We start from the raw sequence: 144,179 nt of genomic DNA on the forward strand, positions 1-144,179 counted from the left end.
CAGCAGTTCTTTAGAAATAACTCCTTTATAACTTATGCCCTGCTGGAGCACAGAAATCTCCCAACTCAGCGAGCAGCTCAGGGAATGGGTGAGCTGCAGATGACTCAGCAGCAATTTCTGGGATTGTTAAACTGGGTCAGAATCAGACACCAGTAGCACCAGGGCCTGAAACAATTTCCCATCTATTACCTGGGCATTGGAGCAACTCTCCATCACAGGGTGGCACAGGGATGTACAGGATGAGAATGTGCTTAATCAACCTATTATCATTTCCTGCACAAAACATGCAGCTTCAAATACCCACAACAGATCAAGGTAAAAGGCTGCTTAGCTGAAATCATCTAAAGTGGTAAATAATTCTTAAATCCACCCTCTTCTACTTCATGGTGCTTTTCTCTCACTTTTATAGGCAAAACTTTTTTCCTTTTACCCTTGGAGGAAACTATTCTCTTGTTCTACTTTGACATGTTGATGTTCCCAATAGGTGTTATTTTCATAAAAATCCTTTGTCTTTGCTTCCTCTTTGGCACCTCTGAATTTCACCATCGAGTTAGAGACCCATACCCAGAGATCCCAGGCTGCTCCTTTTGCAGGATTTACTTCCATTCCTTCTTGATGAGAGGAATGGCAATAATGCTTTACCAGCACTAGTTAATTTGGTAATAGCTCTGAATTTGGGGTTTATCCTGTATTAAGTACTGCTTTCCACTTGTTTGAGTTTTGTTTTAGATCCCTGTATTTGAAATATTTTAATTCTACATTAGTGTCTCAAAATAAGTAAAAAGAGACCTGGACAATCAGCCTACCACTAAAGAGGGAATCTCTTGGACACTCCTGGTAATTCCTACCAGGAACCAAACACACAGAACTAAATGTCTTTAAAGAGTGGAAATTACTCTGAATACATTTTGGGGGCATGTGGGGATTTTCCAGTAGAGCTGTGGCAGGAGTTCCTGTGCTTCTCCCTGTCCATGGGAATGTAGCTGCACAGGGATCTGATACAGAAAGAGATCATAGAAGGGAGATATAAATGATTGCTGCAATATCAATTAATGCAAAAGGGCATTAATTAATCAATGTTTTCCCACCACCAGGCAGCTGCAAGTTTCCTCTGTGGGTTCCCCACTGGGAACTAGGAACTAGGAATTCCCATTAGATTTTTCTTTCCACTGGAATGATAACTAACTCATCTGCTGTTCCTCCCTCACCCCCCTCAGCCCTGGAAACCTTTCCTAATGTGACTCTCAGCAATTCTTTGAGATTTCTGCACAGCTCTGTGGAGAGAGCCCAGAGGGATGTGCAGGCAAACCCTTGAACACACAAGGGTTGGCCCAGCCCAAGGAGTGGATATTTGCATTTCCCATGTAGGAAGAAAACAACATTAGATTAAAATTATAAAAATCAAATATTCCTTGCTGAGTGGGTGCAAGACAAAGCTCAAACAGAGCACTGTGGTGTTAGACAGAAATTCCAGCTAAGAAATGCACACAAACATTATTTCTTCTTTTTCTCTTTCCTTCTTTTTCTCTCTTGGTGTCTCCTTCTGAAAGTGCAATGTGAAATTTGTGTGTGTTTGATGGTTTTTGATCTCCAGCTCCATGACAACATGAAAACTCTCTCTGAACATTTAAATGTTCCACTTTAGGAGCTGGGTCCAAATCTGAATACATCTCTGTGGTTTGGCCCCCTGCTGCTTAAAGTAATTTGCTCTCAGATCAAATTGTGACCCCCAGAAATAGAAATATTTATATTGAAAGAGAACTGAATATTTACAAAGATATTGTTACAAACCAGAAAATTATGATATAAATATTATTACACTGCATAAGACAGATAAAATCTACACAATCCTTTTCTTTAAAGAAACCCAAAATGATTTTGTTTCTGAAGTACACATAAAAAGAATTTCAATAACATTGTATTTTCAGACCTTATTGTTAAAGGATCCAAGGAAAGTTTTCCCTGATTCTAGTATTTTCTTTGTAAAAGTTGCATTTCAGACAAAGAAAGGTTGGATCATTTAAAGTCCCCACAAGGGACTGATACTTTGTGAATGATATTTTGAATAGTTTTGATATCCCAGTTTTTGAGATCCCCGTGTGGCTTTATTTTCTGGACAATTCAGTTATTCTCTCATGCTCTGACCTTATTATGATATTGTTTTTCCCTTCTCTCCCTGTTCTGTGAGAAAGCTCTCTATAAATTTGATATAAATATAGTTCACATACAATATCTATCACTTAGTCAACTTCACAGGACATAAAAATAGCAATTTCTTTTTCTTTACTCCTCAGTTCTTGTTTTGTACAATATTATCCATTTCCTATGAATTCCCCTACCAAACCAAACTGCAGCTCCAAACAAACAAGCCCCTAAATCCATTCTATCCACATCAACTATAGGAAGAATTTTTTGTTTCCTGGGTTGGCTTGTGCTCTTTCATATAATGTATCAATTTAAATGCAGATGGCCACGGAGAAAATGTATTTATCCTGACACTGCTCATGTCCCCAGGACGCTGGGATGGATGTGCCAAGTGGAGCCCTGGGCAGGTTCCTTCTTTGCCAAGGGCCAGGAGCTGAGGGCAGGGACACCTCCCCAGGGCAGGTGCTCAGAGCTCTCTCCAAGCTGCCCTTGAACACAGATATTGGAATAGATAGAGTGGATATTCTGCTTCTCAGGATTCTGCAGCACCTTGGTGTGGTGAGCACCCTGCTGCCAGGCACTGGCTTAGAGCACTGCCATCAGTCTGCACAGTGCATTCCTCTGTGGGAATTTCATTTCTTCCCTGTCTCTCTTTTTGGCAAGAGTCACTCAAACTCCCAAGGTTTTTGCCAGAGCTCCTTGATCTGCACACCTTGCTCAGTCACTCCTTGGGTGTAACTCATCATTGTGACATGATGGACAGATGAATATGCTAAAAACAGAGGGGAGATACACAGAGATCTCTCCAAAAACCCAAAATATGTATTGTCAGTGATCCCAGACAGTGAGCAAAGCTCATAGCTCTGCATTATTCTACAGCTAAGAGGTCAATCAAAGCTTGAAGAATTCCAAGAGAGTCCTGATGAGACAGCTTCTCCATAACCTTGTCCTGCTGATTTTACCTCTAGGACAGAGGATTTAACCTTCACAAAGCCCTGACAATAAGATGCAGCAGGGCTGAATGCAAGTGACACTGTTGGATCTATTGTGAGTGCATTAGTATTTTCAGCAGGTCTCTCCTGTGTGAGGAGGAAGATGACAACAACCCCAAGGCATTAACAGTCTAAATTAGACAGACAATGTGGCTGAAAAATTGAATATCTTACATAAAGCAGGGGAGGTCAAAACTCAGCATGGTGATGATAAGTTATCTTACTTGGCTTGTAGACTTCATGGAAGAAAGAAGTTTATGTATGGGCTGCCTCCTCTAATTCTGAATTCTCAGAGTTTAGGAATGATTGTTTATCTGCTAACAGCCTGCAGGGATTTGGTAAAATGGCTACAGCATAAAACTGAAAAATAATTGAAATAAATAAAGTGCTACCTGGCACCATCCTTGTTTATTCTGTGCATCTGATATTAACATTCAGATGTCTTATGCTCGTAATACATAATAAGAAATGAAAATGTCATAAAATCAATACCTTCTAACAGCAGAGGGAAATGTCACAAATTATCTCATTCTCATTATAGTTTTCAGACAGTAATTTCACAAGCCTCCAAGGGATTAGGAAAGCTGAGCATATTTTGCTCTACCCTCAGATGTCAGTTTTATTGTACATGATCTAGGCAGAGAAGGTTCTCTGCTCCAGAAGTTAGAAATCAATTGTTTTGCCAATGAGCTTCTTTTGCAAGGCTGTTAGCTGCCTTTGTAAGTGTGAAACTACCAAATTCTGTGTCCCTGCTTAAATTACTTTGGCAATACAAAATTACACTCCAGCCCCTGATGTGGTACAGACTCCTGCTGGGTGCACATACAGAACAGAGAGCTGCATTCCTAATAAATAAAGTTTGCACTTTCTAAAGAAATGAGATTTATGAAACCTGCTGTCTATATTTAATTGCTCTCCCATGTTTTACTAGGAGGGTTTTTTAAATGAGGGAATAAAGTCTGGGTAAGAATGAGGCAGGAGGAACTGGTCTGTCAGAATCCCAGTGGTGGCATTTCCAAATCTTGCACGAGGGCAGTGGATGCTCAGGTAGATTAAGGTGCAGCTCAGACCTGTGGTGCCATCTGTGCACATTTCACCAAACTGATTCACTTAATACTGATCCTAATCCTCTAATCCTAATCAATCACTCTGCAGACATGGCAGCCTGCACTCAATAACCAGGCACAGAGCACTGAGAGCTGCAGGACCTGCTGTCACCACCACGGGCAAAGCCAAGGTCCCTGCCCCACCTGGCTGTGCAAACACTTATATATAAAGTATATTTATGTATAGAAACTCCTTGCAGCCCACCAGAAACCAGGTGAGGCCATTCCTGCCACAGCAGCCAGAACCATGAGATTTTTTCACAGAATCCCCCAAGCTGAGAGGGGCCCATTAGGATCAAAGCCCATCCCCTGACCCTGCACATCCCAGGAATCCCCATCCTGGGGCTGAGAGTTCTCCCAAAAATACTCCTGGAACTCTGCCAGGCTTAGTACTCTGAATTTACATCATGCCAAGAAACCTTAGGAAAGACACTGTGCAGGAGTCAAATTGAATTTTGGGAACACTACAAACATCAAGGCATCTTTCACCCAGAAAGTTAAGTCACACAAATTATAAAAACCAAAAAACCCTAAAAACAAATACCACACAAAACCCCACCAGCAACAACAGGACCCAGGCTTTGAGAACAGTTCCAGTTATGGTTGTACATAGAATATAAATTGTCATTGCAGTGGTCTGGCAGAAGATAATACCTTCTGCCTAAACCTGACATATCTTCCATATCATAGCAGTCTTTCACTGTGAAACCTCTCCAGTTTTGACAGAGATTGCAAAGCAGGAAATTCTGCCAACACAAATGTTATTCCAGACCTCCTCATCAAAATATAAACCACAGTGCAACAGCTAAAGGAATATAACTCATACAAATATCAAAAGGCTGTGATTTGTAATGGAATCTCTTTCCCAACAAAACTTCAACCAGAGAATTTAGTACTTATTAGATTGTAGGACTCTGGAAGTTCAGATGGTTATGTGGTGTTTAAAAAAACCAAAACAACAAAAACCACAACAAAACAGTGTCTGGGATCAAAGACTCTCTGCAAGGGAAAGGCTCAATGTGTTACTACAGAGATAATTCACAATTTATCTGAGACCTCTAAATACCTCTGAAGCTCAACACAGCATATCATTCCTTTGAAAAGCCCAGTTTTCAAATAAAGGCTATATTAATAAAATATACATTAGATTATATAGTTCAAAAAAGAAAAAAAAAAGGAAAACAAAAAACCAGAAAAATAACAAAACATTGAAGTGCTTTGGAAACTGGAGCCAAATTCAATACCAAGCCCTTACTGTGCATCATCTATTTGTTATAAAGGCTCAGAACTTTAATTATGGAAAGAGCAGTAAAGGCCAATTAATGAAATAATGTTCAGTGTTTAATATACTCATTTATCAGCAAAGAATATTGTGGAGCCAAATTCTAATCTCAGTCCAACCACTCTGAGACCCTAAAATGAAAATCATCACAGTCAGTATCTTGGACTTCAAATATGAGAATAAGGAATAAACTCTCCCCTGCACTTGAGCTGAGACTTTCCAATCCCCTACCCCCCACGAAAAAAAGAGAAAATATCTTTTTTCCCAGTAACAATGTGAAAAATATATTCATCACCCTTTCTGACATTATACATTTTGAATGCAAGAAACATGTTAGCTGAACAGACAACTACAGTAGAGAGCAGAATGGCTCACAAGATGAATATCAGATGAAAATGACAGCTGTTACAATTAAATTCTGTATTTATGTTTTCCTAGTTGAAAATGACAACTTATTTATAAACAAAACCATCTCACCATCTGAGGGAAAAAACAAAAACAATTTCCTTTTTTTTTTCCTTTAAAATAAATATTGTAGGAAAAACTCTTTTCAATTTTAGATTATTTGTTCTTATTGGCTCCAGAAGATCACCTCTCTTTGTTTTAATTTCCAAGTTTGTGTGTTTGCAGGGATTTATGTGTCACTACACACAACAAAGGTCAAGAGGTGCACTCCAGACCATCCCATGTTTTTTTTCTCTGAAAGATGATTGTGTGTGACTGAAATCAGCCCAGGAGGGACCCAGCTGCTGGGCTGCCCAGGATTTTTGTGTAGGTGCCTCCTCTCGAGCATTTCATCCATCAAACCCTTGCTGGGGAGGGGCACAGGGACATGGATATCTCCTGGATGCAGGTGACTGAAATCCAGACCAGCCCAAAGTTTTGCCCCTGGCTTTAATTTCACACTCTGTTTCTTGCACCTCAATTTCTGCTGCTGGAGAATTCAGCCCTGTTGATGTGATTAGAGGCTTTTGGCACATAACAGAGCTGGCTCACACTGCAAGGACATTTTTATGCCATAAATTCCTTCTGAGTGTGGCAGAGCTACCTCAGGGCAAACGCTGCCTCCATCCTTCAGGACTGTTGGATTTTTTTTTAATATATTTTTTTCTTTAATCTCAGGGTTTGGGTTGCTTAGGGATTTTTTTTTTCCTCTCAGGCACTTGGCAGCACATCATCTCCAGAAATCACACCATTTTCTGACCTTTAGACTCTAAACTAAGTAAAGTTTGAATCTCTTGGTTTTCTCATTCTCTGTATTAGTTTCTTTCCCTTCTTTTGATTGTATTAGAGCTATTAGAGTTTTCCTTTCACACTATAACCCCTGGATTTATCAAATTAAATGCTATTTGGAGGGTTTGGGATTTGAGTTCTGAATCTTGTTGCTGATGCATTCCAGCTGAAAGCTCAGTTATGAATCATTAGGAATCACTTAAGTCTTAATGATGTCAAGCAATTAATGACAAAAAGATACAGCACAACATTCAAATAGATGCACACAGTAATGATAAGGAAAATGTGCTTTCCTCAAAGTAGGAGACTTGATATCCCAAAAGTGACTTTGAATGAGCTTGTCATTGTTTCCACTGATTTTGCTTTTGAATATGACTTCTGCTACACATTAAAATATGTAATTAGTGTTTATTTTCAATGTGACTGGACACCTGTAGAACATGGACAGACTGGCTGTGCAATTATGTCAACACTGTGCATTGACCTTGAATTTTGAGAGAGCCAGCTGCCAGAAAAAGAAATCTTACTTTCATTGACTCATTAAATTAAAATCATTTTTTAGCAAAAATAATCATGGGTGAATTGCCATATGTTCTTGAAACTTGGGAGACTGGGGAGATTTTTAGATAATCAGACTGCGGAGCTGCTCTTTTGAACTAAACTGTTTTCAGCATTTCTATTTCAGCTACATTTACAATCAGTTGAACATAAAGTTCTGGAACAGCAGGCAAAACTAAGTAAAGAAATGACTGATGCCAGGAGTTGCATGCTGGTTCACTAAGGAGATAATAAGTGAGAAGTCTGTGGATAAATAAAATATTAAAATACCGATGTAAATCTGCAAGAAAAACTTAACAGATTGCAGAAATAATTGTGGGGTGTTTTTTTGTTTTTTGTAGACTGATGATGTTTCCCTGGATTAATGAATTAAATGCAAGTTTTAGATCACAGCACTGGGAGAAATGGGGCACCTTTGACCCAAACCAGGATGTTTCTCTGTGCACAAATCCTCCTTTTCCTCCTCTAACCCATCCTCCCTTGAATCTCCTAAAACACATCAACAGACTCATTGGATTTAAGGAATCTGTAACATTATTTGTGCACTTCTAGCAAGTGAGTTCAGATAATGGTGGTGAGACTGAGCCTACAATTTCACCAAATTATAAAAATTTGATGACACTTAGATAACAAAAATGAAAGCTTTCTGCAGGAAAAGACTTTTGAGATAAAGAGAGTTACATCAACAGACAATGAGACTTTCAGGAAGTTCAGCATTTTCTTCTGCCTTTTATTGCCCACAAAGTTATTCTTTCTTTTGCATTAATTTGTATCATGAGCAGCTATATTGTACATCCATCCCTGTTCTGAGTTCTGCATTCAAATCTTGATTTTTGCCTCATCCAAAGACAATTATGATCCATAATTAGCAGTTTTCTGAAATCTTGTCACAATTGCTCTTTTAAAAGAATACAGAAGAGGTGACTTCTTAGATGTCAGATGTGGTGTCACCACTGATGTCTTATGGAAAACCCCAAATCCAGATCCTACATTCATTCCTAATCAGAATAATTTCTGATCACAATCTCTCTCTGAACTTGATTTTCTGGGGACTTTCTGCTCTTATTCCAAGACACTGCCTTGAACATCTCTGGAGGAGCAGCAGCAAGATCTGGTTGTCACTTCCCAAAGAACAATTCTTGCAGAGCTCTTTGTGAGCAGTGCCTCCCTCCCCAGACCCCTCTGTGAGCAGGGAAGGGATTTCTCTTGTTTCACTCAAACCCCCTTGGTCTGAGCTCAGCTTTTGCAGCTCGCTTTGCACACCCATGGCTCCTTTGAAGGGAATCTCTAGACTGCCCATTGATCTCCTGCTTTTTGTTGTGATCACTGAAGTTTTCCTGAGTGCATTGCAAGTCCTATTGCTGGCTGATTCCTGATAAAGCAAAGCTGTGCTGGGAAAAAGAGAATAGGTGATAAAGAAAATATTATGTTCCATTAGACAGTAAGAAGAGATGTCAGCTTCAAAGATGAAACCAGATCATTATGTGAGCTTCTTTTGTTAAATAAATGATATTTAGAAGAACAGAAATGGGAATTAGAATTTTAAAGCAGGCAGTATAAAAATACAGTAATTTATTACAGAAATATATTATACAAAATATATTGTTTATCTCTTTAAATCTATATTATATTGTTTATCTCTTTAAAAACTCAAACTGGGTAAATGGGATATGTTGGGAAAATAAATTGTGCCTTCTAGATTGAAGTCCATGTGCAGATCATTGGCCTGAGCTTCTTTGATCCACCTTCACCCTCAGCCAGCACCTTTTTTTTAAGTCAGAAGTTATCAACTTCAGCTGTATTGCTGTATGGATTTTTAATTTCTTTTTCAAAAGCAAAAATTGCCTACACAGATATTTGCAAAATAGCATACAATTTAAAGCTGACCTATTGACAGCTCCTTCTCTTTCGTTGTGTTGAGAAATTTCTGGCAGAGTGAGTGACTAAGGAAAGCCATGCCTGAGCATAAGGAAGGTCAGCAAATCCACACAAATCTATTTTCCTAATGAAAATTGAGTAAGTCTTACTATGAGTTAATAAAAAAACTATGTGTGTTGAATATGCACATTGCTGTACATGCAAATATACAGGTAAAATATTAAATAATAGCTGAAAACAACACTTGTCACTGAAGTGTTTCATTTAAGAGAAACTTGTATGAGTTTGTTTCTAAAAGGAAATATAAAATTGGAGTTTCAAATCCCAGCAGCATTCAGAACTCCAGGATACTCAGGATAAGCCAGAGCTGTGTCCCTCCTGCACAGGGAAAGGGAAGGTAGGAATTCACTCAGCCACACTGACAAAAAAAAAACAAGATTTTTTCCTGCCGAGCTCTGTATGAGCTGCAAGGATGAGATTGTCCCCAATTAATTTTGTCCTTCGTTCCCTGACAGAAGGTCCCAGGCTCTCATTCCAGCTGATCAGCTGCTTAATGTTCTGCATCAGAACCTGGAGCTGCCATCAGCACCATGGAGGCCTCAAATAGCTTTGGTCAATCAATGTAAAACATGACCAAGTATTAATTACTGCAGTTAGCCTGCCTAAAACGTACAAAACCCCGAGAAAAAATTGTATTTTTCTATTATTCTTGATGTGCTGCTTTAGAGTTTCTCAAAGGCTAATGCAGTGGTTTTAGAATCAGATTGAATTCTTGTACACAACATTTTAAATATCCCACATTTATCTCTTTGGATTCACCTAAATATAAACCTACAGCTGTGTCCTCAATCACTTTAATTTTTTTTAAAGCATCTTGAAAACCAAGTTATAACATACCAGATTTCCTGTTAGAACAAATCCAAACTAAAGCCCAGAACTACAACAAAACCAGAACAAGCCTGTAGACAGATAAGGTTCAGTAGAGCAAAACTTAATCTAAAGAAGTATCTGTTCACCCTGACAGTTTCTTTTCTTCTCTTGCTATGTTTTCTTCTTTTTTTCTATTATTTTAGAAACTCTATCTTCCTCTGTCTTGTCAGAAAAAAACACTCAAAGCTGTATTTCTATGCCTGCATATTCCTGTGTAGTTATATTTGGTACCTCTCCATATGACAGCCTGTGTTTCATCATTATTAAAATGCAATAAGACTTGTAAATGACTTGTTAATTAGTTGTTGCTGAAATTCAGTATAGCATTTGATTGTATTTGAGAGTCACACCTCTCAAACTCATCACCATTCTCCACCAAGTTTGGCAAATGGGAAAATGGGATCACCTCTTCTCACCTTTGCACTAATTATCTTCTGTTTAATACCATCTAATCCCCAGGAAGGTTTTTAATAGCTTCCTATTTTATTTGGAGTCAGGTACAGATAATTAGGAATATAATTGTACCTTGATTTCTTTTCCATGTTGGCCAAAAATTCCAGGGAAAACACATACAAAAATGTTATTTGAAATCAGGCAATTTCTGTTTGGTAATGTTGTCCTGAATAACATTCCCAAATTATTCAGAACTTTGGGATTTGCAGGATATGGGTGAATGTAACTAAAGAATAAGGGGAAAACTGAATGTAAAGTGCTGACAAAATGCAAAAAACTGAAGGGCCAAAGGATTCATTCCCTCTGATGCAGGATATGTAAGGGCAAATTTTGTAAATTTTTCTTGACTTGAGGGAGAGACTGGAAGGTGAAGCAGTTGGAACAATTCTTTGTGCCAGAAAGAATATCACCCTCTTCAGCATGGACAATTCACTCTGCTACCCCTGAATAATACATATTGTGGCTGAAATACAGAAAAATCCACAGTATGCAACAAAAGCAACAGAACTGCATTTGAAACCTTTATCTGCATGTGCCAGGGATTTAACAAATTGAAACAGACCCATTGTTTTTAAAAAGGATTTCTCACTGATTGTGAAAAATTTACAGAAATAGTGATAATTTTTAAAAAAATTGTCCCTTCAAGAAAAAAAAAATCACTAAAATTAAAACTAACAAAGTTAGGCTTATTCTGTCTTATGGTCTTGACTGGGTAGAGATAATCTAGGTTGCAAAAAACCACCAAGCTGAAATCCTTGTTCATCCCAACTCCCTGTGAGGAAAAGAAAGCCATAAAAGAGCTTAAAGCATGTAAAGTGTGACTTTTAGGTATTTTATTGTAATCCTTAAAACCTTGCTCAGCAGCTCTCTAGACATCTGGAGTTCAGAAGTAATTTTCCTGGGAAATTACAGTTTTCCCTCAGCAAATACCTAAAAAACTCTGAGTATGGAACACGCTTGGCTCCTCAGTGTGCGCCAAATCCTTGGCGTGGCTGGTCCCAACTCAGTGAAAGGGGAGTGGTTGCACTCCTGCCACAGATTTTGGGTCTGACTTGGCTAAAAACTGTCCTCCAGCTGAGTCTGAGCTGAATCTCCATGCCCACTCCATCCTGGGAGCAGTCAAACGTGAAGATTTTGAAGGAAAGCGCAAAAAGCTCTCGCTATTCCGCTCTCCCGCGCGCGCCTCCCACTGAGCAGAAAAAACTCTCCTGCAGCCACAGAAAGCAAAAACACTGCTGCCACAAAGGATGTGTGCAGTATCTGGAGAGATGAGAGAGGGTGTTTTTATCTCAGCTGATGAGTGTTCTCAGCTCAGGCTGAACAGAGAAGCAGAACAGGAAGAGGCTGTGCTATGACGCTGTCTAAGATGTTTTGTTCCACACACTTTGGGAATATTGAAGGAATTCAAGAACAGATTCATGGTATCCTGCACATATTTCGGGATATTTGGTTTGCAGACAGGAATTAGAAACCCACAGGATGAGTGAAATGGAGAATTCCCTTAACTGTTGCAACTGTTAAGTCCTTGTAAATTGACAGAAAATTTTATAAGGAGCCATTAGTTTATTAAAAGTTAGTCCACAGTCTAGTAACTAAGAGAAATCACTGGGCAAACTGAGTTTCTATGCTTTTCAGAAGCCAAGAAAATTAAATCACTTCTCATAAACAATTCAGCAAGAACAGAACATTTCCTGTTGCCTCAAGTTACCAGCTGAACAAAACCACAGTCCGACTTCTTTAACACATCTCAATTCTGGTGTTTTCCCTACAGAAAACAACAGATAAGATGCATGTATATTTTTCAGAAGCTGAATCTTGTTATCATTTTTTATAAGGTCACATACTGAACACAGGAAATTGAAAACCCTGTGGAGGAAAATATTTTTGCAGGTGTGCTGATTCTAATGTAGGTTTTGGTTGGTTCTCTTTTTTTTGTTACTTCAAAATTGATTTGATATTCTCTTAATAATTTACTCTTGAAAATATAACCTTTTTCTTTAGAGCTGTTGCTGTTTGAGTCGCTTGATAGCTTAAAAACCACACTCAGATTTGTTTCACTGATCAAATTCAAATAGAGAGAATGTTATCTAACCCTGAGTCCTGTAATGCTTCTGATGAAAAATATCTTCACTGCTAAAACTGGATGAGACTCAGGATTTTAATTTTCTCCAAAGTTCATCAAAAGACATAGAATAGTTTAATCGTTTTTCACTTAGCTTTATTGTTACTTCAGCTTTCTGCAAAATGAGTTTGCTATATATATATATATACATACATATATATGTATATGTATCCTGCAAAACTGTTTTCATTCATTTATAGTCACTGAGAAGACTTGATAAATGTCTTTCACTTACAACCAAGAACTATGCATTTACCCAAATAGCAGTGGCTGTTTGGGTTTTTTTGTTAGTCATATTTCAGCCATATTATTTGAACTACCATTTCTTACCCCTCTCCATAACTCTGTCCAAGGAGTGTGAACAGAAAGGGTATTTATAATGGATGATAAAGTTATGATCAATACTAATGCAAAATTTAGCATCTGATTTAAAACTGTTTTGATAGAATGTAAAAGAAAAAAAAAGGTGAATAATACATGAAGTTCCTCCTCCATGAGTGCTGCTTCACACCCCTGAAGATTTAAAATGTGCTTATTTAAAACATAACCCACAAGTACTGCATAGATTTTAGCCTTAAACAGTTCAGATAAAGTGAGAAACCAGCCAGCCCAAGAAGCAGATTTAAAAGGAATTGGAATCCCACACCAGAAGGAAAATTCTTTATCCTCTTCCATGATAAACCTTTGGTTTTAAATACATAGGATGGGGACAGCAACACTGAGTAGAGAATCCTTCTCTCCTGCAGGTTCTGAAATTATTAATGAGCTGCAGGACTCAGTCTGTTATTGAATTAATTATAATTAATCAAATTTGCCTGACTCCAGTGAAAAGCAGCCAATACAGTTGTTTATCACTTTGATGTGCAGTTTGGGTTTTCTGATCCTTTGGGACATTCAGCTGACGCAATCCTAGTCAAGTAACCATTAGATTGATATTTTTAGGTATTTTTAGGTCTTTTCTCTAGTCACTGAAGAGAAACAAACCTCTCTAGAAGCCAGGTTTTCTCCCTGTATTAGATTACTCATTTGGACCCTCTGGGGTAAGATATCTTCTAGATTTTCATGAGTTCTGCATGAGATATTAAGAAGGAACTTAGACAACAGACTCAGACTAGTGCAAGGGATTTGTATGAGGTGAGAGAATAAACAACAGAGTGTTAGACATATGAAACAAATAGAATTTGTCAAGGTGTTTTAAACAAAACCTTTTCTCATGCTTTAATTCCAAAATAAACTGCATTCAGTATAAATCCCACGGTGTTCATACAATATTAATTGGATAATTACGGGTTTTTTTTACCCTTTTCACAGTCCTTTATGGACATCAATCATTTGAAACACAGGAAGTAAAAATAAAACAAATGGGACAATAAGGGAACTACTCTTGATTTAGGAACTACCTTGGAGAAAGTTCCTCAAACAGTCACAGGCTGTCAGGAAAATACATCCTGTAAGTGGTTTTTTCAGGTTAGACTGAATAAGTCCATTTTATCCTTTCAATATAATGCTATTTCTTCCAATAATGATAGCTGCAGCAATTTTTATCTTCCATCCTGTTATTGAGGAGGATTAAGATATTTCTAATGTCATACAAGTACTCTTTGGGAAGGAGTGATGGTTATTAAAAAAAAGTGCTCTAAAATTAGATGATTCAAAGGTGTCAGGATCCACGTCTAACAGACAAGTTTAGCAGCTAAGGACTGGGGGATGCTGAGCTGCTGCTGGTCCAGACATCTCCTCAAATGGAAGCAATTTTTCTTTGAGGGCAGAAAAAAGAAATAATCATGGAACAAAATACTGCAGAATATTGACCTTCAGCTCTCTGTCAGGTTTGGTTGATTGGATGAATGTAGTCCAGGAAAGGCTTAAAATCTTACACTCCATATTCTTCAACACAGGGAAGACAGTGAAGTGATAATCTCACCATTTTACCAACTTCTGCAGCTGTAATTTGTTGGGTTTGGGGGGATTTTTGTATGGAATTAGTGTGGGCTCATTGTTTTTAATTTGCTTTTTGTTCTTTACAGATTTATTGCATTAAAGTGAAAGCTGGTGCATGTTCCTGAAAGTAGATAACATTACAATGAGCTAAAAACTAAGTTGCTTGGTACTCCAAATGCTAAATAAATGTCATTTGTATGGCTTCAGTGGATGTGGAGCTGTCTGCCAGCACCAGCACTCAGCTTTCATTAATGTAAATCATCCCTTGGAAAGCTGTGAGGAATTCAATTGTCCTCTGCAGGCTGGGAGTGCACCTTGCAGAGGAGCCAAGCCAAGGTTGCTGTCAGAACACACTGAAGGCACATTTGAAGAACATATTTCAGCTCAGGACAGAGGGCAGAGCTGCTGCATGGCTCCAAAGCTGGAGAAGGAAGGCAGGAGCATCCCTGGCATGTCCCTCCCGAGCTGAAAGGAGGAGTGGGACACAGCTGAACCACGGATCCAGGGGCTAGTTTGCTTCTCATAGACTCCATTCTGTTGTAGGAGAGTCCCTGCTGTCTCAAGGGCAGGGCTTGTCACATATTTAACTGCTTTGGACTGTTCTAGAGAAGCACAATTCGAGCTCACTGTCTTGAAAGACTCAGGACTGGACTCTTCACTAATACCAGTTTTAACCTCTTGCACCTGGAGCTTCTCTCTGCTCTCTGTGATTGTCACACACCCCACGATGCACTCACATTTACAATAATAAAGTGTTACCAACTGCCTTGAGAAATAAAGCAACCTCCCCACCGGGTCATGCACAACTTCTAATCACAGAACACACCCAAAGATTCACAGAAATTTCTGTTTCATGGGCACAGAATAATGGAATATCAACAGTCACAGCAGAAATATGTGCATAATGCGCTTTATCTTTTGTGTACAGCAAGGCTCCGTTCATTATCTCCTCACAAACATTTCTGATTATACAGCCTGACTAACACATTTCTCCAGCAATGCTGCAGTAGATTTGCATGCAGAAGTGTGTGTTTCTTGCAGAAAGAGAATCTCAGGCTTTTTCAAATGCAAAAGACTCACTTCAATTCACTAGAAGCAGCTAACTCAGGTTTAATAAACACTTAGACACATGAGCACTAGGTTCAGTTCAAGTTCTCTGTAGCTACAGCTGAAATATTTATAGCTCATATTCAGAATTTTCCCCACATTTATATCTGCTATTTGAAAGATGCTTGCATTTTCAAAGAAAACAGTACTACCTGTGTTGAAGATCTATTCAACACATAAAAGAATAAATTTCCCAAGCTGCTGCTAGAAATATGACTGACAGAAGAACAAGTACATTCTGCAAATCTAAAGAGGCAAATTTTCATAGAAATATTCAGGAAGTAAAATGAGTGACTAGAACTATATATATATATATATGTATTTAATTTTTTTTTACAGAGATAATCTTTGCAAACTTTTCTTAGCTGCAAATGAAATAGCAGAATACCAAGACCAATAGGGTATAGAGGATTAGATATTGTATCATCAGTTCCTTAAAAACAGATTTTTTTTAATGTCACCCAGACAAATTGAAAATACGAATCCATGCTAATACTTATTCACTTGTAAAATTTTAGCTATTATACATTGAGATCTGCAATGCAAACTTGGACTCCCAAAACAGCAGGGATATGATTAAAAAAACCAAAACACAAGATTTACCCTCTCCTATCTTCATTCACCAAAACTTTGCTCTGTAATGACTTTGTGGCAGTATGGAATCAACAAGGGTGGAACTCTAATCACACATAAGCAATTCTGACAGAAATAAGCCTTGCCTTTCTCCAACTTTTTCCACCCATCTTCTCCCCAGCATTTGATTTCTCATGCCCTGTGTTAATCCCAGTTCTTCACTGCCCATTGTTTCCTTTACCTTCCAACCACACAAGTCTCTAAATACCTTCAACTTCTCCCTCCCCACTGTCCCTGCAATTTGATCAAAAAAATTGATCCCATGAGCCAAAAATTCAATCTGATCAGATCCTTTTATTCCTCCTCTACTGAAATCAATCCCTATCACTCCAGAGCCTCTCAATTTCTCTCAGAAATTTTGTCTTTTTTCCAGCAAATTGGCATTTACTACTTGTTTCCTGGTTTTCAAATAACCACATGACATTGGCTAAGAAATAGTATTTGAAATTGTGCTAAATAGGGGGGAACACCTTGTACAAACATGTTTTCTGTAGTTTTTGATTAGTTTGGCTTGAACTATTTTGTCACATTGCATTACTGAGAAATCCTGAAAAATCAAGTATTTTGCTTTATAGGACAGTTGCAGAGATGGGCTTGATGATTTTTTCCCATCTCCATGCATAATGTATAATGAACTGCACTTTATATTAAACTGCATTTTAAAAGAAATTAGCGTTTTTATGGAATTGCAGCTTCTTATTAGCCAAATTCATTTGTTAATCCCCTTTCACTAAGCAGTGTTTGTTAATCAGTGCAAGTGAGCACGGTCCCATTGTGCATTAAACTTCATTTTAAAAAGTGAATGTTTTCAAAACAACATTTGATCTAGTAAGAGGAATCCTCATGAATCTGTTGAAACATTTACTGTTTAATCACAATTCCAAGGTAAAGGGAGTAGGAACTAAAATCTAAAAGGGTGAAAGTAAACATTCATGAAAGAATATTTTCAAAGATGTGAACATCAACTTCTTCAGCCTGGCAGATCTATTACAGGGCTTAGGGCTGTACCCCATAGATTCCCCTGTAAGGAGGAAAGTCCTTTTCAAAGGCTGCCTGTGCTGAGGAACCTTAATTTTCATTTTTCTTCCCCTGCTCTCCTCTGGCAGGAAGAGCTCTGGCTGGAGGACAAGCTGAAGGAGAGCAGGAGGCTCCAGAGAGCTCCCGCTCCCTCCCAGGGCTGCTCTGCTCCACATTGCCTTTGTTCCTTCACTGCTCCAGGGAGGAGCCAGGAGCTGCAGGAGCAGCTGTTCCAGATTCCATCAGACACTTCCCACTGGTACTCAGAGCTTCCCCTCCCAGTTCAGCACTGAGAAGGGCTGGTGGATCTCACAGGAATAGCAGGATTCTCCAGAGGGGCTGATGTATGTAAATATACGTGTTTAACAAACCAAAACTTTCATAGTCTACAGAAAATATAAATAGGAGAATCAGTACCCCAGACTGCTCATGAAGCACGTTATTGAGGATGCATAGCTAAGTAATGTTTGCTCATTCTTCTAACAAAAGTCAAATTGAATTTTTCCATATAAAACTACTTGTAAAACTGACATAATTTCAAAATATCCTTCTACAAACAAATGCTAAGAATTTTTTGAACAGATTTTCTAAACCAATAACTATAAAGAAGTCCAATCCATTTTGAATCCCAATTCCATTTCCCCCCAATTTATCTTTCTTCATCTACTTCGTGGTAAAATTTCTTATGAGAGAAATAATCTGGATCTCTTCTGACAAGGAGCAAACAGCCCAGACACAGAACATGGTATCACATCCCAAAGGGATGGAAAATTTATTCTCTGTGTATTTCTTTCTTTAATTTAATTCTATCAAGAATTGCAATTTCCAAATCATTTATATGAACAGCAAGTTAATAAAAAGACGAGTTAATAAAAAAACCAACATAAAGTAAAATTAATATAAAAAAAATTCTAAAAGTCACTAATCTAAAAGAAGCTGTAGAATTTTGTCTGTATTTAATCTTTTGTATCCTGAGTGTTGCAGCCTCTCCTTGTGAGCAGGGCAGGGCTCAGATATCCTGAAATTCTCCTTCCTCAATTTCCACCCATCCCTCCAGTTTTCACTGTGCCCATTCCAGTTTCAAGGGTGTTCATTCCACAGACACTACTTAGACTTTAATAAACTTCATTGGTTTCTTGTTTTCCTTCCAGCTCTATTCAGAATTCCTCTTGTCACTACTTTCCCCACTAAATTTTATCCACCTGCTGGAATAATTCCACCAACTGCTCTTTCTTGGGGTGTAATGGACCCTGCCTCCCCCCAGCTCTGCTGGAACTAAACTGGAATAATCCCAATGTGTGAGAGCATAAAAGGAAATGAGGGATTGTATCCAGTGTATTCCTGAGTGCCTGGAGGTCCAAACCTCTGGGTTTAGCAGATTTATATCCACAAGAAAAGAAGCTGCCACATTTCCCCACGTCCGTGGCACAGATTGCTTTCTTCTGTGTGAGCACACGCTAGTGCAGCTTCTCCTTTATTTTATAATAACTCATTTGTACTGCTAAGTCTGAAATGGTCAGTACATTCCACATAAATATAAGGGAGATACATAAAATTACTTTTCCCTATCTGCTTCAGCTGGGAATTTCATGCCAATCTGCTGCTGGCCAATATCCTCCCACAGATTGCATTTGTGGTAAAGTGGATCTTATATTTCCACAGATGCAATAAATTGGTTTTGTCCAAGCCATTTTCTATATCTTTAAACTCTCCCTAAACATCCCAACCAACTACATCTGTGTTTTTCCTTTGCAATTTAAAAAATAAAATTTAAAAAAAAAAGATCTGAGTAACAGTTTGAACTAAAAAAAGGACTGAATTTTAATCTAACAGGTGTTTTTATAAACTGTGAAAGAAAACTTAGCAATGTAATTAAATCCAAATTATCCAATTTCATGCCTATTAATACTATGAAGTTGAATTGTTTCTTAATCTACTTTGAAGGGTTGTTTTGATATTCAAATTGCCACTACAGAAAAAATGTGGGTGTTTAGTAAGATATCAAGTGGACTTCTGCTGAGCTACCAGAATTCACAGGCATCTTGTGATTGTGAATGTGGAATACTCAGCATTCTGTGGGAAGCATTTCTCAGCTGATGAGACTTTAATGAAAATAATAAACATTTAGAAAATGCATATAGGAAGAATTTTTTATAAATAAGCTCAGTGATTTAAGGGAAGATGTTTGCACTTATTTGACAACTGAAACTTGCAAGAAAAATAACTGGATAAAATTTGTGATGGACAGAAAGAAGATTTTATGGCCTTTGGCCATATTATATTGAACTTTCTAATAACAAACACATGCAATGAGTGCCCCTGGCAGTCACAGCACCCAAGGTACCCTGGGGTGGGGATGGGTGCAGGAACCCTGCCCTCCTTTTAATCTCTGCTATCCTTAAATTGTTAAATGATTGAATTGCTCACCTTCGAGCATCTTGAAAATTCTGTGCAATAAACAAATTGCTTTGTACCTAAGCACCACCACAGGAAACAATCTGTGAGAACTTTGCACAAGCACTCAACACCTGCACACATTTGTTCTGTGCAGGAAATTCTATATGCCACAAAAACCCAGCCTAGCAATTTTAATTCTTTAAATGTGATTTTTTATTTTTTTTTTTCCTACAGAGGAAGCAAATTTTCCATTGTAAAATGAAAGATGCTGCAAGAGTGAGATCCATCATCTCGGTAAACTCCATCTGGCCAAGATTAACTGCTGAGTTAATTTAAGATTTGCAGCTTGAGACAAGTGCAATACCCTTATCTGCAGGTTATATCTAGTTCTTTTATTAAGGAATTCAGCCAACTCAACCCCTCCTAAAAGGTAAGCCAAAATTTACATTCTCAGCTGGGGTATGTATAAGAAAGCAAACATCCTTGCCTGAATAATTTGACTTTTTGTTCTTCATTTTTCAATCTCAAAGGTTATTCCAATTCTTTTTATCTTCAGAATATCCATCTAGATAGGTAAAATAGAAATGTTTAATTTATTGTGCTGTCATTTCATAACAGTACCAAAGCTGACAGTACTGGAGAAGCACAAGTCTGTAGCAGATGAGCAAGCAGGAAAAATAAAGATTTATTGCCTTAAACAAAGTTAGAGTTACGAGGTTAAAAGCAGAATAATGGAGCATGACAAGAGCCACACAGCCAGGAAAAAGTTACATGGTAAGTTTTCCAAATACTTTGGAAGTGATGCTGTAATTTCCACTGTTCTTTTGTGATGTGTGGGCACAGGGCAGACAGGGAATGCCAGGCCAACTTTTGCTCTGGGGAGATCCCAACACCAACAATTCCATGGAGAGGGAAATCACAGGGTGCTGTGCTGCTCAGGACAGCTCTGATGCCCACACTCTCAGAGGAAAACCAGCTTGCTCCTGACTTCAAACACTCTATCAATATGCTTCTCATTTACACCTGTATTGAAATTAATCACAGCCCTTATTTTTAGAAACCACTTTGCTTTCAAGCCAAAAACCCCATCCTGATAAAAGCCACTCTAGCACGAGTGCTGCCACAGGAGAAACCCATCATGCACAGGAACTGAAATCAAGAGGGACAGAGGGACATACCCTTCTTGTCAGGATGGATCTAATATCTCCATAATTAGTCCATTGCAGTGGCAATTAAGCCACCATCACTGATATTATTTATAGCTTCTGGAGTATTTAACTCCTCCTTGGATTTACAGAGACAGCCCAGCACTGCTGTACATTAAACTAGATTCAGGTTTACCTCTGTATTTCCCTCCTGAATTTTGACTGCAACAGAGTTTAAAATACTGTCCCAGTGATTTTAGGATGCTTTGGAAATCACCCTGAATTAAATGGGAGCTGGACACATTTCCCCAGAGGCACTTAGGGAGCTGTGTAGAACATGTCTGGAGTGGCAGCACGATGCCCAAATGCCTTGTATAACTCAGCTGGAGCATCTTTCACAGCTCCCAACTACATCAAAGCAGTCTGCCAAAATTTACTGGCTGCTGAACATATCCACCCTTAGAAAAGGTGCATATTTTAAATTTCACATCTCTGTGAAGTGGATTGGGAGGGGGGGACCTTCAGCCCTGGGCTGGGATCAGGTGAAGGGTGTGGGAACTGAACCCCTGGTGAACCTCCTGATCCATCCCCAGAGCAGCATCCTCCACATCCCATCTCCCTTCCTCCCACCCCGGGCTTTAATGGCTTTACACGACCTATGTTTCAACAAAAAAAAAGGAGCTTCTGAGAAATAAACAAGTGAAGATTTACAGCACATTGTCTCGAATGAGATAAATTTCATTGAGCTTAGCAGAATTACAGCACTGCAGAGACCAGGGGAATACATTCAAATGTACTGCAGGTTACATTATAAAAGCTGGATTTAAAATTCTTCAGAGATGAAACTGTTCCTACTTAGTGAATAGCAGCTGCTCTAAATTAATCTATATTGATTAAATTTCCTCTTGCTTCACAAAAAAAAAAAAGCTTTTAATTTAGAACATCACTGTAACATCTCAATTGAAACAACTGCAAGATGAAAGCAACCATGTGATGTCAGCAAATATTATCACCTCCCTAAATCTCACTGAAATCAGTCTTGTAGAAACCCAAATGTTCTCTCTCCATCACTTCCCCTGGTGGCTCTGGATGTTCTCTGATCTGTGTCCCCAAAGCCAAGCTGTTTCCAGTTTTGTTATCCCTGTGCTGCACATCCCTCCCAGCCCACTCCTCACCTTTCCCATTTCCCAAGTCCTTCCTCACTTTGCTTTTTGTGGGGCTCAGAACAAGCTCCAGAGGGGCTGTGCCCATCCAGAATGGAATAATATTCAGGGTGCAATCACTGCAGGTGAATGATGGATTTCCTGCACACCTGAGCTGGAAATTTCACCCAGAGCCTGAACCTGAGCTGAATCTGAGCTGCCACAGTCAGACACATCCAGGGGCTGTTTGCATCTCCAGGCTGAGCTGCTGGAAAAAACACCCAGCAGAACAATCCCAAAAGTAGATTTATCTTATTTTTAGAACAACTTGAACAAAAAGTGTGTCAGCACAGAAGTTATTTTGGTCGCAGTCTAAAGGAAAGCTAACAGGTAGTTGCTTATATATTTAAAATAATTTATATTTTTGGTGGCTTGAAAGGTATTTTGTGCTTATGATGTTTGATTTTGAAGGAATGCTCACCTGAGTAAAGCAAAGAGGATTGGCTGCTCAGTTCTTAGGCCTCACAATGGTGTGGGCAGGGTGAGTCCTCATCCTACAAAACTGAGACAATCCTACAAAACTGAGACATTTTCCTCTGAATTATCCTCTTTTTACAGTCACATTCATGCTTTTGTTTAGACATAATATAGCACTTTGGAATTAAAGATGTTGGTTATTCTGTTTTGCATTCAGATGTTCTTAATGTTTTATTTTGCAGGAGTTGATGTATATAATCTAATTGAAATAAATAAACAAGCAGACTTGCCGGATTTTCTTTTTATTGCTTTTTGCTTTTATTTGTTGGTATTTTGTTGTGTACAATTCTGTGTATTTGACATCAAACCCTGCTTGATATCTCTTTGAAGTTTTAATTGTCAGCTTTTTTTCCCCTCCAGTTTTTCTGTACTTCATATAGAGTTCATTTGTCTAAACCAGGAACTCCCACTTACTGAATTTAATATTGTTTCCTAGAAACATAAAATCATGTCCCAGTTACCCCCTTTCAACAATATACAGTGCTATTTTCCTATCATCTGCAATAAAACAGTGAGAGATAACACATAAATAACTATATTAGCACTAAACATGTTCATTAAGTGCCTCATTCTGGAAATGTGTTACAACTGGCCACTTATACTTGGCTGGAAATCAAATAATCCAGGACCAGCAGAAAATAAATAGCTGACTCTGATATGATACTTGGATAAATTATTCCAGGCTCATTTTTGGACTATTTACATGCCTGAGATGAGTGAGGCAAAGTCCTCACTCTGAACTCACCCCCAAGGTCTCATTCCTGGTTGAGTGCAGAGTATTGAAAATATTATGGAAAAGGTACAATTGATGAAGAACTGAATGGGCAAAGTGCCAAGAGCAGCAGTTCCTGACAGATCTGCATTACATAATGCAGGTATCACTTCTCCTGTAGCAGAATTTTCCAGTGCTGACAAAACCTCATTTCTTTCAGTCCTGCACTGTCACTTGGGCTGCTGGAGCAGCAGTGAAAATCACTCCACACCGTGGCAATTTGAAACTCATTTACCTAAGACTTCACAGTTCAGTGCACTGTGCTTTTGTTTCAAACAGAAAGCTTCATAATGATTTTCCAGTTTCAGAGACTTAGAGTAGAATAAGAATGTTTAAAGAGGGGGATAAATTCCAGAGGAACAGGTGAAGAAAAATTATCTAGAGGCTTCAAGTCTCTATAGTTTGCCTATTTCTTACTGTTTGCAGTTACAATACAGTCAATAATGTTCTATATCACTATTTTTAACAGGATTTTTTTTTCCCAATCTACATGTTTTATATTTATGGAGTTCTGTTTTCACTTCTGCCTTTCAGATTATAGTGCTGTAGTTCCTTCTTGGCCTACTTATTAGCCAAATTGAACAATTTATTAATTACTTCTTTGTTCTTTCAGAAAACAATAGTTCCTGTGCTGGGGCAGACCCCAAACTCTGAAGTTGAAGTACCAGATACAGATAATTCTCACATTTTAGCCTTGTGCACTGTGTAGTGCCACCTAACTGATGTTTCCATGGTCTAGATTTATTTATGGCTTTCATGCATTGCATAATTAGCAAGTTGGTGTCTCATTTTTTATTCATTTTACTCTAATTTTAGTACAATTTATTTCATTGGCATCAATGGTGTTACTTGCTCACATATCAATATTAGACTCTCTATTATTAATACAAATATAAATATTGCAAGGATTATTTAATGCAGCCAGGGCTGATTTCAGATATGTGCTTCTCATTTGCATGAGAGAAAAATCACTTTTCAAGTGTTTACAGCATCTCTGTTTTTATTGCTTTAAGGTGAAAAGATTTTGTTGTGTTTGTGAGTTTATTTGTCTCATTAAAATAATCACTTGCTATCAAAGAAAAAAAAACACCTCAAAACTATATTTCTTAATGGGCTGAATTCACATAAACAATTTGTTTCATTAGGCATACCTGTTACCAGATCACTGGAGATATTAAAGCATCTAAATCAATTTCTTAAGCAATTCCACATCATATCCTCTTCCAAACGTCAGTGCTTCACTAAATTGCCAATCTGAGAGCACAAGGCTGAGGGGCAGATTTTAATAACACACAAACACTCCTGCTCTTTGCTCTGTCAGTTTGAGACTCCAAGGCTATGGCATTTTGTTTCTGCCTTTATTTACTGTATCATTTTAGATACATAATCAGGACAGATCTGCTGGTTACGAGGAAAAGCTTTATATTTATGTTTTGTATAGAAATTCTACCCTAAAAATAACAGCATATAAATAGGCTTTTAATCTCTGCTGTGATGTTTGTACACACTTATCTTCCTTTTCTTTCATACCTCTAATTCGTTGCAGTTATCTTACTTTCAGTAAGTAGACAAGTGATAATTATAAGAATTCATAGCCTGATTCTAATCTAACATTTGTCATTTTTACACCAGGTTGCATCATTGACGTTCCCAGCATTAATTCAGGAGACCAAGATCAGGAATTTATTGCTTAATCCACATCACTAGCTCAACTCCACATTAAAAAAAAATATAGACATTTCTTTGAACTAAAGAGATGTGAAATCATCTTCCCTGTGTTAGAATAACATCATTGCTCACTTTGTTGTTCAATATTAGTTAGGCTGAGTATAATTAATGAGCTTTCAGTGTCTTCAGGAGAAAATCCCCTCTGTGATGTGTGTTCCTGAAATGACAGTGCCAGGAAAAGCTGCCCAGCCTGGAGTCAGGGGGCATGGCCTGTTCACAAAGTCTTTGTCCCCAGCACTCCTCTCTGCATGATCATATCCCAACTGATTTTTAGGATCAGCCTCTGGCCTGTGCTAATTCACCAAATCTCACATGAGGTTTTTTTGATGTTTCCTGTTGGTGCAGGTCACCAGAGCAGGCAGTGAGCTCCAGCTGGCTGAACTGGCCTGGCAGGTTGGTTTATCAACGTAGGCATAAACTGTAAACCAAAAAATGCAGGTGCAAAAACTCAGTGGGAGCCATAGAATCATGTCAGAAATAGCCCAAACTAAATTCCAAAATGGAATTCCACTGTTCATTCTAGCCCAGCACTAAGGATGATACAGCTACTTGTATTTTCATAAAATTGAGAAATTCCGTTTTTATTTCTTCTTTCTCACCCCACATTTGTCCCTGTGCAGTTCAATTGTCTTTGGATCTCCTTTGGACTTTTAGTTGCTTTATACAGCAGCATTCAGAAGGGGCCAAGTCACTTTTTCTCACAGGAAACCTTGAGCATAAGACCTATTGAGGATGTTGAAAAATTGCTGGGTTTGCAAGTCCCTTCTCTTTTCCTTTCAATCTTGGCTGTGCAGAAATCCTTCAGGCCTGTGTCACCTCCTCGTGGGAGGCAAAGGGAGATGATGGGCAGGTCACACTGCTCTGCTTCTCAGATCTGTGGCTCTACTTCCAAATTTCAAAATTTCATCCTGGGATTGTGCCTTCCAACTCTGCATTTTTGCTTTGTACTCTTGGACACCGCTTTGTCTTCTGTGTGCAAAATTAAACATCGCGTTAAAAAAAAAATAAATTAAAAAGTAAGATTCCCATTTTCCTCCCAGCAGCACTGATTTAGCATGTCATGAAGGATTATTTTTCCTCACCTTTGCAAGAAGGCTGAATGACCAGAGATGAAGAAAAAGTCATTAATTCTTAAAGGCCAATCACCCTCTGGCAATTCCATCATTTATTGCTCTTCCTTATTTCTCTATTCTCTCTTTGTGTTCCTCTCTTGCTTTTTTAACTCCTTTCCTCTCCATTGTTTGAGTTTAAAAAAACCAACAACAGACCCAACATGCTTATACAAAGCTCTCTGGCTTCTGTAAAATACAAATCTATGGTCTATGCAGACTAAAACCGTAGAAATTGTATTTTGTAACAGAGCCCTTAGAGCACTTACAGGAAATTGAGTTTTGTAGCAGTGCTGCCAGTGCAAAGGCTGCTGCTTTTTAAGCACAGCAGGAAGTGACCAGCCTAAAATCAACACTCCTTGAACATCCTTCATCTGATTTGTGTCCTGTCAGTGCACAGCCCATGGGGAGGGAATTGCTGCTCAGGAAATGTGCTGGGCAAGGGGCAGGGGGCTGCTGCCCTGCCAGGACCTGTCCCTCACTGAGGGGACAAAAGGGGGTGCAGCAGCCAGGACCTGCCAGCCAGCTCTGCTCTGGCCCCCAACAGCCACAGAGGGGCTGGGTGAGCAGCTGGACTCTGCTTTAGGCTCTTGTCCAAATTTAATTCTATTTAATAATTCTCAGATTTCTCTGTGCTAATGAGGCCACTGATTAGTAAAGATCCCATTTATGCTAATCCAGCAGGACATGGTTATTCTTTCCCCACTCTCCTTTCCTATCAGTGCTGCCATTAATTAATTAATTAATCCTGGGATTGCCATCCTCTTGATTTAGATAAACCAGGGAAGTCTTTTAACTTTTTCCTCTTTTCCTCCACAGCAAAGGTTATGGGATCCAAAGCTTGTACTCTCAACATTTTTATCCTAAGCAGAGCTGAAATGCCACAGGGCCAGGCAATGACAACACTTGGCTAAACAACACTAAAGTCAGTTTTTATTAAGCAATCTTAGTGCTGAAAGCAGATACTAAAGGGAATTCAATATTTTCTTTAACAGAATTCCATTTAAGAATTCCACCCCCCAACTGTTAGAGAGTTCTGTTTATCTAAATAAATTGATTTATATTTGTACTTCAAGATCTAATTATTTATTCTCTACATTCAATTTATAAACTTTTTATTGATATTAACATAAAGTTTTAACCACTCACTCCCAACTCATATTTAGGACTGAAAACACTTCCAAAGGACTTTTTATATTGTTACTGCAATATAAAAAGTATTTAGTAGGAAAACATTTAGTGGTTTCAACTCCCCCTGTTGAAACCATTAAACCACTACAGGTTTAAGAATTCAGAATAATAACTACAATATTCCCCTATCCCACATTTCCACAATTAGGAATTCAGCCCATATCAGCTGTCAGAGCACATGCAAATCTATCATAACTGAAAAATACCTCATTTGTTCAACCTGTCAGGTGAACAAGAAGCTTTATGAAATTCTCTAATTGTTATTGTTTAATCTATAAAACTGCTGTGTCAAGGTACTTTTTTTTTCCCCAACAAAAAGAAACACTGAAATATTGATACCTTGGTTACTCCTCAGTGGATTGCTTTTCAGTGAAACCCTTGGTATTTCTTCTGTTATTAATTTCTGAACAGGAGGGGCTATTAATTATACATTCATTTTATACCAGAATATGCATTTAATGCTATTTTTTGGTAAAAAAAGCAAAACCTGGCAGACAAATAACTCATAAGTGACACTAATGAGTGCTGGGAGATGGAGTGGAAAGGCTTTAAATGTGTCCCATTATTTAGCAGGATAATTAAGAGCACAGCTCTACCATGGCATTTTATTACAGAAATAGATAAGATCCCATCTTTTTGCAAGCAGGTGTTGTAATGAAGCAAAGTGAGATCATTTTTATGATGTTCTTCTGGTCCAAAAAAAGATTGCAAATTTATGTTATGCTCCCTAAATTTGCAAAAGTAACCATGCAGATATTTGGAAACAAAGGGAACAGAAAACACAATGTGTGAAACCTCTTCATTGAGGTGACCCCCAGGGAGGAAAAAAACCCCAAAATTTATTCTCCCTAAATCTTATAAAGAAGATTTATAAAAATCTTATAAAGAAAATTTGGTGTCTCACAGATGATGGTTGGTGTAACTCATTTCAAATGGAACTTACTGTACACAAAATTCCACATAAACTGCACATCAGACCAGATTATTTACAGTAAAATCAGGGTTTCTGCTGTTTTGATTCCTTCTCAAGGTGGAATCCTCCATAAATGCCACCACAAAACCTTTCTGACACATCTGAAATAATTTCATGCTTTTTTCATTGGTATTTAATATCAAGTGTTGTAAAATACAAATAACCCCACATTAATATACAAAAGATCTGGCTGTATTTAAAATGTTGTAATTGTAAGATTTTGGGTACTGCTCACTGATTATAAACTTCAAGCATGTATACAGAAATCACAGGATAGAAAAATATAATATTTGATTACTCAGACTACAAGCTGTGCTCCTTTCATCTATCATTGTGGAAAAACATTCCAGTGAAACTGAGAAGCCAAATGCTTTAGAGTTTGGGTCTTTCTATTTTAAGATGAAGATTAAAAGATGTTTCAGGTTAAAATAAATGGATATAGATATGAAAGAATGTAATTTCTGACTTTCAAACATAACATCTTAGAGAAAGTTGTCCAGGTAAAGGAAAGCCTTTGTGTCCAGAAAATTTTCCAATTCTTATTTTTTTAATATTTTTAAAAAATTTTTTAAAAATATTTTTTGTAAATAAGCAGCAGTTTTGTGTAGCATAGAGATGCTAAACATCACCTTTCCCTGGTAGCCACTCTCATCCTTAGAACAGACCAAAGTTTCAAGGTCATCTCAGCAATTAATCAAAAATAAACCTGTCTCAGCCTAGGGACACTAAACAAGGTCCATGAGGTTTATGCCAACAGTTTGGGCTAAAATTAAACAGAAATACAAATGGTGCATCTGATTCCAGCTCTGTGGAGTGAAAGCACTTTGAACCCTGGTGGTAGCAACAATTTTACAAATCCTTTTGAGAAAGCAGAACCTGTACTTGTTACCATTTTATAGGGTTTTGATTTTCCACTTCTGCTGCATCCTCCAGCGTCAGCAACTATTGATGGACAGCCAGGAAGATTGTGTAGGGTCCCAAAATCAGTAATAGCTGTACAAATAACTGGATATCATCAAACCCCAGAAAACTTTCTGAACCTGCCAAGCACAAATCCATAGGTTCCTGGTAGTTTCCTCTTTTCTCTCTTTCCCTTTATGCACAGAGTTTGAGATTCGTTCCACTTGAAATCTGAGGAAGTTAGGTGGTGAGATGAAAAAAGGAGCGAGATACAGAACGAAAGAAGTGTGGAAATTGAAATTTGAAGCATAGCTAATGTCATTTGGCTGATTTTACTGAAAACCTATGGGGGAAAGAGAATTAAAAAAAAAAAAAAAAAAAGAAGAAGAGTAAAGTTCTGCAATATGTAAGAAACTGCTTCTTGAGATGGTCTTGATTTTCTACTCCCCTGCATGGTGAATGCTGTGTAGTTGAAAGAGTTTGAAATTAATCACCTTTATATGGAGATTAAAGAGGAAGTGATGAAGTGTGATAACCTACAACTTTTGCTTCTTTTTATAGTTGGGGAAATCTCTGCTACAAAGGCTGCAGAGATTGGGGGGGTGGAGTTCCAGTGGATTGAACATTTCCCCTTTCATCTCACATTTCAAACAGATATTGTGGCGTCATATTTGCCCACTTCTTCCTCTTACACTCACTGTAAATTATTGCTTCTGATTGTCAGCTCAGCTTTTATTAATGTTCCACAGGAAAACCTACCAGTGGCTTGATAATTTCAGATGTGGAACAAACCTGGCACTGAAAAAGACACAATGATTTTGTTAAGCACGGAAAAGTTTTGGTGTTTTGAAACCACTTTACACTTTATGCCTCTTTACAGACTGAACTTCTCCAAGTCATCTCAGCATGACAGATGCTGGTCTAGGAGATGCTATATAGAAGATTTTAAACTTGTTTCCTTTTTTTTTTTTTTTTTTTGAGCAGAAATTACCTGCAGCCATGCAGAGAATGCAGAGGAGCAGTTATTTATTTCCTGCAGTCCATGAGCCTGTTCTGCCTGAGATGGAAATTGGTAAATAATCAATTGAAGGATGGTAAATAATCTCCCTGCCTGTGTCTCAGCCCATGAGCTCCTGATTTTCCTTTTTCCCCCTGTCCTGCTGGGGAGGAAGACTGGCAGCTGCCCAAGTCAGCCCACCACACCTTCCCTTTCTTGACTGCCCTGGAAAATGTTTCATCCTGATAAATTCATATTCCTTCCAAACCAAAAACTTATTTTTTAATTGATGGATCCCAATAAACTGTTGTTTTCAGCTTTAGTGCTTGCAGATCCTCTGGCCATAAGGAGAAGCTTTTTCTTTTGAAGCTGAGAGAAAACCCAGGAGCACAGCTCTGAATTCTGCTTTGTCACTCATTTCACAAAAAAACAAATATCTGCTATTTAAATCTTATGAAAATCATAAATACATGTGTTCAACACTCCAGATTTAGGGTGAGTTTTGAAGAACTTTGCACCCTTAACTGTTATTATAATATAAATTCAACATGCCATGACATTTGAAAGCTTGAAACTGTAATAACCAAGGAGAAATTTTATTGTTTATTTGCAGTTAATTTCTTGCTTCATACTTTATTGCACACTGCCTTCTCTCTACATCCACGAGCCACAGAGAAAATACCAATTTCTGTCTGTGGGGAATAAAGCAGTCTCAAATTTTACACTTATTAAATTACCACATATCCTATGTGGTCATTCATTCTTAAAGTAATACTTAGCAATAATGACTTTTTATAATAAACACCTAATGATTGCCTGAATTAGAAAATTATCCAAATTATCCAGCCTTGGTAGTACAGTAAATTTGCTGGAAGGCATTAACTATTTAAAGCATCAAAACATAATATAAAACTTTCTGGTGGTTTCTGCAATCCCTATTTTTTTATGAAAACTCCTTGCAGTATACAAGTGGACTAAGTTTTCTAAACTTCCTATAACAAGAGTAATATGGCCCTGAATTAGCCAGGTTTGTGTAAATTACTGAGAATTATGTCCTATATAATTTATTTGCTATCTGGGGAGTTTAACCTTTGTGTTCTTATTCCTAGTTTGAATTCTTCCAGTTCTCCTACGATGAGGTCAAGATATACCAAAGTGGAAGTCAGGATGGGTAGGATCCAAAATCCTGAAATATTAGAAAGCTGTCTATAAATATGCATGTTACAAACAAGGAAAACAAGGATGAAAACAATCTTATATATACATATAGCATACATATAACTATATATTAGCTTTTATAATAGAAGATATATAATATTATATATCATATATATACATACAATATATGGTCACTATTTTTAAGTCAAAACATTACATATTACAGAATATTAAATTACAGAATATTAAATACTACAGAATTACATATTAAACATATTACATATAGAAGCTTGAGGAAATCTGTCAGAACTGACTCCACAGTTACTCAGCATTAAGGCCCAATCCATTATTGGGTTCCTCAGCTTTGCCTCATTTCCAACTTCTTTTTCTCCACACCCTCCTTCCATATCAGTGCCTGACATTATTCCTGATTTATGCACTGAGGAGCCACACTTCATCAGCTCAGATTAATTCCCCAGCTCCTGGGTGCTGTTAGAGGCAGATCCAGGCTCTGTGCACATCCCAGAGGTTGGCATCTGACGTGACAGGGATTAAATCTCTGGGCTTCAGCACACATTTCATCCCATGGGCAGGAGCAGAGCAAGAGCACACACAGAAAACCTCAGGTCCTAAACTCCCAGAAGCAAATCAGAGTTTTCTTTGGTGTGGCCTCATGAGAATTGAAGTTCCTAGTCTGTGTGAATAAAGGGGGTGATTTCTGCTGGTGCCTCTGCAATCTGCAGGGATTCAGAAATGCAGCTCTGAGCTCTGGGGAGCCCCTGGGCTCTCGAGGATTCTCTGCTGCATTAACCAGGTGTGGCAAACCAACCCCTGATATATCACAGCAGTGCAAACCCTTTGTTCACAGCTATCAATAGTGCTCTGCCAGATGGCACAGCTCTGTGAAAATAGATTTTTTTTCTAAGCAGCCCTGATTTCAATATTGAGTAACTCAAGCAACTCAATAAGTTAATGGAAGTTACAGTAAAGACTGATGAAGATGTTAGCATTGTTGGAATCATCACACCTCATGGACATTCCTGCTTTTTAATGACTCTCTAAAAGGTCTGCAAGAACTCTGTCAAGGTTCTGATGAAAACAATATTATAGGAACAATCTATGACTGATACAAATACCTGATTCAGTAACTCTGCAGACTGCTTTAGGAGAGATAAAACATATTTTGATGAATCTCTAAAGATATTTCAGAAATATTCCCCAACTCTTGTAGTGGAAATGTCCTTTCAGCACACAAGAGACAGGGCACTTTGTATATTAAAAAATCCAATATTTATCAGTATTAGAGGACCACATGTGATCAGCTTCTGGTTCAAAATGGAATTCTGAAATTGTGCTCATTTATACCCTTGTTAATTTTTAGTCCTTATTTTGCATTAGTTCTCTCTGTGGTTGGCAGAATCCTTGATGTACAAAAATGGCAAAAAACATGTTCTGTAATACTCTATTTCTGCAATAATTTCTATATTTCAATAATTCTGCAAATTTCAGAGGCCCCTACTTAGGTTGGGGGATATAAATGAGTCCCACCAATGGGTTAAAAAAGAGTTAGTGATGGAACCAGCAGGAATATGTTTGAAACATTGAATTTCCTTCTTTGGCTTCCCTGTCACAAGGGTGACCGTCTGGAAGTGTTTTAGGCAAATTCATATTTTACTACAACACCACCAGAACCTGCTGACAGAGTTCAGTGTTTCTAACAGCTTTGACCTTTGCTCTTGTGTTTAGATTTCAGTACATTAACATCTTTGAGGTTAATGGATTGCCAAAATAAAATGCTAAATTTGGTCTTATTGGGTCTGAGGTTGTTAATTCTGCATTGAACTCCTCCATCTTCACTGGTGTTCGAGAACAGAGCTGCTCTCTACAAATAAACCCCTCATCATTCTAGTCCAATGTGCCAAAAATTATATATTTCACACAGAAATCCCCCATATTTTCTTGAATTCTTTAAAGTTCTAAACTGCCTGATTATTTTTTTTTTCCCCTTCATTTTCCATAGATCTCTGACATCACCTCTTATCTGCAGAATTCCCTCTGGAATAAGAAGTCACCAGTGAAAGTCTGCACCAAATCTCCTCACTGCTGCTTCATTCTGAGTTATTCTCATATATTTGATAATTCCTTTCCCCACTCTGTGCTAAGTTTCTCATTTTCACTCTTTCTCAGGGGGTTCCTTTCCCCTGCTATCTTTAGGAAATCTGTTCAGTACAGCATCCAGATTCTCTGTGATTGCCATAATTATGTGTGCAAAGCTCATTTCCAGTTTCTCCAGGTTTCTGTCACACAGAGACATTTGAGTCTTTTCCAGTGTGCTCAGGATTTCCCCATATTTCCAGCAGTGGGAAGGGATTTGCTTCCAGCTGTTATTTTTCTCTGATTAGTCACTCCACACCCTTAACTCTTGATTAAAGAACAGTTTCACTCTCATCCCTTTCAGTAAAAGCTAAATACAAACAACAAAATAGGAATCTTTGCAATATTTACTAGTGAGACAAAAATCTTTCACTCTCTACTTTAATTTTATGGCCATCATACAGCACCTTAGGAAAAGGGTGTGTATTTAATTACATATTTTAATACATCTTATAGAAACCAGGGCTTGAAAGAAAGCTGAGAGGTGTCAGAAAATCACCACAGTGATGACAAAATGAAACTGCCATAGCTTGGGTGAATTTAGCCACAACCTAAAGGAACTGCAGGACACCTGAAGAAGAAAATATGGCCAAAATTATTTTTAAACACTACATTTTTTTGGTGATTTGAGTAAGACAGAGTGTGTGGAAGATGGAGTTTTATGTGATCTCCTACTGGGAATAGTCCCATGCAAAGCTGCCCAGTGCTTTGTGAAGTGTTTAAATAGGGTGACAGGTTACAGCTAAATTTAAGGGAGAAAATGTCAACTTAAGCTTAAATGCTTTAAATCTCATTACTTACAAGATTTTTGTGTGATACATCCATAGCTGAGATCAATGGAAATTGAAAGTTCCCTCATTACAGAAGAGGAATTGCTCTTGGTACATTATTTTTCATTAAAATCTCCCCAAACTGGAGTGTGTATCCTTGCCAACTGTTTTGCCAGAATATTTATGACACCCCAGTTGAGCTATGGTTATTGTTATTTTTTTGCCCATGACTTGTGTTGAGAATAAAAAACGAGGAGTTTACACTCTCCCATGACTATTTTTCTGGAATTTTGTTCAGTGTTCAGTAATTCCAATTGTATGAAAAAAAAAAAAAGACACTTTGGGGGCGTTCTTAAAATTGCTGATGGCTCACCTGAAGTTTTATAGGAAGGGAGGTGACACATCAGGGCAGGGTAGTGTACCAGAAAGTGGCATTCATAAATTACATTATGTGTGGATTTTTAGCCCATTATGTATGATTATTTACCCCATTCTATGTGGATTTTTACCTCATTGCATGTGGATTTTTACCCCATTATATGTGGATTTTTACCCCATTATAAGTGGATTTTTTACCCCATTATACGTGGATTTTTAACCCCATTGTGTGGATTTTTACCTCATTATGTGTGGATTTTTAACCCCATTATGTGTGATTTTTACTCCATTATGTGTGGATTATTTGCCCCATTCTATGTGGATTTTTACCCATTATATGTGGACTTTTACTCCACTGTGTGTGGATTTTTTACCCCATTCTATGTAGATTTTTACCCCATTATATGTGGATTTTTACCCCATTATATGGATTTTTACCCCATTATGTGTCGATTTTTACCCCATTCTATGTAGACTTTTACCCCATTATGTGTGGATTTTTACCCCATTCTATGTGGATTTTTTTACAGAAATGCTGCAGTCCCCAAGCCTGAAGTGCTGATCTCTTCTCCCATTTCCAACAGGCTGGGAGATGATGACACTGGGTCAGCTTATATTTTATATGTGCTAAAGAAGAGGATTATAAGTGTGCCTGGGGCACTGCATACAGACATTTTTATAAATTAAAAAGTCTGTAAGTATGAAGTGTTTATCAGTTCTTCCTGCTTGACAGCACAATATTCTTTTTGGGATCCGCTAAATGAATTTTCTCACCTTCTCTGTTGCTAAAATAAACTGCTCTTTACACCTACTGCACACTTTCCACTTGCTGGGGTTGTTCCCAGCCTGGATCAGAGCCTTTCCTCACTGTGAGCATCTCACATCCCCTCCTCCCTGGGGTTGCTGTTTCACCACCAGCCCTTGGAGTTTGTAATTCCACCTTGGATTGGCCTTGATTCCAACACAGAGAATTTCCCTGCTTGTGCTGCCATCGCTGCCTGCTGGCTCTGAGCTGCTGCCTCAACACTTGCTGCAAGCTGGAGTAAATTCAGGAGTAAATCAGGAGTAGCACAGACCAGAACCAGCTTTCAGAGCAATATTTACCCCTAAAATGCACCCACACACCTCATGGGAATATTTACCCATAAAATCCTGATCCCTTGGGTTGATCTGTGAGCTCAGATCCCTGCAGTGAACTAGCCCAAAAAAAAACCAAAAACTTTAATAAAATAATGGTAAGTCAGGAAACAGACAATGAAGGAGGCAAAGATATAAGGAAGTGAAAAGTTCTTAAACTAAATTTTGCTGCCAAAGACAACATAAAATGTAACTGGACCCTGAAAGATTTGTGGCTTGGCTCAGATTTTCTGTCAATGCTCTGAAGAGAAACATTTGGGACTGCTTGTTTATAATTTGTTTCCCTTTTTTTCCCCAAAAATTTAATCAAATTGTGCTTATAGTTTCCTTTAAAATCCAAGTTTTTAGTGATAGTCAGCATCTCAAATTCTAGCTGAGGTCTGAAAGATCTCACAGTTGTATATCATGATATGCTTTTTGGTGATTTGAAAATCAACATTATAAACGAAAATTTCAATTTAGTACACCAAATGTTAAAACTGAAACCTTAATATAGAATTTCACTGAGCTTCACACTCTGTTCCTTTCTTGGCACTTGCTACTTAATCCCAAAAGGGATTTCTGGATAAGCATAGGATCAACATTTAAATATCCTGAGTAATTGTGTTTTATTTATCCACAGACACAACTTTGATAATTTGATTTTTAAAAAGACAGAAACTATAAAGCCATTACACAAATATCTTTGGGAAGACCAGAGTGCAACAAAGTGCTTTATTTTTTTCTCATTTTATACAGAAGCATAAGTAACTGAAAATTCAAAATAATTTATTACTCAGTTCTGATTTTTTGGCTCAGTAAAAAAAAAAAAAAAAACAAAAACCAAAAAAACTTAGCATTCCACACATTTTTCTAAAATTTTATAGGAAAAGTATTTAAGAAACTTCCAGAAGACCTAACATATTCATGTAAACATCTTTTAAAATTATTGTTGAAATTATATTTCCATATTTAAATACAGAAAGAGTTATTGGTCAAAATATTATATTGAATTTCAATGGGAAGAGTCTATTTAGAGCAGAAGAACATAAAAGTTTTGAAGCAAATGGTATTTTTCAAACTCTCTCTGTTTCAGTACTCAGCTTATTAAATCTCACATTAAGAGTTCAATTTCAGTAAATCTATTTTTTTTTTTTTTTTATAATTAAAAGCAGTAGCTTTAATGGAAACTAATTTGAATTTCTAAAAATAACTGTTTCCATGAAATGACTATCAATCAATCAATCCCTGGGAGATAAGAGCCCTACTTTGTCCTGATAGCATTGCTGGGTTTGTGGCATCCTCAGCTGACTTTGTTTCCTTAAAGAGCTGCTGGTCAATCCTGGAAAAACCTTTTCAAACCAACACTTTCAGTGTTCTGGCATCTTCCAAAGGCACCATGTTCAAAGAGTGGTTTTGCCTGGTTTTATTCAGGAGCATTTTTACACAAAGCCTTGACACAATGGTCTGCCCAGAGTTATTAACATTACACCAGCATTTCTGCTTTCACAAATAAAATAATCTTTAGAAAATTCTTAAAATGGAATCTTTACAGATAAAGTCTGGATGCAATATTCAAACAAAAACTACTCTGTACCTAGTGTAAAAATTATTTAATTTGTCTTTCCTGTTCCAGATTCCTGTGGAATGGAAGAAAATTGCCCTCATTTTATTTAGATGCTGATTATTAATTTTCACAGAATTAAGTCTCTAAGCCACAGCTGGCCAATGTGAGTTGAGGGCATTGGAAGAGTTCACTGAGTGATGCCCAGAATGATCTGAACCAGGCAGGAAAATCCAGCAGGATGCCCTGGGTACTTGGAATAAGCAAGGACATTGTCCAGGGTTTCCTCTCCACTTACAGCTGCAGGTTTCTTTGGGATATCTGCTGCTGCAAATGGAGCTCATCTCATTGATATTCATACCTGAAAATTTAATGGAAGTTAAAAAAAATAAGGAGGAAAACTTCCTTTCAGAGTTTTTTTTTTTTTGGACCTGGGTATTAATTACCTGCTCGAGGTAAGAGGAATTCACATTACTGCCTTCAATTCACTGCTGAAGTTTCAGGAGAGGAAGAGTCTGACCCTGTCTGGGGCCGAAGGGGTTGACCTCAGTGAGTAATTTGATATTTTACAGCAGGATTTACACAGAGAGATGTCTGAGGCAAATCAAAATGGTGATTTCATACCCAAATGGGCCGAGAAGAGCTGAGGAGAGAGACACAGACTGAGCCATAAAAGGAGGAATTCACTTTATAGAGGGTCCTGAGTTAGGTGAAGGTCTGGCTGATCCATCCCTGTGTCACCAAGGTCACCACTGGCAAAACCAGGGTTCAGCTTCATTCCAAAATAAAGCTGCACAGAGATAACAAAGATTTCCTGCAACTACCTACACCCCTTTTGTGTTAAAAATCTTCTCAAAATCACATTAAGGCCCTTCAAAATCACATCAAGGGTTTCACAATGTAAGATTTTCCCACCAGGTGACATGAGATGGGATTAATTGCACGTCCCAAATATGTCTGTATCAGAGGCAGCTTTGCAAGAAATAACTAAAAATCAAGAAGATTTTAATATGGGGTAGTTTTGCTTCTCAAATTCAACTTCTGGACACGGTCCTTGGTGAATCTAAATAAATTGTTGTTGAATTTCTCAGAAATAAGAACAAAAAGGAGAAAAACCAGACACAGCTTGGGATGGAATGCTGTACATTAATTCTGTAATCCCAACAATTATTAGAGTTTCTTAGCACTGGAATCTGTCTGCTCCATCCTTTTCTAAGTGTGTAGTAACTGTGTCTTACTACAGACTATTATGTTTCAAATGCACAATATTTATTCTAATCAACATCAGCAGCCACACATTATTAAAGTGTTCCAGATTTAAACTGAATTAATTTGCTTAAAGCATCTTTTCCAAACAAAATATGGTTAAAATGAGTATTTGGCTTTGGGCTCTGTGTTTGGAAGGCTGCCAGAGACAGTAAAAAGGATTGCAGAATTTTCCATTTCATTTCCTTACCTCTAAACAGTATTTAAGGCCAGCTTCAAAATCAGGCATGAGATTTTTGAGGGAAACTAATTTACTTTTATTTTTTAATTATGCTAAATCAAGGCCATACCTATTATTTGGGGCTTTCAAATAATCTTTAGGGTCATTAAATAGCTTAATTACAAGAGCAGGTTGCTGAGGACACTCCTGACTAAGAGTGTTTGGAGTCAGGGAAAGGTTGTGGCTTTAGGAAGGGCTCAGGTGGGACAAAGGCCAGCAAAGCTGAGCTGAGAGCAGCTCTGGAGCCTCTCAGAGATGGGTCAGGAGCACAGACCCACACAGAGCATCCCTGAGATCCCAATCCCAGCAGGAATCCCTGGGAAGCCTGGCTGGCTCAGCTCCCTGACACACAAACACAATCTCTGCCTGCTGAGCAATTCCCACCTGACTTGGACCAACCTGGCTCTTGTTACTCAGAAGTCCAATGCTTATTTTTCCTTATATTTCCTTTTTTTTTTCCCTTGTATTTCCTTATATTTCCTTATTTTTCCTTTTATTTCTTTGTATTTCCTTATATTTCCTTATTTTTCCTTATATTATTTCCCTTTTTCCTTATTTTTCCTTTTATTTCTTTGTATTTCCTTATATTTCCTTATGTTTTCTTTTATTTCCTTATATTTCCTTATTTTTCCTTATTTTTCCTTTTTTTTCTTATTGTTCCTTTTATTTCCTTATATTTACTTCTTTTCCTTATATTTCTTTTTATTTCCTTATATTTCCTTATTTTTTCCTTATATTTCCTTTTTTTCCCCCCTATTTATTTTTCCTTATTTTTCCTTATATTTCCTTATTTTCCCCCAGATCCTGGAAAAGTTCAGCACATTCCTCCCCACACTGCACAGCTGCTCTGCAGCTCTTTTGTTTCCTGCACGAGGCTGCTCCAGAGATATCAGTCCAGACAATTCCCACAATCTACTCCCATTAAAAGCCAAATGAGGCCATAAATAATGCATGTAACACTAACTACCCCATGCTTGGATGTGTGTATCTTGTAAGATCTGCTGCTGCATTTCACATACAAATGTATATTAGCCAGTTTCACAGGGCAAATTGGGATGTATTCCTGATGGCATCTCCAAGAGCATTATCAAACTCCAGCTTATTATAACGAGATTCAGCTCGAGAAAAAGGAAAAGAATAAAGGAAAAATCGTGTTCCTGGCAGTTCTATTTATTAGAATAATTTCTGCTCCTATCTCTGGTGACTAAACACCTCACACAGTTACTTTGCATAATGCCAGCAAGATGATATTATTATTATTATTATTATTATTATTATTATTATTATTATTATTATTATTATTATTATTAATAATAATAATAATAATAATAATAACAATAATAATAATAATTCATTAAGTAACATACTTCTGGTTCTATAATAATCAGGTAGTATCAGGTAATAGGTGTTAAATCTGGGTAAATTTTCATATAACAGCAATATTAGCTGTTACTGTCATGTATAGAATAAGCTTTGGTTCATTGTGACTCTGCTCTGAGTAAAGTCAAATTCTTGTTTTAAAGAAAAAAAAGCTTTGGAATAAATTTGTTACCTGATACTGCAGTCAATAGCTGTGAAAGAGAATCCCAAAGTTTCACTTATAAAGCAAGTTTGCTCAAAGAACAGAACAAAAACTTGCATCTTGGTGGTGCTGTGCTAAATTCTTCTCTGTCAGGAGAACTGTCCTCTCACTTTCTCACCCTGTCTTTTCCTAAAGACACAAGCAATGAAAAATGGCAGAGAATCTGAAGGAGGATTTGTCTTCATTTTATGTGCACTGTGGTGGCTTGGACAGATCCTGAAAGTGCCAAATCCCACCAGCCTGCACTTACTGCCTTCTGCTGTTCAGCTCTCCTGAGTGTGTAAAATTCCTGCACAGGGCAGCTCTGCTGGGGGCTTGGCTCTAAACTGGGGCAATAAAGCAAAGGAAATATTAATATAATATAATATAATATAATATAATATAATATAATAAATATAATATAATAAATAAATATAATACAATATAATAATAATATAATATAATATAATATAATATAATATAATATAATATAATATAATATAATATAATATAATATAATATAATATATATATAATATGATATAATATAATATAATATAATATAATATAAATAATGGAATAGAATAGAATATAGTATAATATAATATAATATAATATAATATAATATAATATAATATAATATAATATAATATAATGTAATGTAATGTAATGTATGTAATGTAATGTAATGTAATGTAATGTAATGTAATGTAATGTAATGTAATTAATATAATATAATATAATATAATATAAATAATATAATATAATATAATATAATATAATATAAATGCTGAAGGCATGAGACAGTCTGGCAAGTAAAGAACTCATCACTGGTAAAAAATTTATGTGGTACTTGATGGGTTTTTGTTGGACAAGATCAAGGAAAGGTTTGGATTCTGAGAGTAATTTGTGTGGGGTTTCAGAATGGAGCAGAGAAATGGCAGATTTCCTGATTTTAACACATGAATTAAGGTAAGGTAAAGAGCAAGAGGGAGGTAAGAGTGAATGAGTTCAACATTTCTTTTTGATTTCCAACCCTATTTTGTTTGGGGTCATTTTGTTGTATTGTTTTTTAACATATATTTTGTTTTGTTTGGGGTTCAGGACCCAATAACCCACCCAATGCACTCAGCAAATTGGTCACAGTAAAAATCAGAATAAAGTTCTCTCTCCTGATTTACAGGATACTAAAAAGTAATTTTTTCCTCTGTAATAACACATTATTCACCTGCAGGGAAGATGTCCTCACATAATCAAAGCTATTGACTGATGAGCACCAGTGAATGTGCATTTCTAGGGACAAGATCTCCCTTGCTTTTCCCTGGCCTCTCCTGGTAATAGTAAGAACTCCACGTACTTGAACAAAGCTGAAATGAGGCTATTTCAGGGAGATAATTAGTTGCCCTGTATTACTTTTAGGAGATCATTAGAGACCTTTAATATCCTCCAAAAATGCAATGAATTCTCTCTGAGGAAAACCCACATTGCTCCAAGTACTGTTTGCAGTGGTGGAATATCCATTCCACCCTTTTTTCAGCAATTTAAAGGTGGATGGAGCTTTGCAAACTACAAACTGGGGGAGTTTCCAGACTCCTGTGATAACTTCCACACCATTCACACTCTTCAGATTTAAAAAAATATGAGTTACAACCCAACACCTGAGCACACACTGTAGATATCAGTGAATAATTGCTAATATGTAGTTACACAGTATTATTTATATAGTGCAGAGAACCTTTCAGAGAGTTTTTTGTTATAAGGTAAAAGACTATATAAGAAAAAAAGATAGGTGGAAGAGTTAGTAACTCATTGGATTTTAATTTTTCAGAGTCCAAAATTTCTTGCTAAAAACATCATTCTTCTTGCTTTCAGGGGAAAAAAAAAATCCTTCTTTACTGCTTAAATAAGATAGCCAGAAAAAAAAAAGATGAGAAATGGGAGGGGGGGGAAAAGCTATTAAATGGATACATTCTGCCCTCTATAAAATTTAGAAGGAATAAATTAAATAACCCAGAAAACTATCCAAGGAGAAAGAAGCCAAAGGGAAAATTGTCCTGCAGGGATAGGTGTCACACAGAGTAAGGGCAGACTTAGACAGAGCAGGATCTGTTCACACACACGAGATCACAGCTGTGCTTCCCTGGGCACCTGCTGCTCCCAGAGATTATCCCATGCACAAGAAATTCCAGTTGAGGAACATCAGGCTGGGAAAATTATTATGGAAGAATTTTATTTAATGCATAAACCTAGTTGTATTCACCAAGGAAAGGAATGTGTTTCTGTCCTTTTAAACCAGCAGTAAAAACCCTAAAAGAGGAGTCACTGCAATAAAAATATCATGCAAATCCTCTCCAGCAGGAACCTCTCTCACCTGCCCCATGGCTATTTCAGTGTCTATTAATTCCCATTTATTTTTGAAAGGCAATTACTTCAGCCTTCTGTCTGTTCAAACACGGGATTGGGACATTTGTGAGAAAGAAATAGGTATTGTCAAGAGAAATGTAGCAGAAGGAAATCCTAAATCTGCTGCTGTGCTTTGTTTCCTCCTGTTTCAGTAATGCTGGTGGTGACAGGGAATTGAAACAGAGAGGGAAGTGTGGAGGGAACCTTGGAAAGAGCCAAACCAACCAGGGCTCCTGTCTGACAGACACTTGGCATGGGAAGGTGCTGAGGAATGAAGAGCTTCTCAGAAATATGGTTTTCAGAAAATAAAAGACAAACACTGAGTAGAGCAGTGCCTGAAATTAAAAGTGGAGTCATTATTTTGGAGCTATGCAATAACAGAGCTATGCAATGTAAAAGGGAAAAATAAGATGCAAGTCTAAACACCAAATAGTTTTTTTTCTGCTGTCTGTTCTCTCTCTCCAGTTCATGCTTATACTTTTGGAACAAACAGGCATATTTTTGCATTTATCATTCTTCTTAGAATTACTGAGCCACATGAATCAAAGCAACAAAAACTGATAAAGTGACAAGAATCTGTGAATTTATAACACAAAGCTAACTAATAAGTAACAAGGAGGGGAAAAAAGTCACAAAACTTCTATTTAACCATCTCCTAATGAAAATACCACAAGCTCTCCTTTGGATTCTTCACCACAACAACTTTAGTTGTAAAAGTCAAAGATTTCATGTGTGAAAACACTTCCAAACCCTGCAGAAATGCACTCCCAGCACAGCTTAGTGGACCTGCTCATCCTCTACATTTTAGAAATACTTTAAACTAAACTACATTTCAGCTGTTTAAGCCTAATAAAAATACAGCACTAGTAATTTATTAGCTGTCACTTCCCCATAAGTAATTCTCACAAAAAGTCAAATTTAAGATGTTCTGCAAATGAATCCTTTCCGGTTTGACAGTTGTATTATTTCAAAATTTAAATGACATATTCAGAGACATTCAGTGCTGTACACCCTGCATCCAAGGCACCAGGGCAATGGAAATCAAATGCAGTGATTGAAAAAAACTACAACACAAAATCAAGTTGAGCTGTCAATACTTTTCAATAGAGATTTACATCCAGCCACTTTAAACTCTCATAATTCTTCAAGCACTCTGTTATAAATCATATCAGAATGTATTCCTAGTCAAGTCCCCTTTTCCTATAACATTTGATGTGTCTGTTGGATGAATCTCAGAAATTATTTGCATAAATACTCCACAAATGTGAGACTAAGGGTAGAAGAATGCAGAGTCCACTAAAACTGCCAAATACCCTCCAGGTGGGTCCCCCCCTTAGCCAGGATGTTTTCTCTGGGCAGAATCAGAAACATTTTGTTAGAAAGCATTAGATGAGAATGAACTCTGTCAGCTTTTACCAGACTATAAATGGGTTTGCATCAACTGATTTGGATTCTGGGCTGGTGAACAGGAAAACATTTCCAAAGCCAGTCCACACTGTGGGGTTCACCTGATTTCCCAGGCTGATTTAGGAGGAAGCTCTGCTCAGAGCCTGTGAGGGTTAGGAGAATTTTTTATAATTTTGGGTTAGTTCCTGCAGCCAGAATGCATAGAATGGGCTGGCTTTGTTCTATGATTTTTTAATGAAACCAGGGAGAATCTGCAGAAAGCGAGTGAGAACTGTTTTGTTGTCCAGCAAAACTGTAACTTAGGGGAGAAAAAACCCAAACCTGACCCAAATCACATTTGTTCACTGGGAGCAACAGAGAAGGGTGAGGAATGACACTCCTGGCACCACTCCACATCCACAGCAGATTTGCATCTGTCATGTACCAGGGAAACAGCAAATGAGGATTGTGTATATTTATCTGAGACATCTCTGTGGTACCATAAAGGCACAGCTCGAGAAGGAGCATCTTTTTAAATCATGAGGGAGTTAGTTTATTCTTGTGTAAAGAAGTCTCTCGTCCTGTCCTTACCTCAGCAGTCATTGCAGTAAAAGCATACCCTAAAACATTCCTTGCATCTCTGTAGGTTTCATGAAATAAGAGGATTCTTTAGCACAAGGCAATATATCCTTTGGAAATGAAGTCAGCTTTAGATATGAGATAGTGGGGCCTGATGGGACGAGTTTCATCAGTTCAGAGTCCTATTTATTTCTCCTGAAATATGATGCCACCAGGTACTGCACCTGCTCCTTGCATGTTGATAAACTGTTTAGCATTGCATGTGTAGGCAGGAATATTTACTATTTCTGGTGGTAGGAAAATAGGAGGAGGCAAGCAGCATGTTCAGCTAACAGCAGCTTCTTTGTGAAATCTCAGTATCTTCTAAATGCAGGGCCTTTGTTGTATCAGAATTACATGTTGAGCAGGTGATCTTTCTGGGCTTCAGCTCAAAAAGCTTCTTCAAATAAATTAGTAGGTATTTCTGTTAATATAATTAAGACAAAAGAGATGCAAAGTTATCCCTACTGCAGCCTTGAAATTCTTTTTCCATTCCATTTTGGCAAAATCCCCACTTCCTTCTGGTAGGAGACCAGGCTTGGAGAGTAGAGATAGCTTATTTTGCATGCACATCTGTGGAGGGAGGCAAAGAGTTCTCTGGTTCAGGTGGATAAATTGTCAACTTTCATGTCTGACAGATCATTTAATGCACAGTGAAACAACCACTGTGGCTATTCCTTGCTGCTAAATTTATCAGCAAATGCAGTCTGTGGCAGGGAGGCAGTGAACAAACACACACAGTGTGGGCAGGTGCCCACAGTGCCTTAGAAAGAAATCTGTGTCCTCTTAGATTTAAGGAAACAACTGTATTTACATGATTTACTGTAATTTACCTGATCTTTAGCAAGTTCCATCTTAATAAAGCTCCTATAATAACAGATGCATGTCTATTCTTTTCCATGCTTTAAGAGTCCATTTAGCTGTTGAATGAAGGGAAGAGCACTTAGAGGCGCAGTCGCTGATGACAGACTATTGTTAAAAAGCCATCATATATTCAGATCCATCTGGTGCTATCCTGGGAGCAGCGTGTTACAAACTAATAAAAGTACTGCAGAGGTAGGGAAACCAGCTCAGGCAATATGGAAAAGAAAAAAAAGGCAGTTTGTCTTATATACAGAAGAATTACGTTGGTTTATGTCACGAAAAACACTTTTAAAAACATCATTTTTGTAAAATGATCTTGATTCCAAAAGGCTGCAGTCACATCCAGAGTCATATTAGTAATTGCCTAAATATTCCATAAATAGTGATTACAAGAATATCTGCTAGACAATGCTCAGACATTTAATGAAAGGTGAGAATAAGCCTGAAATATGTTTTCACATTTCTGAAATGTGAGGCAATAATAAAAGTGATATAAATATGGAGTTAGTCATATTATTAGGACAATGAATACATTAAAAATATTCTGTCTGGTAATAACCATTTATTCATCCTATCATCTGTTAAATACTACTTCACTTTTAACACTCCCTCAGCTCCTTCCAGTGCAGCTTTAGGAAGGAATCACAGTGGATTAGAGTCCATTCTGGTTTTGTGGTTTTTTCTGTGCTGCTGGCGGGCAGGAGCACGAATTCTACCTGGATTTGCACAAAGCATTTGCCACCCTCCCTCTTGGCATCCTTGTCCCTAAACTGAGCAGACCCAGAGACCCAGCACGGAGCCCTGGCAGCCAGGAAAGGGTCATGGGGGCCCCAAAAGCAGCAGGGGGAGGGAGGGGAGATTTCTCTCTGCTCTCCTCAGACACCACCTGGAGTCCTGTCCAGCCCTGGGGATGGGGATGGAGCAGGTCTGGGAAGGTCACAAAGGTACTCCAAGGGCTGCAGCATCCCTGCTGGGCTCTGGGAGGGCTGGGGGGGCTCACCTGGGGGAGAGAAAGGGCTGGGGAGATCCTGGAGCTTCTTCCAGAGCCTCAAGGGCTCCAGGAGAGCTGGAGAGGGAATTGGGAGAAGGAGTGACAGGGGACAGCTTTAAACTGCAGGAGGGCAGGGATGGATGGGATACAGGGCAGGAATTGTTCCCTGGGAGAGGGCAGGGATGGATGGGATACAGGGCAGGAATTGTTCCCTGGGAGGGTGGGCAGGGATGGATGGGATATTGGGCAGGAATTGTTCCCTGTGAAGGAGGGCAGGGATGGATGGGATACAGGGCAGGAATTGTTCCCTTGGAGAGAGCAGGGATGGATGGGATACAGGGCAGGAATTGTTCCCTGGGAGAGGGCAGGGATGGATGGGATACAGGGCAGGAATTGTTCCCTTGGAGAGGGCAGGGATGGATGGGATACAGGGCAGGAATTGCTCCCTGGCAGGGTGGGCAGGGATGGATGGGATACAGGGCAGGAATTGCTCCCTGGGAGAAAGAAGGGATGGATGGGATATTGGGCAGGAATTGTTCCCTTGGATGGTGGACAGGGCTGGCACAGGTGCCCAGAGCAGCTGGATGCCCCTGGATCCCTGGAAGTGTCCAAGGCCAGGTTGGACATTGGAATTAGGAGCACTCTGGGATAGTGGAAGGTGTCCCTGCCCATGGCAGGGCTGGGATGGGATGAGCTTTAAGTTCTCTTCCATCCCAAACCATTCTATGGTAATTTTAGCCGCTTTTATAAATCACTTCAAAAATGTTTTTTCCCTAGCTCCAAGTTTTCCCAGCCATAAGCACTTATTCCTCTCAGTGAAGAGAAGCAATCATGGAGAAAACACACAGCAAAATGTGAACCCAGCCGTGTAAAGCTTTGTTTTCCTGGTGCTTGTTTGAATGGTTTATATTTAATTGATGAATCCCAGGGTGTGTGTCTGAATGACTTTCAGCTCCCCAGTGCCTCAATCAGTGCAGTGCAGACACACAAACCACAGGTGGGCTTCCTCACACTGCTCTGCTGATGGAGCTTCCCTCTTCATCCTAAATGACCACCTGAGCTGAATGTGATAGACATTTTTATCTGGGAGCTTATGCAGTGTCTGGCCTTTTCTGAGGCAGGCTGGCAGCCTCCTCCCTATGTATCACACACAAAGAGCAAAAGTTCAAGAGTAATTTTTACTTATTTGATTTCCCTTTTGGTTTTTGTTTGGGTTTCTTTGTTTGATTTTTTGTTGGTTTTTTTTTTTTTTTTAATTTAGTTTTTGTTTTTGTTTGTTGTGGTTTTGTTCGGTTTCACATCTGAGCTCCAAGAAAGAGAAATTCTAAGCATGAAATACCCAATATAAATGTCAAAGGCTACAGATGTTTGCTGCCAAGACATATGGATAATAGAAAAAAAGCAAAATTGCATTAACACATTTTATATATAACTCTTCCTTTTAAATATGGTCTTATTACAAAATACACAAGGGCATTTGTGTTAGATACTGAGACATATGGCTGGTACAAAAATATAAATCCATTAACAGATTTTGTATGCAATTTCACTCTTTTCAAATGATCTCAGAGCTGCAAACGTGCTATCTATCTTTGCTGTATTCCTTTCAGAGCAGTGATCAGAGGGAAAGGAGACTCATTAATACACACATTAACATCAACAGGCAGGGAATGCAATCAGCAGTGTCATGGCTCAGGTGTTTTGTGAGTGCAGCTGTAGGATTCAAATCATATCACACTAATGTAATTGCACTGAAGCTTTCCACTGGATTTTCCCATTATTTGAGTGTTAAACCTGTTTTGTCACAGATCTATGAAGGACAGTAAACTCACCTTCATTATCATCATCAATCATCTTCCCCTCCCCTTTGTTTTTTTTAATCCCTAATCAAGCTGTCATTGCCTATTTGCTGCAGGTTACCTGTTCTGACAGAATAAATTCTTTACAGTCAGAGCTGTACAAAAGGCATCTGACAGAATATTTAACTACTTGGGATTTTCTAGCAGAGCCCCAGGTAATGAGCCAACAGTGACACCCTCCCACCCCGCCAAAAACCCCAAACAAACAAACAAAAAACCCCAAAAAAAACCCAAACCAAAAACCAGGGAAGAAAATACTGCACTCTTATTAATTTACAGAGAGCATTCTAAAAGCCAAATGATGAAAAAGTATCCTTAACTGACTTCAGAGTGAAATCTCACCATTTTATGCCTAGAAAAGCATTGAGTATTTCTGGCTAACAGACTTTGTGCTGGTTTCTATGCTTGCTTTTACTTGCTGTTGGACTAAATGCTATTTAATGCAATCATAAATTAATACAGGGAACCACATTATTTAAGATGACATCTAAGTATGTAGATTCTAGAGTAAAACTTGGAGGAAAAACCTTAGAAAGAGTCACACTTGGGGTCATTGTTATTATATTTATATTGCAATTTAACAAAAAACTTTGAATCATTTCAGGAAAGATCTGTTCTCTGATAAAATTTTTTCCCCCAGTCTGATTTTTCACCTGCAGTCCAAAGTTTCAGATACTCTTGGTGGTAGCCCCAGTTGGAATGGTACTAAACTTGTTCCCAAAACTTTAAAAAAAAAAATCTGAAGTATGATTTGGTGCAGTGTGAAACTCCCATCAAAGTGCCTGAGCACCTTGAAGTTTAAATGACCTCATTTACACACATCTTGTTCTGACAGAATTATAGATTATCATTCCATCCCTTGGGGAGAAAGTAGCTCAAAATTTTGTCACTTGTGTATATCAAATTAGCATAGCAAAGGTTTACTCACACCGTGAAAACAGCCTCCTGTGATTTCAGACCCTTCTGCTGAATGCTAAATTTTTACCTGTAGCCCAATCATTTACCTGGCAATGAACCCACAGTTTAAAAATTCTTGAGGTGCAAGCCATGAGCTGCCTTGAGTGACATGGTATGTAAGAGTTCAACAAATCTAAAAATTCAGAATTCCCTTTAGTGTCAAAGAAAAACCCAGACATCCTCAGAATGACAGAGCTGAGGAAACTCAGAAGTGTTTCATGACTGCTGATCAGAGACCTGGGAGAAACCTGCACTGAGCTGAACCAAACCATGGCTCAGAAGAAATGCAATTTTTGCAGGAATTCAGCAGAAATGAGGATTGTGGAAGGAAGGCCTGTGTGTTTGGGAGCAGGGGTTTTAAGGGGATCAGATGGACCCTGCAGCATCCCAGGCTCCAACCTCCCTCAGCAGGGAAATGCTGAGCAGAACTGACTCTGCCCAGGCTGCAAGAACAACAAATGCCAGCCCACAGGAATGCTGCACAAGGGGAGAAAGATTGGAAGCATTCAAAAATATTTTTGTAGAAACATTGTAAGGATAGGAATAGCACTAACACAAAAAATCCCAAACCTCACCATCACATGGATCCTGGGAGGGTGAACCAAAGCATTAATTCAGGATCTCAGAGGAAGTCTGGAGGAATTTCACGTTCACAGTGTCATTTATCAGCACCTTCTGTGGGGGAGAATCACCAATCTCAGAACAGTTTTCTGTTTCAAGCCCCAGCATCCAAACCATGGAAGGTTCTGGAAGTTCCTTCTGGGCATATCATATTCAAATTATATTAACAGCACAAAAACAAAAGACTAAAATTCCACAACTAGATATGATGGTTTAGATTACTGAAGATGTATGAAAATCATTTCTTCCCTTTTATTTTTCTTACCAATAAATTCATGACCAGTTGGGCCAGAAAGCATCCTTAGAAAGCAAGAAATGCATTGGTTAATTTTCAATTTGAGAGGTTTCTCTCAAACATTTTCCTGTTTTGTTCAGGAAAAGGGGTGTTATCTGTTAATCTGTCAGACACAAGGTTCCAAAAGCTCCTTTAAAATCAGAATTTCTTAAAATTTAATTTAATCTGCACCACCTTTGCCAGCTCAGATCATTTTTCTCTTCTGAAAAGAGAAGGAAAAGGTTGGACTGGCAGTGATAGTGCTGGCTGGGCTTTCAGAAAGGATTAATCTATTTAAAAAATTCAATTTCTAATTTCTTTGAAATTAAAGAGACAAGAGGCAAATGGAAATACCCAGCTGAAGAGAAGCTGTGTGGTCTGTGCTGCTGGAGCTGCTCTCTCATGGCCCTGTGTAATTGCTGCCCACTCAGCACACACAGCCTGGGACCAGCACCTTGAGCAGCAGGAGCTGAAATCACCCAGGGAATGAGAGCATGGAAAATCTGGATGCCCCTGTGGCTGAGGGGAGGGAGTAGGAGAGCACAAGCCTCAGCTCATAATTAACCAATTTCCACTATCTCCTATTATTTCATCATTTTCTTCACTCTCCTTTTCCCCCAGTAACTATTAGCTGAGATATTAAATGAAGAAACATTAAGCTAAATTGACCTTACACTAATTAAAAACAATCTTTTATTAATGCACAGGCTTAGGGGACAAACCCTGTATTTCAATATAAAAGCTATTGGACAAAAATATGCAGAACTGTCATAAAGGTAATTTCAATAGTGACAATAAGGACCATGCAGCACTCTAAATACAGATCAAATTCATGTTTGAGTGAGAAGGGTTTAGTTTAATTCTTTAAAAAGTGGCACATCAATGTGTTGGCTATTTCACAGCAGCAATTTTAAAAACACAAGGGCATGTGAGAATCTGCAGAAATGCTCTTTGCTTGTTTTTAACATTTCCAGTAAGCAATCCTGGAAATGTCTCAGTATTTAATGTGTGTTTTCTGTCACAGAAGAGCTCCTTCCTTTCCCATCTGAACTCACTGACTCATTCCCCTTGGGAGCAGCACCAGGTTCTGGCTCTTTTGGAGAATATTTCCCAATCATTTGGTTAATTTTAATTGTTATTAATCTGCCACTCTCATCCCTCCCCAGCTCTGCCTTTGCCTGTTGTTGTCTCCAGATCTCAAAGAGGAGTTTCTCACTTAGGATGTCTGTTTCTGCTTTATGTTTGTTATTTCAGTCAAGTTATCTCCTAAGGGTGACACAAAACATGATTTTTCCTGTGTTTATGGAATTTTTGAGGAATATGCATTTTCCTTTCATAGGGTGGATGAAGCCCTGCACTCAATCCAGATCCTTTTCTCCTGTTGCTCTCTCAAAAAGGCACTGGGATGTTCCCACAAATGCACCCTTGGAGTTTCTAGTTAAAAGTTGGAATAGAATGGCTCATCTTTCCATCCATGAAATAAGAAAATGTGTTTATTTGGAGGTAAAAAAAAAAAAATCAACTACAACTTAGTTTCCATGAAAACAGTCCCCACAGCTTAGTGCTTTGGCATCAGTGAATGACATTCTTATATGTGAAATTAAAATCAATTCTTATAAAGTGCATGTATTGAATTAAAATGATCTTTCAAAGGAGCTCTCTGCTTCTCTGGCAGGATGTGAAATAAGAATTTGTCTTTGAGCATAAGAGATTCTGAGCTCGACCATCTCATCTGACACTTGCTATGGTGAAGTCAAGTTTAATTTTTTTACTTCTGAGTTATAAAATGATTCATTTTTTTAATGCATTGCTGAGAGCATGATAACAAATGAAAATATATGAAGGAGAAAAGAGAGGTAAAGAAATACAATATAACCCTGAAACAGCAACATGTGAACTGTGGCCCATCAACACCATCACCAATATTTCTCCACAAATGTGGGGTTTGCATCCTTCAGGACAAGTCCTGCGCCACCTTTGCCAGCTCAGAGAGATCATTTTTCTCTTCTGAAGAGAGAAGGAAAAGGTTGGACTGGCAGTGACTGCTGGCCAGGCTTTCAGATAGGATTAATGTATTAAAAATATATATTTTCTTATTAAAAAGTCAAATTCTCTCTCTTTTCTCAATGTTTGGAGCACAAAGACCCTTTAACAATGAACAACATGACAGAGCTCAGACTCCAGGAAGAGCTGCTAGCATAAAATAAAGAGTAAGTAATCATTTTCCTTTAAACAGAAAAGTTTGGTACTGTATTAAACATGAATCAAATATAAAATCTATTCTCAATTACAGATCAAATCCTGGACGAGGTTATTAATATGCATATGGTATTGTTATAGTAATATTTTGGGGTATAAATAATAGAAAAGCAATAATTCAGTGCAGGCTGAAGTGATGAAAGCACTTTCCCAATCCTGTAAAAAGGCACCACAAGTCTCCCACAGGATCTGTGGATTTACAGATTCATGTTCAGACTTCCAGGCTCCCCTGAGGCACAGGAGGTCATTGCAGTCCTGCTGGTGGAGGATGTTCCCAAATCATTCTGCTTTGTTCTGACTGCACTCACTGGGAGCTGCAGCATCCCTGTCCCTTTGTGTAGAGCAGGATTTCAGGACCTGAGCATCTCTGCAGCTCCAGCATCGCTGTCCCTTTGTGCAGAGCAGGATTTCAGGACCTGAGCATCCCTGCAGCTCCAGCATCCCTGTGCCTTTGTGCAGAGCAGGATTTCAGAACCTGAGCATCCCTGCAGCTCCAGCATCCCTGTCCCTTTGTGCAGAGCAGGATTTCAGAACCTGAGCATCCCTGCAGCTCCAGCATCCCTGTCCCTTTGTGCAGAGCAGGATTTCAGAACCTGAGCATCCCTGCAGCTCCAGCATCGCTGTCCCTTTGTGCAGAGCAGGATTTTCAGAACCTGAGCATCTCTGCAGCTCCAGCATCGCTGTCCCTTTGTGCAGAGCAGGATTTCAGGACCTGAGCATCTCTGCAGCTCCAGCATCCCTGTGCCTTTGTGCAGAGCAGGATTTCAGAACCTGAGCATCTCTGCAGCTCCAGCATCACAGCACCGTGGCCTCCAGCCAGGATCTCCTGCACCTCCCCAAAAAGGATTTAGGAGGAAGAGCTGGATTGGCTTCTTCAGAGAAAGAACAAAACCACAGCTGGAGGGTCTCTGCTCTGCCTCCCTCAATATCTTCCCATTTTTATCCTCCCCAACACCGTGGTACCCAAAACTGAGCCCTGAGCTCATCCCTGGCTGCCCTGCCCCTCTCCATCCCCCAAATGAATAATAACAGGATCACCAAGGAGGAGCCTCATTATCTGACAAACTGCAGCACGCTTTAGTGGCCCTACCATGCCAACACGTTTTTACAGGATTTGCAGGAACAGATCTGTGTTTAAAATGAACTGACTTTGATACCGTGTAACCAAGGAAACTGTGTCAAAAATAGATAAAATCATGCTTGATCCAAAACATCTAAAGTTCAGGGGTTTTGTTTTGAATAATCATATTTATACACATGCCTTCAACGCAGGCAATTCAAAATAAAAGCAGTGCAGCAGCGAATGTAAAGAGCTGACACGTTTCTGGTGATCCAGAAGAGAGAGAGCACAGCTCACACCACAAACACATAAATTGTGCTGAGTTTGTGCTGCTCTCTGGCCACTCTGGGAGGTGTAAAAAGCAGGCAACAACTCCACTCAGCTCAGTGCTTGAATTAAGTCACTTTTGGAAATAAAGTTTTCCTTGGGAGGGCTCCAGGGCTCTGCACAGGGACAGGTGAAGCTTCCAGGGATGGAGCCTTACAGGTGTGAAAATCAGATTTGTTTCAATGTTTGCACAACAAGGAATTTCAACTATAACTTTTAAAAGGCTTTTCCTGAATGTTCCAATTCTTTTCACCTCCTCAGGTCACAGCTATGGATCTGATTTTATTTAGCATAAATAAAAAAACGAGTCACACATGTGGGGTCAGTGCCACTGACCACAGAGAAAAATTCCAAAAATCTAGAAAGGAAAATGAAACACTCTTCAGGAGAAAGACACTCAAAAATCTGATTTAACAACAACATCAGTACTTAACAGGCTCAGGATCACCTAATACTTCTCAAGGTAACATTTAAAAACCCCAATCTTAATGAATTTTTACCTTAACATTGACCATCATTGGGTAGCAACCAAACCAAGTAAATAACTAATAGATTAAAATCTTCTTTACAGGAAATAAAAAGGAAGCATGGCTTCTAAGTAATGATTTTGCCTATTCTGGCAAAAACATGTAAAATATGTTTAAGAAGATGTTTTAACACAACATTCTGTATTAAAACCTTCCAGCAGGCTGCCAAAATTAAAAGCTGAGTTATTTTAGAGCCCTTTGTTTAAGGCTCTCAGGGAAAATGAGACAGGGCCACAGTCCAAGGACAGAATTGTCCAAGGTGGGAACAACTTCTCACTTTTCCCTTGGAATTCATGAATTGCTGATCAGGGCAAAGAAGTCTGCAGAGAAGATTCTGACTTATCCCAGACCAATAAACAGCTAAAATAAAAAAAAATCTCATTTTTTTCTGGGGCTCTCCAGCAGCACATGAAGTTGTTTCCAAGAAAAGGAAAAAGTTTTGAGGTTTGGCAGATTTAGAAGCAGGTTTGTTAGCAAAGGTCAATGCAAGTCTAATCACTACTTAATTATTTTAATCTCTTCATTGAAAGTGAAAACAAAGGGAGGATTTTTACCTTCTATAAAATGTTCATTAAAGGCTTATAAATAATTAAATTCAAAGAAGTTGGGTTTATAAACTGTTGCAGATGTGATAATGGAAATGAAAGAATGGAAATTGCTTCTTTTGCTCACTCAAATCCAGTAACAGCATTTGGGTGGTATTTGTACTTTTTTTTTTTTTTTTTTAGTATTTATAACTAATATCATAGCCACAAAAATGTGTGGGTAAAAGTTTTGCTCCATTTCAGTTCCCAGTGTTTAGTTTCTAAATTAATAAAGGCAAACTCTGAAAAAATATTTCAATATTGTGGCTGTCTGAAACTTTAAATATTCTTCTCTGAAGTTCATATACACAAGGTAGATCTTATTCTGTTTTCCTTCTCTCAGAAAATTCTGATAATTTCCTCATCCCTGCTTCTGCACATTATTTGAATTTTTCTAAAAAAATGATTAAGCAACCAGTTTTAAATGCCCATAATTTAATATCCCCATTCTCATATTAGAAAACTGTATAGTGCAGTAACAGCCATGACAAGGACAAATATTTTATAGCTAATTACAAATGCATATTTTCCACAACAGATTAGAAACCAATTTATCCCTGGATATTTACAGGTAATGTTATCCCTCTTATTTCTCAGTGAGCACAGGCTGGAATTCATTAAAGAAAATACAAGATCTGTTCTTAAAATGGAATTAAGGATGGAAGAAATGCATCCAAATTGGTTTTTTTATTCTTTTATTTTAGTCCATCATGTTCTCCTCTTATGATCTATTACTGTAACTTACAGCAAGCCAAGAATAATATTTCATAGGATAGGAATCACACAATATTTTAAATAACATTGCTCTTTTCTCTCACTCAGCTGATGTTCAGACACATTCAGCAGGGCTGGCAGGGCCAAACTCCTTTTCTAAGTGTGGTACCATGGACATACTTATAGTTTTGCCTTTTTGATTTTAAAATGATTAAAAATAAACTGGAGTATGTTAAAAAACCCAAACAATTCTTTTTATTTTCCACACTTAAAAACGCTTCTGCAGCTTCCCATCAAGGCTGCTGTGGGACTGAGATGCAGACTGGGAACTTTTGCCTCTGAGTTGCCTGTGCTGCTGAATTTCAAGTGTTTGCAGGGGATGTTTGAGCCAGCCTGGCAGCAGGGGCAGAGGAAATGCTGCAGTATCAGATTTCTGCAGCAATCAGTGGCAGAGCACTGGCACAATCTACCCTGAGGTGGTTTTCTTACCCAGCATAATAGTTAAAGCTGTATTTTTAAAGCACTACCACAGGACAATGGTTTCTGGAATTATAAAATTACTGCAATCAGTGTACTTAATTAACCCTCTCCTGCTTCCCACTTTGCTCCATCTTTTCTTCTCATTAAGTGCTGTCCTGACCTTTCAGTCTGTAAAAATCAACAGAAGGCATTTCCTTTTTTATTAAAAGACGGATTGCAGGAGGCCTGAGACCACAATGAAAAGAAGAAATTACCTGTACTCAGAACCATCAGGTTTGTCAGACAGCCACTGCCTTTTGGCCCAACAACAATGGCAATGCTGACCTGATTTGCAGATGCAACAAAGCAAAATAAGCCAGAGAAACATTAATATATGATGCTATAATTCAGAAACAAATGCACACACGGGGAGAGGAAATTTTCAATAATTCTATTTAGACAAGAACATCCAGCTGGAAAAAGCTACTGGAGGAAAGATTACAGAGAGCTGTTATAGACCTACCTGAGAGGGCAGGCAAAATGTTCCAATGCATAGAATTAAGGGCACCAAAAGACCTAAATCCAAATGTATTTTCAAAGCCACAGTACCTTGACTGCAGCTCTGGTCAAGGCTTTATGGAAACCTCCTCTCATGGGATGCTACTGATGAAGGGAGAAGATCCCAAAACTTATTCCTACCCCTGATTCTGAAAACAATACACTGGAATGAGTACAATAAAATCATCATCTGAGTCATCATAAATTGGTCACTGTCCCCACATGAGGCAAGGTTAGGCCTTTCAGAGCCTTTAAATATTTATTTATACAGGGACTTAGCCACAACTGATCCATGAGGAGCCTGATTTGACTCTGAATCTTATTTGAGATACCCTCTTGTCCTTTCCTCCACATGATCTACATGCTATTTATGAAACCCAGCTGAAAACCACCAAACCAATTTAATTATCAGCACAGGTTATGACAGCTGCTGTTGAGGGTCAGAAGCACTTGAAGAGCACAAGTTCGATTTCATATTGCTCTTCTGCATGTCTAAAATGCCCTACACTTGTCTGTGACCATAAATAAAATGGAAAGGAAGGAAGTGGTCCATAATACAACCATCCTTAGTTTAATTCTTCTCATTAATCTGCCTTATTGGTCGTGGCATGCACTTGTTCTGGGCAGCGCAGGTTTAATAGCCCTGTTTCTTTTCCCATCATCCACCCAGAGCCTGTCGATCAATGGCAATTATTACTTAATGAACAGGTAATGATGGGTGAGCCCGGGAGAGGGGAGCAGATAAATCCCTCAGCAGAGCCCTGGCTGGGAGCTCCCCCTGCTCCTGGCTCAGCTGCTGGTGCAGCTTGGCTTATCCAACATCTCCAGGAGCAAACAGGGGCTGCAGAGCTCTGCAAACCTTCAGGGACCTGCAGGAGATTCAGCTTCAGCAGGAGATGGGCACAAACCTGTGTTCAGCTTCATGGAAAACTCTCTCTGTTTGCTTTTCCCTTATTTTTCTAAACTGTCTTGTTTTTTTTTTTTTCTTTTATTTTTACTCTTCAAATATCAGCAAAGTTGCATTCTTATTCCAGTTCAAATAAAAAAGCCTTTCCTTTATTATAAAAACTAATAAAGCTTTTAACTATATTAGTTTAATATGCAAAAACTAATAAAGTTTTTAAGCTATATTAGTTTAATATATAAAAACTAATAAAGTTTTAACACGGAATCCAGTGCCCAAGCATGATTTTAACAGTGCCACCATATTCCTAAGCCTGAGCAGGAAGGATTCACTGAGAGACACACCAATCAATATTGTGCCAGTAAAACAGGTTCTGTGTTTCACAGAAATGATGCAGGTATTTCCTTTTGTGATGCTTATTCCTGCTCATTGAGTTCTGAAGTAAAATGTTTTGCACCTTAGTAGAAATTACCAAAAGTTCTAATCTGGTTTCCACATCAATTCCTCATTTTTCTGCTTTTTAGACAATCCTGCCAAAATTAAAGTGATGTGAGGAAGGAAATCAACAGCTGATAATCCACAGGCAATCAAATAAAGCATTTCTTGGAAGAAAAGCATGAACTGGGAAAGTGCAGAAGTGCATTGACTTAAATTCTGCAGATTTCCCCTCATGCCCTTTCCCATGTTGATGTTAAATGGCTCCAGTGTCCTTTCTTCATTTGATATTTGGCTTTTTCAAATAACAGCAAAATTTACACGAAATTATTTAGAACTTCAAAATCAAAGTGGGATTTCCTCATAAGATGCCATCATTTCCATGAGACAGAAACAGGCTAGCACCACTGGAACAATGAATGTCTCTAAGGAAAGACCATTCCACATTCAGTTTCTGTACAGTTCTCCACATTCTTTACGTTAACAACCCTTGATTTGGAAAAAAGTTTTCCTAAAACTTTCACTTAAGAAAGCTCAGTTTGCTTTACCATACAGTTTAGCAACTCTCTTAAAAATAAATAAAAAGTTTCCAGAAGAGAATAAAGCTTCTAGAAACTCCCTGGGCAAATTTAAACAAGTATGAATCGAGTAAAATTGCAGAGAAAGGGTAACCTCCTTATTTTCTTTGTCATGTATTCATTTGTTTGCTTTCAGCCTTGAAAGAAATATTTCTACAAATTTGAGAGCACACTTTCACTATTCAAAGTCTCCTCCTAATTCAGTTGTGGTTGCCAAGCATAAAAGCCTGTTAAACATTCAAATAACAGATTAACTGTAAAGCAGTGGATAAACCACTCAGTGTTTTCAAACATATCATTAAAGGGATGGCTTCTGGGGGCTGTAAAAAATGAAAACCCCACAGATTTCTAAAGCTTTTCCTGCCTTTAAGAAAAAAAAAAGAAAGAAAAAGAACTGTTTCAAGTCAAAGCAGGTAACTGTTCCAGGGCATTGCCTCACTGGAAGAGAATTTCAATTCTTAATTGTAATTTCTATCAACACAGAAAATTCATAATCATTCTTATCTCCTAAAATAGCTTGTTAAACATGAAAAAAGCTTATTGCTGAACCAGGCTGTATCTGGGCACGAATCATAAGCAGAAACATGTTCTAATTACCTTTTTCCAATATCTTCAGCTAAAAGTTAATTTTAATGAGAAGAAACACTCATGTTGGTTTTTTTCCCTTTCCATTCCTGTGAGATTTGTTTGTTGTTTTGAGTCAAGCAGGCAGAAAGAGCTTTGGAGATGAGTTTTCCTACCAGGCCAGCACAGGACAGTTTCAGAGTTGAGGTGTTCCTTTCTTGAAAGTCATTTCCAGCTCACCCAGAGAAATGCAGAGAAAGCCACCAGAATTCAGTGTGACACACAGAAATGTTGGGTGATGGACACTTCACAACTGATGTGATACAAACCATAACCACTGGAAAAAAGTGAATTCTTTAAGTCTTTCCACAGCAAAATATTGACTACACCATCCTTGAGGACACTTGCACTTAACCTACCAACAGAATTTAAACTGAGTTTGACAGATGGTGTTTACCAAGCTTTTTTTTTTTTTTTCTTTTCCCTTCAAAAACCAAACCAAGAGAAAACAGCTACCAGCACAAGTATTTGTGTCTAGGAGAAGCACTGATGTCATCCCACCTTTGACTGAGACACTGAGCTTGTGAATGAGCCCTTGATTCAGTGCCAACTGTAAACACTGGTGCTAAGAAAAGCAAAATATTTATCAGTTAAGATCCAAGATGACAAATTATTCACAAACTCGAGAATAACTCCATTTTGTTCTTTAAGTGGCTGAGACCAAAACAAATGTCTGACAAACAATGAGGACAGAGAAAGGAGAGTAATGCTCACAGTCCAGGATGGAAAATGCAAGAAGGAGACTTCAGCAGAAATAATACCCATTATCAAAACTTTGCATTTTATCCATATCAAAATATTGGAAGAAAATCCTCAAAATTACTCAAAGTACCTAAAAGATCCCGCTCAGATCTCCTGCCTGGCTCAGGCTGGCAGAAGGAAAATTTACTTTGCTTTGTCAGATTTTGATACTCCTGTACCCCAGACAGCCTTAAAGTGATGATTATCTGAGCCCTCCTCAGCTGATGTTAGCAGGCTGATCAGAAAGACTGCACTTGAGTAGAACCAAACTCTTTATTTTTCAAAAATTATCTAATACTCATGATTTCTCTTGATTGTCTGTAATATGATTTTTTTCTAAAGTATCTGCTGCTATTATGCTGGGATGAAGAACAATTTTGATGAGGAGCAACAGAAAAATTAAATTAGCACATTTCAAAGCCTTTGAAAGGCAGTCTCAGAGGAAGACAAAAAATGCCAAATGAGTGAAAAGTCTCATATTAACATAGAGATTTTGATAGCTTTAAAAAAAAGTTATCTGAGTAGTATCAAATATCTTTTAGCGTCTTTCTTCCCATTCATATTTCCCAGTTCCTTCCCCCCCTTACCTAAACACATTCTTTGAAATCATATAAAGTTGTCAGACAATGTTTTACCATTACACCTTTGGAGATTTTCTTGGGTTTATGAAAGAAAAACAGCAAATGGGGGGAAAAAAATTAATTCTTTAAATAGCCAAGGACAAAGAAGAAAAGCTATGTTTAACCAAAGCTGTCTCAAAATCAAGGCAGGGCACTAAAAATGCCAGCCAGTTACATATGCTCCACAGCTCCCCACTATATAAATCCTCAGCGCTGCTGTGCTCCTTTCCTGGTGGATGTAGAAGTATTAGCTGCAATTTGTCACTGCGTTATGTCAGGGAGGGAAGGTTTGCTCTTAAAATGCCACTTGGAGAGTAAACAGCAGCCTGCAGAGCAGGATTTGTTTATATCACTTTGGGCACGATGAATAACACACTTAGAAAGATATATTGAATATGAAACATGGAAGTGTAAAAGTTGTGACTTGTGTTAAATATTCACTGCCACTGCTGCCAGAACTGGGGTTTGGAGCTCCTGTATTTCAGGCAAAGCCTTGCAGGTCACTGCTGTATATCCCAGCTAAAGCCTGCTGTGCATTGCTGCTCTGCTCTGCCCTCCACCCTCCGCTCATCCAGCATTTCTGTGCCCTGCCCAGGAGCCAGCACACCTCACTGCCCTTCCCTGCAGTGATTCCTGCGGGATGGGTGGGTGTTCATCCGCAGCACACCCACACCCCAGGGCTGCCCATGGAAGAGGGGAATTCTGCACAGATGATGAGCTCCATTAACACCGCCTGCTTCCACCCACACAAAGCACAAACCCTCCAAACACTGAATGCTAAGCTGCCTGTAAGTAACACGAGAATGAAAATGTTCAAGGGACACAAAGCATTTTGCTTTTAAGAAAATGAGAAATCACACAATGCATCTTCCAGAGCACATCACAGCCATCCTGGGACACGAGTGGAGACGTCTCTGGAAGCACCAGAGTGGAAGAAGTTCCTCTAATGATGCAGTAAAACTACAGCTGTACCACAGTCAATAATTACTGGCATCTAAGGCTACAGGGGAATTCACTATAGATTCGTATATATGTGAGGAAAAGCTATTTAATCCATAGGAACATAATGGCTGCACTGACCTTTCCTCACTGCTCCCTCACCTTCACCGGCTGCTGCAGGTGCTCGTGGTTGAGAGCAGCTGCTCCCACTCCTTCCCTGCATTTAAACAGGCTCCCAGGAGCATCCTCTGAGCCCAGCATCATCTGGGGGCAGCTGCAGCCCCCTCCCCTTCCCTTGGAGCCCAGGAGATTGTTCTTCATGCTGAAAAACCCAACAGTGTGTTCAAAGTCTGGAATTTGCCCCGAAGCTGGGTGTGCTCGGAGGGCGATGCTGGGATGCAGCAGAAACCTTTACTCAGGTTTGGGAGCAGTTCCTGTGTGCTGGAGCTCAGATGGCAGAAGGCCAGGGGAAGAGAAATTAGAGATCAAATATTAGAATAAAGCATCTTTAACATTATAGAAAGTATTACATAATGTGTTACTCCTTAAAACCACAGCTCTGGCCTCTCCTTGCTCGTTCCCTGTGCTGAGCAGGCTGGAAGCAGTTCCTGTTGCATTTTGTGCATCTTCAACAAACAGTTCCTCCCTGAGAGGCTGGGAGGCTGCACAGAACTTTAAAGTGTATAAATCACATTAAAACAACCAATATTATTATTGGTTAGCAAATGACTTAAAACAGAAAGACAGGAGGTTGAGATTAGACGCTGGGGTGAAATTCCTCCCTGTGAGGATGGGGAGCCCTGGCACAGATTCCCAGAGAAGCTGAGGCTGTCCCTGGATCCCTGGTAGTGTCCAAGGCCAGGCTGAAAGGGTTTGGAGCAGCCTGGGACAGTGGAAAGTGTCCCTGCCCTTCCACTGGGTCATCTTTGAGGTCCCTTCCAGCCAAGGCCATTCTGGGATTTTATAATTCTAAATACGACTATAGAGAAGACTTATTACTTTATCTAATGTAAATTCTCTTTTACAGGGCTTTACAGTGCATGAAAAGAGATGCAGATTTTGTTTCAAATCTAGTCATGTGTCCACCTGCAAGAATTAATTTTAGTGAGTCATTTGGCAAAGACTAATTGAGCTGATCTACATTATACAAGAGCAAAGACCTAATGGAGTCTAAGACGTGTTGTTGTGTATATTATCACATAAAACATCTTACACACAGATAATTCTTTAATGGGATTTAAATGTTCAGATTTTAGAGCCACTGGTTAGAGCTCAGCAAAGGCACTGCAGCATGCAAATCCCAGGAACTGCTGCTCTCACAAGACTGCTCCACTCACGGGTTCTGCACAAGATTGATTGTGTGCCTTGCCTCTTCCAGGCAAAAACACAAACCCAGTCCAAACTCCGTGGAGTTAAGCTCTGACAGAGAAAGGTCCTGTTGAATGTAAATGCAGTTCACAGGTTAGAGTCTCAGGTCTGGCTGTGGCTCTGCTGTTCCCAGCCAAGGTCACTATTTCATTGTGCTTTCCATCGATTGCCATCATCCCCTTTGCCTGGCTGTGCTCAGGGTGTGACAGTTCAGGAGAATCCAGGAGAGTCCTGGAGCCCTGGGGGATCCGTGGGGATCCTGTGGGAGCAGGAGGACTTGCCTAATGATCCCCACAAAAACACTCCTGCTCTGTTTGCCACTTAGAAATATTTGACATTAATTTTGAGGTACAAGGTACTATGAAAACTAGTGTGAATAAGAATATATCCCATATTAATATTCAAAAATGCTGGGACTCATTCTTATGACAAAGATTTTAATATGAACAGAAAAGAAACCCTTGTTACAACAGTGCTTTAATTAAGTCAGCTCCTTTTTTAAAGACTAAATGTCTGAGCTTTAAGTTTTTTATTTAAATATAAACCTGCAAAAACTGAACTAATTATCAATTAGTTTTACACTTCCTGGATTTATTCTACACAAATGCAATTTACCTAAATGATTCTGTGGCAAACATTTAGTTGTTTGGGTTTTTTTTTTTTCCTTGTTAGGATGCAATATAAACATTTGAAGAAAGAATTTCTCAACCTTTTCTAGCTGTACCAAAATGTCCCAGAATGGCTCTGACCACCCATCCCTAAGGCATTTACTGAAAGCATGTCCAGAAGAGATGAGGCTGGAAATGTCCTCATCCCAAATCCAGAAATCCTTCCACAGGAGCTGCCCAGAGCCTGTGGCTGCTCCCAAAGATTTCCTGAAATTGTAGCTTGATCTCACAATCCAAAATCCTCTGTGGCAGGGACCTTGCAATGGTATTTTAGAGCCTCAGACAAATTTATCCAAATGAAAAACTGAGCAGTCCCCACGACCTGAGCACTTTTAAGCCTTGTTCCATTCACTGCTCTGCCCAGGTCAGGTCTCACCTCCTGGCTGGACAGAATGACCCAGCAGGGAGATGCTGCTCCAAGGAGATGAGGCTGCAGTGCCAGGCAGCACGAGCAGCCTGAGCTGCAGAACTGAGCCTTTCAACTCCACTCTGGCTGCTATTAAAATCAAACCAAAAAATGAGAGGCTTTCATCGTCATTCAGCCCAGAGTACTGGCTTAAAATAGAATCTAATTTTGGCTGATATCAAATATTTTAACATTAAAGGTTCTATTAATACCATTCAATAATATATGCCTTTTTAACATAGAACACATAGGTCAATTTTTGATTAAGATTAAAACTTCTCCATGAGAAATGACTTCATTCTGCCCCCTGATTAATAGAACAGTCTATTTTTCATATGTTTAAATAAATAAGTATGAGAGTGCATCAAAGAGGGGAGCCTAACTAGGCAGGCTATGAAAATATAATGCTCAGGGAAGTCCATCAAGCTGAAGCCGCAATTCCAGCACTGTTGCTCCTGCATTTCTGCAGCAATACAGAAACAGAGGCACAGATCCTTGATGTGGAAGGAAACATTGCTCTGTCAAGGTTTCCATTCACAGCTTTAACAGCACAGCTACAATTTCTCCTTAGAAGAAAATTACCACCATGCAGCTCTGCATCTATCATTTCATGGTGTTCTTCCCATTTTTGATTCAGCATTTATGAGCTTGCTTTTAGCTAAGAGTTTATTATTATCCATTTATAGGAAGCCAACAAACTAGTAAATTATGTATTTGAAAGCCCTGCTGGCTGACATTTTTAAAGTTCATTGGATTTTTTTTTTTTCTCTTTTGCAGAGCAGAAATTTGTAGCAAACACTCAAGATCTGATAACTGATTCCCATTTAGATGTCATTGAGACATAAGTGCAATGTATTTTCATTAATATTTCATCGTGTAAGTATTCCTTGCTCTGACATTGCCATCTTGTAGTTATTTGTCCCCCATCTAAAGAGCAACTTGTAATCAGATCGGGATATTGGACTTCATTATCTGTCACCACACATTCTTAGCACAGAGAATGTTATTAAGTTATAATTGCCTCTGTTTTTCCCTTACGGGAAGATGAAGAACAATAGACAACAATCCATGGGCTCGTTAAGGAACAAAAGGACCCAGGTTGACAACAGGCATAAAAATGTCAAATACATCAAGGTTTGGGATTCAAAACTTTTATTTCCACTTATGATGGGTTTTACAGCCTGGTGGGCCCTGGACATTCAAGGATTTCAGGGAGTTTGAGCTCCTGACTGAGCAGCTGCATGGTGCTGGCTGGGCTGAAACCAGGACACCACTAAACACAGCTCACATTTAACCAATAAATGAATAAATGCTGCATTTTGAAGCTAGCACATTTGATTTATTTGTGATTTTTTATCAAAATATTGTTATTTTATAACCAAATGAGATAAAGGAAGATGTACATGAATTGAACAGCCACAAGTAAATGTCTTTTAAAAAAAAAATCTAAAAATTCTTGGTTTTGCTTTTGGAATTGACATCAGTCTAAGAAACGGAAAATAAATGTCAGTATCAAATATTTTAAATGAGATTACTTCAATATGTTATGTAAGAAATTGTTTAAACAACAAGTCCCTCAACTGTTGCAATAATTAAAAGTAAAACTTTCAGATGCAGATGTACATTTTTTCCCATTCTCCATAAAATGAAGTTCTGTGTTCCATCAGGGTAAATTACATAATCCAGAGTTAAATGAGAAAGAAGAATCTCACTTTGAATAACTGAAATGGAAAGTAACACTTAAGAAGGTTTCTCAGTGAAAAGTTTCTGATTATCTGCCATTAAGAGTTTTATAGGGAAAGACACAGAACCTGTCACACTTCATCATAGCTGGGGCTGGCTCTGTTAAAGTTCCCAGTGAAGCAGCAATTTGGTGGCAATTAAAGGAAATTTTGAGCTCAGTAACAGACACATGTTTTCCATTTCAATATTCAGGGTGATCTAAAGATGTTGGGCTGCAGGAGCCGAGGAGGAGCCCAGGTGAGCACCCAGCAGCATCCTCCTGTAGTGAGAGTGCAGAGCCCCGTGGGTCTCCAGGGCCAAACTGGGTCCATGGCCTGTCTCTCATTTTCCTTCCCCACCAGCTCAGGTTGTTCCCTCTGTGGAGATGTCATAAAACAAGTTATGTTGATGCTTTGCCATCAGGAAATTTTAAATTTGCCATACAAATCCTGCACAGTTCCTGGATGGCTTCCTTAAGTCTTCAGAGAGGTACCCAGCCCTTAAATATATTGTATTATATTTCCACTTTATAGTGTGCTATAGATTTTTTGTATTAGCAATAACTAACTGCATTGTGAAAGTTATTGAGGGAACAGCTGCAGAATTTGAATCCTGTGTGAGGAATGAATTGGTGCTTCTGGCACAGGGGAAGGAATAAAAAGTGTTTGGGGCCTCAGGGAAGTTTCAGTGAAAGAACAACACTAAAATAATTTCAGTTGTTACCTTTAGGTTTCAGTCCCAAGCCCAAGCTTTGCTGCTCTGAAGTAATGCTCCACATTGTCTGCAGCTCCAGCTGCTCCTTCTCCGAGGCTGTATTTGCTCTGTTCTGATTTTCCCACCCCCCAAGGATCTGTACTAGTTACTGCACAAATAGCTGCTGAGGTTTGGGCTGGATGGCCCCTGGTAGAACACACTTAATCAGACATGGACAGGCAACATCATGTCAAGTATCTCCTTTTCCTTTATTCTTATCCCCTCAGCAGGATCCAGGCTGAGGCTCATGTCATGAATGCCCACAAATACCTGTAAGGTAAAAAACAATCTGTTATAAGCAGAGACACAACACCAGTGGTTGAGCCATGTTGGGGATGCCAGAAGCAAATGTAACAGAAAAATTTAGTGTATTTCATCGAAAACAAATGGTGTTCAGCTGTAATTGTCAGGCTGATACTACATTTACAGTTTAAATCACAACCCACCCTGCTGAACGCATGGCATGATCAATAGTGGAGCAGAGTCAGCAAGAAGGAAATAATGATTACATCCACACAGGCTGAAACTGAGATTTTCTTGTGTGCACAGAGCTACAGCATCTTCATTCTCCTTCCACATATTGAAAAAAGAAATATCCAGCAGTAGTCAGAGTTAACCTACATCCACAATTACAGTCCAGCCTGTGCCCACAGTCAGTGGATTGCATTCATAGGTAACACTGGTGTGTAAAATCACTTGTAGGTGTAAGATATATAAGGATGAAATGTCATCTTTCTTAAGAGATCTTACACAACTACATAAATAATATTGTAAATGTAACTAAAAATTATTTCAAGTAATTCTTAAAATGGAAACCTGTGATAGCTATTTCTTTGTGCACCACCTTTATTACAGCTCAGTTCTTCCTTTTCCTTTTTAAAAGATCCTTATTTTGATAGGAACATCAGAAAGGACCTGAGACTCTCAGCTTTTATCAGATCATTTTCTGCATGCAGCAGAAATGCCCATCCAGTGTTTCTCAAAAGGTGCAGAGTCCTTTAGATGCTGATTGCACAGCAGCAGGTTAATGGTGTGATGCTCCTTATTGGTACCATTCACTCTTTCAAGTTCTGCTCAGAAAAGAAGAAAGCAGATCCAAGTTACCCCTTTGAACCATTTCTAAGATCAGTGCTAGACATTTTAGATAACCTTTTTCCCTCTTTGAGAAGGGACATAACAATCATTGGTTCAGCTGGAGCTGAGCCACCTCCATAATTATAAGACAAAACATCACAAACCAATTGGCATTTCAGTGTAGCAAAATCCCAGTTCTGGCATTCTGGAATGCTTCCTTGGAAATTGCATACAATACTTCTGGGATCGCTTTATTAAATTTGTCCCACATAGACTCTGACCTTTCAAAACACAGAAAAGATCACGTGGCAAATCACTCTCAGGAGTGACTTTTATTTTGGCTCTGACCTCTCCCTCTGACCTTGGGAGAAATGTTTTATGTAGAGACAGCAGAACAGCTCTATTTCTTTTATTCTTTGAAATGGGAGAAACAATCATTTTTGAATATTCACAGAGCTCTCTTTAAATATATATGCAGAGCAGACTATTGCATGAGGCTTCTATAATCCTCGATCATTTACCACACAGGTCAGTGGAAAACATCCATAATTTAGATCCAATTTCCATCTTTGCAAGCCCAGAGAACACAACTTCTGACATGGACTTGTATTAAAAAAGGTGGAATATGAGGTGCTATTGTTCATTTATAGGGCAGCAATTATGCATGGAACTATTTCACTGGAATTCTACATTTGTAACTTCTGCTTTCCTTCTCTTTAAATGCATTGATTTTATCCAGCATTACAAATGGACCCGACAGCCTGCTGTGGTTAGGGCTGTACAGATATTTGTGTTGCTTCTTTTGGATTCCTTGTAATGGTTAAATTTTAACTATTGTAACTGGAATTTTCTTCCAGACATCTCTCCCATGATTTTTGAAAATCCAGGCTGATCTGTCTCCAGCAAGAAAAAAGCAAATAATAACTCTGAGCTGATTATATCAACACATACACAAGGTTTTCCCTTGATTTGAAACAGAACTGGAAAGTTGATGGGATGAATCGCAGTGCAGTGAGAGATTCCTGGATTTGTCCTTATGAGAAGAAATTCACATTTAACATGGATAAACCCCTAAAAATCACCAATTGTACAATTGCTAATCTTTCCTTTGGAGTTTCCTGGGATCATTTCAAATTCTGTCTACACTGAGCAGGAGCCAGAAGCCATCACAGGCCCACGAGATGTGCAGGGCAGAAGATAAATGGATACACACATATAGCAAGGGAATAATGGAAAGAAAAGACAAGAAAAGAAAAAAAGGAAAGAAAGAAAGAAAGAAAGAAAGAAAGAAAGAAAGCAAGAAAGAAAGAAAGAAAGAAAGAAAGAAAGAAAGAAAGAAAGAAACAAAGAAAGAAAGAAAGAAAGAAAGAAAGAAAGAAAGAAAGAAAGAAAGAAAGAAAGAAAGAGAAAGAAAAAGAGGAAGAAAGAAATCTTAATTTTCTTGCAATGATGTTAGAAAACCAAGTTTATTAATGAATAATATCAACAGGAAAAAGTAAACTCTGGGAAGAAAAGAAACCATACTGGTTGTTTTGGTGCAAGAAGTGAAAAGAAGTTGTAAAATCACAGGATGGAGTCAGAAAATACAATTTATTCCAGGTATCAGAATACACCAGCAAACAAAATCACTGACAAATTAAACACAGGTGTAGATAAAATTCCTTGTATTACTTTGTCATCAACTTTTTCTAATATGAGCAACATTTTCTGAAGATATTTTTGTACATTGTCCACTGAACACACCGAACATGCTGAGAATGTATCAACACAACATGTGCAGATATTCTTTGCTCATCCTCACAGGAACCTCTTGCCTCTGCTAAGGTGGACATGAACAGAATGCAACCATGAGGAAAGAACTGCAGGAGCCACTCAAGGGTGAAGATCAGTAAAATTCAGCTATTTTTATTGTGACTGGGGCTTTGCCACCCAAATTTATGGAGGACTTTGAGTCCCAGCATCCATCACAGACAAATGCAAAGACAGGAGATGGAACTGTGTGCTCCAGCACAGCACATGATTTTTTTCCCTTGCATACAGCTATTTTTGCTTTTTTCCCTTTTCATTATAATAATAATTCTCCTTATCCCCATGTCTTCAAACCTGTTTTTCAAAGGCTCCTTAACATGGCATTGTTACACAGACACACAGACTCACTCCTCTTTCAGTGCATCTGTTCCAGCCCAAACACAAATCACAGGCATGCCAGAAGCCCACAAATAATCTCATTAATAATTGTGAGTGTTTTCTGTGCCTTTATGTCCATCTGTGATCAGCCCAGACCAGACATTGCCTAGCACTGCTGAGAGGGTCAGATTTTATTTTTCCTCACCAAAACTGTCGTGCTGAGAGCAGCACAGGCTGCAGACTGATCCAGGCATTCACATCTCATTCCTGAGTTGCTGGTCATGAGGAATCACAATAGACATTTGTTTGATGGATAAATCCAGATATACTGGCAAAATGCACACCGTGAGCACGTTTCATTTGACTGTTTCCATCAGAGTCAGTGCCTTTTAATTAGGGGATGCCTGAACAAACACACAATGTTTGCTGGAGCTGATAGAAAAGATGGCTCTACCTAAAGAACAATACTGCATTGAGTAATATGAGTGAAAAGCAAACATCCCAGTCTCCCTCTGTCCCTGCACTCAGCTGGAAGATGGAATTGTGGCTGCCACAATCCCTGCTCCAAGCAGAGAAGGAGAATTGGAGTGGGACCCCCTGAGCCCACACAGCTCAGCTGCTGCTGCCTCTGCTGCTGGGGACTCCCCAGTTCAGCTCAGCCTTGGCTCCACCACACACAAGGCTGCACTTCTGAGAAGGGAAAAACGTCCTGCTAGATCCTGTGCTGGCTGACATTCCTAACTGCTCCTACATGGAAGTTACAGGGGAGTGCATCCTTCAAAACTGAACCTGAAACAGAGCCAGCAAGGGGAGAAACGATGTGAGTGGTGGACCCCTTGCACTTTGAGAACTACAGTACAAGGTGGCTTTAAATCAAGACATCATGTCAGATGCTGCTCATTTCTCTAAGCCTTCCACTCTCTGGGCTGTTGGATTTGCACTTTACTTTCTATTATTACTTATTTATTAGGAAAACTTAAATCCTGTTGAGAAGAGCTTATTTAGGCTGAGCTGTTGCCTTTAGCTTCAGAACATTAAGTCCTGACAAATGCTTCTTTTGAAGTCTGACACCTGTTTGTTTGGCATTTCCCACTTTCAGGAACTCACTAGACTATAATAATACTCAGCACAGCAGAAGTAAAGAGAATGAATTAAAGCAGCAATGCTTTCAGACGTGAAAGAGCAGGACAAAAGAACATCTCTTTGCTCAGTACTTTCAAGAGGACCTTGGATGAGCACAGCTCCAAGCTGTACAGGCTTTTTTTTTCTGTAATGGGATTCTAATGCTCATGAAACAACCCAGAGCAGCAGCCCTAGAGACCAGAAAATCCTGTCTTACAACAGCTACAAAACAGCAGGAGAAACCGAATTTCTTTGTAGGATCTTTTACAAGTAGAGAGAAATACCCTTATTATCAGACCAAATATCAGGTGTCTGCTCCTTTTGCAATTGAAGTGCTGGAGGAGAATGGTTCATAAACACTCAGAGATGGGACTCTGTTAAATTTTCCTTTACATTTGGCTTCATGAGGATTCTGATGTTAAATTCCTCCAAACAATGATTTATCAGTCTGGGGGGAGTTTACATTTGGAAGAGAACCTGCAGCCCACTTAAATCAATGAAGGAAACTCTCATGAATTCTCCCTAAGCTTAGAGCTGACCCACAGAGCAATGCTCAACATTTATTTACCTCTGCCATACTTAGACACTACACCATTTATTTTTATTCTATTCACCATTTTCAGGTCAGAATTTGCACCTGAAATTGAGTAATATGGTCATTAGGAACTGGCTGATTGAATTAATTCCTTTAAAAAATCCACCTCATCTAGATATTTCAAAAACTGCTTTTAGTCATACAAAATGGACTCTGTGCAGACAGTATTTTTATCTATGGCCAACAACACATTCAGTCTCTTTTTGTGCATGATTCAGCATGATGAAATATATATCCAATCATGTCCTGAAAACTGTAAGAATCTTTCAAAAAGCCTGTTAGATTTATTTCATTAAAGAGATGACAACAAATCCTTTCAAAACTAGATTACAGGGAGCACTGCAATGATTCCTAAATTCTATAGTAAAAAGTGGCTAAAATATAAAATCTATTTAGAATAGTTTCACACCACAGCAAACTTTCTAATCAAACTGACTATCCTTCAGGAGTGTATTTTTTCAGCAATTTTAAGCAGTGGTTACCTACTGGGGATTCTGCTGGTGGAGTTCTATCCTTTTTAAGAGCACTCAGCACATTCTTTACAGCATTGGTTTAATGTTTTCCCAAATTTGCTAATCTGAAATATCCCATACAAGGCTCTGCCTTAGAACGACATGTTGGTGAAAATTCAGCTCCAACACTTCAGGTGATTCTGTAAATAAGATTAAAGAGCAAATGAATGTATGAAAAAGATGTACAGGTACTCAGGGGTGCAGAGCTGGGCTCCCCAGCTGGCTGTTCCAGAGAAAACACAACTCCTGGTGGCAAGAGCTGCTCCCACAGCCTTTGCATGGCAGATCCTTCAGTTCCACATGGTTCATCAGGCAGCTTGTGCAGAAGGAAATCAGAAATGCCCCTTTTCCCTGAGCATCTTTATCACAACAGTGGGGTCTCTGCTCTCCCTGTGTGCAAAACCAAGAGGGGCTCCTTGCTGGGTGGAAAACTGGGGGGATTTTCACTCCTGGGACCCCAAACTCATCCCTGTGAGCCTGCCAGGGGCTCCACGTGATGATTCCCAGCTGAAGACTCCCACTCCACCACCTCTGAACAGGAACTTAACACTCCTCAGCTTTTGTGCCTGTGTATTTATACACGTGGAAAGGTCGCTGTTTTTACGTGGGTAGGTGTGAAAAGTAGTGTTTTGTGGTTGGTAGCAAGCAAATTTAAGAAAAATGTAGTGATTAGAATATTATACAAACATATACAGATATATATATATAGAGAGAGAGTACATAGATAGATAGATAGATAGATAGATAGATATACCTAGATATATATATTTATAAGCTAAATATCAGATCTTCTAACCTATAGATATCTGAAAGCTTTATGTAATTAAAATATATTATTACCCACCTGCAATCTATGACTTGTTTCAACTGCACTGCTGCAGGCAGGGCTGTAAGGCCAATTTTATTACACAGGTGGGTGATTCACCTTTTATTTAACATTGGCACATTTTAACTGGTGGGCTTAGATTTACATTGCTGGACAAAGGACTTAAAGCAAATTACATCTCTTAATTAACTGAATGATCCATACTGCATTTCATGCCTGAACAAATATAATTGAAACAATTGAAATCATATTAGCAATGCAGAAAATAATCAAACGACTGGCTTAACTCTTGGTAAACACTGGTCACTTTTCTGATAATGCAACAAAAATGGAACACCAGCAGTGCTGTAAAGCATTAACATCAGTGTTGGTGGATTTACAGCCCACAGAACTATTCAGTTTCCAGCTCTGTAATTTCCTAGAAGACAGGCCCAAAATCATACTCAAAGCAAACAGCAATCATAACTGAGAGACATTTCTCATACTCCAGCCCTCACCAAAAGACTTTGAAATACAAAATTAGCAATCAAACATTAATCTTTTCTAGAGGAAAAAATAATCATGACTTTAAAAAGATAATCTAGGGCCATAATCAGTGACCCTTCCTGTTTTGGAAGGTGGACAGAGCTCAGAGACATCAGGGCTGGAACTGGAGCTTGGTGACCCTGGAAAGGGCAGGGGGAGGCAGAATAACACAAAGTTGGAGGCACTGAATAAGAGGAGGTGGAAAGCAGAGAAAAACAGCTGGGAGTTAGGACAGCATTAGGAGTTATAGTTACCACACAGAGCCATATCAGCTAGTGGGGAGTGGGCTGTACTTTAAAATACTTTTGGAGCTGATACTGTCTGTGAGGGCTAATGGACAAGGCAGAAGGGGACTCAAATAGTAGCAATGCTTTTATCTCTGTGACAAGTTTGTCTGAAGACTTTTTACAGATAAACATGTCATTTCTGAGTTTTTTTGTACTTTATTTTTCAAGAATTTAAGTCTACACAACAGTTAAATAGGCTACTCTTTATGTGTATTATTCATGTTTACAGTTTTATGTATCATCACTTCAGTGTATACGAGTTGTACAACCAGCATTAACTTTGCAGAGGACATTCTGAACTGATAGAAGGGCTGCACATAAATTCAGAAAAAAATCCATTTTGTATTCTAGAAAATGTCGAATATTTCACTTGCTAAAAAGCATTCTATTAGTGATAATTTTGATTATCACAATATATTGAAAGAGAAACTAAAAAAAAATATTGTGTGAAACTATTTGTGAAATCTAAATCAACATCATCCAAAAGAAACCACAGAAGTTCAAATCAATTGATACAAAAGTAGTTTAAATTCAGTGTCATACTGTGCCTATCACAATCACTCTGCTGGTTCTTGGTTCTATTGCAGTATTTGATGACATATAACTAAAGTTGAGTACTTTGTAATTAATAATTTATTTCACCACTTTTTCCTCTTTTTATTTTTTTCCTTTTTTTTTTTCAGTGACATATCCATGAATGAACAGATCACAGTTTTCTTAATTCCTTTATTCAAAGTTCTCTGACAGTCCCTCCTCTACCAGCTTCCTTTTACAGTGCTTCCATGTACATTCCAGATTTTGAATTTGAGGAGGGATGGCATCAGAGCTCTGTGGTTTCCCTGTGCGTGGTCATACCCCATTGTTTCTATTTCCCAGTTGGACTCTTCTGAAGTAATTGGGTGTGAATGTTCATGGAGAATAAATTAGACTTGGCTTTTTTTTTGTGATCCTGAATATAAAACCAACTCTCTCTGTGCATTGGCACCAATAAAACACAGAAGAAACTCCACAAAAAGCTGACACACAAAAGGCATGAGCACAGCTGAAAGGAATGAATTTAAAAATTCATATGAATATTCATAGGAGTTTTTTTTCCCAGTGTGTTCCCCAGTTAGATGGCAAGAAAACAACTCTTTCTCTTAGTGGATTCAACTTTGGACAGTTCACCTGCTCCTGATGAGGCCACTGGGAGCATTTGAGTGGTTGAAAGGAAGGACAAGCTCGGGGCTCTTGTCATTCTGCAGTTCAGTCAGTCTTGTTCTGGCCCCAAGCCTGGGGGCATCTCTTTATCAGAGCTGTGAAGCTTTTGGAGGACTCAAGCTGCAAGGCAAAGCAGGGCTGTTTCCTCTCAGAGAGGAGGAGGAGAACACCCCTGTGTGCAGTATTTGCTGCTGCAGAAGCAGCAGTCAATGATTCTGTGATTCTGGCAGGCCTGGGTGATGTGTGAAGCTCAGATTTCCCCACTGCACACAGGGAGGCTGTGCTGAAACACATCCCTGAACCAGCCATGGAGCCTCTCCCCACTCCCCACACCCCTGGCAGTCTCTACCAAGGGAACACAGGCAGCCTTAGACTATTTTATTTTCCCTCTTTATTTTATTTATTTTATTATCCCTCTTTAGATAGATGTCTAAGATATTACAAGATTTAAAAAGTCAAAATCCACACCAAGACAGGTCTATGCTATTGAATATAATATACCCTAAGTACAAAGTAAGTTTAAACATAAAATATCACAGCTGGGATAAAATTTGAAGTCAGAAGTTGCATTCCACCAGCAGAAGTGATGCTTAAGGCTGTTTTGCATTAGTACATTTGGAGCACATTGTTTCCTAATCTGCTCCCAAGAAATGTTTAGGGATTTTATTAACATAAAACAAGATAGTGAGAACAAATTTGATATCAATTAACATACTAATTAAATGTCAGTTAGTAGTTTTAGCAATTACTTGATATTTAATTAACCACTTGAATACCTTGGGAGATCCAGATTATTGTACAAGTAATCAGAGGGCAATTCCTCTGACCCTGTGGGTATATGCAGCATGTCAAGACAATCTGTAGATAGCAACAAAAATAACTTTCTGCACTGTGACCCCAGGTATGTGGAGCTGCTGTGCACCCAGGAGATTAATTCACTCATTTGAAAGAACTAAGTATCAGTTAAAAAGCTTAAACACACCTCAAGTGATTAGGGACCTACATGAACAACATGAACAACCTACAAAATATCAATTATTTTTGTTCAAGACACATTTTAAATTCATACTGCAAAACCGTCTTGGCATTTATGAAACTTCTGTGCATCTCCTGTCAGTAATTTTTTTTTGTGAAGAGTTACAAGGACAGGAGAGCAAGGAGGCTAATTTTTTTAGCAAAAAATTAGTCAAAGAGGGTAAATATGTACCTGACACCTTCTGGATTGTATTCACACAGAGGTATAATGGAGATTTCCTGGTGAACCATTTCTGTATGGTTTGAGGGGAAAAAACCCAACTCTTAACCACTCACAAAAGAGGGATGATCTGTGTGTTGATTTGCCCTCTTCTGCAGTAAATGTCCTTCCTCCTGCTTCTTCTGGAGCAGTGTTGGTTGGTTCAGCTCCTGCTGTCCAATTGCACCATGGCAGCCTGTAACCCTGTCACAGTGCAGCCACAGAACCAGGGACTGCCTCTTTCACAGCTCCCACTTCTCTAAATGGACATTTAAACTCATAACTCTTATTTTTGGTCTCATGGTTGTAAACCCACTGCTTGTGATTGTCTCTATCAGTGTGATGTTTGTGCTTCCATTTGTGCTTGTGTATATCAATATGGAGAAATGGCCAAAGGAACCTTTCTTTGCCTTTGTAGCACTTTTCCATTTGCCATGAAAGAAAATAGAACTTCACTCGTCTGTAAAAGAAACTCTATTGTGTGTTTTCAGTTATTTTTTTCAGGTCTTGGCTCTGTCTCATTCCTATACTGATTAAAGCTTTTCATTTACGATGCACCTTCAGATCTCTCTGAAATCACTGACCCATCCCTCCCACTCCACCAGACCCAATCTAAGTCTCTACTGGTCTCTTTGAAGTAGAAATAGAGAAGGAATTCTCCTTCCTCCTCCTTGCTCACCTATCAGCCCCCTTCCACAGCTACTGACACACCAGTTATTAAAATCTTCCTCCTTTTTGCTTCTGTGTCTCTGTCTCCCTTGGTTCTCCTGAGAAACCTCCAATTTATCCTTCAGGTGTTATTTATCAGACTTCTTTCATTTATGGGTGGCAACTGCATGGATTTCTTTCAAGTTGCTCTGGGGCTCTCTCTTGACATAGCCCATACCAAGGAGATTGGGAACTTGAATAATTCAACCTTGAAAAGGATTTTCTAATCTCTAATTTATTAATTTTAAAAATTGGATATTTACTTCATAAATTGATGAAAAGAATTCCACAATTTAGGGATTTTTTTTTGCCAGATACACTTTGCCATCAAAGCAATATTAATAGATAATAATATAAATCTAATGATTATTTATCTGAATGCCTCTCTATATTGCTTAACCCTATATTTATCAATATGCTTGTACTGTAATGATATACTGGGAAAGAAATAAAATTACATTAAAATTGCCACAGGAGTTGAGGATTTTGTCTGGAAGAAAGAAAAATTAGTCTTTAATCAAAAAAGGCGCAGTTACAAAAGGATTAATTTTGGATCAGAACATATCAAGAGTTAGATATTTTTCTGTCCCAGCTGAGAGTAGTAATTGGAAAATCACTGTTTACACAAAAAAATAATTATTTTCTTATGATCTGCCTTTCTTTCATGAAGTCTTGCATCTCCATCACTCAGTTACAATCTGAGAGATTAGGGACTCAATATACACTAGATTAAAGGTCAGCTATTATGACAGACAGGATTTAATTGCAATATTGACATAAATTCCTTATGAACCATAGGCTTAAAGCTGCTTGTACACATCCAGCATACTAAAAAGAGATGGAATATTCATTATTTGCACTGGGGGAAGAAGTCTAGCAGGAGCCTCAAACCAGAGTAAAACTCCTTTTTTAAAAGAAGAAAATTAGGAAGTGTTGGTGGTTTAAAAATTGCAGATTAAATCTTATTCCATTACAGAGAGTAAAAGTTAGCTTGATTGCACTGCTGTAAGAACTTCCTGGGGGAAATTAAACTTGATAATCTCAAGGTGTTTCCCAGAAGACACCATGCATTCAGGAATGTTCATTATAGTCTGCAGAATACCAGGCAGAATTTCAAGTGAAGACTCCTCAGGTTTAATCAATATAGACATTCTGAATTGCTCACAGTATCAAGGCCTGCTTATGAAACAAAGATGCAGAGGGAAGGGAAGCCAGGGAGCTTCAGGTGGATTTTTTTCTGTATTAACTGGTGAGTTCACAGCAAAAGGTGAACAGTGGCAGCCAAATCTCCAAAACAATTTTGGTGGCAATGTCATCAGTGCTTCGTTGGGGCTCTGGGACTTCGGCAGCTCTGCCTGGTTTCAGGTGAATAATCCTTAAAACAAGGTAGAAAATTCTTTGGAGATTACTTGTCACAAGATTTAAAACCTATATATTACTTTTAAAAACAATTGAGAATTTAACTATTAAAAAGCAGATTTTAAATACTTCCTTTAGAAGACAATGGAAAGTAAGAAGAATGGGGAAAAATGAACAAAACAATAAAAAATAGCTATCTATATTTTAAAGCAAAAAATAAAGGAATATACAGCCTGAACTCATATTGGTGCTTGTTATCATGTATTGATACACTTATAATGAACAAAGGACAAAAATGGCACCTTAACAGTTCAAAGCACAAAGAAAATAAATCTTCAACTGTGATTAAATGAGTTTGTAGCATCTGTGGCATCTTTAGACACGAGAAATTGCCAAATTGCCCATTGCAAAAATAATCCAGCAGGTTTTGGAGCTGGTAAGGAAAAGCTGCTTAACAAATGATTTTAGCTGAACTGACCCTCTTAAATCTTCAGTAACCTGGACAAAGATCAAGAGGGCTTTGTAGGGCTAAGGGAAGGACCAGGAATTTCAAACAAAGTGTGGCTGGAAATATTTTTAGAGTGAGCCAGAACAGGATTTATGGTTCTTGTCCATCTGGTGCTGGCTAAGTGGCATCTATTCAGCACAAAAGAGAAATGATGCCCCCTGATTTTACATGATTCATTCCTTTGATATACAAGGGATACTCAAGCCTGAAAATTCAAACAACTCTATCAATAAGAGCCTAGGAGATAGATATAAATTAAATAAAAATTCTGAAGAGTATTCTGGTAAAAAAAATTGTGTTTCAGAGCCATTAACTTTTTGAGATAAGTGGGCTCTTCATCCTATTTCAAAAAATGATTGCTCTTCTCTGCCATGCATCTGTCCTCCTGGTTCTGGTCTTTCCTTGACTCCTTAAGGAGGAACTGGAAGGTGAATTTTGGGTTTCAGACCATGAGGATAATCTCCACTGCCTTCTGATGTGCTGGAAATAAAAGGGGTCCTTCCATTTTGTGTTTGGGTACTTTTCCTGGATCCTTAAAGGGAATTGAATAAAGTCAGTTTTAATGACTACATTACTCCTATTTTCTGAAGGAGTAATTTAGTAATTTTCAGTTTAATTTAGGTAAAATAGCTAAAAAGACTTAAAATAAAATGTGTATTAAAACTTTATTATACTTGGATGAAGCTGATGTTAATAATTTCCAAGACCTAGTCCTTGCTCGTCCTTTTCCTGTGACTTTGGATTAGAAAATTATGACTTGGATAATTAAGAAGTCTGAGCTTCTTCAGAAAAGAAAGTATAAAATGTTCTGCTGAATTTTTCCTAGACAGCACAGTTAGAACTGCAGGTCACTGTGTTCAAGAGAAAATAAATTCTGCTGAGCTGGAGTCAAGAATAAGAAAAAGAAAATGAGTAACTGAACTCAAGGATCAGAATGCAGCAGTACAGAGAAAGAGTTTTCTATGCCACCTCATCTGGCATTTGGACTCCTTGATCAGTGTTTCTCATGAATGCTGATCAACATTTTAATTGCCACTAAGAGAAGACAGATCTTAAATGTGTGTGGTGTGCATATCAAAATCAATACAAGAAAATTTTATAAGAAATATTTGGTCTCTGAATTAAAAGAAGACCCACCCCTCCTTTATTCTTGTTAAATTGATAAAATAAAAAACTTCAGGGTTAATATCAGCCTCCTCCTTAGCTCATTTGCCATGCACTGATTCCATAGCTCATTTGTAAATGTGACCTGATCTGACATCCTGATGGAAATTGCTGTTAAACAGATTAAAAAGGATGTGGTAACCTTATTTCTGTATGTGTCTCCTTTTCTTCTGTTCCCATTGCTTCCAGAACATTATCTAACCATACCCTAGCACATTATCTTGTTTCTTACATTGGGCAGTGCAAACTGAGATTATAAATGGTGACACCTTGTTTAAAATATGAATGCAGTGAATTCTAAGCTTGCTTTATGATGAATGGCTTAGGCATGGTCTCAGAGACTCTACATGAGTTACTAAGTTAGGCAATTACTCTTTTTAATCACTTTCAAAAGTTGCTTGATAACTTAAAGAGCAATATAAACCTAAGCACCTCAGTCAACCAGCACCTCATCGTGGATTCTGAAAGCACTGGGGGAACAATTACAAGTGTACAGGCATGAAATCCATAATCAGTAACAGAATTAACTTACTGAAAACAAATGTTTTATTCCATTTCCTCTCCAGATGAAGCTGTCAATACAATCTATGTAAAATAAAGCTCCATAAATTTGGCAACCACTGGAATTTGGAATCTCCATAATCTCTACTGCTTTGGGTTTGCAAGGTTTTGGTAGCAGGGCAGCTCATAAGTTTCAGAATGTTCAGTTTCAAAGTCTTTTATCCAGACAGACATTCCAAGACTAAAACTTTTAAAATTTAGTTAAGTAGTTTTTAAAACGGAACTGTAGATGTACTCTGATGTTCCTTTGACCAATTCATCCCAATTAATGGGAGGAAGTTCTGGTGTTCTTTAAATCTCAGTGGAGAGAAAATGTTATCAAATGTGTCAGGTGCTGGAGTCTGTTAAAAAAAACCCAGACTTTTTTACTTTTCAGTCAAAAAAATGAAGCTATAAATATATTTAGATAAACTCTTTATGTGTTTGGTAGAAAAACTGTATATATAAAAATGTACCACATACACAAATACTATTTATATAGACATGCATATAAATACACATGTATTTACTTTTATGTAAATGTACTTAAAGACAAATATATTATTTAACATTTGCCTTGGAGGAGTTTTTCTAAAATAGCTTTGTCATCACATCTTTGACTCCTTCAGCACAATGCATGTCTCTGGCAGAGCTGGGATTTGACTCTAAATAAGAAGCTGACTTCCTTTCAGTTGGTAAGTAGATGAAGGAATAAATAATTCACATTGGTTTTCTTCATGTTTGTTGATAACACTGTCATTAGAGCTCATAAGATACCTTGAAGTTTTTTTAATATTAAACTTTAAACAAAGTTACCACCTTTGTCTCTAATTGCCCAGTTGGAATGCAAGTCACTCTTTCAGGAGCAGATATCACTGCCAGGAATGTGGGAGGCACTGTGAGAGAGCACCTAGAGCTGAGGAAATGGGACTGGGTGGGTGGGCAGAGTTAATAACCTGGTTTTGGGAGCAAACAGAGACAGGTGAGATCAGAATGAAGATATCTCAACAGCAATCTGTGATCAGAACGCTCTTAAAAACTCTTGCAGAACTGAAAGTGAGTTAAGATCTGCTGAGAATTTTCTGTCAGCTTGTGTGTTAGCAGTCCACAAATGCTTTCTGCCTCAAACACTAACCCAGTAATTACTTCCACAGCAAGATCACAGGGGAACCTGTCTCCAAGAATAAACAGTACTTACAGAGTAAGGAGGGCTGAAATCAATGCTGAGATTTACATTGCCATCTTGAACTTTTAACTCCTCAGACATGCAGAACTTCAGGTTTAGCAAGCACATCCAATATTAATTTCTGAATAAAATAAAGAATTTCTTCCTGCAGGGAAAGGTGAAATAAATGGGTCAATGCCAAGTACACTCTCCACACACATATTTCTGACAGAGGAGGAACCTTTGTTGTTGGACGTCAGGGTTAACTGAAATGTTTTTAGTAATAGGATTGGTAAAAGCACCTTCAAAATTGGTAAACAGTAAGAAAAATGAAACCAAAACCATCCTAGACTGGTTTCTTACCATTAGCCTGGGAGGAAAAAAAAAGGAGTTGGTTATTTTAGTACCTAACAAGTTGTGATATAAGCAAGAGCATGGGAAACCACTCTGAAAATGGCAGCCTTTCCCATTTCAAGGCACATGGAAGGAACAGTGAACAAAAAATAATTCTTACATTAAAAATGTTGAATATTATGGGGGAAAAAACCCCAAACCCTTGTGTTGCCTATGTCTTCTTTTTACCTGGGCTGATGTAAATTAGCAGCATTTCATGGAGCTCCACTGGTGTAAGAAGAGTGGTCAAAGTGAACTAGCACAAACAAAAACAGTAGAAACATTTATATTTTCATCTTTACTAGGAAGAAAAGACAAAACTATTTGATATATTAAAAAAATACAGGTGTTGGGCTACTCATTTTACCAATTTAAGCTCATAAATAACATCAAGCAATAAATCCACATTGTGATTCAGGGAAGGAATTGAGGAATTGAGTTGACTCTTGGATAATTCTGTCACTGTTGGCATATCTAAATCCATCTCTCTGCAAGTCTGGCACTCCAGACACAAAATGACCATTGTGAGTGATTTCCTGAATTCAGCTCCATAGGATGCTGCAGAGCTGCTTTTGAACAGATTAAAAATAACACATCAGTTTTCACGACGAGGCAATCCAGGAACCATTTTGGGCCCTTGGAGCAGCAGGCACGGCTCATTTCCATTTGGCAGAGTCCTTCTGTGCCAAAGCTGGGCACTCCTACCATGGCCTGGGTTGATCCCCAAACTGCTCAAGCATGGTTGAGTGGCTGCCACTCAGCTCCTGATGAGTGGAAAAGCTGCCAGGATTGAACAATTGAACAGGATGAACAGAGAGCTCACGGCTCCTGGGGGCGCAGCCATCACACCCAACAGGCCAGCAGAGCTGTGATGATTTTAGGGACACCCAGCTTTTTCTGCAGGTCTTGGATCCAGCATGGACCTCCAGCTGTCAGAAGAGGGTTTTAGATGTGAAGGTTAAACTTCAGATGTCTGTTATCCAAGTTAGACCTAGAGGGAAAAACAAACCCCATCATCCTGCTGCAGCGAGCACAGGCCTTGCTAATTATTATGACTGACACATCGTAATTCAATAACTTCCTTTCTGCATGAAATCAACCCTTCACCATACAAAAAAGAATCAGTGGGATTTACAAATGATTCCAAGCTGTAAAAAAGCTTCATTGCTGATCTGATTACTCTTTGCTTCTCCCAGAACAATGAGAGTCCAGCAGGCCCAGCCATGGATCCCTCCCTCAGCACCCTGGGGCAGCAGGGCAGAGCAGCTCTGCCTTCCTCACGCCTTGAGTTTTGAGTTTTTCTGTTCTGCTTGGGTGTGCAGCTTTTATATCAAGGGTTGCTAGGACCATTTCACAGGGTGGTGAAGACAAAACACTCCTATTCCAGCTGGGGACTCAAGGACAATCTCTTCAAACTTCAGGCCCTAAGCATGAACAACGTGAAAAGGGGGTGAGCAAGCAAACAAGGAGGATGGAACTTCATGGTTTGAAGCTATTAATTGGACAGTTGACTTCTGTCTGCAAATGGACTAAAACCTATAAAAATGTGAGATCTTGTGACCAAGTTCTCTTTTTTTCCATCTTGGAGCCATCCAGGCAGGGCCACGACTGTGGCACTGGGACTGCCAGGGCGTGGCCTTTGAAGGCCCCTCAATAAATATCCATTTTATTCCTCTTAACTCTGTCTAGCCTCTGTTCCAGCTCCTCTAGGCATCATTCTCAGGAGTGTAAGAGCCTTACTTACACAGGAGAAGAGACAATGAAGAAAAGAAAAATTAATGAGCAAAAATGAATGAGTAGAACAGAAGTTATGCTTCTGCAAAAGAAAAGACAGAAAAAAAGAAGGGGAGAAAAAGCAGAGCAATTAATAAAAGGAATGAGACAGTAGGGATGAAGGGAGGGACGTGATAGCAACATAAACCAGCACAAGGCACACACATTGGAAGAAACAAGCACTCTCTTATTTATTCATACCTCTATATTTTATGTTATCTTCCTAGCAAGCATCCCAGAGCTCTATAGATAACTTCTTTTGGGGGGTGGAGGGGTGGCAGCATGGCAGCCTGGTGGTGGTGGATTTACTTCAGCCCTTCTTTCTTCTTGAATTGCTGGACATATATTTATGGAAATTACTCAAGGTAGTGGCTGGCACTTTTTCAGAAATATCAAAACCTTATGTGGAATAGAGAGGGAAATTTATTGAAAACCCCCAACAAAACCAAAACCAAAAAAACCTGAGAAAATTCAAAGAGATGTGAGGAAGGGATTGGTGTCATTTGTCAGCCCTCACCAGCATTCTGCAAATATTCAGCTCCTGTAGATCACCAAACACTTTTTGCTATTTGAATGACACGTGAAACAGAACAGGGGTGTGATTTCTCTGTCCTGAATATTGCATTCACACCTGATTAACACTACCTGATGAAATAAATATAGTGGGAAATGAAAAAAGGCATCCATTTAAAAATAATCTAAACTAATTCTCATATTGTTCAGATACTTTGTTGGAATTTTTAAGGCTCTGAAGAAAAATCTAACATTTTTAATTCTCCCTTTTACTCCTTATCCTTTTACCGATTTTTTTCTAGTAGAATTATTTGTCAGAAAAAGAGAAAATTCTGTGAAAGATAGGGCAGCACATCAGAAGGTTTTATATCTTATTGTTAATCACTCTGACAGATGGACTTATAAACTCAGGGACCATTTTGATGAAAACCAGAGCTGAAAAATGTTATTAGCTTGGCCAGCAATAATTGCCTACTAGCATCCACTGATATTAATTTTGGATTCATATTTATGATTATTTCTACCTGTCTATTTCCAGGGCAGTTTTAGAGTGCCAAGAGCATGGCTGCCAGGTTCCTGTGTACCCAGTATCAAATCCCGGGCTTTTATTGGATTCATTTTTCCTTCAGCAAGAATTTGCTCTTGATAGTTAATCCAGAAGCTTCTTGATTCTGTGCTGAGAATAAAAATACAGAATTGGTTCTCCAATTAGCAAACACTTGCAGCTGAAAAACTATCAAATCAATACCGTATCCTCAGAAATCATTTTACTTACAAAAGCGTGATTTTAATTTTTTTTTCCCCCAGAGCTCTCAATGCCCATTTCTTGGCTAATTAGCTGCCCCTCTGCCTTATCCAAGTGGCAGAGTTTAATTCCAAAATTAAAGATTGCAAAAACCCACGAACAAGACCTCCACAAGTAAATCACTTGCACTCAAGCAAAAATAAAAAAAAATCAGCGCAGCCCTTTTTCCTATGAAAGACTTCTCGTGCAAATCAAAATTCAATGATTAAGAAAATTTTGGAAGACGTTGCTCTGGTGATGTTCTGCTCTTTCACATTGTTCATCCTCAGGTTTCCTCCCTAGAAGCACCCTGAATGAAGGCAATGAAGAGCAGCAATTATATTAATGTATAAATATTGTGTTTGCTTCTAGGTACAGAAAAAGGCAGCTCAGCCACAGCTGCCTCAGCAAACGTTCTCACAGATTTTCTCAGAGCTTTTATTCACTCCTTCAGCTGGAAAGCAACTTGTTTTACTTGAGTGAGGAGGTTCTATCCTTTTATTCTTCAGCACTCCTGATGCAGTGGCCAGTTGTTATTTTTATTCTGCAAGCAGCACAACATAGCAAGAGCAGCAAAGTCTTCTGCTGATGGTTAAATTAATTGCTCCTAATGTCACATTTTGCAGTTCCCAGCTCTGTTTGAGTCAGTGAAGGGTTCTAACCCCACATTTTCATCCTGCCTGTGCACCGGTTGAGGATGGATTGCATGAATTCATGTCAGGGAAATCCATTAAGGATTCCTAAATGCATGGATATGCACAGAAATACAACCCAGGGAACAGCAGCAGTCTGGGAGAGTAATAGAGGGAATAGCCACAGCTAGATTGCTCTGTGTTGGTGATAGCATATCAAAGGCTGCCTGAACAGATTGTGCTGTCTGGCCAAGGAGTTCCTGAGGCTTTTCAGATAACTTAGTGCACTACTCCGTGTTCTTGGCAGAATGATCTCTTCCACAGTAATGAGCTGTGTTTAGAAAGCAGACTCTGTTTTGTTCAAGGATAAAATAAAGCAGTAGCTCTATTTGTATCAGTGTATTCTTTCAGTTTTGCAGTTGTTTTTTTATTTTTTTTCCCTCAGTCTTGGTTACCAATAAGAATAACTTGGTCCAGATTTACAGTGGCATTTAAGCATCCAGCCTGGTGATGGATGATATTTTCAAAAGTGAATTACTTGGATAATGCACTTAATTCTGAATAAACTCACTGGCCTAAACATGGGATTTCTGATGATCCTGTCAGCATTTATCTGTATCTTTGCATGCCTAAACATCTCTGTTGATCTAATCTTTCATTTAGGCTTTACTAGAAGCAGAAAATTCATTCCTCGGCAACTCTTCTATGTTGTCTCAAGGATGCAGTGAAATGTCCAACACAATCTGAGGAATACACATAGTAAGCAGCAGAGAATTCAACAAACCTTACTCTGTAGGTTTTACTACCTCATTTAGGCACATTACTATCACTGGGCTAGAATTTTATTTATTTATTTTTTAATTCAGGCATCTTGGACTTCTGATTCCTTTTCTTGCTCAGGAAGAAAACAAGCAGGAAAATGTGCAGTAAAACATGGAATGGGGTTGGGACTGGATGATCTGATCTTTAAGGTCCCTCCAAACCCAAATCTCTCATTCTGTGATTTGAATCTTTCTTCTTTTTCTGGTTATAAAAATTCACTCCTTTACCTTATTGGAAAATGACCATATATCACTATATATATGACCATAACCAAATTGTGATTCCATCACAGGGTAAGTAATTTTCCCTGCCTTCACCCCAAAGGCACATAAATGGACACTTAGAAGTTCTGTGTGTTAATTTGACTGAAACAACAGCATTTTGTAAAACATGGGCTGAAATCCCAGAGCCAAAATCTGCACTTCCTTAGATGTCTGAACCAGCAGGAAGGGTGAGTTGCTTTCTCTGTAGGAAGATGATTAATGAATTGTTGACAGTAATAAAGAAGCAGACATCTTGGAAATATTATTATGGATCACATATCATTTCAAACAGCAAGTCTGCCTCCCTAAAACATTTTATTTGTTATATTGTGCAAATCGATTGTAATTTGCTACTGGCTTCTTTTCAAATACATTTCTTCATTGCTGCCTTGGTAAATAATAAATCACACTAACTATTACTTCAAAATTGAGTGTTCCAATTTAGTTATGAATGGCGAAAGTAGAGGTACTTCAGGGTATAAAATCTTTTAGCAGTTCATAGAAAAATAGCTTCTTAAAGATAATCACATCCAAAATCATTAGAGACAGACTAGCCCATGCTGGTGCACGTGCCTCTGTGAATGAAGGCAGCCTGGAAAACACTGACAAGGTTATGCTAAATGAAATGTTTTCTTCATATTTGTCTTCAGACATAAATCAGAAACGTATCTAGATATTTGCTTCTTCCAGCTTACCAATTTGTGCTTTGTATAACTAAAAAGATTTGTTTCTCATGCTCAGTATGGACAAGTCATGCTTCTCATATATGAAATAAAAATGAAGGAACAAAAATGATTTTATGTTAGTAGACCTTGATGGGTCAAGTACATCGCTGGAATCTAATGGATAATTTGTATTAAGATGCACTATTGATTTTTTGTTTTCTTGCCTGGTTTTACAAGATGTTAGCTTCAAGACTCAACAAACAGCTATGCATCCAAAACCCCCAGTCATGAAGAATTTTTTATAAAATTTCCAGAGAAAATATGTAGTATTTCTTAAGTGTTAGATTACTTTTTAAAGCTACTTATCCTTTTCTTTGGTTAGTTGGTTTATTTTTATCTTTTTCTCTTTTTGTCCATTTTCTTTAACTGAAATATTTTTAACAAATACCACCTAAACCCAAAAGCAAAACTCTTGTAACTGTTGAGATGGACTATCTAGAACCAGGTGTAATATTTATTTATAAATTCTACAAGTTTATTATGGGATTTTCTGTTATTTGCCAAAAACAATCAATTCTTCTTTTCTTCAAAGTCCTGCCTATTCTTTGGGTTTCCTGAAGTAATTAATGATCTCTCTGCTTATGCATCTCAGATGATTTGGATGTCTTATCTCACTCCACACTGAGATACAGACTTTACTAAAGAAAAATAAAGATAAAATATAGATTAAAATGAGTCAGCAACTCAGTTTTAGTGTCCTCGAAGAGTTTACTGGACCTCTGCATGTTCACATGAAGGAATTCTGAAATTAAAGACACCCATGAAAAGCATAACTCCATAAAATAAGGAACAATCCAAGCCATATTAGATAGCTGCTCATCAACTTCAGTTTTTAACCAAATAGGAATGATTTTTTTCTCCATGTGCCCACCTTTATATTTTTTCCATGAAGAGGCAGCTTGATAATGAGAATTTCCTGTTAAACCCTTGTATTCAGTTTAGAAATGTTCAAGAAGAAAACATGGAAACAGCAGTTGGAGATAAAAAAAAAAAATAGACCTAGAGATACATAATCACTATTGTGTGATCTGTTGTGCTCCTGACATACATTAAGAGGATCCCTTGGAGAATTCTGTCTCCGTTCATTATATCCCAAAAGAGTCTGGTTTCACTGACCTTGCTCTCAGTGTCTTGTGTCCTACTGATTTAAGGAGTTTTATACAATGAGTAGCTCAAAAGGGGTGAAATTAGCCCAGAGAGCCATAATATATAAAATGTTCTTTGCTCAACACTAATTAGTTTACCTGACTTTCTTCTGGTAGGTCTGGTCTCCAAGGTACAGAGAATATATTTGATTTCACATGCCATAGCATCAGACACTTAAGTTCTTTAGTTTAATATCCTGTTCTGGGGGTGGTAATTTTTTAAAAATAAAATCTTACTTCAGCAAATAAAAATGAATTTTTGTCAGACTTACAAAAACAAACCAAAAAAAAAAGTTCTTTTTACTGGGGACTTTGGGAAATAGATGATGAATTACACTTTTTGATAACTGAAGATGAATATTAGTCTGCTTCCAATCAAAAACTTCAGCACTTGAATGCTGAGCACTTGAATAGGGATGCTCGTTGACACAGCCTCCAAGACAATACACCAAAATAGAAACAGCTGCTGAAGTGGAAGTTGCTTTCAGCCAATGAATTTCCTGCTTGTCAGATTTGTATGCGTGTTTGAATGTGAGGGTAATGAAATAACATTATAGATTTCAGAACCAGGGCAGCCTTTATTCAGATAAGGTTATAAGCAAATATGGTTTAGAATGAGTGTCTGCTGAACTAATAGAATCTATTCCTCACTTCTCAGGAGTTTAACTCTTTGCTGCAACATTTAAACATGCTCAGAAATGCAGAAATACACTTTGGGGTCACACACAAAGAGTTCTGCATCTTGGGCAAATAAACAGTGCTGAGGTCACAGGGACCATCTTCAAACAGCTTGGTGTGAGTCTGTATAGACTTAACTCTTAATTCCCAGTGGTTCTTTTCATATGGGTATTTTTCACATCTTAAAGCCAGTCAGTAGTAAACAAAATTAAGTGAAAATTAATTGTCAAATCATTATGAGACCCAAAGGTTATTTCTCAAGAAAATCAGCATACAACACTGAGGCCAGGCTGTCAGACACAAACTCATAGATCAACACTACACATTTATAACTCTAGACTGAGCACTTCCAATGTAAGGTAGGCAAAATTTTCAAAATCACTTCAGTGTGATGCAGATTTTAAATAATTAAAATTGTACTAAATAATAGCTTAGAGTTTTGAAACATTTCCAGTTGCTAAACCCTTCAGAGGGTTAATGCTAATGCCACTCTGTAAAGCTAACACCTCTCATCTGGAGAAAATTCTGCTGTCAGAGCAGCATTTGCAGGATAAACTTTTTGAAAAGCCTTTGACACATCAATGAAAAGTCTCGTAGCACCAGTATCACCACACTATTCAACAGAAATGACACAAAAGCAGTTAAGTGCAGAGAGAGGGAGAACAGCAGTGAGCTGCTCATGCTCACACTGAGCACAGAGCCAGCAAAGGACCACGTGCCTGGAAGAAATGGAGCAGTATCTTGCACTGGATCTGATGGAAATCCTCCAGTTGCAAATGCAAACCATAATAGGTTATTAAAATATTAAAGATAAAAGTGACCTTCGGTTATTGGGGTTTGTAAGTTTAGCTTTTTTTTTTTTCTTTTTTTTTTCCAAATCAGGAAAAAAGAATTTTGTGCAATTCAAAAGAAATGGGTTGGCAGTAGAGATTAAATTAAAATGAATAGCATGACCATGACAGAATTAAAACTATGTTCTATAGAGCTACTGATGATATTTATTCCATTACCATTTTCAATCTTCTAAGGAAGTCTTTTAGCTTACTCTCAAAGGGCTGAGCTTGTGACCAAAATATTCAAAGCAAGGGCCAGAAGTGCCCTGAAGAGCATTGAAGTCAGGGGATAATTTTTCTGAAGAACTCAAGTAAACAGGCAAAGTGGAACAGCCACATTCTGGGAATAATTGCTGCCTGTGGTATATGAAGTTATTCAGCACCAGGCTATTCAGCAGTAATTATACCACCCCTGGGCAAGGATGATTTAGTGCAGCACACTGGTGAAAGCTGCATAATTAAGAGAATGGGATCTGGCTGGTACTGAACACACCTTTCCAAATGTTCATTTGGTTCAGTTGGCAAGAGCCAGGCTGGGCTGGGCTGGATGGGAAGGTGAGCAGTGGTTTGTGTTACAATGGCTTGAGTGCCACAGCATTTAGCACTCTGCAGCCAGCAGGTCAAACTGCTCTCATTTAACTCTGTGCAAGCCAGCCAGCTCACACACAATTGCATGTGTCTAATTAAAAGCTGCATGTGGTCTGCTGGGCCACCCTCTGATGTTAATGTTTAATGCAGTTTAGCACATTTTGTTCTGGCTATGTTGAAATCAGGCAGAACAAAGCCATGTATAGGCTCTAAAATCAGCCATAATGCCCCATATGCTTGAATAGGGAAAAAAAATAAAAGGAAAAAAATTAACAGAAAGAAGAAACATTTTTGTGTTATAGATGAATTCCTTGCCTTGCAATGTGAAATGTCTATTGAATAATGTTCCTTTTTCTCTGTTGCTCACATTGTGGGATTCGCAGGAATGGGGAAAAGGAACCTCTGGAATGGTTATCACATTGACACAAAACCACTCAGATTCCCTTTCTATCCACATTTCTTACAGAATAGAAAATGAGGATATAAAGAGATATGAATCTCTTCCGTAAGACTTAGAAAGTACCACAATATTGATGTCTTAAGTTTCAGTTTTCATATTTCCCAGACTCTGTACTGCACTAGGATATAACTCTGAATTCCACACAAAGTGTTCCAGGTTCTGTATTGGTGTGTGATCTGAGCCCCACACAAAGTGTTCCAGGTTCTGTATTGGTGTGTGATCTGAACCCCACACAAAGTGTTCCAGGCTCTGTATTGGTGTGTGATCTGAACTCCACACAAAGTGTTCCAGGCTCTGTATTGGTGTGTGATCTGAACTCACACAAAGTGTTCCAGGCTCTGTATTGGTGTGTGATCTGAACTCCACACAAAGTGTTCCAGGCTCTCTCCCAGCTCAGGCACACAGAACAATCCTTTTGCAGCCCCAGAGCCAAGGACACGCTGCAGCTCCAGCCCCAAAAAGTGCAAACAGGGAATTGAGAAGAGAATCTGGGAGGGTGGGACTGCAGAGCCTGGAGCTGGAATTGGACACTGAACCCAAAATGGGAATGGAACAGAACTGATAAAAGTGTGAAACTCCTGACTCATCTTGGGTGCAGCCCTGGCCAGGCTCTTGCACTGCCCAAGGTGAATCCTTTGAAACCTTTTAATAAATCCCTGCTTTATTCCTTTGACTCTGTCCAGCCTCTCTTCCAGGGAGCCTCTTTAGGATCAACATCAACAACCAACACAGCCCTATCTGAGTTTGCACCTCCCAAGAACCCATGGAAATTCTCACCACGGTGCTCCTGCTTTGTCCCTCTGCCTCAGCCACCTTCACAGCACCCAGAGATTTGAAAGGTACCTGATGCAGGGCCACATTCCAAACCACCACGCTCAGGGGGATGTTTGCTGTGGCAGGAATTCTCTCCCCAAGCCCCATCCCCACACATGGGAGATGCTCAGCAAACATCTGCCAGAGCAGCGCAGTCTGGAGCGCCTCCAGCCCCGGGACCTGGCTGCCTGCCCCGCTGCTTGGCTCTGGCCCTGACAGCTCCCAGTCCTTCCTTCACAAGCAGGAACAGTGGAAAAGCCTCCAGGGGAGGTCAGGGGGGGATTGGTTTGGCTCCTCCACATCGTTTGTCTTGTCTGAAATTAATTTTGAGGAAGCTGCTCAGATCCCGTATTAGCGGGAGCCATTTGTTTTCCTGCTCAGGGTAAGGTAACGGAATGCAACATTCAAATGCCAGGATTTATGTCACTCTGGGGAAACATGTTCTGAGCAATCTGATTTTTTTTTTAACACTTCTCAGTTATCCTGTTTGATACAGGCATCACAAAGAATGAAAGCTTACAGCTCAGCAGAGTGAAAATAAATAAATCTACGTTTTAGGAGGTTAGAATAAATGTAGGGAAATTTAACCTTCCTTTCCTTTTGTCTTAAAATTAAAATCAATAAAATTTTAAATTTAAGCTTTTTTTCGCATTCTTTTGCTACTTACTTCTCAGAACTCGCACATCTTTCAGTAAGAAGAGGAGCCATTATTACTATTTTTGCAACTCTTGCTATTTTGCAGCAATAGATCTCTGACTTACATTTGAAAAACATTAAAGGTATTTTGACTAAACTTATTTACAAAGGCACTGACTTAAATTCAATTCCTCAAGGTTAAGCCAAGTTCGAAGATGACCTATAATCCAATAGCCCTCCAGACATCATCTTCTGTGAATTGTTTTGTTAACAAGTCCAGCTCAGGATCAAACTGGGATTTTACCCTTTCACCATTACCTTACCTCACTCTTATCAATCATTTATTGCATATTTCTTCTTTTTATCATTTTTTTTCCATTGCTTATCTCTTCTGGCCCACTGCAATTGGTGGTAGATTGCCTTCTAACTTCTATTTTTTTATTATTTTTTTTTCCTGTGCAAGAAAATAGATTTTGCTGGGGAAAAAAACAAAACAAAACAAAACAAAACAAAACAATTCAATATCCAAGCCATTAAATACTGGGAACCTGTGTCAGCTAGAAACTCTTCCATTCACATGCTGCTTTTACAAATAACTATTTTTCACACTGATTCAGGATAGAATTAAGAGCTTGGAAATTTTCCTAAAAGAAATTAAGCAAACTCTGTGTAACAGGGGAGTGATGCTGGGTCTGCACCATGGGAGGCTGGGACAGCAGCTCTCAGATGATGCTGCAGTCACATCTCCATGCCACAGAAAGAATAACCCTTCATCATTCCATCATTTCCCTCCCTTTCTCAGCCTCCCCATCCCAAATTCCTCTCCCCACCCTCCAAGCAGAGGGACTCAGGTGGAGCCAGAGGTCCCCAGACTGGGCAGTGCTGGAGCAGAACTGCAGCACGGTGCAGTTTGTGCCTGCCTTTGCTTTGAACACCACCCTACAGCAGGGTGCTGAGAGGGGCAGCACACCTAGCAGGGCTGCAGCAAGGCCAGGAACTCGCTGTGATTGTGAGAGGTGAACCAGAACAGGATCACAACACAGAGGTGTCCCAAGAGCCACGGCCCCACCAGGGTTCCTGGGCAATGTCCCCGTGCTGGGAGCACACTCTGGTGTTGAGGCCAGGGAGGTGAGCAGGGAGAGGCAGGGCAAACTTGCTCTGAACTCTGTTTGCCACTCGTGGATTTGCTCAGCACAGGGAGAAAAACATCTTATGTTGACTGAAAAAGTCAGAAGTCACCTAAGGACACTGACTCTGTGCAGTGAACAAAATAACAGACTTGGTTCTTTCATCACTCTTTGACTTCACTGATGAGTCAAAAATCAAGCTCTCATTTTTAGCTGGTTGAAAACAAACTGTATAAGATACTGAAAAAGCTTCCAGAATTTGCATCTGTTACCACAAATACAGATTAGATTCTGCCTCTGGGTGACCAGCCATGAGTTCTTCATGATTTGCTACACATGGGAGAATTTCTGCATCAGCCCACACACCCAGTCTCTACAGCATTTTTGAATTTTTAGGTCTCTAAGCCTGCTTATGCTTCTCCACAAGCACCTGTTAATTTGAAGAGCTGCAGAATATAAAACAAAGCAAAACAAAAATGAAAGGGAAAAAAAAAAAAAGCAGCTGCTCATGGCATTGGGGACAACAAGAAGGCTGAGCTGAAGAAGCAATCTTTACCTCGGGGAAAGGCAATAACACTTCCAGCACATGCAGCAGCAGTGGTTTTCCTGCTGTAATGCATACTTTGAACTGGCTCTTTTCCTGCTCTCATTTTTAGCTCACAGACTAATGATCCCTGTTGCTAAGTCACATCAGTGCAACGCTCTGAAAGGACAAGTTCCATCTAAACGAACGAGTCTATATTGGCACACACAATTTTCATCTGTGTTCCAAGGAATTATTTTGATCTGCAAACTTAAATTAAAGCTCATTCCTGGTATTTTAGCAAGGCACATTTCCCTGGGAGCTTATGCTCTAAGTAACACTTACTGTCATTGCTCTCTGCTCTCTTGCAAAACAACGGATGCTTAGAATTAATTCAAAAAGCTGTGGGAATGTGCAATATATTCACAACTTCAGGCTATGGCATATGTAGTGACACTATGTATCCAAGTACCAGTTACAATCAATATTTGTGATTTATATGCTGGAATTTAATGACCTCCTCCATACTTATCCTCAGAGATTAATATAATTTTGACTCTAAACTCCCAAATGCCACTGTGCACAGCAGTTTGCAGCATGAGGCTTTTCTTGCCACAAGTTACATGGCAAATCTGAAAATGTTTCTCATCACTATGGTGCAGATTATTGCAGCAGTTTCCACACTGGAGATGAGAGTGTTTGCTGAGACACAGCTGGGGCAGAAATCCCAGAAATGTGCTGTGTCCTCAGGTGGAATTGCTGGAAAGCATCACTGCTCCCAGGTGTGCAGGAAAAGGAGGGGAGAGGGGGCAGGTACGGACAGCAGAACACAAACACCTCCTGTGCTCCTGCCAAGGAAATCCTGACAATGGAAAGGGACACCATGGGCCTCTCATGGACAGCCTGCCCTGATGGAAGCTGTCAGGTCAAACACCAAAAGCAACAGAGACTCTCAGCCTCATGGAGAATCTTCTCTGAAGAACAAAGATCCCTGCTCTAGCCAGCATTTACAATATCTTTCAATTTTCCTTACAAATCTCCAGCGCGTTTTCAGCATTTCCAGTTCAGCTTCTACATATTTGTTCTATTTTTTTTCCCCCTCTGAATATCAAGGACAAATCTCAAATTACCCTACAAGGATGTCAAAGCTCCTGCCTTAAAATTAAATCCTATCCTATCCCAATGTGAACTAGAGTATTTCCTGAAACCCCAGCAGACACAGTCTAAATTAAGTGTTGACTCAGGAAAAAGAGAGGTACCCAAGCACCTGACTTTATAATGACTTTAACTACAACAATAGCTACCAAATTTGAATACCACTTTGGTTTTGTTTTGCCAGTGAAGTATGTTTTGGCTTACAAAAGAATCTGAAGGCAGTTCTGCTAGGGAGAGAGAGAAAAAGAGGGAGAGAAGTAAATACTAAAGATGGAAGAATAAAAATCCTTTGAAGGGGAATTGAGTTCTTGCCTACTGCTTAAGAAAAATGCACTATAAAGCAGCTATTGATTTTTCATTCAACAGCACTGAATGTTTTATTGAAAAGGAGCAATGCTCAGTAATTTGAATTTTCAATTAAGGTAGCACATTCCTTGGACACATTTACTACTGCACTCCAGTGACATTTATTTGACTTTTAAAATCCCTCTACTATTGTATTCGTGTTTGTATAGATCAAACTCCCAATACAGAAAGTGCTGGGATTATAACACTGCTGATTATAGACATGTCTGCAAGGCTCTGTGGACAATCTAATGACTTTATTTATAGGTAGGACACAGTGCAGTCAGACACAGCTGAAGTAAAATATGGCACAGGAGAGAGATTAAGCAGTTCTGCATTTCAGCTGAGAAATATTTACATTTTATTTGTCTTTATGGACAGTATATAGATGCTGTGAATTTAGTTATTTTAAAAAGTTTGCATTTTAAAGGTTTGGGGCATCTTTACCAAGTATAAAACTAATCAGCTACTTAAACATATAAAATTTCAGCTGTAAGATAGACTTCTGGACTTTAACTAGCTAATGATGGCTCATACTGGATTACCTTCTGGAGATAAACTGGCTGGTAACCTGCCAGATTCATGGAGAGCTTGATCTCCACGTGCTGAATTGAAAAACCTTATAGTTCTAGAAATAGATTTAGTCTCTCCTAGTCATAGGTGTTTCTTGTTCAAAAACCTGATCATCTACTCCTGCTAAGGGAAGCACTTGGGTAATCATTGGGAATTTCAATAACAATGGGAGGCACATCTTGGAGTCATCAGTAATTTACTTCATCCGAATTACAGCAGAGGTTGCACAAATTCCCACCAGTTTGTGGTGTGTTGTGCTTAAAATCTTGCTCCTTGCTCTTAAAATCTTGATATGAGCAAAAGGAACTCACCTGATATGCAAAGCCAAGAAATTACTCTTATTTTATCCAAAGTCTAAGTCCAAAGATTTAGTCCAATTGAAGTGATGCCAGCACTTACATCTCAAACTAAATTAGGCTAAAATATCAATTATTCCAAACACAAGGTTTTTCTATGCTGTTGTGCCTACCCTTGCCTATGTTTCATTTCTTCTCACCACTGGAACTGTTTGAGGCAATTTTGGAGGGGTGGAGCTCCTTAATCCCTGCACAATATATTGTAGTGTTTGAGGTTTCTTTTTGTCTGTGTGACCCTTTAGCCAGGCTGGACTCAGGGAAGAGCTCCCAGCCCTGCCACCACCTGACTGAGATTTCCTGGTACAGCTAATGAGGTTCTGCTCCCACTTAATCTCTAAATAGGGCACAGTTCATGCTTTCTAGTTTGCTTAATGACATGAGATTAATAAAGACATGACCTGAACAGCTACTTGCATTTATTGTCTTTTGTTCCTCCACCCCTCCCCCCCAGTTTTTAAAATTATGCTGGTGTAACTTAATTTTTTGAGATCATAAGCTGTTGTTTTGTTTGACAAGTTGGAGATAATCATCTGACACTGCTATGAAGGTGATCACCAAGGTCAGTGCAAAAGCCATCAATTTATCTGAAACATTTATCATTATATCGAAATGGTTTCCCTACTTTTTCAAATAATAATAATAATAATAATAATTATTATTATTATTACTATTATTGCCTTATTGACAGAGCAGGATGCTAACCCATACTGAAGAAAGGTTGAGCCCTATGTAATTATGTGTATTTTCAAGCAATTTCAAGTTATTAAAAGCACAGAACTATGCTTAACTCCAACTTTGTTGAACAGTAACTATGCTGAACAGAACTATTCAATATCTTGTTTTTCCAATGAGAAATGGCCCTAAAATAGGAACAGCAACTCATGACTTTATAAAAACAAATTATAATTGGCATAAGCACAGGAACCAAAAGTTTCTGTTGGAGTTAATGAAACCACAATGCAATTCTCTGATCAAAATCATTAACTGGCAATCTTGGTGCAAATGAGATTTTTGTGGTTTTGTGTATGTGTAAGACTCAGATATTAGGCAGCAGAGAATTAACTCTACATCATTATTTTAAATTGAAACCAAACAAGAAAACAAATGTCAATTACCTTTCATTTCAAGAACAAGAAACCTCGTTTGAGTGAGTGAAATCAGAGCCCATTGATTTTTAATGGGATTTGAGTGTTTTCTCTCTTCAGGCTTGATTTGATTTTATAATTTTTTATGTATGGGTTATTATTTTTGTTTCTAACAGACATCAAGTTGCCCAAAGACTAGTTATAGTTTTCTGTTCACAAATCTCTGCTCCTTACTTGGAACCAGATATTAGAAAAGAACAAAATACCTAAATTATGCTGGTTTGGATGTTCTTTTTGGCTTTTTTTCGTTCTTTTTGACATAACCTTTGGTTCAGATCATTTTCTGTCCTCCTCATCCATCAGAGACTATAACAAATTTCAAACACGTTTTCAGATGTTCACCATCATGTTTCAACCTCCTTGCTAAACAATTTTCACTTTCTGCTCTCTCTATTTCTTTCCAAACAGGAAATGCAGCATCGAAACTTACCCAAATAAAACAAACAGAAAACTAAAAATCAGTAGAACAGAAAACTGTCAAGGTTTAGAAATCAAACTTAAGAATTACATGCATTTCATATGCTTGCAATTGATCTTCATTAGAACCTAATTACAGTTTATTTCAATTAATCATATGATCAGATGCATTGATTGCTATCAGCAGATTAACCCTCACATAGAATACGGTGAAAATTTATGAGACTGCAGTTGGCAATTCAAGTTATTTTCAAGTACTTTGTATACTCTGTGAAATAAATAAATGAATAAATAAGGACTAAATTTTGCCTTCCTGCTTAGGAAAAAAAAAATCACCAAAAGAAGGAATGAAGACAGCACATAATAGCATAAATATAAGTGTGAATTTGAGACTGCAGAGCCTCATTACATTTAGGAGATTTTAGAGGAGGTTCTGCAAATGTGCAATGAGAGCTCTCTCTAAACAGAACTCAAACCATGGCTGCATGAAGCTGAATGACCATAAATGAGGAATGACTGAAGACAAAGACAAACGAGGACATGCTTGGAGCTCTGGATTCCTGCATGTTCTGGTTGAATACTTCTCATCCTGATAAATCTCCTTCATCAATTTTAATGCTGGGAAGATTTGAGAACAAGAGATGAACCTGGCCTGACGTTTACCTTTCTGAACTACTACAACTTTTACAAAATTCTTTGGTGACTTGAAAGGTACAAGATGAAGCCAGAGATATGATAAGAAATCCAAACTTCAAAATCGACATTAAAAATCAACATTTCCCCATTATGAGGAAAAATATCAGGAGATTATTCAGTGCAGCTAAGATCCTCTCTGTTCACACATGGAGAGTCAATGAAGGGGTCCTGAATTTGCCTGAAATAAAGTTTTAAGTTTTGATGGATAATGATAGAGACTCCTCATGCATAATATATAGATGCACACCCTTCTTTACATATACACATAAACATAGAATTAGACATCACCTTCTTGGATATTCATTCTTACCTCCCAATGGCAGTAGTGAGATTTTTACTCCATCTGCAGACACTGAAAGTTAAAAATTCATTAATTCTGTGGAACCAGAGAAAAGTGGATACAAGCAGTTAATCCAAGTGAATACTGTTGTTATCCTGAACTGAATATTGATCCTGATCTAATCCTGATCTCTCTACTGTATTTAGATTATTCTCTCTGGAATGAAACTATTGATATTGAACATGAAGAATGGAATAAATCAAAATATTTTAATCCTCCTTTAAATTCCACATTTGTTTACAACTTCACTTGGGAGACAAATCAATCAAACCCAGGTACTCATTTCCTTTCTCAGCCCCTTCATCCTCTTTATCAACCTTCTCTGTAGGGCCTCCACTGTCCTGGGGAGCCCAGAGCTGGGCACAGCACTCCAGATGTGCCTCAAAGGGCTGAGCAGAGGGGCAGGATGCCCTCCCTGACCTGCTGGGATGCTCTGCCTGCTGCAGCCAACGTGATCAGGTGCTCACAGCACCTCTCACACAAGAGCTCCTCCAATACAAGAAGGGGAAATATAAAAATTATATTGAAATGCTAAAAAAAGAAAAAAAAGAAAGAATATCTTTAAGATCAGTTTGGTCAAGCAGTGGAGCAAATTGCCCAAAGAGGTCGTGGATGATCTTTAAAGACATCCAAAATCCAGCTGGACAAATTCCAGGGACATGCTGTGGTTTCTCCTGCTCTGAGCAGGGAGAGGAGACTGCCCAGCTGTGCCAGCTCTGAGAGAGCTTTTATTGCCAGGGTTATGGGAATGTCCTGAGTAAAGCCCAGGAAACATCACCTTAAATCCTCTGCTGCTTTAGGGGCCAACCTTCATCCTCAAGTTTTATTTCCAATAGTGTGCTAATGAGAAAACCACTAGTGGGAAGGAGCACTTGCTGTTAGATCTATTAAACATGATTAAAAGAAAGAGGCTGGAGTGCAATTAAGGTAAATATTTCATTGAGTTTTATTAATCTGCAGAGATTGTATCCAAAGCAGACACACTGAGGTCTGAGAGTCATTGTGTTAAATCCTGTGAGAATGGGGCTGTGGATGGAAGGTGGGATGGAGTTTGATTTGTGATACTTTAACAGACATTATCACCTTAACAACTTTCAGTCTTTTTGCTACTACCATTATACAAAAAAAATAAAATAAAAAATAAAAATCCAGGCTTGAAAAAAAGGGCAACAAGCAATACTCTGATTCATAAAGAATTAGGCAATACAGATATTGAAAGTATAAGATTTATTCTATGTTTCTCCATTTAAAAAAAGCATATATAATAATGGACAGACACTGAAGTGTTAAATTCTTCTGAAGATAGTAGACAACTTATTAATTTCTGAAAGTGGCAGAAACTGAATGCTTAAAAAATGAAAGACTGTTTTCAGTAACACAAGGTGTTTTAATTTATATCATATGTCAATAACCTCCTGTTTTTCCATTTTGGTTTGCATTTATTGCCTGCTTTCTTGGTTCTGCCTTATCTAACAGCTTGAGGAAATAACAATTTGTGTCACAGATTTACCTCTCAGTCTCTCTGACCATTTTCTCATTCAGATGTATTTTCTATTTCATCACCTTGCTTTGAATTCACTAAAATAGAATGGAAATATGCAAGAAGTGATATTCAAAAATAAAAATATGATATACTATATACATCTGTGACAGCACAATGGCAATGGTAAACTGCAGTAGCAAGATAAGAACACTTCTTTTCTCATGGCCTCTTTTCTGTAAAAAATGTAAGGGCTGAGATTCTTAATCGAGTGCCTGCACAAATCAGGTGTTTGAAGTATCACACCACCTCCCACTCCAGTCATGAGGGAAAAAACTGAGAGAGAATTGGCAAGAAATATAAGAAATGTAAAAACTGGCAAAAAAAGGGTTTGTATTCACTGGTCTAGCGTCTTTAACAATTGAGATTTCAGGAATTTTTAGGTATTGATGTTCACTGGCCATTCCTGCTGTCTCTCTATAAAACTGAGAAATTTGTTAATTCCTGTGGAACAGCAAAAATTAGTCAAGAAACAGAAACAGGGGATTAATAGGAAGTACAAAATGGGATGTTAATTCTATTGTCAGCTTGGGAAGGCAAACTTTGGAAAAAGTCCTCAAATGTTCCACTGGAGAAAAAAAACCCAACATAAGATAGGATGCACAGAAAGATGCAGATCAAACCAATCTGCACAGCTCAGCCCTGCTTTATTTGAAGCTGAGGCTGGTTTCAAGAAGCTGCCTTGATCTTAGAGCTTCATAATCAAATGCATTGTCTGGTGCTGGAATGAAGCCAATCTGCTCTGAAAGGCCTTTGCCACATCCCTCCAAAAGCACAAGAAAAAAGTATACAGGGAAAAAAGTCTGATCTGAGCTTCATCTCGAAGTTCAGAACAAAGATATTTTAAAGAAAGTCACTTGTACCTTGCTGCGTGCTGACAGAGAACTCAGAGGCACTGAGGAAAAAACCAGAATGGATTTCAAATTAAATGTGGAAGGAATAACCTTTGTGCATCTGTAGGAAACAGGAGAATCTGAACCCTTGAATTTCAGGAGTGCCACAGTGGTTATTCAGGCACCACCCAGTGGCTCTGCCTGGTGTCCACTGCCCAGTACTGGACACAAATCTCAAATGCTTCACCTTCTTTTATAAATACATACAGAGGGGCTCCAAAAAGAAAAAAGAAAAAAAAATTGAGAGGACTAGCACACAGTGACTGGACATTATTTAAATATGGTCATAATGAGCTCATTTATTAACATCATTATGACCTGTTTCTCCACAATTCAGCACATTCTTTGTCAGTCTTCACATCCATTTTTCAGCCACCAGCATCATGTTGGCACATATAAAACCCCTTCTACACTGTTTTCCAACCACACTGGATATTCTTAACAGTTTGGTGATATTTCTGTACACACTTACATGCACAAGTATTTAAAGAATACAGCAGCAAGTCACAGGAATCAGTTGTGCACTCAGACTTCTCCTGTGGAACAGTTTATTCTCCACAGAGATGAAAGATCTACACGTGAGACAACCATGGAAATAAAAGCATTTGGAAGGTTTCACTTGTAATTTAAGTACAGAAAATAAATTTTAAAAATCCAAGAAAAAATAAACTTATGATGAGCACAGCCTTTAGTTCTGTTTGCATTTAACACTTCATTCCCTGAACTCAGCTTCCAACTGAATGAGAAACTTTCATGCACTTCTTTGGGGATCACTCATGCTGATCACTCACCATTCAGTGTCTGAACGAATTTTCTATTTATTTTAGACTGAAATTAGATATTTTATAAATAAGACATCCCCTATCTCTAAAAAAAAACAAACCTACATCAAACAGTGATAGTCAGTGAAGTATAACTTAAAACTTCTCTATTAAGTCTTACCTTCCTCTGCCATCCCTGACACTCCTCTTGGTAAAACAAATTAATTAAGAATCAGATTTAAAAATCGAATATTAACACATGATTGCTGCCAGTGCTGTAAAAAGGGATGGCAGCAACAGCAGTGGATTTGCTGGAGCTGTGACATGCTCAGGTCCAAGCCCTGCTCTGCCCTTGCCCCCTGTGATGACCCCAGCAGAAGATCTGACCAGCAGGGCCTTGCTGCATAAAATATTGTAATCTTACAGCATGAACAAGATCTTTAGGATCTGAACCATGCAGTTCAATCTCTTGTACCTCAGAGCTGCCCTCCCCAGTTTATTAAAAATTCAGACTCCAGCTCTGGACTTGCCTTTGTAGTGCACTGTCAGGGCACCACCCAGAGGACAGAGGGACAGCAGAGCAGAGATTGCAAACGACATCCCCAAATAAAACACCTGAATTACCAAATAAAACACCTGAATTACCAGAATTAACACCTAATCACTTCCAAGCACCTTCCCCACATCACTCTTCCACATTTTTTGCAACATCTTTGTGCAGTATAATGGAAGAGGAACATCTTTGAAATGTCAACTTTTATTCTTTGATTTCTCAGAGAGGTAATTTATTTCCTGAGTAGTCCTCACTTTTTTTTTTCCTACACTCCGTGCATGATCAGAAAATAGAAAAAATATGCATTAATTCTTTGAAAGTGAAGGTAAAACCCTGCATTTGCAAAATAGATATGCAAGTACCTTCCACTGTTCACCAATGGAATGAATCTATTCCCTCACTGAGTTTTTGATAGAAACTCACATTTACCAAACAGATCCCCACCACATCTACCACGTGTGAAATTATTAAACCATTTGATCACAATGATTCAAACAGAAAAGGAAATGGGTGAAACAAAAAATTGAAAGGCTTGTGGCATTAAAAAAACCCCCTCTTTTGATACATCTATATATTATCAATATTCCTACCAAAGTTGTTATTTTAAATAGCTCATCACCACAGCAAATGAAACTCAATTTCTACTCTACTAATGCAAGTTAAAAACATTTTTGGTGTTTCATTCTTAACTCTACAGAGGACTATTATTTAGCACAAAAGCCAGTAAACACTCCCTAAAATCTGATCCCAAAAATCCCTAATGGCTGTGTCAAGTGGATTTTGTAGTGCTCTGTACTAATGCTGAGCTCAGACTACAGCTTTTTTCAACAGCACTACTTTGATATCAATTCAAATGTATATTCAGAAAATCAGTGGAAGCAGAGTGACTTTGAGTCAAAATAGTTTAAACCTGCCCAGCAGATTAGAAACGTTATCAAGGAGGAGACAGCAGAAATCTCATAACCTTTGTTTCCATAGGAAGCCAAGCTGAAAGCCAATTCCCTCAACTCCTCCAAATCCTTGGCAACACCAAAAATCAGATTTTTTTTTCCTGTGGATGAAGCAATTGTGATATTCAATCCTTCTCAGTGACAGCACAGGAGTCTGCCACTCACCAGAGTTCTGCTGATTAACAGTGAAGATGCATTTCAGCCAACAGGTTCCACTTCCCAAAGACATTTTAGTGGGAAAAAAAGCAACAACAACCCCCTCAGAAACTCAGAGTGGAGACAAAGGAAACTCAAATACATCAGAACAGCGAGAACTTGCAGTGTAGATAAACAACATATGCTCTGTAACCAACAACAATTTTTGTAAAAAGAAGCAAACTGTCTTCAGTTTACAGGTTTAATTAAAACCAGCCAGAGCATCTCACATTCTGATATAGGAAATCATGGAAATAAATTAAGGATACAAACAGTGCTAGTTTGTCATCTAAACTGCTCCATTTGTGTTTTATAATCATAATTTTCTGTATATTTTACCTTTTCTTTCCCTAATGCATTTTCTAAAATGGAGTTACAGCAGCCTTTCCTTAGCTTAAAACAAATAAACATCTTGTCAATAATTTCACATGATTCTCTCAATGTCTACACAAAGCACCACACAAAAATCCCCCTGTATAATCTAGAGTTATACATTATTTCTGGTTTTGTGTTGGAGGATACAATACAGCTCAGGCTAAAGAGAGAAAACATTTTTTGTGAGAGGTACAAATTTAGGTGACTCCTCATATTCAGACCTAAGTGTCTACACAGGACTTTGTCACCTAGGCTGTTATTAAAGAGATATATTAGACATTTTTATTCGACATACCTTTAAAACAACCACTTTCCTTCTCTTGGAGAATGGTGTAGGAAACCATGTGGCTGTTTATACTGTCATTGTTCATTCCTCTACAAAAAGGAACCATTACTGTTACCTTTAAATTAATTTTTAGCACACATCTATGTATAAACAAGTAGAAAAAGCTCAATGTAGAATCACAGAAGGTACATGAAATTATTGAATTTTTGTTTAAAATATTTCTGTAAGTGTAGCCTATTAATTTCTAACACACTTTAGTCCCTGTGGTACCTCCTTGAGCCCTTGTTTTAGTCCACCTACCTTGTGGCAGCCTCTTGATGCCTGGGTTTTAAGCACTTATTGTCTGTAAGTCTCCTTCTACAATAAATAAAAACAACCTCTTGGGCTAACTCAACCTACCCAGGGTCAAAACCCTTTAGGTATTTAACCATTTTTTAAATTTAAAATACAGGAATTGCAAACCAAAGCAATTGAGGGTGTACCTGTACAGCAGACAGAAAGTTAACTTTAAATATCTTACTTTCCCAAACTTAAATACTGGAATAAACTCACCATGTAAATATGATAATGAGTAAATTCTAACATATTCAGTCAAACATCTACAGAATTTTTTTGTGTCTTGCTTAATTAGTTCCAGTTACATGTGCTGCTGTCTCTCATTAACTTTGTAATTCCTGGGCATGCATAGGTGGGTGCCTCACTAAATATCCTTTGATTAACGCACAGCACTCATATAATATATGCTAATTCCTATTTGCTAGCAAGTTAATTATAAAACTTTGATAATCTGTTTTGATAAATTTAGTTCAGTGGAAAATATGTGTTCCTAGAACAGAATCATATTAAGTTTATTTTGCTTTTGACTTTTCAAGGCAGTTATCTGCTACCTGTTGGGGTGAATCCTTTGGCTGCAGAACAGGCAAAGCCAAAGCACGGTAGAATATAATGATAGTAAATATTAATAAGAAGAAGGAGAACAAACAATTGCTCACCACACCCTGACAAATGCCAGACCCTGTCCCTGAACCCTGAGTGTCCCACTCAGGGACTGCCCAGCTCATGCACTGGTTTTATGGAGTGGAATTTCCCTTTCCAGGTCACTGTCCCAGCTCTGCTCCCTCATCCTGTTTTGGCACCTTCTCACTGGCAGTACAGCAAAGTTCTTGATTTAGGATGAACAAAACTCAACAACAACAAAACACCAGAGTGTTTTCAGCATCATTCTGACACTGAGCCCAAGCACAGCCCTGTGCCAGCTGCTGAGATGGGATTGACTCCCCCCAGCCCAAACCAGGACACCATTCTTCTCCCATCCTTCCCATTCCCACCCAACTCCCCCATTATGGTTTTGCTAAACCCTTCTGGCACAGGGAAAAAGACCTGAAGAGACATGGGGACAGTGGAAACATTCTCCTGTTGGGACTGAGGTCTTTTGGAATTCTTCTTCTTGTGGAATTTAGATTTTCACTCTCCTTTCTTGGTTGGTATCTCTGACTTCCCTCCCTGTCTCCAAATCTAATTGTACATAGGTACATCTAAAGGTTGCTGCAATCTGCCTTTTATTCTCTTCTCGCTGGGAGTCCTACAAAGAGTGACACTATTCCAAATTCATCATGAAAATACCCTTATTCCTTAAGAAATTAATTTGAATTCAACTCACAAAAACACACTGTGAATTGTAAAACTCATCTTAGATATAAAATTAATTTTACATGGGCACACAGAGAAGTGATTGTCAGTAGATAGCAATGTGAAGCCATACCTGTATTTAAGCAAAGTTAATCTCTTGTACAAACAAAATGCTGCTTGCTTATTCAGTTTCCTTTAGCTAAATTCCTTAACTTCTAAGGACTTCAAAGAACTACAGAGAAGCGAGATAAAGAGCTTATCTGCATAATTCTTGTGCTAATTCACAGAAGGTGTCTTGACTAAAAGGATGTCTACGTGCACACTAAGGACTCACTAATTCCCCTCCTCTAAACCCTAAGTTATTATACACTTATTTAATTGGAATATATCTGACTCTGCTTCCAGGAATACCTGGGTCTGGATCCTGCTGTGGGCTGGTGACTCCCAGGCTGACCTGGCACTTTTTTGGGGTATCTAGAGAAGTTTTTGGGCCAGGCTGCTATCACAGTTCTTGTGTGCAGAGTCTGAAATACATATGTTCACTCCCAGCTCAGAGTCCTGCCCAGCATTATGAGATCAGGAGGTAAAATACCCTCAACTGCTGCTCAACATCCTAAAATCTGAAACTATTCATTTTCTCACCATGTCCTCCCTTCCCCAGCTCTACACTCCCACATCTCCAATATTAGTCACTTTTTCTTAGGATAGAAACAAGTGAAATCCCAACATTAAACATCCCTGACATTACCATTTCCACAAAATATTTATAACTTTGTAAACCTTTTAGTTCACAGAGCTCAGACTGAAATGAAATGATTTACATTTACAAAAGAGGTGGAGGTTTCCCAGGGAATTTAAATAGTTTTTATTAGTATGGTTTTATCACCTATGTAAAAATATTTATCATTTTTAATTCTATTTCTGCCAGTAATAAAGCACCAGTTATTCAAAAAAGCCTCACATGCCTCACACACACAGAGACAATTCTCAACCTACCCAAGAAGAGTAGTGCCACCATTTTAAATGCTTTTAAACAAATTGCATGTTGCAGCCTGAAGAAATTACAGGGTTGGTTTTTTTTTTCACCTTGTGCTCCTTGTTGTGTTTTTGGTTTTAACTGTTTTTACTTATTGTGATGGTTTGCTAATTCTGAGTGTGCAAATACACTCTCATTATTAGATAGGTGAATGTTTGCAACAGGAGTTCAGCAAAAAGATCACTGCTGCCCAGTGAAATCCTACAACTATCTTCACAGACTATTTAAATAAATATAAACTAACTGAGGTTTTTACTTAACAAATATGGTGCAGTACTAATTCACCTCCACAAATGCAGGAGGCTTTTCCCTTTAAAGATTCAATACAAAGAAACATAAAAATCTTAGAGTTATAAAACAAGGCCTGGAAGGTCACTGCTTTCTACTTGATGCTAATGCCTCCTGGAATGACATTAATTTGTGTTATTTATGAGTAAATAACTCGTTCTGAGAGCATCACTGGGCCACCCACCATCCCTCACCAGGAGCTGCAGGGGCAGGGCTGGTGTCAGCTGGAGCAGGTCCAGGTGAGATGTCAGGAGGAAACTCTTCCCTGGGAGGGTTATGAGCAGAATTTTCCCAGAAAACTGTGGCTTCCATCTCTGGAAGTGTCCAAGGCCAGGCTGGACGGGACTTGGAGCACCCTGGGGCAGTGAGAGGTGTTCCTGCCCATGGTAGGGATGGCACTGGATGAGCTTTAAGGTCCCTCTCAATCCAAACCATTGTGGGATTCCATGACATCCTGCACTGCTAATCATTTCCTCTGAATTTTGGAAAATTTATTTCTTTTCCCACTTTCTTTCTCTGTAAATATATTTCCAGGATTCACTCTGAAGCAGCCTACCAAAACCAGGAATTGTTTTAACTCAGTGGTGGTCTGTAGGTGCATTAGGAGCTCTGACAGAGGAACTGCTGAATCAAACTCAGCTGCGGATTCTGGCTAAGTCAAGCAGAACGTGTAGGTTGGTAACAACCTCTGCACCAATGGTAAATGAGCGTGTTCCCACAGGGCTGGCATAATAATAGAAGTGAATAATTCATATCATGTGGGAACAGACAATTATAATGCATCTGGAAAAGCAAAATACACAAAATAGGCTTTGTTTTATTCTCTTAGTTTCTTTCCTTCTGCTTTTTATCAGTGACTCCTCTTCTGCCCTTTGCAAGTTCTGCTCACTTTGTGTCAATTTACACAATTACATGAGTGTGAGCATGTTGGGAATGCACTTTGTGATGTTTCACTTCCATCTAATCAAGATGATTTTTAAGGTCCCTTCCAATCCAAACCTTTCTGTGATTTTAATATTCTCTCCTACCACCCTCCCCTTGTGGAAAGAGGGGTAACTGGAATAGCAGAGACCAGCGTGAAGGAGCTGAAGGAAGAAATCCTTTGTGCTAGGAAATATTCCACTTTTATTTCCAGTTTGAACCAAAATGGGAGCCACTGAAGGAAAGTGTTAGGATGTGGAATTGAAATAATTCCAAATCCAATCTGCAGCCCTGCTCAGTACTGACACTGGCAACAAAACTTAAAATATTTGCAAATTCTGTCCAGGGGATCTTTCAGAATAGAGCACAAAGTCACATTAAGTAATCATTCCAGCCAGATTCTGAGCTGTATTGGGGCATAGAGCCTGTCATTTATAGCTAAATTACAAGTTTTATTTGGGAGCCTTTTTTTAGATTCCTGACGCACACAATTGAGTGGAACTGATGAATTTTGTCTAACAGTTTATCCTTTAGCATTGACACTGCAGCTCCCAGCCATACACAAAGTGTGCTGAGTTCTGATACTGCTCTTTTGAAAGTCAAAGGAAGTTTTAGCAGTGCTCTCAACAGCATTCCAGCCTTAATTTGCTATTTGCCACTGCACAATGCTCACAGAAACTCAGCCTCGAGTTGCAGCAGCAGCCAAAATTCTGGCATAGCACTCAATGGAAACAGCAATTTAAGCACGTTTTAGTGATGACCTCCAGAAGTTAATTACAAGTCTAGTATGAAAATGATGAGCACTTGCTGTACTTTACCTGCTCATTGTGAGAATAAAGAATGAAAAAACATGTTTAGAACTAGCAAATATTCTTTTCCCTTAAACAGCCTGTTGTTACACAGCTCTAAAGCCTTTTGCAGAAATAACATCTTAGCAGACTCTGGTATAGAAATAATTTAAATAGGAATAAGTAACAGAGGAGAGGAGAGTTACCCAGCAGCAAGGAGTGGTGTCACCCTTACCCTCAAACAATTCTTTTCCTGACCATAAAGCTACAAAAATAAACCAAACTTACTCCTCAGTTCTTAACAGGCATTAAGAAAATCTACATCGCTGTTGCCAGCTGTCAGGCATCACTAACACCACTTTTATATAAAATATTTTTCTAAAATGCCCTTTGAATCTCCAGGTTAACATCTCAAACAAACAGAGCAGCTCTGCTGGCGAGCTGGGGTCGTGTTTGAAGGAGCTCTGTAGGATAAAGCCTTGGAGAGTCCCAGCATTAGAGACAAGCCCCACTTAGCTCTGCTGGGCTGACAGTGCTCTAATTTCATTGACTCCAGAGGCTCTAATGAGCTGCTGTCACCCAGGGGAACAATAAACACGTGCTGAACACAGAGAGACTTCTGTGCAGCTGGATTTCCTTACAGGGGATCGTGGCATCGACCAGACTGGTGGAGCCATTCCCTTCTTGGGAAGAGCCGAAACAGGAGACACGGCCCCAGAAAGGCTTCAGAAATCCTTCCTGATGGCCTGGAAGTTGGGATTTGATGGCATCATCCAATTTCCAACGAGCAATGTCTGCACTGCAAAAAAAATCTGGGTGAGAGCTGTGCTTGGCACTCTCAGCCAAAGACAATGGATCAGGGAATAAAACAAGTATAACTCCAGAGTAAAGTAAAAATAACATTTTTCTTAGTTTGCAGACAGATCAGAAAGGAAAAAAAATGAAATATATATATTTAAATGAAATATATATATTTGAGCCAAAGAAAACCAGATTTTTTTCTGCTGACAGAAATAAACAACCCAAAATGCCTTAAATAAATAATGAAATAGCCACTGTTCCTTTGATAATTAACCTTTTTTAAGCCATGAATTACTCCCTATTTTAGCTAAAGAGTAAAGATTTTGACTGCAACTATTTACTGAATTTAACTTAACTAAAATTATTAATCTCCATAATTAATCTATTTAGGGACCAATATCATGAAATGCCATGAAAAATTGCTGCTTTGGATTTTACCTTAGAGATGTTTCATCTTCACAGGTTTTTTTTCCTGCCTGAGCTGGATGCCTTGGAAAGGCCTGTGGAGCTGCCAGCCTTGTTCTGTGTTATTTGAATAAAAAACACTCCTGAGTCTTTCAGCTAAACATGCAGAGGGGAAGTTTTAGAGGAGAAAGTCAGCACAAGTAAGTGATTTATCTGGGTAGCAGCTTTCTCACAATGTTTTGACAGAAGTGTTCTCAGAAATGTCTATTTTTAGTCACACATTCTGCAATCAATTTCTTTGTAAACTAAATAAAATTCAAGAAACTGCACAGATACCTGAGAAAAAGGAGGATGAAAAGCCACAGGATGAGTGCTCTGCCTGAGGGAAGCAGGAGCACTCTGAAGTTCAGATTGTGCTTTAATGTTAATAATCAGACTATTAAATACCAGCATTCTCAATGCAGAAAAATTCAGGGGATTTATTTATTGTATTTTTTTATTAATAACTGCTTTATCAGCACAAATATTCAGAAGTTTATCCCATGCCTTCTGCTCTGTGGAGGATGGTCTTAACCTGAAAGATTGCCCCCCACCAGGGAGAACCAAAAGGATATAAATGCCTCTAAAAAACAATTTCCAGAAATAGGAGAAAAACTGAAATTTTCTTATCCCCCCTCAGTTTGGGAGGTGCATTTAGCTTATAACATAAACATGAGGTTCAGGTAGGATGATATTTGTACAGAGCCCGGGGCTCATCCATAACTCAAACACATCTCCAAGGACCTTTAATTTTCATTCTGTTTTTTGGGATTTTTTTTCTAAAAGTGCTCAGTTGAGACAATAATTTTAAGATGAAAACCCCATTTTTTCCCATCTTTGCTAATTTTATGCTGTAGTTTAAAGTACACAAGTAAAACAATTCTATGACTGCAGTGACTGTTGCTACATTACTTTAAACATTAAACTGAAATTTGTATAAAACACTATAAAGACATAAATAAATCTTAACTCTCTTTTTTTTTTCCTGAGCCAGTTTACTCTCTATATAAATATTTCCCTCCCTTTTAAAACTGGATTTTCATATTGGTAGGATGAGACTTTCAGATTTGAGCAATTAGAAAACACAGATAAAAAGGGTTAATTATTCTTTCTAAATTAAACTCTGGAGTGTGTATTTTTGAGAAGTCCTAACTGTGATTTCTATATTTTATTGTAGAAGAAAGCTGCATTTTCTGCTATCAGGACATCAGCAAAGTCAGTCTAAAGCTGCCTATGGGTTGTAATCAATAATATTATGGGAGATGTCACCAATATTGGGGCACACACAGAAAGATATAAAAAATAATTTGCTTATATTGCCCAGTATGCTGCTGATAACAGCAGTTTGATTCATCCCTATCCAAAATCTATTTATATTCTGGATTTGGAGTTCTGCCTGATGAATTTTTTTAAAATAGTCTAAAATTTGAAAACTTGTTCTGGGTAAATGTTCAAGGGTGATGCTGAACATACCAATAAACCAATCTTTGCTAAGGGACCTGCCCACCATTTTAAAATTAAAATTTAAATTTAAAATTTCATTTTATAGGAGGTCACTCTAAAACAGCACCAAAACTCAGAAAACCATCTCCTTGCACAAGGGGAAATTGCTGTTTTTTACTTCTGGCTCATTATAGAACCTCAAGTGTGTGATTCATGTTTTTTTCCAAGGGAAGGTGAGAGATGATCTTTGCTTCTAGTGGCACCATCAAAGCAAGACCAGGCTTTTGTCAATTGAACAAAGGCTGAGCAGATGCTGCAGCCTGATCATGAGTGGCATAAACAGAGAGTGGAGTGGAGGCAAATACAACACCAGTGCTTGAGATCTTTGTCCTCCCCACCACCCAGCCAGCAGCAGAGCTGGGACTGCCAGCTCAGCCCCAGCCTTCAGCACCACTGTCCTAATGCAAAACCAGCAGAAAACATTTTTCTCACTTTCCTTTTAAGCTGCATCTGCTGCAATTATATCTTTAAAAGGATGCCCTGATCAGCATCACTGACTTTTAATCTTCAGGATAACTTATCTCTGATCTCACACCACTGGAGATGTCATTTTTGTCACAGATCAAAAGACTTGATGAACCCTGTGTTGGATGAAATGCAGAGATCCTTCTTTTCCTATTTCATGTGAACATTCAGTGCTGTTCTCCTGAGCTGGGCTTTTACCTCTGCTTTGAAAGCAGCTGTTGATGCTTCCAAGCACAACTTGTCCAAGATTTGCATGCAGGCTGCTGATGTGAGCTGTGAGCCAGTACTGCAGGTTTGCCTGTAGGGAACATGCTGGGAAATGTCACAATCACAGAATGAACCATGGGATGGCCTGAAGGGGACTTTAAAGATCTTCTTGTTCCAATCCCCTCCATGACCTTCCAAGCCCCATCCAGCCTGGCCTTGGACATTTCCAGGGATCCAGGGGCAGCCACAGCTGCTCTGGGCATCCCCACCCTCACAGGGAACAATTCCTTCCTAATATCTCACCTAAACCTGCTGTCTGTCAATTAAAAACCATTCCCCCTTCTCCTGTCACTACACACCCTTGTAAAAGAGGGGCACAATCCCCTGTCCCTGCTGCCCATCCTTTTTTGACACAGCCCAATTTTGACAGGGGTGTTTTTTGGGCTGTCAGTGCCCATGTCCAGCCTCTCATCACAGCCCTTTTCAGCAGGGCTGCTCTTTATTTGAAATACTAAAATTACAGGAAGATCACCTCTTGAACCAGATAAAATTAATTATAATATTTCTGAAAAAATAATTATAATATTTCCTAGCCATTCCTCAGCCCCCATGGAATTTGCTCCAGAGGCAATATAAACAGAACACACAGCACATTGCAAAACCAGCTCTGCACATTTCAAATTCTTGCAGAATTTGCTGCCATGCTGGCACTGTGGCAGTGCTCCCTCACTGCAGCAGCTGTGTGCCATTCTCACCCCTCAGCAGCAGCAGCAGGAACAAAATTCATTCCTCAAAGCAGCCCTGAAATAAAGATTTTCTGTGCTTTGCTGTTTGTAAAGGCCTCAGTGCATATTTGACATAATGCTTTTGAAGTCACTGAAATGAACACAGAGAAAAATCCCTTTGTTGGGTTCGTCTGTGCAGTGTTGGAAAGTTCAGAAGAAAATTGAATATGCAGATATTTTTACTAGTAAAAGGAGAGAATGCTCTAATAAGACAGAGAAAATCAAACTATTTCCTAGTTTAGGTATAAGAGTTTCTGTAGTTTTATAACTAATAGAAGGAAGCCTTATAGATTGAGGGGGAACCACAGGAATTTTTAAAATATAACTGAATTCAGCTATAGAAAAATAGATGTCTCCTTCTCCTGTAATCCATAACATTAAATGTAATTGTGGGAACCTTTAGTATTGATGCATTAAAATAAAACAGAATTACTTTAATTTAAAAACCCTCTATTGAGATTGCCAGACATAAATATTGAGAACTCTGCTGACTTCCACTGCTCTGTAAGGCTACGATCTCTTGTTTCTGTTATTTCTCTAAATTTATGTAGGCATTATTCTAATAGTTTCTTTTTCTCTTCTGTTGAACATAGCAGATTAACATGCTAAATATTTATATTTTATGGAAAATGGATGTTCAACAAACAAACACAAAGACAGGAACTTCTTTAGGTGTCTATCTGGCATGAGTTCATCTGGAAATGAGCTGTCCTCTGGCCCAGCTCTCTGCTGCAGGCTGCAAACCAAGTATCAAATTCAGCTTTTTAAACAGATCTACAGGAACCCAAAATGCAAAGTCAAAACCTCAGGTTTATTTAGAGACCACCAACACCACCTGAAGTAGGATGCACTCATTATCTGCAGAGATGGAATCTCAGTGCTGCAGGTTGAATTTCAGATCTCCACAGGGGCTGGCCTGAGTGAGCCAATGAACCACAGGGAAAATGCCAATTTACTCCCAGAGGTGGCTTTGCAAACTGGGCCACTTTGAGATGAGTCTGGGAGTGGACAAAGAAATGGCAAAGTGACCAGGACTCAGCTCCTCAGGCTGCAGAATTTCTTCTCTAACCCCATGGTTGATCTGGTTGCTCACAGAGTTGTGGTCCCTGCTATGGATGCAGAGGCACCATCCCATTCACACAGAACCTCAAAAAGTGCCCCAAAATATCTCACTGGCATGCTCAGTGCAAATTTAAATCAGATTTTAGGATTATACAATTAAAATAATAGCAGAAGGTAATTTACCAGCCAAAGGAGATTCCTACTTTTGCATCAGAATCTTGTTAACTCTGCCTAAAAATATTATGACCCATTACCAGAGAGAATTAATGCTAATATATCTAACACAGCAAATGAACTCCCTTTTTTACAGTTCTCCTCTTCTGTGGACAAATGCTGGCATGAACTCCCCACAATTTCAATAACTTCTGGCTTTAAATCAAAACTTGATGGTAAAATCATTTGAAAACCCTGTGCACAATTACACCAACATTTCTCTAGGCATGGAGACAACAGCTTCATCTTGGGAGAGAAGGGGGCTGCTTGTGTTGGTTTGGGAATATTAAATAAACATTCAGCAAAAGAAAGTTCTTACATTGGCCATCACCTATTCAGCAAACACAAAAACAGAATTTCAGGGAATAGTTGTATGTGTTGAACTTTTCTAAAAAGTCATTTATCCTTTTTCAGCACAGTTTTCCTGTGAAATTTTTGACAATTAGTTAAAGCCTTAATGTTTTAGTGAGGAAAACCTCGAGATGCCCCTGGACTTGAGGTGACATAGGGCTCAGAGAAACTCAAATATTCACTCTGGGACCCAGAGTGAGCACGGAGCAGTTCCCAGCCAGAGCAATATCAAACCTCTTTATCTAATCCACGATTATTCACTGCTGCATTCCAGTTCCTTCAAAACTCAGACATCCTCAAAGAAAAACCTCAAGGCTCCCATATGCTGCCTGCCCTCCCTCAACATATTTTTGGGTTGTGTTTGTTGTTTGGGATTTTTTTGTTGGTTTTATTTTATATTTTTTGTTTTGTTTTTGTTTTGTTTGTTTTCTTTTTTACATTGAAAGCCACAGGAAATAAAGGCACTTCATGTGCAAAAAAATAAATTCAGATATCATGAAAAGTCCAACTGAATAAATAGAAAACTCAGAGCTGCTACTGCATCCATCCTCAGAGTCCCCTGTTGTGGCAGAGCTCTGAAGGAGTCTCCAAGCAGCGTGTGATTTTATAGACCATATGATCTGCAATATTTACCATGCATAATGGAAATAGATAAGGCAAAGCAAACAGCTTGAATTTTGTATTTCCTTGCTTTTTATTTAGTCTAGGTTGTTAGCACCATGTGAATGTATATTTGGGAGTCTCTGTGTTTGTGTGTGTGTGCATATGTGAGGATATATAGGTATAAACAAACACACAGAGGCATTTCACTGGATTGCTCACACATCTGAAAGAATAATTTCTGAGCCACCAGCTTTGAATTCCTAAAATTTCTCAGAAAAAAAGAAAAGGCATTGTTTATTTTGGCCAGATTTGGAATAAAAAAATCACATTATGCTTGTTCTTTCAGCTTCTGGCTCCTCTTGCTGTCCTTACTCTGTGCTGCTTCTTGAGTTTTAATAACAACAAATGTCAACACCTACAACCAGAATATTTGACCATTGGTTTATAACTTGAAAATGCACTGCTGCAAAGTGTTAAACATGAGACTAAATGGGAAATGCCTTGGCTAGCTGTACTCTTTTTTATTTGGCAGTGCATACAGGAGCAGGGAACAGAGGCTCACTGGAATTTTAAAGTAGAAGAAATGCTTATATTGCATTGAAGATGTACAGGCACACATTTGAAATAAATAAACAAAAATGGATGCACAAGTCCTGGGTCATATTGCCAACATCTAGACCTATATTTGAAACGCCTGAGAGGGGTGGGGGCAGAGAATAAATATGTGAGTAATTCAATATATAAGACTTACCTGCTGTCCCTGTGTTGAGACTAATAGGATAATTTAATTTTCTTTCATTATTTAAATTTTTCTCTGGAAGTTTGTGCCCTCAAGCTTTCCCCTTGTAATCCCTGCTCACTAGTATTTATTCTATATACACCAGCCAGGCTGCTTGAAACCTGCTCCCACCAGTTCTTACAGTTCCACATTTATCTACAGTTTTCTGTAAAACAGTTGCATGAAGATGTTATTGCCATCAATTAGCTTGGGTCTTTTACTTTTTTCTTTCTTTTTTTTTTTTTTTTTTTTTGGTGAGTTCTTTTTCCTTTCTCTAATGTTTAGGAAGGGTTAGTCAGGAGTTCATTATAACATCAGTAAATTTGCTTATTTTTAGAAAATGTCCTTTAACACTCTGGGTTCACTGTCAGAGTCTGTAGTGCTAATAGCTGTGTTAATAAAATTATTATCTACAGTGAAGAAATTGCTTTCCATACATAGAAATTTAATGAGGTGGAAATTTTCAGGAACTGAACTGGTTCTCAGCAGTGCTTTGGTAGATTCTCATAACATCTGCCCTTGTGCAGGCTGCAAATACTCAACGTAGGAGAGATGTCATCAAATAAACTCTGCTTTTGTGGGCAACACACACGTGCTCCTCCCCTAATAAAGTAACTAGGTCAGTTAAATGCTGTGGAATCTCTGTTTACTGATCAGATCTTCTGTCTTCAGGCAGGTGAGGTTCAGGAGCGCTGCAGGGTCAGGGTTTTTATTGGTGTTATTGGAGGAACAAAGCACTGAGTCCATCACATCCCTCTGGTGAACAGGATCCCTTCAGCAGAGACTGGGAGATCCCCCTGCCCTTGTTAGCCTGCCAGGAGGAATTTATCCAGCATTATTTGGGATTATCCTCCACTTTGAGGCACGTGGAAAAACCCCACCCTGCCCCTGCTCTGCTTAGAGCCTCGTGCTCTTTCCAGATGTGATTGCACAAACGCTTCAGCAGGGGATTCCTGAGCATTTGGGGATGGGAATTGTGACACCTGGAGCTGTTTTCTTTCGTTCTGTTTTTCCTTCTCAGCCCAAACAAGTGTTCCTCCCCAGGATGAGCAGGGGACTGACCAGCTTTGTTATGCAAACATTGGGAATAAAAATGTTCATCTCATGTTGTTGAGCCATACACAACATCCCCACACAAAAATGCAAAGGCTGTAGAACAGGCACTAAGAAGCCTCTTGAGACCTGCTTTTATTACCAAATCAGTGGGAATTAGGAATGACAAAGCTGAGTTTTTCAGGAAAGCACAGACATAAAGAGAATATACAGAATTTTGTTTTTACCCTTGCTGGGTGAGTAATTCATAACCTACCAATAAGTGCATTTTAATTTCATTTTTGTGTATCACAGAGAGAAGCAAAGCTGTCCCCTGCCTTATTTCTGTGAGCCACCTTCATCAAGTTTCCACATATTCAGCCTGTCCTTGCTTTATTCCTCACTGCTCCTTCTCATCTCTTCTCCATCTCCTGACATTCACGATTAAGGAACTCTCCATTCAGAGCAAAAGTAAGTGACTTTATCATTTGATTGTAGATCCTAAGGAGCAAAGCCTCTGAAAGATTAAATATTTAATCCTTTGACTTGCCGTGCTGGCAAATGCCCTATGTATTTTATAAAGCAGGTTGACAAAAGAATTATGGGGCTTGGGATTTGTGTAATGAGGCAGCATTAAACCTGGCTCTCCTCTGTGCCAAAAAAGCAGGATCACATTTCTCTGACACACAATATTAATGCAAACTCACTATTAATGGTACTTGGGACTCCACTGAACATAGATGTTATTGCAAACAATATCAAATGATGATTTTAACAAGGCAAGTAAAGCCAAATCACTGAATAAATTCGGCATCAAGTTGTTAAGAAGTGAGCAAGTCCATCAGACAGAAAGAGGTGTCCAGGCTGCACAGGCAGATCGATGTCTCCCAGGATGGGGAAAGGAAATCTGGTTCCAGGAGCTGGAGAAGGTCGAGCCTGGTATCGAGTGAGGGGGCAGAGGGGAATCAGGAAACTGCAACCCAATCTGCAGAGCCCAGCTGGGGAAGTCACCAGAAAAATCTATTCAGCACTTTGAACACACCTTGGCAAGGTTTTAACAAGGGAAAAAATAACATCTATTCTCAACTTTGGGTCTATCTGTAGATAAATGGGTTTTTATATTCTTGGATAAAGTCTCCGTGTCACCAAACTGAGGCCACTTAAAGAAGACAAGCAGAGCACTGGAAAAGTTTCAGCTGTAGCCACCATGACATGTGGAAAGAACTCTAGGCTCTTTGAGCAAGAATTTATAAGCATAAAAACAATCTTCCAGTATTTAAAATGCCACCAGTAACAGATCTGTGACTGACTGTGCCATATTTCAACCTTATCAAACTGCACACACCCAGCTTTATGTGTTGGGGAAACCTTGGTGATTCTGAGAGATGGTAAACCCTGGAATAAGTTACACAGAAAAAAAAAATAATAAAAAACAAAAATAAAACAACAAAACCAAACCAAAACTACAACATTTAATTCATTTAATTGTTTTTTGTTTTGGCTTGTTTGTTTTTTTTTTTTTTCCTTTTTGCAAACCAGCATAATGAAATCTTTCAGAAATTATTTAGATCCTCCTAATCTGTGTCTCTGACAGACTAGTTACATTGTTCAAGGCAATTCCAACTTAAAATTTCTGTGGATTCTCCAGTAATTCTCTCAAAACAATGTCCTTGGGCAAAGATGTGACAAGCATTTAACACAGGCTCAAACCAGTGCTCCACACAGTTAAAATTTTCAGAGAATTCTAAGGGGAAACCCCTGTCTCCAAAGCAGATTAAGGAATCTGTGGAAGGGATTATCACTCCTCATTTTAACATTAAAAATGCTACATTACACACTGGCACAGTTGCAGCAGACAAGTAATCCTTTGCCTTCCCGAGGTATTCACAGGAAATCTTCATTCTTTGTTAAAAAGAATCAATACCAAAATGTGATTGAAATAGAAATTAGTACCTCTAATTTAGAAACTAAACCAACCCATTGGAATTCACTAGGGAACAAAATATCCTGCCTTTAAAAACTGGTAGAGAGTTGTTTAAAAACATTGAGCTATTTAGAGCTGGTGGGAGTGGAAACATCAACTTAATTTCATTGAAATTTCCAACCAAAGATGGAAAGGCTAATGGTCAAATCTGCTTCTCTCTTTAAAAAACAAACCAAAACAAACAACCAACCAAACAAACAATAGCTTTCAGTCAGAGAGGGAATTGATTGCAAGATTCATTAGAATCCTGCTTGCTTGGTTTAGTGTACAGTGTGGTTAAAGAGCTGGCACCAATTTATGCTTCCAATCTGCTCTGTATTGCAGAAGTGACCAACCAAATAAGCAGAAGTGACCAATGAAATAAGCAGGGAATTTGTTTGAATTTGCACCTTTTCCCTGTGTCTCCAGCACCAGGCACAATCTGCTGTCATCCCTTTGAAACCTTTTCTGTCCTCTCATATGCACCAGTGTCAAACACTGAACAGAAATTTTCTATTCAGACTGGAGAACTTTCCAAGGTGCCTCAGAAATTCTTCCTCAGGGTGTAACAGAAGGGAAATCCCATCATAACACAGAGAGCAGAAGAGGAGAAATATTTAATGTTAGAGATCCACTGATGATGGTCTGACACCCAAGGATGTCTCTCTTCCTACTGACATTTCAATCTAAAAACCTGGTCACAACTGGATTCACCACATCCTTAACAAACACAAAAAATTTATGTTTATCCTTGCACTTGCAGCATATCCCATTATACAATCTATACATTCTTGCAGTGCATGCAGTGGGTCAAAAAATATTCACCTTGCCCAGCTAAAATTTTGTATTTCTAATTTTGAAGGGTGATTTCTGTCCTCATAATCATATTTTTATGTAATAAAAATCATTGCAACTGTCTATATCCTTCCCAGTACTTCAAAATACAGTTGTCAGAAATTTAGTCAGTTCAGGATATATCTGTACTGTGATGCAAAAGGTATTGAAATGCCCCAGTAACAGATGCTGGAGTTAATTTATTTCAATTAATTTTGATGTGGTTTTGAGGTCCATTAACAATTACTGCACCTCCTTGTGTGCACACTCCAGTCTCATCTCAAACTGGGAGTTTCTCTGTAGGGATGAGCAATGTGCTTATCCCTTCCAGTGCTAAAAAACAAGCAATGAAAAACCCAGAGAGAAGCTGATATAGATTTCTTCTTGGACTGAAAATATAAACATTGCTCCAGCTCCCATCAAATGCTATTCCTCTGGAATCCATGGAACTGTGTCAGAGATGGGTACAAAGCATCACCTTTGCTTTCAAATTCAGATAATCCTATTAAACTGGATGTATTTGGGTTGCAAAATAAAAATTCCATTATGGACCAAAACTGTTGCAGGGGAGCACTGCACATCCTCTCATCCTGCAGGCTTTGCCTGCTCTCCCAGAGCTTCTCTCTCACTCTGAAAGCTGGAGTGGCTCTTTGGAGACACCCTGGTGACTGAAACACTGATCTTAAAGAAATTAGGATTTTAGTTAAAAGTTAGGAGAAACTGGGTTTGAGATAGTTACCTGAAACTTAATTGATTGATTGATTGATTGATTGATTCCTGTCAATTTATGTTTGCTCAGCTGTGCTTGCAATGGGAAAGGATGAAACTGGTAGGTAGGTCCAAAGAACACAAACAATTGCAACCAGAAACTCATTCTTTGCAAAACTGGAGCTGCCCCAAAAGCCATTTGTATTGTCATTAATAAAAAGGTCAGGGTGAGGAAGACTCACCTTACTTCCTCCTTTTAAAACCCCTCCCCACAAAAACGACCCCAGACTTAATTCAAGAAGCCAAACACGCTGCTTAATTGCCATTCCAGCTAATTACCATGGGAAGCAGGGATGGGAGAGGCTGGTATTATAAATATGCATTTGTTTGAACATTTTGTCAATAAACAGACTCTGTGACCACCTGTAATTTTGCAGTGTGTGTTAGAGGGTTACCTCACACTGCTGCCCAGCACTGAATAAACATTCACTTTGTAACTTTAAATTGTTAGAGAGTCTTTTGTCCTCACAGTTGAGTGTCAGTATTAGACCAACACTCATATCTTGGTAAATCAGTGACCCCCTGAGCTGACCCTGCTGCTCTGATGGGGAGCATTGGCTGCCTGCTCTGGGGACACATCCCACTGTGATCACACACTGCTGCTGCCCAGAGCTCCTGCAGACACACAAAACACCCCCAGGTACTCCCCTCACACCTTCCCCTTAGCTCTGGTCAGCCCAAGCCAATCTCTGGGTGGTTGTTCCCCCACAGCTCACTGAGATGTGCAAATTTGGGTGGGTAAGGGCACAGAGCAGCCTGGAGCTGTCCTAAATCCAGACAAGTTCATGGTGTGGATACTGGTGAAGGTTCAGGGAAAGATGCAGCTTGCATAGTCCCAAGCTGCTCAAAGAAAAACAGAAGTGAAGGAATTGATAACAGAGATGGGCACCTGGTGTGGATCACAGAACAGAGTGTGAGCTATGGGATGTTTTGGTAAAAGCATGTTTTCAAGAGGTGTTGCCTTTCTTGGACCAATGAGCTTTTTCTATTCTGTTTTGCACGATCTAGTCTATAAAAGTGCAGTTTCTTTTTATTAAATCACTTATTTTCTGTCTCAGAAGGGAGTGTGTTGCTTTATCATTTGCTGTTCTTAGTCTGATAGCAACATCAAGGCAGAAGGAATTCCCTAATAACTTCAACTTCTCCTTTCATACTTAAGGTTAAGGACAGCTTTTGCTGGAATGTTCTGGCAAGCCTTGTCCATGAGCAGAGCCACGTTCAGTGTCATCCCAAACTGGCTCAGTTTGTGCCCTTCCGCTGTTCCTGAAATCCAAGGGCATTTCCAGACCTTGTACAGGTGCAGGTGCACCCATGAGGAGCACACTGACAGCACAGGCAGTGTGAAAACTACACTGGAAATAATATAAAAATAAATTCAAATCCATAGGAAAAAATGGATAAGAGAGCTTCACACACTTTTGTTTCACAAGTAATCACCTAATTTGCTTTCTGAGATCTGTTTTACATATGCAGTTATGGTGTTTTCCTCAATGAAAGGTTTCCAATAAGTCATGAAAAGTTCAGTATTTAAGACTTTTATTAGGCTTTAATTTAACCAAATGCTTCTCTGCACCCTCCTAATGGCTCAAGGGAAATGAGGGGATCTGTTATAACCTGTAACACACCTAATTCTTATCTTTCCAATCCATCATTTTTAATTTTGCAATAAAAGTAATCAGAGGTGTATTTTTTAAGGGCTGCATTGTTCTGTGATGCCTGCAAACAGGGATAACCTTGGGGAAATCTCTGAGCACACTCTGGATGTGCTCTGCAAGAGTGGCTCTGCTAAGTGGCTTCTTTGTCAGTCCCAGCACAAAATACTCTGGCCTGGTATTCTTAGTCTGGCTTGCAGATCTTCTTCTTTGTGAATACAGATGACTGGGTCATGAAATTTAGTTTAAGTTATATGGCATTCTAAACGAAATGCTAATCCAGAAAGAAACAAACATTCAATCTGCAGCTGAGGATTTATCAAGCAAATGCTGTTCACACTGTATTTGAACTAATAAAACTCTGAGCTGCTCTCTTTAATTTGTTTCATTTTGCTTGTGAATTCCATTTTACATTGCACAGGTTACATAAGTGAGTGCTAATGAAAAAAAGCCATTTCACAATCAAAACCAAGCCAGGGTCTTTTAGAAAGGCTTCATGTGTGCAAAATGCAAATAGATCAGCAAAGTGTTGACAGAGTTCAGCATCATGTTTCAGTGTGATTTTAACAAATTGTTCTAAACAACCACAGAGAACATCTGCATACTGCAAAATGCACAAATTCAGGAGAACATCTGCTTGGAACCTCAGCGTGCAATTGTGATCACTTCACTGTGAAAATCTATCACTGTGTCAAGGGGAAACTGAATTTGATTGAAAACACTCATATTCTGGACTGAAAACTCAGTAAGTTTTTCCAGGTAGGGTATGGAAAAGGACATATTTTCCAAAAGGAAAGCAGAATACATTGGTGTGATTTGAATTTTTCATTGCAAAGCTGTCTCCTAAACCTAAAAGAGAACACCAGAATTTTGTTACCAACTTATTCTCTGGGTTTCAAAACTAATTATTTTTTTTCACTTTGAATATACACGAATTAACTGAAGCCAGCTGAAAATTGGAAACCATCATAGAGGTTTGGGGAAAAGTGACCTGACAGAGTCTGTGGCTGATCTGGAAAAATCAAAGAAAAACCACAATTAATAACATTGAAATCTACACTGCTTTGTGGATATAAATACAGTACATGTATAAGCATTTTTATTTGTTTTTATAAATATTATGGTGTTGCCTTTCTAACTAGGCTGTAAAGTATCCATGTTACTTTCAATAGATGTTATCATATATTTTCAAACCTTAAAAAATCTGGATTTTTCTTTTGGATTACTCTTGAGACTTAGCACCTTTATTGGTGCTGTCTTGTTTAGCATGTGTTTTATTGCTAAGAATTATGCAGCTAATTAAATAACCTTTGTCTTAGCCTTTAATTTCCTTCCTCATAGAAAAATCTAAATAAATTCATCTTGCCCATAGAGTTTCAATAGCAGCAAAATTAAAATGGGAGTATTTCACTTGATAAATTTAATCCATCCATCTGTTCTAAACTTTTCTGTCAAAACCCCCCAAAATATACCTGCTGTTTTCCTAATAACTAAGCACAGAGCAGAACCTGTGATGTGGAAATGAGCAGAAAATGACATTTGCCTGCAGGGCCAATGTGTATCAGGGTTTGACACTTGTCTGTCTTCCTTGTCAGCTCAGAAATTATCTGGATTTGTTCAAAGATATTGCCACACTCCCAAACAGACAACATGTTTCTCTCTTTATCACATCTGACACACAGTGCTAGGCAAGAATAGGAAGAAAAATACTGCTGCTATTTTCAAATCTACTTAAATATCACTTCTTGCATTTCTGCCCAAGAGGGATGACAAGGTGAATTAATTTACTGGGGTTTGGAAGCACCAAGTGTCCCCTGATACTCAAATATCATATATGATATTTTATAGGGAATTTTAGAGTGGTACAAGTTTGCCACTTGTGTCACCAAGTGGATGTCAGGGTGCAGCAATTTTTCCATCATCAAGCCTTGTTTTTCACACAAATGTTTACCATGATGAATTTGTGGGGAATTTCTGCTGGTGGATTTTTAAGAAGAGGATCCCAACAACTGCTCCTTAGATTTCAAACCCACCCAAGGTGCCTTCAGGAGGGATCATCCCAAACCCCTCCAACCTCCTCAGACACTGAACACCACTGCAGAAGGGACAGATTTGCCACAAAATAAAGCTTTGAGGGTCTATAAATCCCACATCCATGGGCTGTGCCACCCCTCCCTATTCACAGGGCTTTGTGCTATTAACTCCCTGAAACATGGGACTGAAAAATGAAATCTATTGGGTGAGACACAGAAATCACCTGCCAAGGGAACTGTGCTTCTCTCTGCCATTTACACTTTCACAGTTTCTTCTGCACGCCCTCCTCCCACTTCTGCTTGGCTTCCTGATTTCAGCCCGTGGATGCTGGGAGCTGCCCGCTCTAGCACGCAATTTTTGGGTTGTAGAGCTCTTCAGAGAATAAAGTCCACGATTCTCTGTTAAAAAAGGAGTGTTTTCCCGAGGTCACATTTGGTTTGGTCCCTTCTTGCCTTTTAAACAACAACAAAAAAAGCCTGATTAAAAGAAAAGGTCAAGTTCCAATCTTCACACGAGTCTTGGCAACCGAGTGAAATAATCATAAATCCAGAAGAAAACAAAGGAAGAAAACTGAAACCATCTGCTCCTGGGGGAGGTAGAGGAAGGAAATTCTATTTTGAACAATGTGTGTAAGACCTGCACCATTCAATAAGATAACATGTAATTCCTGGATCCCTGGAGTTCCTTAGAAAGGCTGTATTGAGAAACCTTTCTCTATTGCTTAAAATGTCACAATATTTTTATATTTATTTATTGATATAAAAGTGGTGTTCTTTTCCATTGTCCTTAAGCTCAAAAAGCACAAAAAACTTTTAATGTTTGCAAAAATCATAAGTACCCCAGCCTGCCATAATTCAGTAGGACTATTTTTCTGGCAAAAAACCCAAACCTCTTTTAAGTGTGTTGGCAAAGCAATGACAATTACAGCAGTAGCAATCAATGACCATTATTATATGCAGCTTCAGCCTGCTTTGATAGGGAAGGTTCCTGATTTGATATTATTAAAATAACATTAACTGTCCCTGCCTGGGTGTATTTCACACTTCACACATTTAGTGGAGAATCTGAGCACCTTATAAAGTCATTTATAATTTAACTTCTCTGTGAGACACAAAAACTCTCTTAACCCCATTCCCACTGAGAGGACTGAGGGACGTGGAGAATAATTCACTTTCCAATTTCACACTCAAAATTGTTTCCCAGAGAAGGTGCAGAAGAGGCAAGCAGAAGCCTCAGCTTGGTTCCACCCTCACTGACCACCCTTTCTCACAGACCTGCCACTGAGATTATGAAAATTTGAAATATACTTCAAAATGTACTGTTGGCTTTTCAGAATTCTTCTGCAAGACTGGCATGAAAGAATATGAATAAGGACTGTTCCTTAGTGCTATTTCTTATTCCTTTGGAAATTTTTATTAGAATTAATTTCACAGTATAGCAATATTTTGAGGACCATAATAAAGTGTTTGAACAGTTGTCACCTGTTCATGATGTTTGTGAGATGCAATTATACCTCAATATTTTAGCAACCAGACATTGCAATAAGAGGTTTAGTGATTGGGCCTTGTTTCCTCTTTATGCCTTAAATGAGTCCTCCCAGCTCCCCAGTTTTAGCTGAGCTTCAGATTCATATCTAAAATAATCTTAGGACAGAAAAACTTTAAGTTTTGATTTCAGTTATAATTTACACAGGGATGGGTGGAAGTAAGTGTACATATATCTATGAAAAGGTATTAATAGCAAATATTCACCAAGAAGATTTGAAGAAAACAGAATTAGTGACAAATACTTGTGGAATAGGCTCCTGGGGCCTTTCAAACTCAGAATCACACAAAGAATTTTTCTCAGTGCCATGGAACAATAGGGACAAACCTTTGGGATGTAATCCTTTCCCTTTGCCCTCTCTGATCACTTATTCAGCATGATTTGGTGATCTGTCTTCTCCTTTCCTGAGTAATATTCATCCCACAGTCACATCCTGTTCTGCAGGATGATCTGTGAGCATTGCTTGTCAAATGGGCATTTATTATTCACCAGCAGTGCTGGCAGAATGTGAACCCCACCTCTCCTCATTCTTACTTAGTCTTTACCTGCAAAGTTTTGACAGAAATTGGCCTTATCCTATGGAAAAAGGTTGTATTTAACCTCCAGACTTATAGCATTTGAAAAATCCCCCCACCCTCAAAATTCTGTTCAAAATAGAACCATTTCTCCTGCAGAATTTTTAGCTTTTCACTGAACTGGAAGTCAGGGAGTTGCCCTGCTTCACTGTCTGCCTGTGGATGTTAAGGACAAGAGACATGTTAGGATCTCCTGCTGCAGAACAAGGGCAGAAATATTACCCATTTACTCCTTGTAAACCCTTTGACTAAAACATATCAAACAGCTAATGATAGAGCACTCCAGAATAAAACCAAATACTTTAGTAGCTATGGCTGAGAATATATGAGAACCCAACATAACTCTCCTCCTACAGTCTTATTAAAGTTGTCTGTTATAGACAAGTGAAATGAGGGGATATAATTCCAGGAGTATAAATAGTCCTTCTGCTCTTACATCAATATTTTATGCTATTCATGGAGAATCAGTAAGGTATTATTAATTGCTTCTAGCAACACAGGTAAATTAAAGGCTGAGCTATTAACAACATTAAAACTTAAACATTAATTCCGAGAAGCCACAAAATGTTCTGGTGTCAGAGCTGAAAGTGGTAATGTTAAAAAAAGCAAGGAGGTGTTGGTTTGTTTAGAGGCAAGGGCTGCACTGTGGTTTCAGGCACAGCCCTGAACAAAAGACTCCGTGCAAACTGCAGCAGCCCAGAAACAGCTCTGGGAGACAGCGAGCCCCAGGCAAGTTCTACACGAAAAAGTCCTGGCAGAGCTGGGTAATGAAGTGTGATTTGTGCCCAGATTTGTGCCCAGAGCGCCTGTGCTCTGAGCCTGGTGTGAGCTGTGCCAGCACAGGGCACAGCAGCTGCCCCAGCACTGGCTGGGATGTTTGGAAGCTGGCTCCACAGATGGCCAAAGCAGGGGCACTGAAGGGATGGACTGCTTTGGATCCTTCTGTATCCCCAAAACCACAGAATCTGGGTTGGAGGGACCTTAAAAGTCATCCAGCCCCACCCCTGCCATGGCAGGGACACCTCCCACTGTCCCAGGCTGCTCCAACCCCAGTGTCCAGCCTGGTCTTGGACATTCCAGGGATCCAGGGGCAGCCCCAGCTGCTCTGGGCACCCTGTGCCAACAACCTCCCCTCCCACTATCCCTGGGACTGCTTTTTGCCCAGCCCTGTCCATATCTGTGGGTCAGCTCAGGGGTGCACCCTCCTATTTGGAGATGCTACCCCCAGGTGTCAGAGCCCATCTCTTGGTGTCTGGATGGTGCAGCTCTGTCTTTAACAGCTTGGAAGCTGTGAACCAGTTAATGCCACACAACATTTTAGAGCCTGCTTGGAAATGGACTCCTAAACCCTGCAGGAAATGAAGCAGAACCAAACTGATTCTCTTTGCTTTCCCAGTGACTCTCAACTCAGCAGTGCTGTTTGCTACAGGTTTAAGTAATCATAAAAAACTGAAACAATTGGCAGATAAGAATTATTAAGTACTTGTGTGGCTCTGGGACTCTCCTGTAGTGTCTGCCACAGCTACAGCACATTCTTTAAAAACAATCTTAGGTAGAATTATTGCCTTTAGGTTTATCAAATATCTTTATATTTGAAACATTTCAACAGCTGATGGCATAGCAGTATGTTCATGGTATGGATAAAACTTCTGTTTTTTAACAGAACACAGGCCAATGTGCACATTTTATTATAATATATACTTTAACATTTAATTAATATTTGGGATAAAACTATTTGCATCCTCAAAGAGCACCAGCCTCACTTCCTATCTAGGCCAGATTTTGCCACCTCTCCTTAAGATAAATAGGTTTACTCTGAAATGAGCTTTTTTCTATAGAAACCCTGAGCCACAAGAGGTATTTGATATGATTCTGGACAATTTGGCCAGATTTATGGAACAAACAAACAGAAAGAAGATGTGTGCTGGGAAAGAAGGGCTGAAGTGTTGCCTGACCCACAGATTCTCCCCACATTCACTTTCCATCCAAGCACTGCTGGATTCTCTGCAGGCTGCACTGCTGATCAGACCTGAATTACCCTGAAGTGTCACAAAAACAATGTGTGAACTGAACAGCCACAGGTATTCTATGGACACAAGAATGGTGTGTCATTCAAAAAAAACCCCAAAAAACAACCTAAGAATAACACAGGAGAAATGGAAAGCTCACCATGTGTGCACACATCTAATTTCAAATGAATATTTCATTTCATAATAAATATTTTAAAGTATTAGCAACCAATGGATTTCTGATTTTTGTTAGTATACAAACAGTTTGTGACTCATACATGGTAAATATTTTTTTTTTTTATAATGGATTAGATGAAGGTTTATTTTGTAGAGGAGGGGATATGTGCTGATATTATTCATGGATACATGCATGCAGGGGAACAAACCACAAGAAAATAAGCACTGAGCCAGATGCCAGACACATGGATTTCATCACCTGAGCTTCAGCAGTGTGCCATGAACATTATTCAAAATAAGAAGATTTATGTTTGCCTCAAAAGCATTCCAGAAAAAAAGACAAATAAACTTGTGCATCATGGAGAGATTTGTGGAGCCTCTTCTGGGTTTCTGCATATCTGTGTCTCTGAGAGCAGCTGATCAAAGTTAATGATGGATTAATCATGTGCTCTCTAAGATACATTTACAGGTGAAAAATGGCTGGTCCTTCATTCCCAGCTACTCAGAATGAGCTATTGAGTTGATATTCCAGCAAAGCAATCTCTAGAACAGCAACCAAGGTGAGATATATCAAAGTAGGTAAAAAAGACAAGGGGAAAAAAATTTGATCCCTGTCCAAAGTAAATAAAAACCAAAGGCCTACTGTGACAAGGGGAAAAATAAATCAGACTGACATCTTATAGTGGAGTACAATTTTCTTGTAATATGTCTGTTTAAGCTAAGGCTATGACAAAAGTGAAATGTTTATATGAAATCATGCAACTGTCACCAAGCTGTTCATTTTGATGGAAAGGACACACAGTGCCTTTCATTCTGATATTTTCTAAACAGACTATTTCCATTTTTCATCTTGCCCCTTTTTTCCACTGCCAAAGTTCCCATCAGACTGCAACAGACTTTTTAAAAAAGCTGTCAATTTTAATTGCAGCACTCTTTCACCTTTTTTTTTTTTTAATTCCATGATTTTTTTTCCTAATGAAGCAATTAGTCCGTGGTGAAGTCAGTTTAGTTGCTTGCAGAGAGCTTTCTAGCATGTTCTCCAGCAGGTACAGAGAGAGGGTCCTTGTCAGATAAAGTGATATTAAAATAAAAATCTTCTCCCACTGGTGCCAGAGGAATCCCTGCACACAACAAACAAAGACCCTGCACCACCAGTAGCTTTTATAAATTCCTTTTCAAGCTTCTTAATCCCAGAGAGGCAATTAGACACACTTGCTTGTCCACTGTCATACCTCAAAAACCTGCTTGTATTACCAAAATTGTCTAAATTAACTAAAGTAATTAAAATTATTTTCTAATCCCCCCTCCTTAATTTTTTTACTTTTCTTTCCCAAGGTTCTGCCACCTTAAAACAAAAGATGCTGCAGAAAAGCAGCTTCTAAAAGACAAATGTAAAACCACCAGAACCATGTTGGATAGGGAAAACAATTATTTGGAAACTTTACCAAATTAATTGCTTGAAGTCAATTCATGGCATTTGCAGCAAGCCAGAAATCAATTATGATTACTAAGTTCTGTAGATTTTACAGGAGAATAAACAGGACAGAGAAAAATATGAATGACAAATCTTACACCAGAAACACTGATGGTTCCATTTGCTACCTCTCATTAAGGAATGAATAGGAAATATTTTAGTATTGACTGCAGAGACAGAAATGTTCAAATCTATTAGTACAGAGTTTATGCTAATTCTGTTTAGGAAATTCCTGCTGAGACTGCCACAGAATGGCCACAGGTTCAAGGGCAGGTTGGAAGCAGCTGGGCTGGTGGGGGATGTCCCTGCCCATGGCAATTTTTAAGGCTCCTTCCAACCCAAAGCATCCCAGGATTCCAGGATTCTGGGAAGCTGTTCACCAGAACTGTTCTTCAAACAGAAACGTCCCCAGGGCATGATATTCCCACAGCCAGACAGGGCAAATGGAAGCTAAACTGCTGCTTCTCAAACTCTAAAGCAATGCTCTCTAAATAATGGTGCAATAAGTTTCAGAGTGGGTCATTTTCGGTGTAAAAGATAAAATTGAAGTACATCCAAACACAGCCTTCAAAGCCACCCTTCCATTGTGCAGCACTGTGGTATTTCAGTAATTTCTATCACTTTTCCATGGCCCAGCACAACCTGCCAGCCCATGGCAGTTTCTGTCAATGACTCTGCACTTCAGAACACCAAATTCAGACCCCACTCACACCACAGGGATGAGATCAATACAAAATCCCAATTCCTTAGATATATGTACATGGATATCCCTACAAATTACTGCTAATTCCAGCAGCAGACATTCCACTGAGGGGCTTTTCTCAGCTTAGCAGGATCCCAGCAAGTTCTGGCACTGCTGTAATTTAGGTAATCAAGAAAAGAGAAATATACAGGGTTTTTTTTTATCTTTAGTGCTGATATTTTTGAATGTATGGCTGCTTTTCTAGGCCTCTGTTTTAATTTAAAAACCATCTGACAACTCTTGCTTGTGCTCTGTGTCATTCTTACCCACAGGATAAGTGACTGCAATAAACACCTGTAACAACAATTCTTTTGCAGCTCAACATTTTCAGTCACCAAGAGAGATTATGGAAAATAACTTTTTGCTGAAGTCAAGTTCACATAGTCTTGGGCAATGTTTTCAGGTAGTTTCCTTTACACTGAAACATCTGTTGGCAGTAAAAACCCACAAGTAACGCTGGCTCTCAAAAAGAGATCCAGGCTTTAGCTCTTCATGTCTACCAAGACTTTTTTTTTAAAATTTTATTTTTCTTTAACCACTCTGTCCATTTTTAGTCATCTCAAAAGTACTGCTGTCAGGTGAGGTAAGGTCAGAAAGTTGTTCTAGCTCTTTCTGAGAATCAATGGAGTACCATCACCCCTGCCAGTCCTGGGAGACACCTTTGCTTCAGGTCTGACAAACTCCTCCTCAGTTTCCAGCTTGCCTCCTCCAGGCTAGATTTCTCTCTTCCTAACATTTTCTGTATTAAACCCCCCCCAGGTAACTTGCTTCCTGTCTAATGACTACTTGAGAGGATTCATAGTTACAGAAAATCAATGTTTTAAATGGTATTGAACAATGCTCTCAGAATCTCAAGGTGACTGGTTCAATCTTCCCTGATTAAACATGACACAGGATCATCAAAGTGAGCTGCAAAGTTGTTCTTTGCCTGGGTTTTCATGTCCTTCCAGACACAGCCTCATCTCAGCTCACCCAGGACCTCAGTCTGGGCTGCAAGGAGACAAGGGGAGCATCACAACACATTTTAAGAGAGTGGAAAGAATCAAACGTGTTCAGAGTCTGAGGATTAGCTGTAAGATAGAAAATACTTCCAAACCACTCAAGCATTTTGGAAGGAATCTATCTGAAAGTATGAAGTGTGCAGTAAGATATAACATCCATCTCCTCACCACCAGGCTGTGGGGTGTTTTCCTGCAATCTGCACACTCCAGTTAACCAAAGGCTGAAGAGAGGAGCCAGGACTCCTTCTATTAACTCAGATTTTTTGCCTTCAGGCTGCAGAACAGAGCAGGAAGCAGCAAAGCAGCTCTGGTTTTTTTTTTTTTTTCCTCTCTTGTGCAGTGAATCCTTGCACACAGGTTTTTGTGGGATGGTTTTTGAGGCTGCCCATAGAAAATGTCAACCCCTGCAGGCAGGGTAGGGATGATGGGGTTTGCAGATCCTGCTCACCAAAAAAAGGTGCAATTCCATCTTTTCACTGTCCTTTGTGCTCATGGCTCAGAGGGCAGCACTGAACCTCCCTGAATCACCTCACAGAAATTACATTACTGCATTTCATCAAGAAAAAGTTCTGATCTCCACATATCAAATGGACATGAGTGTGTTCAAATTCCCTTCCCAGCACTGGATTTTTTGATTATCATTCCATGGCATGACTTTTCACAGGCCAGTTGGCAAAGGACTGCAGATTTCTCCCCAAGGACATAAATACCCACAACTGAAGAACTGAGACATTTTTATTTAATCTAATTCTCTGCATCTAAAGCAGCAATGTCTTATTTTCCAGACACATTTCCTAAGGTAATGTGGCTGCTTTTAAGTCATTACAGTGTCAGTGACTGTACTGATTATTTAAATTAAAAAAAAAAAAGAATCTTTTTCAAATAAGAACGACAGGCTGACAAGTTCACTGCTGATAAATAGTATTTTGAAAAATCAACATGAAAGCAGCTACAATTATAGGACATACCTTTTGTATTCAAACTTCTGAGTTTTGCAGTTGTAATAACGTGTCTCAAATGCCTCAGGCAAAGAGGGATTTATCTGGCCAGCATAGAGAACCTGTGTGCTGCAGTGATGTCCTACAGCTTTATTGAAAGCAATGTCTGTAACCTTCAAAAGCTCTGGGCAGGAGAGGCAGGAAATAATCTGAGAGGATGTTCTACATTATAACAACATCCCAAAATTTAAAAGAACTAAATATATTTCATTTAGCATTGCAAACTCCTATAACTCATTCATGGGCATCGTGTATCTTCTCCTATTGATCTGAGCTCAAGCTTCAGATATAAAAAGCTTGGGAAACAAATGGGGACAAATTTATCCCTGGTGCAATCCTATTATCTGCAGATGAATTTAGGCAATTTTTTAAATCTCATTCCCACCTCTGCCTTTTTTCCCCCCTAAATAAATTCTAAAAATAATCAGTTTTGCTGTCCTTATTCCATCATGCAATAGAAATATTTTAGATCTTATTTTCTTGATGGACATGGATGCAAAGGATTTTAAAATAACATGCAACTCTCCAAGTATTAATTCCATGTACACATAGAGGTAAAAGTATCAGTTTTGTATTTCTTCTCCTGTGACAGGCCTTTGTGACAAGGCTTTAAAAGGAATATATTTTCTGCTTTCATTTCAAACATAGCTGGAATTTAGCTTTAGCTTCTCTTTCCCCTTCATCTGGAACTCAATCAATCTCAGGTTTTCTTAAGACAACAGACACTCTGTTCATTTTTCCAGGTGATTTTTTCCTAGGATTCTTTCTATATTTGCACCTCCTTTACTAAATCTGCTAAGCCTTTTTGGAGGTGATGTCCCATGGACTTTTACCAACAGAATTTAGTGTCCAAAGCATTTTAAATCTCACCAAGCTGTTTTATCAAACACATTTATAGTTTAACACTTCATGGAAAACGGTGTGAGGGATTTTATAAAATGTAACAGGAGTAACACAAGTGATCCCATTTCCCACCTGTGCCAGATCCACACAAGGCTTCACTAATGGCAGATATTTCCCAGATAAATGTAACACACACACAGATATGCACTCAATCCTTTCCTCTCTGCACAATCATCACTTATAAACCATCTAGCACAAGAATATATGGCCTGCATAGGAAGAAAAGATCCAGGCACTACAAAAATGCAAATAAACAGCAGCCTACACAAGCCAATGTGAGTAAATACAAATTGTCATGAACACTCAGTGAATGATTAAAACTTAGATAACCTTCTCTGCTTAATAATCCCTTTCTGCTGTCATTTATTATAAAAACATATTGGTTGGCACAAAATATGCCATGCTAAGTTCCTTGCTTTGGCATAGCAAGCATCACATGGACAATATGTAATGTTTGGCAGAATGCAGAAGTTTCCTCATCCTTTATGTCTACCCAACAGAGAATCTTTTTTATCTTATATGGCAACACTAATTAAAGTTACAGTGCCCCAGACTCCAAGGAAGTTTAAATGATTAATATACTCTGATTACTTTTTCCATTTTTTTACACCACCTTCCATTAGGAATTCTCCTAATAAAAAGAAAAAAAAAGGGAAAAAAAAAAAAAAAAAAGAACTGGTTTAGATTTAAATTATAGACTTTGCCCTAAAAGTTTTCTCACCTCAGTGAGGCAATTGGAGTGCTGAGGACTCTAAGGGGGTTCTTTCTTCTTTGTAAGGGCTGAGCCATCTTCAGCATTTATTAATAACTCTCTTAAAAAGTAAAATTATTTCTCTAGAAGAGATCAACAATTTACTAAATCCAGACAATGTTTTAAAAAGCACTTTCTAAAACACCTGCTGAACAAGGAGGACTGGGATTGAATGGTTTCATTTTATCTGTTTTTTTCTATCCTGTAGTGTTACTGTCTCCCATCAGAATCTAAACACTGAGCAAAGAAAACAAGATTTTTCTCCCTTCTATTTTATTCATTCCAGGACACTGACAATCAATTAATTCCAAATAAAAGACCAAAGAACTGGTTGCAGTATGCAGCTACCAGTAACCAGATTGATGAAAACCCAGACCTATTGCTTCAAAGGAAACAAAAAATATTGAAACCAAAGGTGAACTGCACTTATTTGTCCTTGGCTACAGAATGAAACCAGAAAAGGTCATAAACATGTGATGGTATTTGCCTACAGTACACTGGATTTTGAGCACTGGCCTTAAAGAAAGCTTAAATCACATGGCTAAAAATATCAGGCCACAAGTTTCTGGCAGCACAGCCTTGGTGCTACCCACTGACAAGATAAAACAGCATTTGTAGAGCATTTGGATTGGATTGATCATTATAACAATGTAGGTCAGCATTATAATTGTCTCATCTGATTTACAAATACAATGCAGCATGGATGGAGACTTTGGACAGGGCTTTGCAGTGGAGCTCCTTTGGGCAAAGGACAGAAAGAAAAGAAATAATCATACTTCAGTATAATAAGCGTATTGTTATTATTTTTATAAAATAGCTGCTGCTGAAACACATTATAAATCTTGGACTATGATTTGGCTGTAGGTAGAGCACATCACCTCATTGGGAATCTGGCAGCTGAATAAAGTTTTTTTCTTGGTCAATATTTACATTACTGCTGCAATAATAAAAAAATAGTGACTTGAGCAAAAAAGTGAGGTGTGAGTGATGACCCGTTCTCAACACACACCACAAGAAAAAAAATTATTCTGGACCAAACATAAACCCAAAATTTTCAACATTCTTCCTGTCTGATGTGAATAAAGAGGGTGAGAGTGATGGACAGCACTGAGGAGAAGCAGCCCAGAACTGGAGGGCAGAGCAGTGGAGCTGCAGTTCCCTCAACACATCCCCCATAAACTTTCCTGCAGTTTTTAAAAGCTGCCACCCTTTTCCCCATCACATTCCCCATAAACTTTCTGCAGTTTGTAGGAGCTGTCACCCTTTTCCCCAGCACCTCCTCCTGGGGAGCACCCCAAGGGTCAGAGTGAAATTCTCTGCAGCACAAAGCAGGGTCTGTGCCTCCCAGTGAAGGATTATTGATTAATACCTAGCAGACACACTATAAATGAGGTGTCATTTGTCAGGACACACTGACAGAGTCTTTGCTTTCTTAAAGCTCATCTTCTATTCACTCTTCCAACTTGCTTTTGGCTAAAGCAATTTCTTGAGTTCATCTTCAGCCAAGTGTCATCTGTTCTCTCCCATAATCGTTACCCTTCTTGCTAATTAGTAAGGTTTAGCTTCCTCCTGTTACACACTTAATTAACTTCTCCACCTTTGGAAAAGCAATTTCCCCTGAACGAATTACTATCATGGCTGTTTCATACAATGAACTAGTTCTAAGTATAGTCTCCAAATGAAGCAGGGCTGCTCAGACAGACTCTGGGAGGTGCACAGGACTTTCTGAAAGTGAGCTGACTCCACAGGGATGGCAGAGAGAACCACGAGGAGGAAAAAACTCAATAGCAAAACACTTATTCACCGTGCCACTATCAGGAGGGACAGGCAGAGCAAAGAAAGAGATGAATAATAGCTATTGTGGGTGGCAAATGCTATTCTCTAACATTCATACAGGCCCTTCCCGTTCTCTTAATGGTTTTGGCTGCACAATAACAGTGAGGGTAACTGAGCTCAAAGCTCCATTTGTCACCTGCTTCCTTTGAGCAGGTACATACCAACAACAACCCTCCTGCTGAAAGGCTGGACTTGATAGGCAAGACACAAAAAAATGAGGTGGCAACACAGCAATAGATAGAGATAAATCAAGTAGTCAGCTTAAATGAATCCAAATCACTGGTACAGAGCAGAGGATCAGCCCCAGGATCTCCTCCCCCTCCCAGACACACTGCCTATCAGGATATTCCTTCTCATGGAATTTAGTAAAATATCAAGTTCAGTCTTCCTATCAGTCATCTCCTATAAATGTAAAACAGAGGGAAATCAAGAGTGTTCTGTTGATACAAATGCAAGCAATGGTTTATGGGCTCACAATGTCTGGCCCAGATTCTCTGTGATGTGTTCAAACTCCTACATACATTTATCTGAGTTTCCTTTGTAGGACTATGCCCAGTTTCCCCATCTCACCAAAAGCAGGAAGCCACTAAAATCAGAGCGTGTCCAGACCATAAATGCCATCCCTGAAATCAGGGCTTGTCCAGATCATGAATGCCATCCCTAAAATCAGAGCATGTCCAGATCATAAATGCCATCCCTGAAATCAGAGCTTGTCCACATCATAAATGCCATGACTTCAGTATCAGCTGCTCAGAAGGACAGCAAATGTCCCTCCCTGTCAGTTGTGCTGTAAGAAAAGCACTCAAGAGAAATAACAGAGGTTTTTAAATGCTGGGGGAATTCACACAGACAAATCTTTTTCTTCTCCTTCATCCCAGCCAGGACTGTGGGTTTGGTTTGTGTCACACTCCTGCCTGGGGCTAATTTAACGCTCACAGTTTAGAATAAATGGAGAAATATGATTGAAATATGAATATCCTAATAACAAATATCTTCTCAACAGGCATTAGGAGCAAATAATGCATGCAACACCTCCCCAGGTGCACATATTAGATCACCATCATGTTTATTTTTCATTATTAGCACCTGTCATTCAGATGAGTTGGAAAATGTTTGAAATTCACAGAATTGAAATGCTCATTGTGAGGAGAGCATCAAAATGTTACGTGCCTGAAATATTTTTTTAATTAGTAATTATCTGTTTCTTACTTCCTTTTCTTCCAATTTGACATTTCTGGCCTGGTAAATTGCTCCAATATCCATTGTTCTCTGGCCATTTGTGAAAAACAAGGTGTGGAGTGAGTAAAAATGCAGGTGGTACTTGCACAAGCCACAGACAGAACATAACTACAAGAGAAGTGATGAAAACAGTGATTATTTCACTCTTCCCATGGTGCTGCTGCCTCTTTTTCAAACATTCTACAAAAAAAGAGATTCATCCAAGTGCCTCCTCCCTGTTTTCTGTCTGGGAAAATTGTTGTTATCTGTGACTTTGTCTACCCTCCTAATCTTCTCAAGAATCAAATCAGCTTTTCTTGCCTTTATATAACAAAAGGAATAGCACTGCAGCATTTTTCAGATGACAGTGTATTAAGGTTTTCAATAATTGAGGACTGAAAATCTTCCAACATCAAAAGAAGAACTTGTTATTTATCGTGATTGATTCATACAGGAACTAAGACATCTAAATCCCAAGGAGATGAACAGTGCCTGGGGAGTTCACACAAAACCCCTGGGGTTCATATACACAAAAATATCCCCATTTGGTTTCCAAATAGTCCCAAACTTCAGATAGGTTTAAGCTGTGAATAAATTGTGGGATGTATCAAACATGTTCTTTATAATCTCCCAGGTCACTGTGAGGCAGAATTCTGGGGCCATTCTCCTGCTCTCACTGGAGTTACACATCAAGATTTAGAGTTTTCATCCTGTGAATTGCTGGAATTAAAAATTAGAAGTCTTTTCAGTGGAAGTACTCTGGTTCAGCAACAAATGGTGAATTTTCTAGTTGCTAAACAGTACAAATTTAAATTTATACTAACCATGAACAGCAGCTTTATTAAATTATGGGCAGAGGTATCTGTGCCATTTCCAGGAGCTCTGGGAGCTGGGGGCTGTAATTGCTGCTGCCTCTCCCACCTCCTACCTGCAGATTAAGGCTGTGTTGGGTGGAAATCACATTTTATGGGGTAACTGCACATCCAGAAAAGGAATTACACATTTAAATTGCCCAATGTCTCCATAACAATTGTCTTTTTTCCCTTAAAAGCTGCTGGCTGATAAATGCTCTGTGACATCTCACACGACACAAAAAAAACCAAGACAGACAAGTCAAGACAAACATTCAGCTTTTCAGCCTCCATGTAACTGTAAATGCCACAAATCAAGATACCCATCAGAAAATGAGTTTGGAGTTTCAGAAAAGGAATCAGTGCCATGAACATCACAATAATAATTCCTGCATTCCCTCTCCTGTGACACAGAACTCTGGGGGATCTGGGAAGAGGTTGGGTCAGGGAGATCAGAAGATAACAGGAATATTTTCCATGGCAGTTGAATGCAAGCTGGTCAGGTTAGCTGCAAATAATTATACTCTAACAACTTTAATTAAGGCAATCAAAGTGTACAGCTTTTTAACAAATAGTCATTTTGTACAAAACCTTTTATCTCTACACACATTTCCTCCTGTTTGTGCTTTGGCTCATCCTTAACATTACTGATTTTCTAAACCCCAGGCAGGTAGAAATCATCTTGGTAAAAACCTAACCCTGGCAGAATTTTACTTCTTGCAATGCCAGACATGATATTAACAATTAACAACCCCCACATTCAATGAAAATACAGGCAGCAGCTCTGTTAAAGCAAATGAAAAATAAAATTAACAAACACAAATGCCTTCTTATTCCATTCTAGTTTTCTTGCATCAAGACACCAGAAAAAAGAGAAGAAAAAGGTGACATTTATGAAGATCACATTTCTTTTAAAAGTTATCAGAATTCAAATAACCTTTTAATTAAAAAGATACATTAGGACACAAAGCTAGAAATCTGAAGGTTTAATTAATCACACTGAGTTTAGCTAATTTTAGCTTTTACAACTCACTTCAGGTCCCAGAGTGTCCCACAGCCAGCAAGAGGACTTTAGTAAGATCCATATGGATCTTGAGATCACCACTGAAGTTGTTCCAGAATATTATCAGGGACACAGATGGGATTTCTAGAAGATGTTACAAAATCCTTTTCTTCTGCAAACATCCCGTAGGGCATTTCCGAGCTGAAAAGATTTTTCAGTAAAATTTCATCTGGAGCTGGTCAAATACCCAATGCATGGATTTAGGACGTCCCCCTCCCCTGCCCAAATAAAAACATAAATTGTGCTAGAGCTCATGAGGCCATGTCATTTGTTACTGGCAAATATTCATCTGCACAGAGGAGATTTTCATACATGCCAAAGGTTTACTGGGATCTCCCTCTGAGAATTGACCCTGCACTATTTCTCCTGCTTCTTATCCCAGGACTTGATCCATTTCTCTTTCCAATCATTAAATACAAGCAGCACAGGGCCATGGATTTGATGAAATAGAAAATAGATCAGAAATAGATCCAATGGCAAGGAAACCTCTTCCCATTGACAAAGAACGATTTAGCTGGCCAATATTTGGTAATTCTCTCTATGTATCATAACAAACCAGAGTTCATTCCTCAAGATGCTGGAAAATTCTGCATCTAACATACAAGAAAAGAGTTATTTGTGAACAACTTGCCTTCCTTACCACCTACCAGAAGAGAGATAGAACTGAAAATTTAGATTCTCTTTTTGTGCACTCAGTTGCACAGATGTAAGAATTTTTACAAATCATCCCCCAGAAAATGGTGAGAGAATCAGGTACCACATATAGGAATTGGGAAGAAACAAAAAAAACATACATAAAAAACAATCCCCAAACAGATACCTACATGATTTGACTGAAAAATAAAGCAACCTCTTCAAATTTATTACATTTGTCTTTGAGGATTGTTATTTGTAGGTCCCCTCTTCTTCGCTGCATGACTGAACATTCAAGAGTGAGACCTTTAGACTCAAACATGACTTAACCTGATAAATTTCTAACTCAATTTACAGCAACGTCATGCATATGCTAAAGCCCATCCAGCATTAATATTTAATGAAGAAATAAACCTGCCACAGGAATAAATTTACAGCACATTTAGCGGGCAGCGTTTTAGAGGTGTCTGTCGAGTAGGTTTTGCTGTCGAGACAAGGTTTTAAACTGCCAATAGTTTAAAAGTAGTAATTTTTCATTGCATTTCATTGGTAAGCTCTGCTCCTTTTAAGAGACTCCAGGCTGTCAAGGTTAATTGAACCCTCAGGGCCCTCAGAATGACTGCACTCGTTGGGGCTCTGCTGGCTCCAGGCTCAGCTCCCTGATTCCTTTGCTCTAAATCGTGTCTCCAATGATCTTCTTCATAAATATCATTTCAACTTTAATCTCAACAATTAGGATCTGCTGATCTAATTCTCTGATTTAGCCCTGTGTCTATCCAGCCAGACTAAAATTCTCTGTCTTTTTGGCATCTCAGGATCAGCTTCAAACGCCAAACTGAAATAAATAAGGAGCAGAGGAACAGACAGCTGGAATTTTCCCCCTGTCTAGACAGCACGACCTCCAGCTGTGAGTGACACACTCACTAAAACTCCACATCCCAACTTTCTGCCAGCCAACATCTTTGAGTGTTCCTCTCAGCAGCCCCAGAGGAATTTCAGAGCTCCTGGCTCGTGTCCCCCCATGACCAATGTCTGTGATTTCTTTCTCCCAAGCCCTTGATTTGGGGGCAGATCAGCAAAATCAACACGTTTTCAGGTCAGCATTGAAACCTCCCTCACCTGTCCCAGGGGGATTTTTGCCTTGTTTGGAATCCCATGGTCACAAAACTCATTGGTTTTCCTAAAGCCAAGTGCTTTTGTTCAGAGGTGGGCAGAAGCATCGAGGCAGAAAGAGAAAAGGAACAAACAGGCTTTGCTTGTACTTAGTCTCATCTAATTTTATGCTTCACTACAAACAAAATTAGCTACATTTCCCTGCTAAATTAGTCTAGCACCTCTAAAACCAGCTTTGGTCTCCAAGCAAGTGCAGGTGCTTCAGTGTGTTTAGAGGACAGATTCTCCCTTAGGAAGACTGACTATAACAGAACTTCAGCTTTCCAAAATTTAACTTACCAAGTTTTCTGTTGGAATTCCAGCACAATGAACAAATATCTATTTGGCTTCCTTTTTTCACTCAGAAAAGAACAAATTCTCCAGTATTTTCTGTTTTTCAGAATAAATTCCAAGAGCTGATGAATTATGTCAAATGATTTCTTTTTTCAAGGCTCAGGTATTCAGCCTCCTAAGGCAGGATGATTGCTGACGTCCTTAAAAAGGGCACATTTGCTCTCAAATTAACATTTTATATAAATAAATTCTACTTTAGAAAGACTCGTGGAAAGAACATTCTGGCTTGAGAATTGAACTGGAAAGGAGAAAAGAAAACCCTAGGCAGAATGATGAAGCCATTAGAGAGGCCTTTCTATGGACATAAGTGAGCTCAAGTGGGAGTCTAAAGTAGCAATCTCTTCAACTTAAATTAACCACTCACAATCATTGCCATGGAATCAAAATATTAAGAGCAGCTTCTAAATTCAGAAATAGTCAAGTGCCTTATCAAAAGGTATGAAAAATCAGTGAAACTAACCCAAAGGAGAAACTTCCAAGTTCACTTTCCTTGCCTTTACATACTTACCCTTTTCAGCAGCCTACAGAAGATTTTAATTTATGTGTTATTTGAAACTCAGGTAATGTTTTGATTGATGGATTGGTGGAGTGATAAAGTCACAGATTTTCCAGCTTGATAATAAAGTTAGGGGAAAAAACACATATGAAAAATCTGTAAAACTCACATTAGGCAATGGGTGATGCCAGGTTGAACTTTCACTCTGTGGGCTCTGGTGGCTCAAGAACAGAAATTCAAATTAAACCCTTCCAGGCAAGCCAGCACCTGGCCCAGCAGCACCTTTGGGCCATTTTCTGTTTCAAATGGGAGATGCACGAGCACCAATTTGCTTTAATGTTTTTAATCATCACCTTCCTAGAGCTGCAGCATCCCTGCAGAAGCAACTGAGTCTTTGGATTGTAGAGGAATAATTTTCAGATTATGGATTGCTCTGTGTCCACTTTCCCCTCAGGCAGTCCTTGTCTCTCCAGAGATCAGCTGTATTTTGGAGATGTCACCATACAAAGTGCCCAAATTTCAGAATTTCCTCAGTTTTCTCAAATATTCATATTCTTTAAATCTTTTTCTTGCACTGAGAACCATCCCAGCCAGCGCTGACAGAAATGTATTTCATTCTACTTCAACTTTTCCTGATGAAAGCACTCCTTTCCTTTCCCTGAGGAAGTAGTCACTGGAACTGAGCAGGATATTTATTTTAATGCAGGAAGGTGTCAGCATATCTGTTTAGAAATCAGCTTCTTCCACTCAGCTTTGTGCCAGGATGGGAATGCTAAACTGCATCTCAATTACCAAACCCCAGCATGGAGGATTCCTGCAGCCTCCTGCACCCAGAAAGGCTATAATAATTAACTCCTCAATAAAGCTGTAATTAATTATTGACAATTTAACGTCCCTACTTTTAACCTGTAATAACAGGCAGGGATTTCTGGCTGTCATCTCCTCTGTGGCACTGCCAGGTGCAGCACAGGTGTTTTCAGTCAGGTCACCCCAACTCCATCAGCCACTCACCCCATCCATTCCCACTGCAGCATCTCTCCCTGCACAATCCTGATGGATCCTTCATTTGAATAATTCATGGCTGAGTTTCTATTATAAAACTCATCATTTAGTAAAATGAGCTACTAAACACAAGTGCATCATCTCCAGCATTTCCCACAGAAACGTGGCTCTGCTGCTGATAAAAACTCAGAACTGTGATATCCAACATTAAATTGCAGCCACTAAATTGGATGTTCATCTACACCCTTTTCTGAGCTTCTCCTCTACAGCCACTTTGTGTTTTGAGTCCATCTATTCATTTGTGAGGTGTCTGCT

Source organism: Catharus ustulatus, chromosome 14 (assembly GCF_009819885.2).
Source record: "Catharus ustulatus isolate bCatUst1 chromosome 14, bCatUst1.pri.v2, whole genome shotgun sequence".
NCBI lineage: Eukaryota > Metazoa > Chordata > Aves > Passeriformes > Turdidae > Catharus > Catharus ustulatus.